The sequence below is a fragment of the Eublepharis macularius genome, chromosome 16 (assembly GCF_028583425.1).
Source record: "Eublepharis macularius isolate TG4126 chromosome 16, MPM_Emac_v1.0, whole genome shotgun sequence".
NCBI lineage: Eukaryota > Metazoa > Chordata > Lepidosauria > Squamata > Eublepharidae > Eublepharis > Eublepharis macularius.
In genome coordinates, this window is record NC_072805.1 from 11,774,324 (window position 1) to 11,916,548 (window position 142,225).

Genomic DNA, 142,225 nt, shown 5'->3' on the forward strand with positions numbered 1-142,225 from the left:
ACTCTGTCTCCACAGAGGAATCTCAGTGCGTACCGACTGAAAACCAGCCCTTTAGAGGCAGTTTTCCAAAGAGGCAGTTCTCAGTCAGCGCACACTGGGATTCCTCTGCAGAGGGGGAGCGCGTATACATGCTTTCCCTTACCCCCGTGGTGTCCCCCCCCCTCACTGGCCAGGTGAGCAGAGCTGGGGGATGGCAGATGCGGACAGGAGATCCCCTCCTCAGGTGGAGGGCTGGGAAGCCTATCCCCACAGCTGCTGTCTGGCTGCTGGGAAAACAAATTGAGTCGGGGAACCCAGATCTGACTCATTAAAAAACGTATTGTTTGGCTCTAAATGACAGAAAATTAAACTTTTGAAACTATAGTCCAGGGTAAAGGAGGAAAGGTATGAAGTGGTAACATCTAACAATAAGACTCTGCCAAAGAGAGAAACCCCACCCAGGCACTCGGGGGGGGGGGGCTTAGCCTTGGTGTCAAAAGTGTTCCCCCTGCAATAGCCTCCTGATAGGAGAGCAAGCTATGCCTGAGCTGTTGAAATAGATAACCTTTGAGTACGAATATTTGCAGCTCTGGGCTTTTTCTAACATACATGGAGATGAAGGGTTTTTTAGGACAATCTCTTATCCTGACCAGTTCCACAGACAGGATCCTACATTTCTGTAGACTCTGCTCCCAAATGTGTCCCCAACAGGTGACGACACCTGCAAACATAGTAAAGCTGTTCCAAAGCATGTCAACACTCAAATGTTCCACAACACTTTCAGCCACTCATGGGACCTTCATCTTTCCCAGAGCAACCAAGTACACTGTAACACAGACAGTGGCAGCTCTAAGCTGCTCATTATTAAGAAGCACCAAAGGGTTGGATCCTACCAGTTGTTCCACTGGATCTCATGCAATTCATTACTTTGTTATAGTAATAATAACAACAACAACAACATTATTTGATTTATATACCGCCCTTCAGGATGACTTAACACTCACTCAGAGCGGTTTACAAAGTATGTTATTATTATCCCCACAACAAACACCCTGTGAGATGGGTGGGGCTGAGAGGGCTCTGAGAGAGCTGTGACTGGCCCAAGGTCACCCAGCTGGCTTCAAGTGGAGGAGTGGGGAATCAAACCCAGCTCTCCAGATTAGTGTCCTGTGCTCTTAACCACTACACCAAAATGGCTCTCATGGGTCCCTGACCCATGTAACTTTTGTTCACGTAGATCTTCCAATTCCTGGAGTAGACTTTCCATTGGTTAAAAATGCCCTCCCCCCTTTTGCCAGTGGAAAATATAGCAGCATCCATTCCAACCTAAAGGCTCAGGGCATTTTCAATCTATCACATAACTGAAAAGAATATGTTAAATTTTTGTTCTCACCTGCATTATCTTGGTTTAAGCACTAACTCCAAGATCTATAACAGATCTCCAGAGGGCACCACTAGAGGGTCTTGGCATGTAACCAGGCATGTAACCCCTCATATATAGTCTCTCTCTACACGAGACCTCTTATACGAGGACGCTCAAGTGGAGACGCAATGTTAGCTGGGAAGCGTTAAGTTTAAAAAGACAGAACCAAAGGCTCTGTCAATTTTATCTCTCCGCAGAGCCGGCAAAGATCACTCCTCAGAGGGTTTGGGATTACAATGCATGGATAATCCCCAGTGCTTGTACATGGTCTAGGTTTGTATATACTGTATTTGCGTTCTATTGATATATTATTCAAATTTTGCTCCCGTTATTTAAACCTTTAAATTATTTATTTGCACTAGAATCTGAAAATTTTCCAACTCAAAATTTCTCAGAAAACCCTCATCATTCCATGTAACATGGACCGCCACGCTCTGTATAACCCAGTGAAAAAAGACACGGAAAGGACCGCGGGCAAAAAGAATAAAGGTACACAAAGGAGCGAGGGAGGACACCTTCCTGCTGCCGACACTGTCTCCGGGGTTACGAGGGCTTCCTTTTTTTCTGAACCTAAATGGAGATAAAGCAAATCCTTCTGTTATAGTCATCCACACCTGGAACATGAACTATTTGGTTATAGCATTTCTCCTTCTCTTCTGATCTCACCGTCAGCTCCTCAACAGGGGTCTAATGAGGCAGCAGTTGTCTCACCTGAAATCTACTCTAAAAGCACTTTCCTGTTCATCTGAGCCGATATAAACAACCCCTTTACCAAATGGGTCTACAAAATATGTCCTGTGTGTGTGTGTGTGATGTCTTCCCCACATGGTTGGAGGGCTGTCTGTATTATTTAATCCATAGCAAGGGGATATTAAGAGAGGAGGAGATATCCCTGTCCACCATGAAAAATTGCAGTTTGAAGCCTCTTTGAACAACAGTTGGTCTTTCCTGCTTTTAAGCCAAGATTTTCAGATGCAACGATACCTCACATCTCCAGGTACTTAGTTTAAATACTTGCAGTTTTCATTAAGATTTTTACCATTCCAATCATGTCTAAGGGTGTTTCCCCCCCAAGCAGCTTTATCCTTATATCTCGCAAGGGCGCATGTATGATGAGGAGCAGAGTACCTGTCATCAACGTGAACTCTTTCTTATTAACAACTTTCTTTCACATTACACACACTGTATACATAAAGAATGTGTGCCACACTTCCCACCCTCTGCAATGCCAATCCACTGTGGGGGACAGAATTCATTACCAATCACTACCACCCACTAAAACGTTTTTGACTTTTACAAAACATACATTCAGTACTAGATGTTTTAACTTTACCCCCTGCTACTGAGCTTTTGCCCTCTGTTATATGTGGTTCTGCTTCCCAAGTGGCTCAATTTATTGGACTCCTGGGCACCAGCCTTGCAGCCGGCACTCCTAACAGCACAGGAGCCTCCACTCATGTAAACATGACAAGGAGGACAACTTTGGACAAGAAGGTAACTTTGGGGCAGCAAAGTAAGATTAGCATCAGTGGCTCCCAAATAATGGGCCTCCCTAAACAAACAAAAAAATGAGTACTCCCAAGTTCCTTAAATAAGTTTGCCTAACAGCAAATTATACTTTTCTAGAAACATCAACAGATGTGGTTTGGGAGTTCTATGGCACATGCCAGGTTGTAGTCAGATTGGGACCACAGTGTGCCGGGACAGCAAATTTAGCCCCCATCCCACCCTGTGCCATTTTCCAGACCTGAAACAACCCCTGAGAGCCTCTATTTGCCCAGTAGGAGAATCTCACCTGTAGTTCACATGCAGCCCATCACAACATGTTACGTTTCCCCAGTGGGGCAAATAGCAGGCCCCAGAGCTGTTTCAGGCTGGCAAATCACTGTAGGGGACAAGGTCTCAGCCATCTCTCCCTGCACACCACAGTCACACAATCTGAATCAGTTCCATTCGTGTTTGGAAAGAACAGAACTCCCAGGCTTGCCTGTTGAGCTGACCTAGGGACATGGCTGGGAAAAGTGTAATGTGTAATTATGACCGAAGCCATTCCGGAGGGGGACAGATGGGTGGGGATGCATCATACTCCTACATTACAGATATAGGAAACCCCAACTAAAGACACTAGGGATCTAGAAGGAGCCAGGGAAGACATGCCACAAGCTTCAGAAATTGCTTGTGCAGAGCTTACAGCATCTCAAAGTGCATTTAGAAGAAGTGATCCATCCCATATCCCTACACTGCTGCTCTCTACTGCTGTATTTCTGGTCACTGCAGAAATGTAGACATTTCCATTTTAATAAGCATGTATGCACATATAAGTTGACGGCTTGCAATAGCCTGTTCTGGGGTGCAGGCACAGTGAAGGGAGATAAAGGGGTAGCAGCAGGAAGGAAACATAACCACCTGCAGCTACCCCACAACTACACATTCTAACACTGCAAGGCCATTAGACAACAAGCAGCCCAGAAAAAATCCTGAAGCTGCCAACTTCCTTTACAATGATAAAGCAATGTTTGCTATTATCATTGTAAAGAAATACACGTAAAGCCCGGAGTGGCTTATATTGTATGGCATTTATTTTTTGAAATATAGAAATAGCTGGATGCCCCTGAGGAAGTCCTTATGGACGAAGAACTATAGGAAAATCTGCCGGTCTTAGTTCCGGGCACCGCTGGGCTTTCCAACTTTCATCTTTGGACCAGCCACGTACTTTTCCATCTTGGCATGTGAAAAATTTGAAAAAAGAAAAAAGCTAAAGAAGACACGTTATTTTGAGTCTTTAAAGACTCTTCCTGCTGCATTGCTGTCACACCCTCAGGTCCTCTTGCAGAGGACTCTTGTTTCTGTGTATTATGAATAAGATTGCTGAAAAATGTTGAAAAACGATATGATATGTAATATGATGTAATTATGTATTATTGTTAAAATCACATGAAAAGGTTTATAAACTGTTGCACTATAGTATTCTAGAATTTTCCTTCCCGATGGTCTTTTGACCACCTTTATTTAGTGACTGTAATCAGGAACAGCCTTATCTTTTGGCATTACTGATTAGAACTTCCTTTGGGAAGCTTTGGGTTGAAAAGAGCAGCAGAGGGAGAAACTGACGGAGCTTATCCCAGGCACCCAAAACACAAGTCCATTGCACTGAGTAGTAGCATGTATCCTGCTGAAACCCTCTCTTTTGAAATCTTACCTCCTGCTGGATGGCTAGAATTTCCTTCCGATGGCTTCTAGGATTTGCATAAAGAGAAACCATGTCAGAGGAAAAATCGTGGAGGGAAAAAGCATCAATCTAAGATCAGAAGACGACAGTCTTCAAATGGCTCCCCCCACCCTGGCCCAATCATCCTGCCTACACCCAGCAAGTCAGTTCAACCTGCTTCATGAACACACAGCTATAATAGCATTTGCTCTCCACACGCATCATCTCTCGAACTTCTTCAACAGGTGGTCTCCCCATATTATAGAGGAAGGATGGTTTCCTTACGAACAAACTGTATGGTCCTCTGCAGCCACACCCATTGCCAGTCCCAGGGCCTCTTCTCTGTCGGGTAAACATGAGTGCAACCCCCTCCTCACCATCACTGTCTGACTGGATGATTCTGGGCCAAGCATGATCTCTTAGGTTAACCCACTGCACAAGATGAATGTATAGAGGAGCCTAGGATTTAGCACCCCCTTATGCCACTAAAGCCATCCTCCCCAGTCACGGTAGCCCCATACGGTGAAAGGAAACCTGCTAGGACTGGTGCTCCAGCAAGGCCACCTAAGTGGTAGCACAATGAGGAGGCTGTGTTTCTGGGGCTTGACTAGCTCCCAGCCAACAGGAGTATGGAAGGCCTGACATGACCTTCTGGGACCACAGCTCAGTCCACCAATCCTGGGCTAATCTGGTGATGGATGTTTGGGGTGACCAAACATCTTGAACTGTCCCTGGAGCCTTGCCCCTCCCAGGCCTCACTGTGCCAGGAGGCACTCCTCGCAGGCAGTGCTGCCCAGGCTACCCATCCACCTGCCCACCACCTTGCAGTTCTGAAGTTTCAGCCAGTTGTTGAAAGTTGTGAATCAGCTGCAGGGGGTTATGGAACAGAATCTTAGGGGGGTGGGGTATGACGGGATTAGATATATGACAGCAACATAGTGGGAAAGCCACTTCTGGGGATCAAGGAGAGTTTGAAGCAAATGGCTGAGTCCCAGGAAAGTGTGACAGTAGGCTAAAGAAACATCACACTACAGAGGCCCACAGGCCTCATCCTTCAAGGCCCTATAGCTTTCTACTTCCCCAGATACAGACATCAACCAAGAACCTTACACGAGAATACAAAAGGATAATTCCATTTCAGGTGCTAAATGATCGTATAAAATATGACTTCATGTACAGCCTGCCTTTCCTGCAAAGAACTCAAGTGGGACCACAAAAAATTAAAAACAATGCAATAAAAACCATAAATACAGTATAACACGCCCCCCCCTTAGAATTCATACAATAAAAACTATCTGGAAAAAAAAACAAGCTTGTTCTTAACAAGTCACCCAGTCACCACCACCAGCAACTCCAAGCCACGCCCACATGATTCGGACTCCGAGCCCCGTGACACAGAACGCAAATGACTTGGGGATGCCCCCTCACCTGTCCAGCACGTCCAGGCTTGGCTTCTTTTGCTTTCGGTTCTGGCTTGACATCTTTCTGCACGACCACAGGTGTGGGAGGGCACACAGGAGGCTGTGGCACCACTTTCTCAATCCATCCAAGCATCCTGCCGCCTGCAGAAGGCAGAAGTGCGTAATTGTTTTAATGCCAAAAATGAATCCATTCATAGAACCAGAATTAGAAATCAGGAGGATCTGAGTGGCTTCCTTCAAGCTTGACTGCCTGTTGCCCCATATTCCTATTGCTCTCCACAATGGATGGCTAGCAGAAAGGCGGGTATTGGTAAATCTGAGCTTCCTGCAGGGCCAGAAACTACAGGCCACCTGTTAAGCGATTTTTTAAAGGACCTCTCACCTAATGCCCTATTTGTGAGCGAAACTGAAGCTGAACACGCACACAAGAGGCAAATTTGCCTCAGTGGCAGATTCTCCCTAAATTCTGGAATTAAAACTACCAGTCAGATCAATCTTGCAGGGAGAAGAGAAAGTTCTTTTTAACTATAAACATTTTCTTTTATTTTCACTTTTCAGCTAAGATTCTAACCTTGGCTGTGTTATTTCCCAGAAGAATTTCGAACCCATGACAAAATTATGACTCCAGCATTGAAATGTTTATATTACATTAAGATCTGATTGTCCCATCAATCAGAACCATTGGGTGCCAGGAATCCTGCGGAATGTATTATTTGTTCTAACCTTTGATCTTTTACTCTGTAAAACAAATAACCATTATTCTGTAAACAATCAGTGTTAAGGGTATTTAAAGCCCTCTAATGCTACCAGTCTTTACACGTCTCCTAGAAATGGAGAAATGTGTCTGGGGTTATTCCATGAAAGAAATAAACCCATTTTTCCTCTGTAATCACTGTGTTTTGTATCTTGAAATATATATGGGTTAGTGGTAGTAGGGGACTTATAAATTGGAAGCAGAGTACTATTACAAAAATCTCCCCTAACACCTCCTCATGTAAACCACCAAGCTTCAGGAGAGTTCCTTATTTCTGTTTCCATCCAAGGCCGCACCCTGATTGGAATCAACTCTACCTCAACACAGATGCCTTTTCTGACTTGTCATCTAATGAAAACCGCAACGGTTCAATGCTGAGACTCACATTTGACTCACATTCCAAGTATTTTTTGCAACACCATAGGCTTCACGTATTTAGCCATTTATATCCTGATTTTCTCCTTAACAGGGATCCAAAGCAGTTTACAACATCATTCTCCATTCATTTTACCCTTACAACCACAAACCTGTGAGGTAGGTTACGCGGAGAGTGTGTGACTGGCCCAAGGTCACCTAGAAGCTTCCACGTCAGAATGGGGATTCGAACCTGGGTCTCCCAGTTCCTAGTCCAATGCTCAAAGGGGCCACATGGCTGCTGCAAGAAAGAGTCCTGTCATGACAGCCTGGCCATTAACAGATCTCCAGTGAGTTATACTCCATTCCAAAAACCAACCCAGTACGTTGATTTGAACCCAAGGTCCTTTTCATAAACCCCACTGCTTTCCATCAGGGAGGCAAGAAAAAAGCCTTCCTGGTTGATCAAATTCATTGCTATGTTTTGCTTAACTCTGCAGGACATCCAGAGATCCTCATTGCAGAAACGGGGACCAATGACAACGTGTTGTACAATGTCTCATGTTGATCTGGGTTTTGGTCAGTGCCATATTTTTTCTGTATAGCTGGCAATGCTCCCAAGTAGGTAGTCACCCCTTCTTTCCATGGGCAGCTTTGCGCAATTTTCATTATCTACACAGAGGTCAGCTAGTTTACTACTGGATGTAGTAACTGCAGGAGAGAGAGTGGTCTATTGGCAGCAATGCTACCTACAGTCTTACGGCTAGAGTATAATTCAAGAACAACTGGTTTATTTGGTGCACAGGTATACTTCAGGCAATTCTTTCATTGTGAGCCCAGGACTGTTCAGGCAGATGGGGCACCAGCTTCTTTATGTGGTAGATGAGCAGCAAGGGGAAGAACTTACAATATGACCCAATCAAAAGTCCCAAATTTTGCTTGGTCTGGCCACTCACTTGTCAAACTGTTATGCTACAAGATAAGGGAGGAAGCTATTTCTTTCCCTCGCCTGACTTCTTGTCTAGAGTCTTTTGTGTAGCCATCAGTGAGCTGTTTGGATCTGTGAGAATCCCACCTCTGACATTCCAAAAGCGTATAAAGAAGAGAGCTGCTAACGTGGAGCTGGAAAGCCTGCGCTCCAAGCCATGCATTGATCTTGGTAGCCAGCAGCCTAGTGGCAAGCAGTGCTCCCTTGAGGTCAATCTAGATGTGTAGGTTTTTAAAGAGTTGGGTCTGAGTTCCCCAGACCCAACTTGGGTTCCCTGCAGCCAAACAGCAGCTTTAGTAAATGGGTGTTAAAAAATATGAGAGAGCCCAAATGGCTTCAGAATGCCTGGGGGGGGGGGACTTCTCCCTCAAGCCATTTCCCTGTGTTAAAATAGCACAGGGAGAGTTTTCCGCCCCCTGTTTTTACTGCTCTACATGTACAGAATATTCTACATGGAGCAGAAAAAAATAGGGAAAAAGCTCTCCTCCCAGACTCAGCTCTTTAAAAACCTGCACGTCTAGCATAATCCTTGAACTCAACACTCCATCCTCTGAAAAAGAAAAAAACTAGCCACCCACATCAACACCAGCGTTCTATAACTGCAAGTACATCTCAGACTCTTTGACATTCCTTGGTCTATGCATCTGGTCCAGCAGCAGACAGAGGCTGATGTCACCCCAGGGCAAAAAGCAATCAGTCTTTGCTTCTGGCTCTTTACCTGCCAAATTTGTCCATTCAAAAGAACTGTTTCTCTGACACATTCCCAATTCTAATACATGTATACACGAGCACATGGCACCCCATTGTTTCATATCACCTGGAAGACTTCCTTTATTGTAAAATTACTCCATCCGTAGTATACAACGCCTTTTAGAAATGAAAGTTTGAAGTCAGCACAAATATTACAAGCATAGTATCAATTACCTAACCTTAAATGACAAGTATAACTGCAGAAAGACACACAAACTCCAGGTCCGTTGTAAATAATAAAGGAGGGAAAGGAATTATCCCAATCACCCAGAAGAAATGTTTCTACAAGCTGCACAAAAATAATACAACAAGGTAGCCAGTCAAATCTCTTTGAGTGGCAAATGATGTCACCACCAAAAAGGTCCCATTTCGAGCATCAACATAACGACCCACCACCACCCATGATTACAGAACTTCACATAAGGTCTCTTGAGCATATGTTCCTTCAGATATGGCAGGTAAAAAACATTTACCCTTTTTAACCATTTAAGAAATTAAAACTACAAAACAGGAACAATATTCCTTAACTGACCTACACAGAGATCAATTTGGTAAAATCTGAGTTGTGGACCATAAAGGTGGTTCCAGGCTAGTCGGCAAGCCTACGCTTCAAGCTCCCCATCACCACCACCGCCTTTTAAAAAATTAAAACTTTCCAGCCCTGGGGTATCCTAAGTGTCTTGCAGAGGGATTCACCCCTGCAATCTTCAAAAGAGGTGCCATTCAGACAGCACACAACAGAAGTGACCACTTTCTCACGGACTGGCACATTTACCGATTTGCAGGTTAGTGCCTCCCAACTTTCACACATCCAGAGAGACTTTGAGTGACAGTGGTGACACCTCCCCGTTTCTCTTCACACTATAGAAATGTGCACCTGTGTGTGTTTTCTCTCCAGAAATTACTTAGCTTGCATTATCAGGCCACCTGCAGCCAAATCCCCCAATTCCGCTGCTCTTCAAGCTCAGGAGCATTTTCCATTTTTAGCCTGCAAAATCCTTCATCTTCAGCACTCACTCCAGACAGTCTCCCACCATACGCATTCTCAGAAACCATTAAAGGAAAGCCAAAAAAAGCCCTCAAAGGGAGTTAAATTAGCCTGCCACTTTTTTTAAAGCTTGCTTTAAAAGCTATTAGTCCGTACTACAAATAGTTGTGTTGCTTAAACACACAGCATGCTGTCAAGTGTTCTCTCAATAACTAGTAACATTCTCAGGTCCAGCCTACCAATAACAAAACTTACCAACAGTAAGGTTCCAATCACCCACAGACCTTCTCCCAGGGAGAGCAGCAATACCTACAAAATGTCTCACTGGATACTTTATTGTCTGTTGAAGATGCTACTTCGTTCTGAGTCCTTGACTTTCCTGCTATAATACAATCCTCTCAGAGGCTTGGCAAGAGATTAACTGATAACACGGTATGCAAATTGGATTAACAAGGCAAAAGTTGCTCTAGGCTGCAGGAGCACAGAACTGTCCCTAAAACTCACAGGCACACAGGCATGCGCAGACCCCTGCCTTGGAGTATGGAGGGTTTAGCTGGCAGGAGCCTAGCGGTCCTCAACCACAAGGTGAGCATATATGCATCATCAACAACTAACAGTAAAAGCGTACACTGAGCATTCAAAAACCATTTTCCAAGGTAATGGTTTCTTCCTAGATGGGGACCATCTGGTGAGACCAGAGATCAGGTGAGTTCATAGTACTGATCCCTTTGCTAAAAGGATTTCCCACTGCCCCTAATCACTTTGAAGAGTTCCTGTCCAGGGACCTTTCTGTAGGAGGCTGGCTGAGGTGCAAAACCCAGGCACAGCTGCCAATTTCTTGCCGGGTCATTCGCCTTCTCACGGGGTTAATCTTTTGCAGCAGAAATAAGAGAACCTTGTGGCACTATAAACTGATTTATTACGGCATACACTTTTGTAGACTACAGTCATCTTCATTAGACTCATGGTGTCTTCAGTTGGCAGGTATCTAAGGGGGCTTAGCGAACAAATAAACTGTGGGGCCAAATGGTACCGAAATATGATACATGCTGTACTATTTCTATACCATTTCTATACAATACCATTTCTATACAAAGTTCAAATGCGTTCATGAATAAAACAGCAACGTTCAAAACTAGTAAAACAATTCTGGCTTTCCGCAAACAATGCAAAACTGAATTATTCAAAAAGGTTTTTTACTCAGATAGGAGGGCTGTATTGTAGGGAGGGGGTCTTAGATGCTTCGCCAGTGAGTTAGGGATCATAGACTTCACTACTATGTTGCCTTATGTATTATCTGCTGCTTTAAATATGTACTCCTATATACGACCGTGCTTCATGTTGTCCAATGTCAATCTTAGAACTGATTACATTGTTTCAGCATTTCTTCTACTCTGTATTGCATTCTTGCTAATGCTATGTCTTTGTAAACTTGTGTTTATTTACCCTATGGCACTGTTTATGGAAATGCCCTTGAAACTGACTGTACTAATCTCACACTGTGTAATCTGCACAGTGTGTAGTTTCCAAACCAGTCCTGAAAGGCAACCTCAGAAATCTGTCAAGTGCACTTTTATCCCACCCTTTCTTCAAAGAGCTCAGAGCAGCACACATGATTCTTAATCTCCATTTAAACATCACAACAACAAGTGAGGTAAGTTAGGCTTGAGAAAGAGCAATTGGTCCAAGATTACCCAGAGATTTTGACAGCAGAGGGAGAATCTGAACTTGAGCCTCCTCCCAAATCCTAGTCTTACACTCTAATCACTATACAACAGTGGATCTCAGGGGGCATGGGCCAAATCTCTCTTTTCAAGAAAGAGTCGAGATACTAATGCCCCCAAATAAAGTTGATAAAATGGTCTACATGCCAAAAGAAGAGAGACCCCAGCCTTCAGCTGTAGGCATAGATCTATTGACATCCCCCAAGCTACAAACTTGCTCCTTTCGATGGAGTACTACAGACTGGATGAACTGTACATCCATCTCACCTGAGTTAAGCAAACCACCTGATGATCACCTGGCTCCAGCAGGCAACCCAAGCAAACCAAAGATGCACACACTCCACGATGGTGCGATGATGTCACTTCCAGAAGTAACGTCATCACACTGGCCATGGGAGAGCTCCCGTACCTTGGGCAGGGCCAATTTAGGCATCAAACTCTTTGCTCAAAGTATGGGAGGTCCCCACGGCCAGTGCAATATCACTTCCTGAAGTGATGTCATCATGCACCCGCCAGGGAGCACACATGCAAAGACAGAAGATCCAGTAAGTACCGGGTCCTCCCCACCAGTTGCCAGGGAGATTTGGCAACCCTGGTAGTATAGTCTATATTCCCTATCCCTGTACCAATGCATCTCTTTTCTTTGGAACCACTTCCATACCGTACAATCCTCTTTATCTGTGTAAAAAAGCCTTCCTGAATAAATTGGTTTTGTGGAAAGCCAAGAGAGTGGGAGCTTTCATGATCTCTTCAGGAAGCCCATTCCATTCCTAGCATGGAAGGGGGCCACACAGAGAATGCACCTGAGCAGGCAGTGGTTGATTCACTAAAGGGGAATATCCATGTTCAGAAGAAATCAACTTCTGTATATGATAGGAGGCAACATCAGAAGATGGTCTTGGCCTCTGTTGGTCCTCCAAGACTACTGTGGAAAACAAGGTGTGGGACCAGAAGAACCACTGGGTACCCTTTAAGTTCTTATGAAAGAGGGCATACTAGGAATTATAGAATACCCTCCCCATCTTGGCCCCTTGTAAGTCTTTGTGTCACTTCCCCCCTGGCTTTTTGAAAGAACATGCTGCTAGCATGCATGGATGGAGGGCAATAGCCCCAACCCCAACCCCTTTTGCAAGCAAGATGAAGGGAACAGCTGAGCAGCAAGGCAAGGCTACTCAACAGCAGAGAGGATTTCTCCAGGACTCTTAACACTCCTGTTCATGGAATTCTGTTTACACTCCCTGCCCAAGGCCTTGACATCAGGTGAGGTTATAACTCTGGCTCCTTGATTCCTGTCACAAGGCCACCACAAGCTTGCATCTGTGGTGAACCCTCATACGGGCACTGAATTAGGCTTGCCAGCCTCCAGATGATGGCTGGAGATCTGGAATTACTGATCTCCAGATGACAGATCAGTTCTCCAGAAGCAAATGGCTGCATTGGAGGGTGGATTCTGTGGCATTACACTATGCTGAGTTCCTCCCCAGGCTCCACCCCCCCCAAACCTCCAGGAATCTCTCGACCAGGAGCTGGCAACCTCACTTAAATGGTTAGATAGCAGCCCTAGAGTTGAAGAGTTTCAAAACCACTGTTGTAGACCTGCAGATCTGAGTCTTTTTATGGGGACCCACAGGTCCAAATATAGTTAGGGTGACCCTCCTTTTTAAAAAAAAGAGAATGCACAAATCAATATAACTGCAAAAGGCTGGGCCCCATTTTCATAGGCTCTGCAACGCACTTTGGGGTCTGGAAGCGCTGCCCTAGATTTGTAATTCCAGGTGGGAAGCCTCGTTAGTCTGTTGTGGATTTTCCGGGCTGTATAGCTGTGGTCTTGGCATTGTAGTTCCTGACGTTTCCCCAGCAGCTGTGACTGGCATCTTCAGAGGTGTAGCACCAAAGACAGAGATCTCTCAGCGTCACAGTGTGGAAAAGATGTTGGCAGGTCATTTATATCTACTCAAGAAGGTGGGGTTGGGCTGAGTCATCCTGTAAGAGTTTCCCAGGGTGTGGAATGCTAATGGCGGGAGACTTCACTGTATCCTGAGGAGGTTCTTTTGCATATGGATTGGTATTTGATATGCTAAATACCTGCCAACACCTTCTCCACACTGTGACACTGAAGATGCCAGTCACAGCTGCTGGCAAAACATCAGGAACTACAATGCCAAGATCACAGCTATAGAGACCAGAAAATCTACAACCACCATCCTTCTCCAGCCATAAAAGCCTTCGACAATTTTGTCAGTCATATCATCAAATTTCACCTACAATATTGTTGTTGTTGTTGTTATGAAGCATGGGGCGGGGGTGGGGCTAGAACCACACTGGGAAGTGAAAATGTATTTCCAATCCTCGTATTTTGGGGGAAATGGATTTCTCTCTCGTGCGTCCTCGAGTGAAACAACGAAAAGACTTCACAGGCCTCGGGGGACGACACCCCGCAGCGACCACCCTCAAGGACTCTCCGGCGGCCATTCTGCAGTTTAGCTACGGGGCGAACCCGCGTCGCCGCAGGGGCGCCTCATTCGCCTCGCAGAGCCGCGAGAGGGCGCCGCAACAGCCCCGCCTCCTCCCGGCCGCAGCCGCGAGAAACAAGCCCCGCCCCCACCGCTTTTGCGAGGGGCCTGAGGGCGAGGCAGCCGCGCCCACTGCAGCGGAAGCTCCAGCCCTTTGAGCGCCGGATTGGTTAAGCCTCCGCCTGAGCGGCAGGTTCCTCAACGTATCGAAATTTAGTCTCCTGGATGACGATACGGAAGGGGAAGGAAGCGCACGCTCATGCTTTCTGACTGACCGAGGCAAGCTCCCTCTCTTAGCTGTTCTTAGGAGCGGCGCGCCCGGCTGAACTCGCTCTTTGGGGCAGAGGGGAGGAGCCCCCGGGTGAGGGGCGGGGCCTAGTGATTGGGAAGGGAGGTTGTTTGCAAGCGGTCGATGTTCGGCGTTCTCGCCCTCTTCTCGCGCAAGGGGCCATTCAGACGGGCACCCTCCTGGCGTGCCCATATGCGCGTCTCGCTTGCCCGGTCCCCTTGCGAGGTGGAAGGGGAAGCGAGCCCGGCCCTCTTCCCCTCTGGAGCCTGAGCGATGGGCACCCGCGGCCCGCACCCTTGAAGGGCAGCGCTTGGGCGCACGAGTCTCACAAGCACGCACACGCAGCCCACCCCGACGGCCCGGGCGAGCCTCCCCTCAGACTGGCCCGAGGAGCCCAGCCGGACAGCGAGGGCGAAGCGCCGTTCCGGGCTGCCCCTCCCTGCCAGCCTCACACGGAGGGGGGCCCTGCACGGCCTCGTCCTCCGTCCGCCGGCAGGGAGAGCGGCGAGTTGCGGCCGCGCAGCGTGGAGGCGACAATGGCCGCGGTCGCCTAGCGACCCCCTCGCTCGCCCTGCCCCGGAGCGCGGCCGGGAGCACTGGCGCGGGGAAGGGAGAGGAACGGAGCGGCGAGGCCAGCGGAGGGAGCGTCTCCCTTGCGGTCGGGTGCGGGTTGCGCTTTCCCGAGAGGGCCCCTCCGGCCGGCCTGCCTGGAACCTTTTCCTCCGGTCCCCACCTGCCCCGTCTCCCTTTCACGAGAACCCTGCGAGGAGGTAGGCCTCCCCGCACGGGTGGTCGCGCTTCCAATTGGCCCTTCACCCCACAAAAATAGCTTCTGGGAGGGCTTGGCCCCCGTGTCCTCGTGGTCTATGGACAGGCTCGAGATATTTTGTCACCCCGAGGAGCATCTGTCTGTCTGTCTGTCTAATCTCCGATCTTTCTGGTCCCCCATATCTGGTGAGGCTCAAAGGCACCAAGGGGCTCCCTGTGGCGAGTCCTCAGTCCAGACTCCTTTTTAGAAGCCGGGGGCCTCCTTTGTGGGACCTCAGCCGCCCCCACCATCTCAGCCTGTGGGAAGAGGCAGCTTCTTTAGATAGTCTCACTACAGGAGATATGGTGAAGAACACATGTTGGGAAATGTAATGGTAGCTAGGAAGGGTAGTTTAAAACGACAGAGCCAGCGGCAGGGCTAAGGCTTTGCTATACACTGGAGCTGTGTGAAGGGGCTGCGAAATGCCAGGAGGGAAACTTCAGCCCATTATAACCTCTCCAGGTCTAAGCCCAGCTCTGGAAGGCAGCTCCAGCCCATTTCCATTCCTCGCTGCCCTATGGTTACCATCCCACACAATTTCAGACTGGCAGAGCCTTCTGGAGGTGAAGATGAGGAGTGATCTCTGCTGGCTCTGCCTTTTTAAACTACCCTTCCCAGCTAACATTGTGTCTCCCTACACTTGATGACCATGCTCATGTAGAGACACTAAGAAGGCGCCAAGGCCAGAAGTGTTGTCATCTCCCTTTAGCATGGGCTGCTGCCAACTGTTCCAAAGAATGTGGTTTTGAAGAAATTTCGCTAGGTGGGAGGGGGGCAGCACATCCATATTTTTGACCTGCGCATGCTCAGAAGCAGACCCAGAATGTGTGTTAATATAATGTACAGGCCAGGACAGTATTTCCCTGAAATAAGAAATACTGCAAATGCCTATTCCTTTGGCCAGGTTAACTTTGCGCAATGGCACAAACCCTCGATTTGGTGCCTTGGCCTCAAGACGCTTCACCCACCTATGCTTCCCCAGCGATTCTAATCCCATTGGAGCCCAGGAAAAACATGTTGGCCGGAGTGAAGCACAACCTCTATCACCCACTCTTGCCATCACTACGACGAATGGATATGGACACTGTCTCCCACAGGCTCACAGATGAACACTCTAGGACAGTAACTGCCTGCTCCAAAGGTAACTAGCATGGCCAGTTTCTCGTGAGAAAGATCAGTGTGCAAATCGCACACAAGAGCTGCTGCAAAGCCTGTTGCTTCAGTTTGTAGTGTTGCGAACTGGTGTGGGTGGTCTCCATTTTGTTCTGCCTCCTATGCATCAACATGTTAAATAATATCTGTGATGTGCTTAAAACAAAGTGCTGTACAAAACAAGGCAGTTGCATATTATGTCTACGTACACAGACCATGCCAAGAACCCCCAATGTCTGAACTTCAATACATTATACCTAAAGGCAATAATCATAATTATAATAAACACTGCAGTGGTTTGTTGATTGTGTGAGGAAAAGCATGTTGCTTGTCCCACACATAGAAGGAAACAACTCTTTTTAATTCGGCACATCTACTTGTTACAAGTAACATGTATTCAAATAATTTAACATCTTTAAAAATCTGTGGCCCAATTAATCAAGGGCATATTTTTTACAAGCAAAATGCTTTTATTCACTTAATCAATGAAACAGTGCAGTCTTAATGATGAAGATTATGATTGCTTTTACACATAATTTACAGAAGGCCAGACTTTCATGGCTCCTGGCACAGTCTGTAGCTGTTTCCACACATCCTTAAAGGGCCAGCCCATTCACCAAATGCTGCCGGCTTTTCCCCTTCCCTCCACACGTCTCATTAGCAGGCTGTTCGGCTTCCATTTTTTCAGAACCTTTTCTGAGAATGCATTTTCCTGTGCTTCCCGAAAAGATGCCAACAAAACGGAAGCCAAACAGCTTGCTACTGTTTTGAAATCAGAGACGTGTGGAGTGAAGGGGGAAAGCCGGCAGCGTTCAGTGAGTGGGCCATCCCTTTAAGGACGCGTGGAAATGCCCTGCATATGCAAATATAATATGAAGCTGCCTTATATATTGATTCAGGATATTGGTCTAGCGCAGTAGTGCCTCTTGTGATTGGCAGCAGATCTCCAAGGGCTCAGGCCAAGAAGGGACTTTCCTGGCCCCCTGCAAGCAGAGATCTTTTACCTGGGGATTGAATTCGAGACATTCTGTGTGGCATATAGTTCCTCTACCCATGAGCCATAGCTTCTTCCCAAAGGCAAGGTGCAAGATGTCACTTGTAGCATGTGGCGAGCACTCACTCGCAGAATGAACGGAAGACTTAAGGAAGCCTTTCAGAGAGGGCCAGCTTCTTTAATTCAAGCCTGTTTTGAACATGACCACTTGCAGGCAAGATGCATGTCTCACTGCATGCACCCAGCAGCTTGATGTAAGTCGCTAAACGATGCACGCAATGCTAGCCCACCAACTGAACCCAAACCTAACATTTCTCAAACCTTTAAACACAAGCAATTGGCAACCAGTTCAAAATCAGGGGTCCACTAGTCAAGGCACATGGGAGACTCTTGAGGATAGTGGGGGCTCTTTCTCTGTTCCAGTCATATTTGGTGAAACGATTCTTCCAGTGAGGCACCTGAAGAGGAGGAGAAGGAGCAGGGGAGGGTGGTAGGCAGAGCCTAGGCTCAACCTCCTGGGGCTTCAGTAGAGTTTGCCTAGCCACAAACTGTTGTCCAGCAACCAGGCTTCATTGGCAGGGGGGATTGCTGAACTGAAGGTAGAAGCATCTGGGGTTTCCTTGGAACTGCAGTGCCTCCTTGCTGCCATTTGATCCCAGTGACCAGGGCTCATTTCGAGGGGGAACGCACAGGAACCCAGTTCCGGCAGTTCCCCCAAGAGGTCACATGTCAGGAGGCCCCACCCACCTGATATTTTGGGCCCATTTCAGCCTGGATTGGAGCCGAAAAGGCCCAGATCAGGCCTCTGATGGGTGGTGGATCACTCTCCCACTCAGCAGCGGCCCTATCCTGACCATTTTGGGCCCCTTTTTGGCCATTTTCAGCCCCTTTTTGCCATTTTGGGCCCAATTTTGGCCCTGAATGGCCAGGATTGGGTCCAAAACAGCCAGGATAGGTGATGTCAGGGGATGTGGCATATGCAAATCAGTTATGCTAATGACACACTTCCGGTGATGTCAAGGCATGGCATATGCTGATGAGTTATGCTAATGAGTTATGCTAATGAGTTCCTCCAGCACTTTTTCTACAAAATGACCCCTGCCTGTGACTAAACAAGGTAATCTCTTTTCTGGTTTTTGCTAAGCTACTGGGGATTCTTGAAAGAAAAAAGAAATAAAGCCTCAGGAATTGGGGTTGGTAAGAGAGACGGTATTCAAAATGGAAGGAAAACACAGGAAAGGGGCCTTCAGTTGAAAGGTGGGCTAATATGGTGCTCAGCTGTTTTCAACCAATTAGTAAAATAATCACTTCATTATTTTGCCCAAAGTTTCCGTGGGTGGCTAACTAACTAATGCTTAGTTTTCACCTCTGGCCCCTATCAAAAAGATTCTTTCTCCTAAAATATAATAATTGTGTATTGTTTGTTTGACTTTCCCCCCTAAGGTTTGCAGGTTCAAGCAAGATGCAATGATTCAGTCCTAGGAAGAAAATATCTTATGGGGGCCAGAGAGAAAAAATTAGCCTCAGCCACCTGGGGGAAGAAACAGACAAAAATAATTAATTAAAAAAGTCAATCTAAAACTGCTAAAAGTAAATAAATAAGATCTACTGATCCCCATTTGAAAGTGAGATTCATATCCTGCCCATTTTTCAGTTATATTGCAAACAACCATTGTGATAAATTCTTACTGGAGTTTATCAGGACCCGTTCAAAGTGTCTGAACTAGCTGTGTTTATGAAGTGCCATCATCGCAACTGATTTACGGTGAACCCAAAAGGTTTCCAAGGCAAGAGATGTCAAGAGGTGGTTTGCCATTGCCTGCCTCTGCATAGCAACCCTGGACTTCCTTGGTGGTCTCCCATCCAGGTACTCATCATCAGAGTTGATCCTGCTTACCTTCCAGATCTGACAAGACTGGGTTAGCCTGAGCCATCCAATTCAGGGCCAGAACCACTCACAAAACCAGTTTTAAAAGTTAGCATTTGAATTGGAGAATTAAACATTGCTGAACTGGAGCTGAACCCAGACTTTGAAAGGTTCATCTCCCTGCTTCAAATATTTTGCTTGCTCCCTTCATTACAAAGGCCAGGGGTTCAGCTCTGCTGAGAAGGGCACCATCTTTAAATCAGGAGAGAGAACTTCCGTTGGTCAAAGAGTAACAGCATCCCCTACACTGCCTCTGCTTTCTCAGTCTTTCTCAGATACTGCCTGGATGCACGAAGGGTGTTTTTTTCCTAGTAACAGCTAGAAACATGTCTAATCTACTTTGGAAGCTGGTGTTCTGCCACATTCTGCAATTCATGTAATACTTTTAGCCATTCAGGCACCGCAGTTCCTTGAGGAGAGGGAAGGGAAGATCTTCATGTCCCTTGTTAATTTTTCTGTTATGTTTTTCTGAAGAGGATTTTGACAATGCAACGTTCACCCTGGCTGGAGTGCCCAACCAGCGCCTCCCATCCCTGGTGAGTAGCTCCGTCCACGCCAATGCTGCTCAATGGCCCTTCTGTGGCCTGCCACGACCAGCCATTACCTCATTAGCTCAAGGCTTGCCCCTTTGTGGTCATTCACTTCTGAAAGCAAGCAGAAAGTGCTGGGACTTTAAATCCGCCTGCAAATCACATCTTGCACGGGAAACAATTCCTCTAATGCTTGGTGTGTGCTGTGGGCATGAGAAGGGTCTAGTTACTCACAGCTGAAGCAGATTCATTCTGTGCATGCGTTTCTGAGCAAAGGCACCCATTCCACGGCTTACAGTCTTTTTTCCTGTGACACAGCTTGCAAAGTGCCACAAGAGACTTTCTGAGCGAAGAAAACCCTTTTGCCAGAGGTTTCCTTCCGGCAATTGCCGTGGGTATATCCCTTCCTTAAAATACATGAGCGATTCCTAAAATGGCTTGTTTGGTGTTTTTAAAATTATTTTTAGCTGCAAGCCACCACAAGCAAGACTCAAGAGCAGTGCATACACGTTTCTTAAATCAATGAATAAAATGAGTGCCAGAAAGTTTGTGTCCATACCTGTAACTGCTGTGAGGCTTTACTGTAAGACTGCTTTTCCTTTGCATCACTCTTCAGGGGATGACAAAATTGGGCAGAACGCTGACTGAGAAGTACAGAGCAGGAAAGATGGCACCTCTCATGCCCAGCACAAACCAGGAAGAGTGGCCCAGCTATACACGGGCCATGTCTGACTGGTCCCGCTTCGTTTCCACTGCTGGCGAATTCAAACTACCCAGTTTTCACAAAAGAGGTATGAACTGCTATTGCCTTTCAGTGCTCAAAAAGGCGAGTCTGAACTCTATTTTCCGTAGCATTCTTTCACCAATGAGGATCTGCTGTGGCTTATGGCATCGCTCTCCCCTCCGCCATTTTATCCTCACCTAGAGCTTCCATGGCAGAGTGGTGATTTGAACCCAGGTTGCCAAATCCTTGTCTGACACTGAAACTGCTCCAGATGTGGCTGCTGGTGAAGTCGCTGCATCCAAACAGCCCTCAGCAGTTCTCAAACAGGAAAAATACCTACTGAATGCTCTGTCCAATGACAAGATCTCTCCTTGAAATATTTTCCAGCCTGACCTAGGTTGGGTTCCCAGCTCTGGCGTGGGATGTTCCTGGAGATCTGGTGGGCAGTGCTTACGGAAGGTGGAGTTCAGAGGCAGGGGGGAGCTCAGTGGGGGTGTGATGCCATAGAGTCTGCCCTCCAAAGCTGTCATTTTCTTCATGGGAATTTATCTCTGTACTTAGTTGTAACTCCAGGAAAACTCCAGGCTCCACCTTGAAGTTGGCAGGAAGAGCTCCTGCCTTCCACCCCCAGCTGTTTCCCCATATCAAAATAGCACAAGGGGAGTCCCCCCCCATTTTTACTGCTTCACTTGCACAGAATACTCCATATGGAGCAACAAATACAGAGACCCCTCCCCACTCTCTATTTTACAAAACAACTTGAGGGGGAGAGAGGAACCCTTCCTCCCCCTGTGGTGGTATTCTGAGGCCATTTGGGCTCTCCTTTATTTTTTTAACAGACATTCCCTAAAGCCACACAGGGTCTGGATCTGCGTCTGGGGAACATGCACCCAACTCTTTTAAAACCTGCACATCTAGTTTGACCCCAACACAGAGTTGGGAGGCATGAGTTGTTCCCCTGATTTTCCAGTCTTGGATGTCAACCGCTGCAGGAGGTGCAGGCGGGCACCTCCCTTTGCTTCAAGAGGTCTTGTCGCAAGACCTCTCTTTCTAAGGCATGCCGCCATTCCTTAGTATGCAGCTGCACTGCCAGATTGAATTACCTTTACTTAAATGGGATTGTCATTCCCCAAGGAGAATGGTGTCCTTAATTTGCCTTTTCCAGTAGCATTTCTGCAGTCACTTCAGAGCGTTTCAATTCCAGGCCTCCAATGCTGAGCAAAGCTGAACTGTGTTGCGTGTGTACATATGCTCTCTAATCCCCCAGTGGTTTCAATATAATGAGATTAAAACCAAAGTGTGAGAATCCTTTCCTGACCCACTTATTGGATGATTGGAAGGTATTATTAGATGCAAGAGAACTACAGCATTGTCCACTCGGGTCTCGCCCTTCCTTGCTTCCTTCCTCATTTCACAGCCCTTGAATGCAGCAGAAAGATTTAGGCCTTCATAACATGGAAACGCCCTTCCAGTCCATTCACATCTTCTCCCTCCAGCTCCCACTGTGAGCTCTCTCTCTCTGATCCTGTGCACACTGCATTAGCTTTGACAGCCCCTTGCTCCCCCTCAGCAGTGTCTACAGCCACACGTGCCACTGGTAGAAAGGCATCAAGATCCTCTACCTCTGCGCAAAACTCAAATCTTCTCTGTATTTTTCACAGTTCTTGGATTCAGCTGTTATGCTGTGAGATACTTAAAACCTGATGTCACCCAGACATGGAGGGTAAGTGCTCCTTTGCCACTGGTATGTGCTGGGAGGGAAGAAACGTCGTTTGGGCCGAGTGATCTGGAAAGAATATGTTTGCCTTGTGGCCTGGGATATGCTGCACTGTGCCATCTTCAGGACAAAAGTACAGTGCCTGCCAAGAGATTAGGAGTAGCCATGTTTGTCCATTGTAGCAAAATAAATCAAAAGTCCAACGGCACCTTAAAAGACTAACCACATTTATTTCGATATGAGCTTTTGTGACCCACAGCTCACTTCTTCAAATATGTGACAGGAAAATGGTCTTCCCTTCGCTTATCTTCAAAAGTGAACTCTGATGTATGAAAACTCATATTGAAATAAACGCAGTGAATCTTTTCATGTGCTGCTGGATTTCTGTTTTATTTTGAGAAGAGATGCCCTTTGGTGTCTTCTCTGATGTGACTTCTATCATGGCAGAATAAAGGATCTTCTATCATGGCTTCTAGCATGGCAGAATAAGGGATCGTAGATCTTACCTAAGCTACTGAATCCCTCAGTACTGAAGAGCACAACAGATGTCAAGAGAGAAGGGCACTTGATCGAAACACCACCAGCACATCCTGGAGTCTGAGTTCCCTCCACGTTCTCACCTCCTGGAAAGAAACCCTTTAGGAGAAGACCTGCAGGTACAAGACTACACACGGTGACTGAGCCTTGGAATCCGTGTTCTGGCTCTGAGATCACAGCACTTTACTTCCCTCTCACCAAGAACAACTTGATACTTACCCTGCCATTCAGACAGTTAGACCCCCCCCCCCACCTCCCTCCAATAAGCATCTCTGGTAAACATTCAGAATCCCTTGGGTGTCATACAGCTGACTTGCTGCTAAGTGCAAAAAAAAAAGCAAACACTTTTGATGGTTCTTTGATGTGAATTTGTCATCTGTATGAAAAGTCAGTGCAATCCTATGCAGAGTTACACCAGTCTAAGTCCACTGAACTCAAGTGAATCTGGACTGAGCAACTGCGCAAGGCGGTGCTGTGTGCTGTTTCATGCATCCTCTTTCTACTGCTTGTTTCCTGCCAGTACTGCCTCAATCAGAATCCCAGCCTGGGTATGCACGGACCAAAGCCCGTCCCTTACAACACCGTGTAAGTATGGCCACTTGCAGCTAACTCTGCCATTAAGAATCCCCTGGGAACTCTTTGCCACTTGGGTGATACTGTCTTTTCTGGTTTTTGCAGGAATACTTTCAGGAGTTTCGGATCGGCACACAGGTAATTGGCCCAGATGGCTCAAAGGCTGGCATGGCCCAGCTCCCCGAGAGAGGTGAATTCAGATGACCACCCCAGTCATCCAAGAATGGCTGATGCTCTGTGCTCATAGTCAGCCACATAACCATGGTCACTATGAAGTGAACCAAGTGTTCAACCTGGTGGATTTTGTCCCAGGGTGAGACTTCAACTGATTTTAAGACAGGCAGGGAGCCTTCAGGAGTCTTATTTCCTGGTGATGCTTTCTTGAAGTTCCTGATTTGGAAGGAGACATTACCTAGAAACTAAAAAGGAACCCCATTTCTTGGTTCTTTGTTGTACAGTAACTCAAGGGTACGTACGTGCATGCGCGCATGCGCGCACGCGTGCGTGTGTGTATAGAAAGTTATGTCCTGCTTAAAGCATGAAGCAGCTTACACACTACATAAGACTTATTCATACCATATTATGCCACCATCCCTGCCCCCCCCCAAAATAACAGCACCCCAAAGATACAGAAATAGACCCCCAAATCAAGCAACGATACTTGTTAAGTCAGGCGGGAAATCTCCAGAATAATTCATCTCGGCTACAACAAAAATTCAGTGGATGGAGAGTTTTGTTTCCAAAGCCCTGGTGGGAAAAGCACATACAGAGATTTCTAAACCTTGCCTAAGAGGGCACCCTATGCACCTCCTTTGGCAAACTACTCCAAAGGCTAGGCTCCAACGTGGAGAAAGCTATAGATCGTGCTGTCAGATTCACCTTCCAAAATGAGAGAACCTCCAGCAAGAGGTGCTGAGTCAACCTAAGCTGGTGAATAGACCGGTGTAGGGAGAGGCGGTCTTTCAAATAGGCCTAGACCACAAAGGTTCAAACCAGCGCCTTCATAGGCACTGTGCCCAGAAACAAACGAGCAACCAGCGCACCAACTGCAGAAATAGCATTGCACGAGTGTAACACTCTGCCCCAGCCAAGAGACAAGCTGTTGCATTTTGCACAAGCTGACTTCAAGCACCGCCCCACATAGAGTATGTTACGCTAGTCCCAGTCTGCAGGTTACAGAAGCATGGATAATATGGCTGTATCAGGAAGGGGAGAGAACGTTCACCATGGATGAAAATGATAGAAAGCAGTTCAAGCCATAGCATGAGCATCATGAGCAAGGGCGGGTGTGTGTGCTAGAGTCTCCTCAGGATTTTCATCTGATCAAACAGAATCAACTTGACCCTGTCCAGTCTAGACAGATGAACCTCAAGAATGTCTGCCTTCCCAAACACCACCACTTTTGTCTTGTCTGGACTAAACTTCAGGCTGGTAGGAAAGGCAAATCCTCTGACTTCGGAGGGGGGCTTCAGATGCGTTCTGAAGGACCCATAGTGAGAACAAAGACCTGGATGGAGAGCATAGGAACGGTGCCCCTTGGCCTCTACCCTGTGCTTCTCTGATGTGACTTCTATCATGATGCCACACCAACCCTGTCCCTTGTCTTTGATCATCTTCAAACGCATCTGTCCATGCATTAAGAGAGGACCCGGCTCCTAGCCAGAATGACAAAACAAGGACCATCTTCATTTCCCCCAGGAATCTTAGCAGATGGCACAGCAGGGGCATTTTCTACCAGCGTGAATATCCTATGCAAGGAATAGCTCTGTTAAAAGTTGTAGAAAGTGCAACAAATCTTGGGTTTTCACATGGTTAGATCAGGCTCTCTTCGTATACTGGGGCAAGGGCTGAATAGCAGAACCTTCACTACCAACCATCTCAGAGCAGAAATTCCAAACTTTCCAGAGAACGCACTTCACTGTGCCTTTTATACAACTTTTCTAGGTCAGCTAAGGGCTTGAAAAGTGGCCCCAGACCATGAAAATTTAAGTTGGAGGAGGTGTGGAAGCAGCGAGGGTTTGGAAAGGATTTATCAACCGATATCTTTCTTCTTCCTTTCTAGCCGTTCCCACTACCTCCAGCCCTGGCGCTAGGAAAGAGGAAAGGGCATTTCCAGAGCCAAGTGAATCTTCTTCTGCAGCTTCTGAACACCCACCCTCCAAAATAAAGTGTATTAGCTGCCCCAGCAGAGGAAGGTGCAGACAAGTCCACTAAAATGGGCGTTAAAAGAAGGGGGGGGGTGTAAGAGAAGACATGGTTTCTGTGACCATCTGCAATTTTGTGCGGAGGCAGGCTGTGTTAATGCTGAAACAGGCAGCCAAGAAGCCAATGCCAATGCCACCTCAGTTGACATGCTGGTCTCTGTGTGGCAAAGAGCAGAATCTTGCATAAACATCAAGTTTTGTCCTGCCAATGACAGCTTCTCCCCTTTGCCATGTTTAGCGTGTGGCAGCCATTTTGACCTGAGCTAGTCCTTACTGGCAGAGTTTCTTCCCCCTCCCCAGGGGCTTCTGTTTCCTGGCCATGCTTACATATGACAAAGGAAACGGGTCACAGTCGGGATAATTTGCCCCCTACTCCTTCAGAAGGTATCAGGTTGGGGATCCTTGCATGTGCTGAGGATAAAGGAAGTGTGTGCTACAGAACAGCACTTGCACGATCATAGGATTTTGAGAAAGATAAAGCCAGCTTGGGTGTGTTAAGCTCTGCCCCCTTACCTCGCCTGCCGTCCTCTAAGCAGAGTTAAACATGTTTTTGTGGACAGACAGACGATAAAAGTTACCCAACGATACATTTGCATTTGCTAGATGAACTAGCAACATTCTTTGTAGAGAGCAATCCCAGGGCATCTTTCAGCTTAAGTATCAAGCCATTGAGAATGTATGTTCTTATTCTCATTCTGGCTTCAAACTGGACCAGACAGCAGTTAAGATCCACTGATTTTGTAATATCCCGAGATAAAGAGCTCCCCCAGAAAGAAATATAAGGGCAACCCCGCCCCCCCCCCCCACAAATGTTTGGAGCTGGGATGCAACCAAATGTTGCCTCTGCTGATAGCATCCTTCCTTGAGCAGAATCCTTGCTTGCCCCAAAGGCAAGCTATGTCTTTGCTTGTGTCTACTATCCCTGCATTTTCCCCATAATGCTTAATTCTGTGCTTGTATTTTTTTTCCTTTTAAATATTTTACACGGAAATGTTTGCTGTTATTCTGGGCTTACTGATATTCCCTCTCTCTCACATACACACACCCACCCATCCCTGCTTCTTGAGCATTAAACTCTGCTGTGTTCTAGTGGCCTTCCGGAGGAAGAATGGCCCAAGGGCATTCCACACCACAGATCTCATTCCTCTCCTCTGCTTAACTCAAGACCCAACATGGCAGAGTGGTTAGTGTTGGAGCAAGATCTGGATTTCATCCGAGCTGAAATCCCCTCTCTGCTATAGCAATTTGCTGGGTGACCTTGGGCCAGTCACACCCTTTCAGCCTAATCTACCTCACGAGGTCGTTGTGAGGATATAATGGAGAACGACGTGAGCTGCTTTTGGTCCCCATTGGGAAGAAAGGCAGGGTTAAATAAAAATAAGTCAACTGCCTCTTGTAAAACTCAGTTGGAGTTCCTCTCTGCCTGCCAAAGATTGGGAAATTAGAGGCAGCCACTGAAGTGTAAGAAGTAGGGATATGTGGATTCTTGGTGTGAGTTGGCTAACTCATCGTTTCAAGAATGTGTATAAAAGTAGGGAAGAAACAGACCCCACCACCCTGCCCCTGATCAGTGTGCAAGTGGTGGGTATATTGGGTTAGATAAAATGGAGTGATGGGGTAAGATCTTGTCTATCAGGCAGAACTGGCTGCCTGCAGAGCCCTCAATTTTTTTGGCTCTTCCAAGGAAAACTCAGGGAAGTTGCCTGGCCCTTTGTTTCCTCCCTGTGGCAGAGCCTACCTATCTGCCTCTAGGATAAATGTGTGCCATCACTGTATAGCTACGTTTTTTCTTACGCCGTATGTCATCTGTACGGTCTCATTAGTTGTGAAAGAATACTTGTTTCTGAAATGTCAAAGACAGAGTTAACAAGGGGCTTTGGAGCCTCTGATAAAGTATACCTGTTTCCAAAACTACCTTGGCTTGGGCTGTGCATTCTTTCAGCAAAACTGTTCCAGGGAAGAACTGGGACGGGAGGCAGGGGGCATCAGTTAGCAAGACATGTAGACATGTATTACCAGGAAGCTGTGCTAAATCTCGACAGCTTCCCCAGAAAAACTTTAAAGTTGCTCCAGCTCTCTGGCAGTGATCAGGCTGAATGCATTCATCCTCGTAGCTACTTCCATAGATTTTTTAACCAGGGCCTCTGAATATAACCCTAACCCAAAGAAATTAACTCGAGGAACCGTTACTGCCCCATACCAGCAATCAGTCTTTCCTGTTTGGGGTGGGTGGGAATTTTTCAGCCTGTCAGTATTTTTTTTCCCCCAGCCCACCTCAGATATGAGCACCATAAACTAAAAATGTTCCAGAGAGAAATCTTACAAGAAAAACAACCAAGACCAAAAAGAGAGGTGGTTGGGGGAGAAATATCTCAAAAAGAGGGGAGGCAAAAAATTACAACATGATGGAAAATGTTCATATCAGGAAACAATTTTCGCAATGACTCCTGAAGAGAGTGGAAAGACATTGTATAAATTCCAACCAAACCAAAGGCTTGGGGAGGTTTTAGAAACCACGTTCAGGAACAGGTTGGATGCGGAATCCAAGCAAAAGGCAGATCTCACTTCAGAATATCCTTGTGCAAAGCTATTGAGATTGGCCCCTTTCTATTCAACAGCTCCAGCACCCGCACACACCACCACTGCTGGGAATGCAAGTTCTGGACACATCATACTTCCTTCCTCAGAAAGGTGGCTGGAAAAAACAACAGCCCCTGCTTCCTCTTCACTCGTGTTTCATTATTTTTTCCACAGTACTTAGAGCATCTACTGAACTCTATGTAGCGGCATCAGACCTCACATCTCCCCTAAAATTGAGCACAGTTGACTCTTTAAGGACTGAAAATGATACCCGGTTAAGCTACACAGATTTTTAATATATAGTAAACTGCTTTTTAAAAAGCAATATGAAAAAATAATGAAGATAAACTCCCCAAAAGTTAGTTCTATACATCTGAGGTGCCATGAAAGATGCCAGTTCCAGGAGCAGGGCTTGTGTGTGGGCAGACTGTCCATCCAGCTGGCTCTTATACCTGGTGGGCACCTTGGCCAGCCGCCTCCTGAAGACCTGCTTCCATCCTCTGTACTGTCCTGGCACAATAAATGGGACCAGGCTGGAAAGGTTTCCCTCCTGGAAGGGCACTCTGTATCCCATGACAAACAGGTGCAATTCAGGTTTACAGGGTAGCCTCCAAAAGCCTAACTCTTGCAGAGCCCGATAGATACAGCTTCCAATTTAACACAATTTGGAGCAGCGATACTCACTCCGTGGCTTCTGAAAAGCCGCATTCATGGTTGCCATTAACCAAAAAAAGACACATTTACTTCCAATCCCAGATGGAGGCTGGCGCCTCAGGGAGACTCGCAGCTTACTCGTTTCTCTGGCAGTGGCTGTTTCAAGGTGGGAGCCCCCTGTCAATCAAAAGCTTCTCTGGACAAGGGCCTTGCCCACTTTCCCAAAACATGGGGCAGGTGCCACAATGAGTAACAGTGCTCAGAAGATCCACTGGTGGCATGAAAGAAACCCATGTGGTTCCTGAGTCACTGAGTATCACTGATGTGGAGGTTGTGCAAGAAAAAACAAAACACACAAATCCCACAGAACTCCCAGAAAGAAAACATATGCAGGTGCTCTGCTACTTCAGCTCCCATTAATTCCACTGGAGATTGCATCATTTGTGAAAACTGCACTTCAAAAAGAGCTATTCTGTGGCAGACCTAGCACTGGTCTAGTTTCTGTCCTATCTGAATTCTGCTTGTCAACAATGTACTTTCTCAGAACCTCTCTCTGTTTAATGCAAGGAAAGGATGTTGTTCCAGTACTTGGAGCTCCAAAGCCCGCTTTTCTCCCTGCCTCCCTCCAGGTTGAAGGACAAAGCCCAACCTGCATCGTAGGTGTCTCCAGAGCCTGGAGTTTATAGAGGGAATTTCAAGATGCCTGCCTAACAATTCGAGGTCTGAGGATGGGGTGGAGGAATGTCAAGACACAATCCTCCCTGGGGCACACCTCCCATGTCTGTTTCATAAAGGATTCTGGGCCTTTTCTGGAGGGCAACATCTTCAGAGGAACCAGAGGAACCCTCTCCTGCTTTATTGTACCACCCCAAATATCGGCAAGCAGCAAAGAGACCATGGAAAGCCCCCCTGGATCCCACCCTTCCCTTTACTGGCACTCAAAGGAATCGCAGTAAGAAAGGAATTGGATTGGAGCGGCAGGTTTTAGGAGCATGTGATTAGATCTGACTTGAAAACAGCCACTGTGCTGGGAGTGGCAAAGCAGGCCCAGCTTGTGGGTGGTTCCCAAATCCACCCCATTTTCCACTCAGAGAGCAAGGATACAATCGATTCATGGCCAAGCCCAGCAGACGGGCAACAGCCTGCTTCTGCTACTCATTCCCTATCCACCAACAACCACCCCACCCACCCGCCCTCCCTCTGTGTATCGGAGGGCCACGTTTCCTAGGGATGTGAAGTCTTCTCTGGCAAAATCTGCAGAGGGTCCTAACTTTAGCCCGGCATTAAAAGAGGGAGGGGTGGAAATTTGGCACACCCTTCGACCACCGAGGGCAGCGGCTGGTTAAGGCAGGCAGGGCGTGGCTGGGTAGGTGCTTTCAGCCGCGGTGTGCTGTGCGCTGTGCTCCTGCAGCAGGCCCAGGTCCAGAAAGCGCTCCCCGCACCACATGCACTTGTAGTGCTGCTCCCGGGTGTGGACCCCGTGGTGCTTGTTCAGGTGCTCCCGCTGCTTGAAGGCCTTCTCGCAAGCGGGGCACTTGTAGGGCTTTTCCCCAGTATGAACCCGCCGGTGGCGCTGCAGGTCAGAGGCATATTTAAAGCGTTTCTGGCAGTCTGGGCACTTGAGGGGCCGCTCACGGGCAGGGTCGCAACGGTGCTGCACAAATTCTGACGAGGAGAAGAAGCGCCGCTCGCACAAGGTGCACCGGAGGGGTTTTTCCGCACAGTGTGAGGCCAACTGGTGTTTCTGGAGGGCAGAAGCCCGCTTATAGGCCTTGCTGCACACAGCGCACTTGAACGGCCGCTCAGCGCTCTGGACGCAGCGATGGCGTAGCAGCTCTGACGACTGGCTAAAGCCCTTCTGGCAAGCATTGCACTTGAACAGGTTCTCAATGCCGTGGACGTGCTGGTGGTAGAGCAGGTGAGCCGGCTGCACGAAGCCCTTCTCGCACAAGGAACATTTGAATGGGGGAGCCTGTGGCTCTTGCTCCACCGAGGGCGCGGTGCCCACTGTCTTGTGTGTGCGGCGGTGACGCATCAGGGCATATTGCTGCTTGAAGCTCATCTGGCAGAGGTCACACTGGAAGGGGCGCTCGGTGCTGTGCGTGCGCTCGTGCTGCCGGAGGTCTGAGGGCCGGCGGAACCCCTTGTGACAGGCACCGCAGCGGAAAGGCCGCTCACCGCTGGGGGTGCAGGGGTGCTGCAGCAGCTCCGATGACTCCTTGAAGTGCAGCTCGCAGACATTGCAGCGGAAGAGGTGCGCCTCGCCTGAGTGGGCGTACATATGGCGGACCAAGTGCGAGCGGTGTTTGAATGCCTTCTCACACACTGTGCACTTGTACGGCCGCTCAGCACTGTGCGTGCGCTTGTGGTGCACCAAGTGGGAGGACTGGCTGAAGCTCTTGTCGCACAGGCTGCACTTGTAGGGTTTCTCCCCTGTGTGCACCCGCTCATGGCGTGACAGCTCCGAGAGGTGCTTGAAGGGCTTCTGGCAGATGGAGCAGCTGTAGGGCTTCTCCACGGGGGCCCGGTTGAGTGCTGCGGGCTGCTGGGGAGGGGCAGGCTCCTCGGGCGCTGCAGCTGCCACCGCTGCTGCTGCCTTGTAGGTCTTTTCACAGATGGAGCACTTCACTGCGGCGCTGCCATTGTGAACGTTGTGGTGCTGGGCCAGTGAGGTGAGGAGAGAAAAGCCCATCTTGCAGACCCCACAGACAAACGGCTTCTGTTCCACTTGCAGGCACTGGTGCTCCAGGAGGTCCGTGGCCTGTTGGAAGATCTTCAGACACTGGGTACACTGGAAGGACCGGTCATGGCCCCCTTGCAGACACTGGTGTTCCTGGGGGTTAGAGAGGTGGGCCAAGTCATGGCCGCACACCCCACATTTGGCAGAGGGCTCCCCACCACCAGTAGGGATGGGTGGGTGATGCTGAAGGCCACTGGGTTCTGGCTGAAGCAAGATGCCATAGACAGCACAGCCCAAGGGATTCTCGCCCACAGCACTCGATGGGATGGGAGGCTCCGGGAGAGCAGCTGTCCCAGCATGGTGCGGCGGCTGCTGCGGAGGGGGCGGCTGCTGCTGCCAGCTTTCCGACATGCTGTGGAAAAGAAAACGGGGTTTCCGCAACAAGGGCTTCAGCTTCTCAGCGGAGATGGAAATTATTAAGGAGATCTGAATTCCCAGCTGTGGTTCACAAAGATGGAGGGAAGAAGCTCGCCGGCACAGCAATTCCAAAACGTATTTTGCATCAAAGCCAGACAGACACTAGCAGGCAGGAGTTCCAGTAGAAGACGATGTGCATCCTTCTGGAAGACACTTCAAGGGAGGATTCTGTAAGGAAAGAGTATCTTGGGTTAGGGCCCACTGACCGACAGGCCATTTTTCTATAATTCAGAAGCCTGATTACTCTGATCCAAATGTTGGACCACAGCCGGACAGTTGCTGATCATTCCCTGGCATGGGCAGAGCAGAACCTGAAACAAGACTGTAATTTGGGGCCCACAGCTGCCTACCCAGAGACTGTGAAATCTGTCTCCCCAAAACATGGCCCCCCTTTCAAGTCCCCAGAGCATCTCAAGTTCCCCGTACTTGCATGGAATACACCACCATCGTTCAAATATCGGGAGATCTACAATACACCCACTTGACATCTGTATTACACAGGCCAGAAATATACAGCTTTGCTGGAGAGCAGCGTAATGAAGGAATCAACATTAGCAACAGAACCAGACAAGACTAAGCAAAGTCTTAAAGGCCACAGCAACAAAAGTCACCCAGTTCTGAACCCGGAAATCTCCTAACAAGCAACTGAAGTTTTCTTTCTTGAAGGACCTCACACATGAGCAAGGAACGCTCCCTCTAAGAGGAGATGCCGTGCAGATCTTGGGAAGAACGGGATGTTTTTAATCAACTTCATGCAAAAATAAAGGAAACCTTGAAGCGAGCATCCTTCACCAGCAATAGTCCGTCTTCAAGGATGGGATAACTTAAACAGGCCACTAATTACTCTGGTGGGACTACAGGTGAGCCTAAAGATGCAAAAGGCGATATGAGGATTTGGAGTGAGATGCCGTCCATACAGTGATGACACCCAGCTCCATTTTGCCTTTGTCTAAGCCCAATGAGTGGGCAGCCCAAACAGGTGCCTGAATTCTGTAATAGAGTGGAAGGGGCTACAAACTGGAACTCAGTCCAGACAAGAGAGAGTTGACAGGTAAGGAAGTTGATTGGGGGAGCAATATTAAGCTTGTTCAGAGTGAGATTCTAGATCCCTTGCAAGATCAGGTTTGGGGTGTGTGTGTGTGTGTTCTATTAGATCCAGCCTTGATGGATGGCAAAGGACACCCATGTTTCGGAGAGCTTTTTACCAATTTTCCTTGAAATTCTTCCTAGGTAAACTTGATCTTGTTAGTTACTCATGCTTTGGTAAAAATCCAGGTTGCATTTGTGCAAAGAATTCTACACATGGTTGCCTATAAAATTTGCAGTTTATAAAAAATCCCACTATATGAGGTCTGATCAGATTATGCCCACTTACAAATCTGCACTGGGTAATCAAGTTGACACCAGGTATAGCTGAAAGTGCTATTTTGACTGTCTTCCAATGCTTCCATTGTGAATTTGCAAAGTTCAAAACAGCAGTCCACAACCTTCTACTATAACAGCACAAACACAGACTCACAGAAAGAATTCCAGAAATAGCATACAATTTCACCTATGACCGGGAGTAATCAAAGTGTTAACTGGTTGCAACAGTGATAGTAGAATTAGGGTTAGGAGGGTGGTGGAGGGATGTCCCAAAATCTGGCTCTACAAAGGAAGAACTCTGCCACACCTCTCCTAAAAGTGGAGACACCCAGAACAGGGTTTGGCTAATGACTGTAATGCACAGCCATGTTATCATGGAACCGGGCAGCATTTAGGGCTTTAGATCATATTTGGAAAGAAAATGGTGCCCAGTTTAAGTACTGGTCAAATGTGAACAAATCAGTGGGCCCCTATTAAAACCCAGGGCAATGTACTGTGAACTTGTTAAAAGTTTCTAAAAATGTTTCCTAGGTCACCCCAAGCATATCCCAGCACTGTAATCCAATTTGGACCTCACCAGAACATGGATAACAGCCAAAATAAGATTTTCTCAAGAAGTGTCACGAGGGAGGCATCACCCCAATGTTGGTAAAGGAAGAACCAGCTGAAGATCTATCCCTGAAAGGAAAGATGAATAGTTTTAGCAGGGTGTGGTGTGGTGGGATAAGGAAAAAGAATTATGCATAAAGACTTAAATATCTTAGTAGAAGCCAGATCAAGATTTCTTTTTGTGTTTTACTTACTAGTCCAACCTTTCTCCAAGAGCTGCGAGGCATTTTAGACTCAGTGGTATTTTTGAGGGTGGAAGCAGGGCTTTTCTGGGAAAAGAGGTGGTGGAACTCAGTGGGTTACCAGCACGGGGCAACTCTTGGCGGGAGGTGGTGCCCCTGGTACCACATGCGTGCACGCAAAGTGAGCAAAGTGTGCGCACGCTCCCAGGACCAACAACATCACTTTGGGTCAGCTGGAATAAGAGGGGAGTTTTTAAAAGTTTAAATCGCCCTCGGAGAAAATGGTCACATGGCTTGTGGCCCCGCCCCCTGATCTCCAGACAGAGGGGAGTTTAGATTGCCCTCCACGCTGAGCGGCGTGGAGGGCATTCTAAACTCCCCTCTGTCTGGAGATCAGGGGGCGGGGCCGCAAGCCATGTGACCATTTTCAAAAGGTTCTGGAACTCCATTCCATTGCGTTCCCACTGAAAAAAAGCCCTGGGCAGAAGTATATCATCTCACATCCGCAGAGATTCTCTGGTCCACTCAACCATTATCTTCTATGGGGAGCCCACTTCCAGCACCTTCTGGTGATGAACAGAAAGACACCCTTCTTGGCTGCTCTTTGCTTCTTGATGAATTGCCAGAACATGCTAAAATATATCAGAGGTCCCTCCCATCAAGAAAATAAAAATTAAACAATACATAGGGGCAGAGAAGAAAAAATGACCTCAACAAGTGGTGAGTTTTTGAAACTGCAAAAAGGGGGATGGTTAATTTTGGACAGGGCAGCAGTTAAAAGAATAAATAATGTGAAAGGAGAGTGATGGGAAACTCAGCAAACACCGACACATGCTCAGATCGTACCTGGCAACTTACACCTGTATGTATGTATGATTCAAATGAAGATCACTGTTCACTCCCTGGCAGAAACAAATAGAAATTCCCACCCACTCTCTCCCACCCCATCATGTTGGGACTCCACTGACATATGGCTGACCTAACTAGCTTCCCCATCTTGCCAAGTCACAAGAAGGCTTTCCCCATTTGCAGGCTCAGGCATATTCTGTTCACGACCCTGGCTGGAATGCCAGCAAAGCCCCAGGGCCAGAGCGGATGAGGAAGGTCCAGACAAATGCAGAGAAAAGGGCCCTCGATGCCACAGCCCTCTTCCGCGGGTGTTGAGCTGGGCTTCAAGGCTTGAACTTGGAAGCCCCCCCCCCTCAACTTCCCGGGTGCAGAGAGAGAAGCCCACCAGAAGCAGAGCTTTTGCAGAGCCTGGATGGATCCCCTGGCAGGTTTCGAATTGGGAGCAGGTGCTAAGCAGGAGGGCCTCATCCGGAGCACAGGTGAGGCTCCCTGCCACAGAATAATAATAATAATAACAACAACCGATTTATATACCACCCTTCAGGACAACTTAAAGCCCACTGAGAGTGGTTTACAAAGGGTGTCATTGTTATCCCCGCTGCACATACGGTTTTAAATTGCACTTTGTACTGTATTATTAGTTTTATACTGCATTTATTGTTATTGTATTTTAACGATGTTGTTACCCGCCCTGAGCCCGTGGGCGGGGAGGGCGGGATAGAAATTCGATCAATTAAATCAAATTAACCTTCGCGTTCACCTCCTGGGGGCCCGGGGTGGGGTGGGGGTGCTTGCGGCTCCCACGCGCAACGTCCAGCCCCGGGCATCGGCTGTGCCGGGCCGTGCAGGAGCTGCTTCAGGGCCGCTGCCGAGCGCCCGGCTCCCTCCAGCCCAGAAGGGGCCCGCCTCGCCCCCTGGCACCGCCCGTCTGCCAGCCGGGGCCGGGCGAGGGGCCCAGGGCCGCTTTCAGGCGGCCCCGCGGCCAGGAAGGGATGCCGGCAGGTCCCTCCTCTCGGGAGCAGCCGGGCCGGATTCCCGCAGGCGGGCAAGGCGGGCAGGCGTCGGCCCGGCCTCCCTCAGCAGCCCCGCCGCAGGGCGGGGAAAGGCCAGGCCGGGGCGCCCCGCGGGATGGAGCCGGGCCGGCCGAGCGGCTCCCGGGGCTGACCTACCTCCGTCCGACCCACCCGAGAGGCCCGGAAGAGAGGCGCGGCCTAGTCCCCCCGCGCGATCCTCGGCCTCGCGTGAGTGGCTCCTGCGGCGGCGGGGAGAGGGCAGCGCGGCAAGCGGGCGGACGAGGAGCCGGCCGGGGAGGAGAGAGGTGGGAAGGGGCGGCGCCCGCCCGGCGGAGAGGGACCGGCGGGGATCGGGGCCGCCCCCTGCCGGACCAAGGGGAGAACTGCGCGTCGGACGCGAGGGGGGACTGCGGGGGAGGGGCCTGTGCTTCGGGCGCTGGAGAGGACCCTTGGCAGGCCCCGGCGCGTTATTCTTGCGGCGGCGCCAGGAACGCTTTGCCAGTCTTTTTTTGCTGCTCAGGCTGCCTGGAGAAGAGGGCGGGCGGGGGGGGCGCTTTTGGTTCATGCCTCACTGGGCACCGAGGCGGAGGGCCGAGATGATTTAAAAAAACAAAAACAATCTTCCCGTCGAACAGGGAGCAGATTGCAAAACACGACGACATTTGCATTTAACCAAGGTTCCTAGTAATGCCCCCTGACCTGGAGAGCCTGATCTCATCAGATCGCAGAAGCCAAGCAGGGTCGAAAGCTGACAAGAAGAAAATGGATGCATTTGAAATGTGGTGCTGGAGGAGAGTTCTGCAGATACCACGGACAGCCCAAAAGACGAATAAGTGGGTACTAGATCAAATCAAGCCTGAATTCTCCCCAGAAGCTAAAAGGGTAAAACTGAGGCTATCATACTTTGGTCACATTATGAGAAGACGAATTTTCTGGAAAAGTCAATAATGCTAGGAAAAGTGGAAGGCAGTAGGAAAAGAGGAAGACCTACAATGAGATGGCTTGACTCAATAAAGAAAGCCACGTCCTCCACTTTGCAGGATCTGAGCAAGTCTGTTAATGATAGGATGTTTTGGAGGTCTTTCCTTCATAAGGTCTCCATAAGTCCGAGGTAACTTGACAGCACATAACACACACACACACAAGCAGGGTCGACCTTGGTTAGTACTTGGATGGGAAACCTCCAGTGAAGACCAGGCTTGCAGAAGCAGGCAATGGCAAACCACCTCTGTTAGTCTCTAACCATGAAAACCCTGCCAGGGATCACCATAAGTCAGCTATGATTTGAGGGCACTCTCCACCACTACCTAGTAATGCATTTGAGCTGGGATTGTAGAACAGGTGGAAACCTCTCTGTTTAAAACAACAGGAAATTGGTGTGCGAAAGATTTTATCCCTAATTTAATTCCACTGCAGTTTTGCTCCCACTGGAAGAACGCCCTTCTGAACAACTCTGTTTTGCAAAGCTGATAAAAGCCTGTGGAGCTTCCTAACAGCCTCAAGCAGACCATTCCATAATGTGGGAGCTTCCATTTCCTGTATGCAGGTGCAATCCTAAGCATACAAAATTTGTGGTAGGATATGAGCGTTTGTGAGTCACAGCTCACTTTTTCAGATGTCTGAAGAAGTAAGCTGTGACTCATGAAAGCTCATTCTCTACCACAATTGTTAGTCTTATAGGTTCTACTGGACTCTTGCTCTTTTCTACTTCTACAGACAGACTAACATGGCTACCCATCTTGATCTATCTTAAGCAGAGTTACTCCAGTCAAAGCTCATTGATTTCAATAGACTTAGACTGGAATAATTTTTCTTAGGATTGCACTGAGTCTTCTAGTGCCTTAAAGATGAAGGATTACGGAGAGGAGGGGACGTTTGCCCACTGTTGGTGGAGATGTGCATTTATTAAAAACTATTGGGGAAAGGTGCTTGAAGAAGTCAGAGCAATAACGGTATGTAGTCCCATTTGACCCCAAGCTTATTTTCTTAAATCAATGGGGTGATTTACCAATACCTAAAATTAGAAAAGATTTGATTGCAACTTTTCTGGTAGTAGCAAAAAATGAGATAGCGATGGTTTGGAAAAAAGATTCAGCCCCTCCAGTTGAAGTATGGTTCGAAAAAGTGTGGAATCATTTTATTGTGGAAAAGACCCATAATGATCTTTATGTAGCTGAAAAGTTTCCTGAGAAATCCAACTTCGTGGAAAAATGGTCCCCATTCTTCGACTATGTTGAGAAATATAACATTCAACCAAAGTCAAAAATATTACAAACAATAACTCTATCCAGTGATTTTACGCTGTAGCTTATACGTTCATAAGCTTCATAAGTGTATAAACCCTAACCTTATATGCTTCCCTTCCTCTAGTTACAAAACATGTTATATGGAAATGATTGTTTGTTGTTGTTTAAGCTTGTATGTTGTAATTGTTTTATGCCAATAAAAAAATATTTTTTTTTTAAAAAAAGATGAAGTTAGGTAAAAGTTAGGTAAAACACTGTACCTATGTGATACAAATAATGGTATATTATGGTAATGGTATATTAACCATTACCATATTAACCATTACTTCCTTCATTTGACCAATTGAAATTCTTACTCTCGTGCTATATGATAACATCTTGCCTAAGAGGTCCAGTTATCCTTTGTTAATGCTTAGTGAGGAATGTTGTGAAAAGTTAAAAAAAGGTTTTAAAAGGTTTGATTTATTATTTAAAAGACTGTAGTTAATTTTTGCTGCCATAAATTGAATGCAAAGGAAGAATTCACTCAGTTCTAGTCCTCAAGAGGGTATGCTGGCAATAAAATCTAGTTACTCTTTAAAGTGTCACTGGACTCCTGTTTATTTTTGCAGCATATAACATAACTGTATAAACAAGTTCTGTACCCAACCCCCCCAAAACTAAAATTTAATAATAAGAAGTTGTATGAGGTAAGTAGTTTTACTTCTTTAAGGGAGGAAAAACTACAAAATATGTAGACTTGTAGACAGCCTGCCAAACAGTGAAGCTGTACCCTAGTTACAGTTCCCAGGAAATAATTTGGCCAGTTAGGAGACGTTATAACCTTTTTCATTGGCCTTTGGGTTAGAACCAATAAGATGGTGGCCTGAGACATGGTGAACTTTAATTGGTTGAAGCGTCTGACAGGAGGGAATAAAAGGCTTGGAGTGACATGCCAACAGGGGTAGTGGCGAGACGTGGCCTTTAAAATTATCGTCTGGAGGATGTTTTTCCTCCTCCCCTTTCCTTTTTTATTTTGTAATAAACTCTGGTGAAGAGTTCTGACAAATTTGAACGCTTGTGCCTTTTGTGTCATTTTGGCTGGTTCAGATAAAAGGTATATGGATTGTGGTTTTGTTTTGCATTTTGATTGTGGATTTGATTGATTCGATAGCTGCACCCAACTTTTGAAAAGTAAACGGCAGCAAAGAGAGTGATAGTACATCTGAGGAAAGCCGTCTGATTTGGCAGGGGGGACCAAGGGAGGCTGAAGGAAGAAGGGCCTGAGAAGTTTGGCTGAGGATGTGGCGTTCTTCTGCCAATGTTTTCCGTGAGCAGTTGAAACCGAAGGAGAATCACATGTGCAGATGTCTTCAGTATGCAGAACCAGAAGGAAAACTTCAGAGCAAAGCTCTGTGAGTGCTAGGGTCAAAGCTAGAGAAAAGGGAGTGTTTGAATTCTAGGGGGGGGGGGGTTAGAATAGTGATTGCCACCTCCCTTAATTACAATAATGCTAAAGAGAGCAGCCAGAAGTGTGCCTGCATAACAAATATCCAGATAAATAAAAAGTGGATGTCATGGGAAATGGTGATGGAAGAAAAAAAGGTAACGTATAGAAATATGTAAGACCCAGTATGTGTAGTGGTAATCTGGCTGAGAAATGGAACAAACAAAAGTTACAAAAAAATTGTCGTCCCGCCTTGCCACTGGGGCCAACTCAAAATCTCAGTGAGTGGCGCTTTAACCCTCTCTTGGCAGATTTCACAAGGGACAAGGGTCCAACCTACAGGCAGCAGGCTTGACCACCCTGCGTATGTGCCTGATCCACACATTATTGGTATGATGTGGTTACCACTGGGGATGCAGATGGTGTGACCGCTGCTACATGTTAAGCTGGATGTGTGCGACTGCCAAATTGACTATCTTCCAGATACTATTGACATGTGCTTCCATGGAGCAAACCAGCTGTTGAAAAGGAGATCCGAGCATGCTCACGCAGATCAGATAGGCTCTGGGTCCTGCAATGTGCAAGCAGAGAGAGGACAAGGCACTCAGCCCTGCTTGCCACTTAATAACCACAGTGGATGCTTCCAGATCTGAGGTGTTGTCAGACATGCTAGTCCTTCCCCAAAGGGACCACTTCCTCCCTGCTTACACACACTTCTAAGTCATCTCTCCTATCTCAGAGCACTGCCCCAGCACTTATGGGAGATGTACTGCCATTTTAAGCAAAGTTACACCCTTCCAAATCCATAGGCTTGGCAGGATGTACGTTCCTCTGGATAGCTTTGCCACCATTTTCAGTTTTAGGGGAGTCAATTGTAGATGGATCCTCTGGGGTTTCCTTCTGGGCCACTGAGCATTCTTCTCCATTGAGTAAACTTGACAAGCGCAACTCATCCGATACTTGTAACAGATGGTGGGACTTCCAGGCAGATTTAAGCTCCAGCATCTTTCTTTTCAGAGAGTCCTGCCCAAGCCTTTCACCCGTTTAAGAGAGTAATCCTAAATACCCAGAATCCAACTCAAGCCTACCCAAGGGGCCTTACTCCCAGGAAAGTGTCCATAGGATTGCACTGAAAATCAGTAGCACCATCAGCTACACCTCAAGCTTGGAAGCATTTACCTGCGATTCCTGTCACCTTGACCTCCCCCGTAGGCCTCAAACGTCCTGCACCTCAGAACAGTTTCTTCAGCCTGCACTGATGTTTGTTGGTTCTTCTGTAACAAACCGCTCTTCCGCCATCTTGACTGAAAATGTTGTACTGGAAATCCATCATCTGCTGCTTGAGGCTGCAAAAGGGGACACGTGCCTATTTCTGTGGAATGCATTATCAGACACTGGGAAGTCGGTCCCTTTGCCAAAAAAAAAAAAAGCATTGTTGTGGAGTGTGGGAAGGGGGCTGTCGGCCTCACTAGCACCCATAAAGGATCTTCAGCAGATCTCCGCTACATCTGCTGAAACGTTTTTAATGCCTTGGGCAAAAATGATTATTGCACAACCTTCCCTCACCTGACGCTGGCAATTTCATTTCTTTCTTGGGGCCTTTGCCCCTCTGTGTTATATACAATGGGGATGTACTTCTATTCCCTTTCTTTGTATGGAAGAAAAGAAGAAGCAGAAACTGGGACAGGGAAGGGCCCAAATTGTCCCCATCCATTGCCCATTTGTACCAACGTTCTAGCTTCCCCCTCCTCAGTTTATTCCAGAACTGTTAGAACCAGGACATTCTAGCCCGCAGCACTGCCTATGAGGTTAGCTTTGCCGGTTGGTTAAATAATAGTGACTGCAGGTTTTTTCCTAAATGATCTTCATTTAAACATTTATACCCTGCTTCCCAATGGGAACAAGCCAAAGCAGCTTCCCACATCATTCTATCCTCACTACCACCACCACGAGAGGTAGGAGAGGCTGACCGACTGACAGAAACCCCTTCTGCATGGGCCAGTTTCACCAGTTCAGTTCCCATACTGCAGCGTTTTTTCCCCCATGACCATCTGCACCCGATCTGCCACTGGCAGTAGTCACTCCAGCTACTATGTGACTTTTCTGCTGCTTTCCTGGGTGCGCTTCTAAGCCAGCTTTTTTAAAAATCCATTTTCCAGTCTGCCGTTTCCCCCTGCACATTCCTTATCCTGTCTTTTAATGTTCCATCTTATTCTGCCACCCTCCCACCCTCTGCCAGCCTACTTCACTGTGGTTGGGCACTGTTGTCCACCCAGCCACTCCCTCCCCCTCCTATCCCTCCCCTCTCCTTTTTTCCTTTCCACAGTTTTTAAAATTTTTAATCCAGCATAGGATTGCTGCAACGATGCATAGATTCATTGCCTGTGCAAAAAGGGGAAAAAGGCAAGGCTTGTCGTTGTAACGTCACCGATGACGGCATGGGTGATGAAAGCACCAGCACTCAATCTCAACGCATTTTGACACAGCGCAGACTAAAAAGAACTGACCCACACTGACCAAGCATGAGAGGTGCAAAAAACCCCAGACCAGCCGATTCCATGCCTTTCAGCTTGACTTCTGGGATAGTGCGGAGTTGTGTCCCCAGTGCAGGAGCTAGAATGTGAAACGGGGCCCAGGTCATCCAATGAGCCTCCCTGGCAGAGTGCGGATTCCACCCTGGTGATTGTAGGGAACTACACACTGTGATCTGCCTCCAGTCTCAGTGATAGTGGGCTATCAAAGTGTGTAAAGAGCCTTCAAGTTGCAACTGACTTAAGAAGACCCCAGCAAGTGTCTTTCAAGGCAAATGAGAAGCAGAGGTGGCTTGCCCTTGCCTTCCTCTGCAGAGTCTTCCTTGCTGGTCTCCTATCCAGGGCTTTTTTTCAGCGGGAACACGGTGGAACTGAGTTCCGGCACCTCTTGAAAATGGTCACATGGCTGGTGGCCCCGCCCCCTGATCTCCAGACAGAGGGGAGTTTAGATTGTCCTGTGCACAGCTGGCGGAGATCAGGGGGCAGGGCCACCGGCCATGTGTCCATTTTTGCCAAGGCATTGTAAACTTTAAAAAAACTCCCCCCTTGTTCCAGCTGACCCAAAGTGACGTCATTGTACAGTCCTGAGTTCCACCTCCTCTTTCCCCGGGGAAAAATAGCCCCGCTCCCATCCAAGTACCCGCCCTGCCTGGCCTCTGAGATAAAACGGGCTCAGGCTCTATCATGCTGCCTTCCCTCTCTGGGCTAGTTACAGCATCAATAAACACAGTGTAACAACAACAACAACCCTGAATCAAAACAGGTTCGGGAAACCCGCCTTAAAGTTTCATTGACAGCGAGAGGACAACGTTTTAGCCCTTTTGCCAACCCCGTTTGTCTTCGGAAGCCACAGCGGATTTAAGGGGGCCGGCTGTGACTGTTGCAAGGCGCCTCGGGAGGCCCCGCAGGCAGGCAAGCGGCGTATAAATGCGCCTCCGACCGAACGCTCCAGGGGGCGGGGCGGCTTCTTTCGCCGCGAACGCGCGCGCCCGCGGAAGAGGCGGCTGGGCGGGGGGCGGGGCGCGCGTCCGGCTGGCTGTTGCCGCTCCCGAGCCCGCCCGCCTCCTTCCCTTCCTTCCTCCCTCCCTCCGCGGCGTCTCCGGCACGGCGGTCCGGTCCACGCGGCCATGAGCGGGGCGATGCTGGTGGGCTACAGCAGCAGCAGCAGCAGCAGCAGCTCGGGCTCGTCGCCGCCCGCCTCTGGCGACGAAGGCGGCTCCCCCGCGGCCCAGGGAGGAGCCCCCCCGGCGGAGAGCCCGGCCGCCCTCCCCGGTGCCAGGTGGGCCGCCCCGGCGAGGGGCCCGGCGGGAAGCGGGTCGAGCCCCCTCCCCAGCCCTGCCGCGGCGAAGCGAAGCCGGCGCCGGTCCCGGGCACTGGAGTTAGTCGAGGCGCCTCTGCCCCGCCCCCGTGGCTCAAGGCGGGGTTCAAACTGAAAACGTGCAAAATGCAACAAACCCCCAAAGAATCCCGCCCCCGCCCCGGCTGCCGCGGGCTTATTATTGGGGGCGGGGGAGGCAGAAGCTTTTGCAGGCTGGAGCTGCTTTTTGGTCGCGGCTGGGAACGCCGCCTCTGAAACCGATGCACGCCCCCTTCATTTTCCATTGCAAAGGGCGCTGAGCCCCTAACAGAATGGCAAATGTGTTCCCCCCCTCCCCACCAACCAGAGCCTTCTCCATCAGTCCAAACACCTAACAGCCTGCAGCGTTTGGGAATGCCAGATGTGTGCCCTCTGTGTCCCCCAGTCGTTTCTCCATCTCTTGAACAGCATGGGGAGGTGGAAGTGTCACCCCCCTCCCCCCATAGTTTGGAGCCAGATAAGCTGTTCACCAGCACCAGTTTCCAGGGAGCAGCACCAGGGGGCAGGTGCCCCAGGTTAGACGTGTCGGCCTGCACACTTGTACCACGCGGATACTTCCTCAGTGGCTCAGGAATCACATGTGGCTCTTTGATGTGTCACCTGTGGCTCTTCCAAGGACTATTTCCCAGTGTGGCACCTGCTTCATATTTCAGGAGAGGGCAGGGCTCTTGCCTGGTGGCAGGTGGTTCCCACCTTGAAACAGCCACCAGAGGAATGGGTAAGCTGCGAACCTCCCTCAGGTTCAGGCTTCATGCCAGGAATGGAAAACAAGTGGGCTGTATGGGTTGACGGCACTTGCAAGTGCAGCTCTCTGTGAGCCGCCGAGTTAGTACCAACCAGACTAGCAAATGGATGAGGAATTCAGGGTTCAACTGCCAGCTCATTTTTCTGAAAAAAAAGAAAATTGGTGCGTTCATGTTGGGAATGCTTAAAATTCTCCTTCGTCTCTGGTTGCTTGTCCTGCAGCATAACAGCGCCTCGCCTTCCCATACCAGACAGTGTGCTAAGCATGTTCCGAGACCAGGAAGAGAAGGAGACGGTGGTAGATGACCGCAGCAAGCATGGAGGCCGAGTGCGCACCTTCTCACATGAGCGAGGCAACTGGGCAACCCACATCTATGTGCCTTGTAAGTCCCTTCAGTGTTGCAACACTGAGAGTGGGTTTGCCAGTCTCCAGGGGTGGGGCCTAAAGTTCTCCCAGAATAATAACTCGTCTCCAGGGTACATAGATCTGTCCCCTGGAGGAAATGGTGGATGCTATGGTGTCATCTCCCCGCTGAAATACCTCCCTGATCTCCACCCACTCTAGGCACCATCCCCGAGTCTCCAGGAATTTCCTAAGCTGGAATTGGCAACCCTAGGATAAAAAATCTCTCCCTTCCCAGATTTTGAGAATAGCCATCTTTGGAGATTCCCCCTCATGTTCTTGAAGGAGACCCTCCGTAACTGCTCCGTAATCGATGTGACTGAAAGATACCCGGAGCCACTTGTTAAAATCCTCCTGTAGCTAATGGGACCGATTTAACAGAGATACTGCCACTCTTTTCCAAGATATTCCATGCTAACAAAACAACAAGGGGATAGCTCTTTAAAATTAAAGCATTACAATGTATTCCTTGGTGCTGATAAGTCTGGAAAAACAGACTCTGTCTCCGCAGCCAGTTTAGGCAGATGATCCTGGTTTTTTATCATGTAGCTTCTGAGTTGCGTGTTATTGCCACACATGTACAAACTTTGTCTGCCACTTTTATTTATATAATTTATACTCCACCTTCAGACTAAAGGTGGATTACAGGTTCTCTGCCAGATGGGTTACACAGTGTAAGTTAAGGCAGGTTAACAGGACTGTGTATTTGTGTGTGTGTGCGTGTACACAGTAAAGGCTTTACTAACACTGAATATTTCAAACTATCCAGTATCTCGGTCATGTTTTTTAGAAACTGTCCTGAGGGTTTGAAGATGCGGCACCCTTCCACATCTCTGCAGGAAGTTAGTTTGCTGCTCGAGAAAAGGAAGAGGTCCAACAGATTGTACTCCAGAGACCCCCTAAAGAGATTTTGTTTCCAGCCATTTCTGAGTTGGCCAAATCAGTTGGTTCTGCCTGTGTGCTGTGAACCTGTGAAGGTGCCTTATACCAGGTGGAGGCAATGGGCCATCTCTCCTAGTGGTACAGGGGCTCTTCAGGTTATCTGGCAAAGGAAGCCCTTTTCCTAGTGACTGAGATGCCAAGAAGGAACCTGCTATATGGAACGTATATGCTCTACCACCGAGCCATGGTCACTGCCAATTGATTTTTGTTCAGTCTAAAAATTCCAGAAAATGTAAAAATGCTAAGAGAACTGAATGGGTGATTAACCTTGTATTCCCCTCTCTGAACCTATCTTTGAGCAGGAGAAATGGATTGGGGGAGCAAACATCTTCCTGCTAGGATCCAAATCTGTATGGTGTGGTACTTCTCATGTACTTTCTGAACCCCCCCCCTTGTTTAGTTCCACATCTCTTCTGTACAGTAAGCTGCCATAATTTCTGTTTTAGAGAAGACAGCTGAGGCTCAGAAACAGTGAATTGCCCAAGGCTGCTTAGTTTTCTATTTATTTCATTTATAATAATAATAACATTTGATTTATACATTGTCCTTCAGGACAACTTTACCACACACAGAGTAGTTTACAAAGTATGTTATTATTATCCCCCCTTAGAAAGATGGAATGATTACTTGTATGAATATATTCAGTCGGATATGTTGGAATGTTTAAAAAAAGATAAGGCATGGGATGGAAAAATGGAGGAGATAAAAGAGAAATGGTCTGTATATTTTCAATGGGTATATAATGGAGAAGCCAATACAGCTATATTTGGAAAATTGGAAAAAATGTGCTCGTGGCTAAAAATTTAATTTGTTGTTATAGGATGGCCACCTTGCGGCGGGGGGGGGGGGGGGTTACAAAAGGGGTAAAAGATGTATCATAGGAGAACTGTGACTGTATTGAAATGTAATAATATGTGATGCATTAATAAAAAAAATGTTATTATTATCCCCACAACAAACACCCTGTGAGGTGGGTGGGGCTGAGAGAGCTCTGGCAGAGCTGTGACTGACCCAAGGTCACCCAGCTGGCTTCAAGCCAAGGAGTGGGGAATCGAACCTGGTTCTCCAGATTAGAGTCCTGCCGCTCTTAAGTGACTGACCCAAGGTCACCCAGCTGGCTTCAAGCCAAGGAGTGGGGAATCGAACCCGGTTCTCCAGATTAGAGTCCTGCTGCTCTTAACTACTACACCAGACTGGCTCACACCTTTGTCCACAATGGGAACTTAAAGCCGCTTACATTATTCTCCTGTCCTTCCTTTTTTCCTCCCAAGAACCCTGTAAGGTGAGCTAGGCAGAGAGGGAGTGCTGCGCCCAAGGTCACCCTGTAAGCTTCCATGGTAGAGTGGGAATTCAAACCGGGGCCTTCCACTAGTCTGACACTCGAACCACGACACCATCCTGGCTCTCACTGTTACCACACACTAGTTGCAAAATAGTAAAAAGTCCAGTCGCACCTTTAAGAATAACCAACTTTATTGTAGCCTAAGCTTTCGAGAGCCACAGCTCTCTTCGTCAGATGCATCGTGGCTCTCGAAAGCTTAGGCTACAATAAAGTTGCATCTGACGAAGAGTGCTGTGGCTCTCGAAAGCTTATGCTACAATAAAGTTGGTTAGTCTTAAAGGTGTGACTGGATTTTTTACTATTTTGCAACTACAGACTAACATGGCTAACTCCTCTGGATCTGCACACACTAGTTGTACCTTGGCTTAGCAGAGAACCCAGATCTCCAACCCCCTACCTGTGGTTTGCTTTTCTTTCCACCTTGCCCTGCAGATGAACCTCAGGAAGACTTCTTGGACCTGCTGGAGCTGCTCCTTGTGCACGCACACATGCACGTGGCCTCACTGACAGCCATGGCTGAGTTCCACATCAGTCTCTCGCAAAGCGTGGTCCTGCGCTATCACTGGATAAACCCTTTTGTGCAATCCCTGAAGGAACACCTGTCCTCCTTCCACAGGTAAGAGCTCTTTGGCACTCTTGGGCTGTATCGTCCTGCACTGCCTTGCGCCTTTCCTCTCCTGGCCCAAACCCAGTTATCTGCCCTTGAGGAGTACTTCGTCAGCAAGAAGCAGACGAAGGCACTTTTCTGCCTGCGCTAAAAGAAAGCCATGCTTGCCCCCAAAATCTCAACGGGGAGCAAATGATTTAAAACTTCAGTTCCTGCCGTTGCTAAAGTAATTCTGTTTGTTCCGTTTGAGAGGACTAGGGGTGACGCGAGGCTGTAAGGAGGAGCATTGACACATTAGTGCAGTCAAGATACATCAGTGGCTATTAGCCATGATGGCTTACTGGAACGTCCACGTTCAGTATATCGCTGCATACCGGCTGTTGCGGGGAAGCCGCAGAGGGAGGCTCTCTGTGCCTTGCATGCAGACCTCCGGCGGACAGTTTCTCAGGTGGACCTTTGTCTGAACCAAAAGGGCTGCTCTTATGGCAGGAACCTAAGAAGAGCAGAGAGATGTTCTTCCAGCCCACAGAAGCATCATCAAGCTCCCTGCAGCCCCTGGTTGCACATCTTCAGATTACACAGGTTGGACACTTGTCAGCTTACCTCAAGTTTTGATGGGAAATGTAGGCGTCCTGTTTTTACAGCTTGGCTCTCCATTGCAGCTGCAAGACCAGGATGCCTACATTTCCCATCAAAACTTGAGGGAAGCTGACAAGTGTCCAAACTGTGTCAGGCATCACTTGTAGCTTAGCTCTCAGCCATCTCGCAGGGTTCTTCTAAGGATAAAATGGAGAAAGGGGAATCATGTATGCCTCCCCTGGGCTCCTTTGGGGAAGAGTGGGATTAAACTAGTTTGGTGTAGTGGTTAAGAGTGCGGGATTCTAATCTGGAGAACCGGATTGATTCCCCACTCTTCCACTTGTAGCCTGCTGGGTGACCTTGGGTCAGTCACAGCTTCCAGGAGCTCTCTCAGCCCCACCCACCTCACAGGATGTTTGTTGCAGGGATAATAATAGCATACTTCATAAACTGCTCTGAGTGAGTGTTAAGTCATCCTAAAGGGCCGTATATAAATCGAATGTCATTATTATTGTAAACAAAAACGGTCATTAAATAAATCTTGCCTGTTCTTTGAATGAAAGCAGGGGCTCTCATGAGTTCCTTGATTGGCCGTTCCAGGGGAGACTAGAAATCACGCACTGAAAGACATTATGCATCCACACTTGTGAAGGCAACTATGCCTCCAGCATTCCAAGGATCAGCGGTCTTTTAAAAAGTAGGTTCCTAGCTGTCGTGGTTGTAGACAAATGAAAAATGGATGGGTTTCCACTTCAGATCTTAAAAGCGCTGCAACAGCTCAATTCTAACCATGTTTATGCAGAAATGCAGCCCTTACTTATTTTGTAGGCAAGAGCGCTTGGGATACCTGATCAGGTTTAACACCTTGACCCAAGTGTTTGTGGAATGTGCTGGTTGTGAAAGTGTTGCATTGTGAATGTGTTGGTTGGCCCAGGGAGGGAACCAAGTGTCTCTCTGAAGGACCTCCCGGCTCCACTGCAGAACTGCAGTTTCCGCTGCCTTTTTACATGTGGTAGTATGTCATATACAACGCCTTTCTACTATTTATACAGTATCCCAAGGCAGCTAACAATTTCTTTTACAAAATCATAGTGGAAACTTGCAGTTTCACAAACGGCAAAAATGCTGGGCGCTAATTAGCTGCTTAATCAAAGTGGCAGCAATTTTGCTTGTTTTCTAGCCAAAGCTAAACAGGATTCTCTGAAACAAGGAAGTCTTAAACAGCTCCTAGAAGCCTTGGCAAACTCAGCCTTCCGGAAAGGGGTGTGTGTGGAATTTCACAATCAAAGTGCTACAGCCAAGAAAACCCTGTTCCGTATGCTTACCCAACTCACCTTTGTCAATGTGGACCCAAATGAAAACCTGTGATCATGTGGTCCGTGGGCATGGATGGAGGGGGTCTTTAAGACACACTGACCCTAAGCTATTTAGGACTTTACAGCTCCTTGTAAGCATTTTGAATTGGTCTGGGAAAAAATTGGAAATAGTTTATACCAACTGCCAACTTTTTGAAAGCATGCTGCAGTAATCGAATCTGGGCATCGCTTTTGGATGCTTAAGGGAGACCCAGGTTCGAATGCCCACTCTGCCATGGAAGCATGCAGGGGGGCCTTGGGACAAGAACATTTTCTCAGCCTAACCTACCTCACAGGGTTGTTGTGAGAATGAAACGAAGGAGAGGGTAATGATGTTAGCTGATTTGAGTTCCCTTTGGGTGTAAGGTCTGCTCTCTCAAGGAAAGGCAGTAGCTGCTAGACAATCAGAAAGTCTGCCTCCGTGTTCTCTGTCCTCTTTTTGCTCTTCTTCATCTTCCCAAATGAGATGGATTCTCTCCCATATTTCAGGTTCGTCTGCAGAGCAGACCAGGTGAAGATTTACACCAATGAGACCAAAACAAGGTGGGTGCATGACTCATGGACTATCTACCCCCCCACCCCCTGAGTAGGGGGGAATGAACGACATACACTCTGCATTTTTTAAATGCCAACTCTATGGCTGTAAAGCTGCTTGCTAATACTCAAAAATACTTGTATGAGAAAGTTCTAGAGTATTTTTGTCCAAGGCACAACTAATAGCAGGGGAAACTAAAAAGCATTATAGTGACAAGCAGAGGGGTAAGAACTGGGAGGTTTGCAGAAACGTATCGAAGGCTATAGATCCAGAGGAGTCGGCCGTGTTAGTCTGTAGTAGCAAAATAGTAAAGAGTCCAGTAGAACTTTTAAGACTATCCAGTTTTATTGTAGCATAAGCTTTCGAGAGCCATAGCTCTCTTATTCGATGAAGAGAGCTGAGCTTCTCGAAAGCTTATGCTACAATAAAGTTGCATCCGATGAAGAGAGCTGTGGCTCTCGAAAGCTTATGATATAATAAAGTTGCATCCGATGAAGAGAGCTGTGGCTCTCGAAAGCTTATGATATAATAAAGTTGCATCTGATGAAGAGAGCTGTGACTCTCGAAAGCTTATGCTACAATAAAGTTGCATCTGATGAAGAGAGCTGTGGCTCTCGAAAGCTTATGATATAATAAAGTTGGTTAGTCTTAAAGGTGCTTCTGGACTCTTTACTATTTATCTAAGGCTGGTGCTGTATCAAATAACCTGGTCAGTATCCCAAAGAGAGACCCACTCCGATTTGTCCAACCAGGTCTTTGTTAGGCAGGTTAGCCTTCTTCGGAATTCATTCCTAATCAACAAAGGTCTTACTGTGGACTTGAAGTGCTATCCTAAGCAGAGTTACTCCAGTCTAAGCCCATTGAAATTGTTGGGCTTAGACTGAAGTAACTCTGCATTGTAAATGCGTTCTGTGTTTTATTCAATGTTCTCTTCATTTTATTACGCATTTGTTGATATTTATAGTTCCCCGTGTGGAAGACTTTTGTCAAAACCAGTTGGGGACTTTTGTAACAGCTGTTGTCCTTGGCACCCCAGTTCTATCTTCAGCGCTTCCCTCCTTTCTGTTGGGAAGGAAGCCGCTTGTTGCCTATGGTTGATAGGCATTAAGCCTTCCAGCTCATGCCAAACTGTTTAACTGTTGTGGGGATGGAGGAAGAGGGAGAGGAGGAATCCTTTGCTACAGGTGATCAACCCTGAAACACTACCTTGACTTTCCCCACCCATCTCTTCCTGCAGGACTTTCATTGGCTTAGAGGTCTCTTCTGGGCATTCTCAGGTTTTGGAGCTGGTGTCTGAGGTGGACAGAGTTATGGAGGAGTTCAGTCTGGCTCCATTTTACAAGGTGAAAATTATCTCGGGGGGCGTGGGCTCGTTTCTTCAGGCAGATGCTTGAGCCTGCACCAGGTTTTGGTGGTAAGGCTTCTTTATCTGTTCTGATGATGGAGGTTCTGGGATAGATAACAGGTTAATAATAATAATATGTGATTTATATACCACCCTTCAGGACAAACCCACTCAAAGTGGATTACAAAGTATGTTATTACTATTCCCACCAACGACAAGGAAGTACAACCAACAATAATGTTTCCGTATAGGACAGTATGGTCCGTATTTATAAAGCCTTCAATGGGTAAATTCTAGTATAATTAATTTCACATACAGATACGTAGTCCCTTACACACACATCAGGTGGAACTAGTATTTCACATAAGTATACATAGATCAAAGTGCCCCAAAACTGGAGCAAATACAGTCAAGACCCAAATGGGTAAACAGACGCCGCTCGTTCCCCTGGATGCGGGGAGAGCTCCGGCTTGAATTCCAGGCAGCCTGCGTTCCTGAAAGCTGGCTACGAGCTTCGCCAGCCCTTTGTTACTCTGCTCGTTTTGAAGCAGTTCTTCTTCCGGCCAATATTTAGTAATTTGTAAATACACGCATTCCGAACTCCGTCTCCAATATCGTCAGTATTTCTGAGGGAGCTGTGACTGGCCCAAGGCCACCCAGCTGGCTTCAAGCGGAGGAGTGGGGAGTCGAACCCAGTTCTTCAGATAAGAGTCCTGCCACTTTCAACCACTACACCAGACTGGCTCTCAGGTTCTTTCATGGATGCCACAGCCATATTTAAACCCCATTCACACAGATTATAATCTTGTACCATGGCCTGCCTGTTTGTCCTTACTCTTCAAGATAATAAAGCCACAGGAGCTGTGGGGTTACTTTGTTACAGCAAAAAATGTGCAGAACCCAATAGAAGTTTTTAATATAAAATATATAAAGGTGAGCCTCTAAACCGCCCCTGAGGAAGTCCAAACAGACGAAACTTTGAGATTTGCAGCCGGCCCCGTAGTTGGGCAGAGGAGGGTTTGCCCTGTTGAGCCCCCCTGGCTTCTTGGCGTTGCCTGCAAGGTATAAAACAGATAAGCGCTTTACTACTTCATAGCATTGTTTACTGTGGATATGTACCTTTTGAATAGTGGTCTTCCACTGTTGTTCTCGCTGCACCTACAAAAGAGAACAAAGAGAACATGGTGTCTTCATATTACAATAATAAGTGACTGAACTTTTGGCATTTTGCAGCGTTGAGAACCCTGTCTGGCGGCCACACAGGATTTGTTCTTTGGATATGGTATTTATAGGAATAGTCTGTATTTATACATTTTTGCATTAACTTGTCTATTTATTTATTTATTAGAACACTTGTCACTTCAACAATATTTATTATATTCATATAAAATATATAAAAAACTTCTATTGAGTTTTTCCCCCTTCCAGTTGTGGATTTCCACCTTTCCATTCCAGTTTAATTTGGAGGCGTCTCTAGTTTTGGGTTTTAGTTTTCAATGTGCGGCAAGACTTGATGGAGATAGGCATTCATTAGGGAATGAGATGGACTGTGATGTGCTCAGATATTCTGGAATGGATGATGGAGAGTCACGCCTCTGATTCTTGGCTTTTGGTCCTTCTGTAGAATCCTTCATTCCACCTCAGCCTTGCATGGTGTGTTGGGAACTTATCTGAAAAACTTGAAGGCCGTTGTCTCCAAGAGCTGCAGGTAACTAGTGTCTTTAGCTGTCAGTCTGGAAGTGTCTAAAGAATCTTAAGGGACAGGTTGTGCTCTGCGCACTGGTTTGTTCATAGCCTTTCTTGAGGTTTCTGACCAGCTTGTGAAAGTGCTCAGGCATCAGCTAGTACAGCCAGAGCTCCCAAGGAGTGGGTGCCACAACTCTAAAGGTTCTTCTGTGAGTCTCGTCCCTTTTAAAAGTTGGAATATGATCTCAGAGCATAGGAGTGTGTAGGAGAAGTCTCTTTTGGAGGCATGCAGAACTTAACCCGTGAAGGACTTTAAAAGTTAAAACCTTGAATTGGACCTGAAAATGAATTGGGAGCCTGTACAGACTGGACAAAATAAGGATAATTATTCTCTGGAAAAGTCAATAAAGGTAATAAAGCTAGGAAAAGTGGAAGAAAAAGAGGAAAACCTAAAACGAGATGGCTGGACTCAGTGAAAGAAGACACGTCCTCCAGTTTGCAGGATCTGAGCAAGTCTGTTAATGATAGGACGTTTTGGAGGTCTTTCATTCATAGGGTTACCATAGGTCAGAGGTGACTTGACAGCACATCACACACACACACACACGTTCTACACACCATTTCCATCCAGTAGTGTGTCCAAATCAACACACAGCCTCCCCCTCCCCTAAATGCTTCTGAGACAGTTTTCTTCCTAAATTGACTGGCCTCCCATCTTTTTCAGGAGATTGTGGACAAGTTTGAGGATTCCACCTACCTTCTGCGCATCCATGTGACTGAAGTCCGCTGCAAGTCCGGCAAGAAAGTCTTCTCTTTCCCTCTACAGTAGGGACATAGGAGCTTTGGCAGCCCTTCCCTCTGGACATGCTGGTCAGAAGTCGCCGCGGAGTTAAATGACATTTTCGCCTCCCCTTTGGCTCTCTAGCCTCACGCAAAGCTGCCTTTCTTTCTATTCACTCCGCACCATTTTTGCCTTTGTGGGTATTGCAGATGGTGGTGGTGACGCAAGGCCTGCTCTTGGCCCGTGTGTTTCTGAGTGACGCTGTGTTAGAAGCACCACTGGAATTGCTGAGTGGGACTGGTAGAGGTGAGAAAAGGCATTCATCGCCGGGTTGCGTTGAAAATGGTAACAGCCAGCCAAGCGGAATCCTGCGAACTTCAGGGCCTTGTTTTGGGCCGGCCGGATCCAGAGGAGGTAGGACTCCTCCAGTGCAACACTTAAGAACGCCTGCCTCTCTATTAAGGCCGAAGCGGCCTGTAAGATACATTCAGCCCCAAAGTGCCTCGAGCAACCTCTTGTTTGCCCAAAGAGCAATATAAATACGGATTTTCTCCACAGGCAATCTCAAAAGCAGGAAAGGGGTATTGGTTTTCAAGCACAAGGAATTGTCATTCTCCTAGACAGCCACAAGGGGTCAGTGTTGGCTTTCTTACTGCCTTTGCAGGGGAAACGAAACTAGCTGCCACCATTTATATACTAATTGTTTACAGCACGTGACATAAACAAGTTTAACTCTTTTCTCTCCCCTCCTTCCTGTTAGAACTCTTTAAAACAGCATCCTTCACAGGAATCGCGGCTCAGTTTCCTGATTTTGGGAAGGTTGGTGGATAGCCAAGCAGCCAAGCCGCGTAATAGGGCCAGAGGAAGAACCAGTAGCCGTTAACTTGGCCGTTTCCAGACGGCTTACCTGCCCCCAGAACGTCGTGCCACGTTGCATGGAAAACGTGATATTTCGCATTTTCCCTGCAACGTGGCGTGATGTTCCAGGGGCAGGTAAGCCGTCTGGAAACGGCCCTTGTCAGAATTGGACTTACTGCTGTTTCCTCTAATCAGGAAGGACCCCTCTTTCATGTTGCTCGTTGCTTCGAAGGGAGAGGTTCTGAGCAATGGCTGTGTCCGTCTGAGTTTGCAAACTTTCCAGGCAGTTTTATTCTTTGCCAGTCCTTTGTCCCTTCCTTATCCAAAGTCAGTGTACTCAGTTGTGCTAAGGGGAGAGCATGAAGCTAGCTCCACATATGTGCTTTGCAGGCCAGATTTGCCCCTTTCCAAGATGATACTTTGTACACATTTTGTGTTAATGCATTTTGTGTTATACTAACCTGCATAAACCTTGCTTGTTAATGCCGGACAAAAAGCGGAGGAAAAGAACCCCTTTAAAACCCAATGCATATTCCGGCTGCTGTAGATACTGTGGTTTGGGGCACTGCTTTCCCCTGTAATTACTCTCGCTCCCTTTCCTCTGGCACAGAGTGACTGGCATGCATCTCCCATCCATGCTCCTGTAGTGTCACCAGTGCTCCCAAACATGCAAACCTCATTTGGGATAACAGGCTGTGACTTGACCAAGCTTGGGGTGTGTGTTCTGGAAGGGCCAAAGGGACCACAGTTCAGATTTCTCTTGGGCCAGAGTTGGTTTGGTGACAGTTCGGTATTTTTTAAAAAAAAATTCCATGGGGAGAGCCCAGCTTTTGTGGTATTGACTGGCTTGAAGGCCGTTATGAACAGAACCCTTTCCACGGCAGGTTGGGAAGGAATAGGTGCTCTTGATGAGTTGGCCTGTGAAATCTGGGCCTTGCAGAGCGGCCACCTAGAATGTGTCTCCAGTTGTCTGCCAGAGTCATTTTCTGCATGGGCACATTCCTTGCATGCACACACATGCGCACGCATGTGTGGATTGGCTCTCAGATGTGCCTGGAAAAACTACAGAAAATGGGGTGGTAGCTGCAGAAGGCTGCTTTGCACCTGGGCTCCAAAGACCAGAAATAGGGAGGTGGTTATATTGCTTGCAAAGAGACTCAACTCAAGTTGGTCACGGGAGTGAGAAATGCTCAACAGCAACAAGCGAAGCCCTCTGTACAATGATTAGCCAATATCCCTTGTACATTTCAATTTTAAGCGTGCCGGGAATAAATCGCACTATTTCTGTAACTTCTCCAAATGGTGTTCTGCTTCTGCCTTTGTAAACTTCAGTGTTTGGTGTCCTGTACCAAAGCTGTAAAGTTGGAGGACCACTTTAAACAAATGGAACATGTAGCAGTACCTCCAATACCCGCCAACCACAGGGCAGGGAGCCAAAGATGCCCCAGCAGTGGCCAGCCAGCAGAGGGCAACATAGTGGCATCCCGCCCTCCGCAAAGAGGAGATGCCTTCCGGAAGACAAACGCGTCACAAGCATTGACCAGAACGGGGACCTGTATTGGAGAAGCTTCGCTGCAGGGTTCCCTGTGAATGGAGGTTTGACTCTCCTTCCCCACCAGCTTGCAAGCAGTTAACTTTTGGCAGGAAACACACCGGGAAGGAAGGCAAGCAGGCAAGGCCTTCCTAATGTCTCCCAGCTCAGCTAAAGAGCCTGTGGCGTACCCTGGGCAAGGTTCAAGCCCTCTTAGGGGAAATGTTCCTGTGAAAGGAAGGGGGGGTTGCTTTTGTTTGGCAAGGGTGGAGAAAGGAAAACTCCATAGCAGAGCTACAGGCCGCCTAGCTGAGGAAGCGTCGTGATGGGAAGGGCCGGGGAGAATCCTGCTCACCGGATTCCTGGAGGCAGGAATGAAATTGACACACTTTGCGGTAGAACAATGCTTTAACCTGCAGGACGCTCTTGGGGTGTGTCTCTTATCCACCCCAGCTACGAAACCAGGTGTATATATCAGGACTGAAGGATTTGTGAGCATGAGGCTGTAGCCCTGGATTCAGCGTGAGCAGAGATGGCAAGCAGCAGAAGGGAGCCAATGACCCCTTTGGGTTTGGTTGGTTGAATTTGTTCTTCGCCTCCTCTGTGCGTAGAGCCTAGCAATGGGGTTTGGTGATCCAAGTAGCCCAGACTAGCCAGAGTTGTTAAAATATATTTTAGTTTCAATTTCCAAGCATACAAAATAAAATATACTACAATCCTATAAACCTAAAATAAAAACTACTTACATTTAACCTAATTTTAATATTTCACTTCTATTTAACTAATTCTATCTTTACCATATGTCTTCATATCTAATAACATTTTTTATCAACTAACAACATTTTTATTATAAACTTGTATTACCTCACTCTTCCATCATTCTCTTTGTTAATTTAATTTTGTTCTTAGTTGTCAGCTATATAATTTTTAAAAGTTCCCCCGTTATCTTGAAACTAGTGCAAGAGCCCATTGTGATTTAATACAATAGGCTCTAGCAAGGAGCCGCTGCTGCCTCCCTTGCCCGTGGAACAGCTGGGCACGGAGGAAGCGGGTTTGCCCCGCTTTCTGTCTGCTCAGCTGAGCAGCGGGTGGGTGGGCTCGGCGGCGGCAGGCTTCTGGGTGGTGGGCAGCAGTGGGTGGCTCCTCTGAGGTGGGAAGGCTCGGCACTGCGGCACGGCCTACCCATCACTGGGCCAGGTCTTCCAAAAGCCCTGAGACTGGGAAGGCCTGGCACCATGGTGCCAGGCCTTTCCACTGCCGTGCTGGGCCTTCCCTGGCCTGTGGAGGCTCCAAGGACACGGTAAAGAGGCAAATCATTTTGCCCCCGCTCACTTCTTATCCCAGCGTACTGCATATGTGCAGTATACTGTGCATGTGCAGGGATAAAAAGTGAGTCGTCTGGAAACACAGTTTGCCTTTTATGTCTTAGGATTCTGAAGTCGGTTTATTATGTAGAAAGGAGGCTAATTTTGCCATTGTTGCATATTCATTTAATTTATTCTTCTATTCAAGTCTGGACATTTCACTGCTTTCCATTTTGCTGATTAGCCAGAGTTTGGAAGTGAAACAAGGTCAACCCTGGTTAGTAGTTGGGCAGGAGACCACCAAGTGAGTCCAGGGTTATGACGCAGAGGCAAGACCACTCGCATCTTGCCTTGAACTCCCCAAGAAGGGTTGTTATAAGTCAGTTGTACCTTGATGGTACTTAATTGTTATTGTTGTTAAGCTGTGCAGTTTTATCTCATCAAGAAGAGGAGGGGGAGCGGTTAAGGATCTAGCCCCTTACCAAGCCCCAGAAGACCAGCCAGGATTGGATGCAGTGGCCATAGTGAGATTTGAAGAACAAACCACACGTCTTCTGTGGTTGTGGAGAAGGACAAGGGGAACAGGTTGCTCCTGGGAGTGGGGGGCAAATTTGAGTCCAGCGGCACCTTAGAAGCTTGGAGAGTCAAAGCTCCCTTCTTCAGAGCTTGGCCATCCAAAAACTCAGACCCTGGAAATCTGGTTGCTCTCTCTCTACAGGAGACACCTTGGTGCATGTTCCTCAAGTGTAGGGAGACGCAATGTTAGTGGGGAAATGTACTTTAATAAGACAGAGCTGGCGGAGATCGCTCCTCAGCAGGTTTGTTAATTTCATCTTGGCTTCCAGGAAGGCTCTGTCAATTTCACCTCTCCGGTCTAAAACTGGGATCTGGGCCAGAGGGCAGCGAGGAGTGGAGCTGCCTTCCAGAGGTGGCTTGGACCTGGAGAGGTTGTAATGGACCTTCTGGCCTTTCTCAGCCCCTTCCCACAGCTCCAGTGCCTAGCAAGGCCTTTGCCCTGCCCTTAGCTCTGTCGTTTTAAACTACCCTTCCCGGCTCCCACTGCATCTCCGGGCACCTGCTCCTCAAGCGCCGGATGTCTGGCTCGAGAGGGGCCGCCGGGCTCGACTCCGGCTCTTCTCCTGCTGACCATCCCGGCGCTAACGAGGAGGGTCGCGCGTTCACGTGGCTCCAGCAGCCCCTGAGGCACGCAAAGCGGACTGGCCGCGGGCAGCGCCGCGCACCCGCGCGCCTTGGAAGCCGCGGCCGAGGGTCTCCGGGCCGCGCGGCAGTGCGCGGGGCGGCCGAGTGGGGCTGCGCCGACTGGCTGGCCGGCAGGGCTGGAGGCGGAGCCTCGGCGGGGCGGGCCGCGCTGGGCGCCGGAGCCGCCAGACAAAGGCGGCCGCCGAGCGAGCCTCTCCGCCCGCCCGCCCGCCCGCCTGCGGGCCATGGCCGTGGAGCTGCGGCGACAGCGGGCCGGCGGCGCATAGAGGGGAGGCCGGGCCGAGGCGGGCGATGGACTGGCGGGGCAGGGCCGGCTGGGGCTGGGCGCTGCCGCCGCTGCTGCCGCTGCTGGCTCTGGCGCTGCCGCCGGCCTCGGAGGGGCCCGTCCCGGGCGAAGTGGACGCCGAGGTAGGGCCGGCGGGGCGGGCAGGACTCGCGGCCCCTCGGGTCGCCATCGCGTCTCGGCCGCCGCTCCTTCGGGAAGCTTCCCCCGGGCAGGCTTGGCAGGCGGCCGGGCTGAGAGGCGCTCCGCGGCGCCTGCCCGTCCTCGAGGGCCCCGGGCGGGAATCGGCCCGCGGCTGCCGGAGCGAAGCGGGGGGGGGCAGACGGGGGGCTGCCGAGGGGAGGCGGCCGGGCCGGAGGTGCCCTTCGCCCGGGCGGGCGGGCGCGTGGCGCGAAGGCAGAGCCAACAGCGCGGCGCGCCTCCGACGGCAACCCCCGGCCGGCATGCCGCGCGGAGTTGCATGAGCCGCCTGGATCGCGCCCCGTCCCTCCGTCTGCCCGCCCGACACCTGCCGATCTCGGGGCAGGAAAGAGGGGCGCGGCAGCCGGCTCCCTTCCCCCTCGCGGTGTCCTCAGCGGGGACCGGGAGGAGCAAAGGGAAGGAGCCGGCGGTGCCGTCCGGCAGGGGCCCGCCTGGCTGGACCGGGGAGGGCAGCGCACGCCCCTCCGGGCTCGGCCTGGATCGCTAGAGCAGGCGGCCCCGCTGGCGCTGCTGCCGCTTCCTGGGAGAGACGCCAGTCGGGCGCGGCAGGTGCGAGCGGAGGCCGCCGGGCTTCCGCGCCGCTCCGCTGCAGGTGCACCAGCGGCCTCTCTCCGCTGCACGACACGTGTCTCTTGAGCAACGTTTGAACAGCCGAACCCGGCAGGCGCCTCCGGAGCTCCCCGCGATTTCCCAGAAGCTCAGCTCTGGGCCTGAGAACTGAGTTCAGCAAATCGGGGGGAGCGCCGGACACGCAACTTCCACCGCACGTGTGGTAGACCCTAACGAAGAGGAACAAAGGGGGCTCTGCTAGGCTTGTCTTGCTTCATGGCAGTCCGAATATTAATGCTTGTAAATGTGTGACTCTAGGAGGGGGGAAATTGTATGACTTTAATGCAAAGAAACAGAGTCTCTCTGCACAAAACATCTTACATGAGCAGGATCAAGTGAAAGATCTTAAACTTGTTCTCCTGTTGTGGATCCACATGCACTGCTAGGGAGACACTTGAATATAAGACTACACAGAATGTAAGTCATTTGAACATTCTGGTATAAGAGGTCTTGGGTAGTGATCCAGAAGAGCTAGCCCTGTGAGTCTGTAGTCGCAAAATAGTAAAGAGTCCAGTAGCACCTTTAAGACTAACCAACTTTATTGTAGCACAAGCTTTCGAGAACCACAGCTCTCTTCGTCAGACACATCTCGATGCATCTGACGAAGAGAGCAGTGGTTCTCGATGCATCTGACGAAGAGAGCAGTGGTTCTCGATGCATCTGACGAAGAGAGCTGTGGTTCTTGAAAGCTTATGCTACAATAAAGTTGGTTAGTCTTAAAGGTGCTGCTGGACTCTTTACTGTCTTACGTAGAGAAACACACACACGCCTTTTCATGGGGATAGTTTCAGGTGGGTAGCCCTGTTACCCTACAGTGGGAGATCAAGATTCAAGTCTGCTAGCCCCTTAAAGACCAACAAGATTTCCAGGCTACAAGCGTTCAAGAGTCAGAGCTCCCTTCTTCAGACGTACCCTGGAAATCTAGTTGGTCTTTAAGGGGCTACTGGTCTTAAATCTCGCCCTTTTCATGGGCAAGATTTTCAAAGTCCTGCAAAGCCTGTTGGGTCTGAAACAGCCGTGGGACTGCATAGGCCTCAGGAAGTAACGCTTCAGCCCCTGGGAAAGCAAAGTGCTTGTTTCCAGCCTGAGATCTAAAATTACCCTTGTCAACGCTTGGAGCTGCGTATTGGCAGCGGCTTGTCCCATTCAAGTGTGGCTCGGAGGCACGCCCAGCTCATAGAACGGAAGCGTTGTTCCTTTGGAGTGAATGCTTGTATATTGTGCCATCTGTGTGAAATCTGTGTGTGCCGTTAGGGCATCTCCACCTTCTTCACACTTGAGCTCAGCATGGAGTTCCCCCAGGGGCAGACTGACCCTTCACCTTAACAGGGAAGGTTCCTGGCGGGCCACTGTGGTGGAGGGCTGCTGGGAGCCAAAAGCAAGCATAAACAAGCTCTGGCCCTGGCACTCGGGTCCTTGGCACAGGTGCCCTGCTCTGATCTAGTGCCCACGGTTTTCATTGCTGAGCTGAGTGACCCCCGAAGCGCTGGCTCGTAGTGCCACAGAGGCCGCTCATCTTGGCTTGCCCCGGGACTCCTGGGTTTCACCCACCCGCATCTTTCCTAGCAACATTCCATCTTTCTTGGAAAACAGTTCCCCGACCCAAAATACGTTGCAGGAGGCGGAACGTTTTTCCGAGTGTGGTTTTGTTCAGCCTGGTCCTGCTGTTTGGGGTAGGGGTGGATTCCACTGCTTTCTTCTGCTTTGTGTTATGATCCCAATGCTTCCTTGGCAGGCCTGGCTCCAGTCTTACGGCTACCTCCCGCCATCTACCCGCCAAATGTCCACTCTGCGCTCGGCTCAGATCCTCTCTTCCGCTTTGTCTGAGATGCAGAACTTCTACGGCATTACTGTGACAGGCATCCTGGACGAAGAGACAAAAGCGTAAGGTCCTCCTCGGGCACCTGCAAAAGGAGGGTGGAAGGGGGGGGGCTGCTGAGATCGACCGGCCCTTTGGGGGAATCCGAGGAATAAGTAAAGGCCCAAGAGGGTGAGGGTGAAGCCGGGAAGGGCCATCCCTCTTAGGCCGCCTGGATCCTCCATTCCCCTTTCTCCATCATTCGGCCCCCAGTTTTAAGAATATAGGAATGGCCATACTAGACTGGACTGTTGCCTCCTGTTTCCCACAGCAGCCAAGTTGGGAAGCCTGCAAGCCAAGGAATTGCAAAAACTTGCATCTGTTGTTCCCTTTAGTAATTGACATTCAGAGGTACACTGCCTCTCAACATGGAGGTTCAGTTTAGAAATCATGGCTAAGACCCACTGAAAGAACCTTCTTCCCTGATTTTTTTAAATAATCCCCTATTAGCCATCTGACTAGTGGAAGTACCTGGTGGCACCAGATAATTAAGCATTACATGACAAAATCACATTTCCAGTACTTCTCTACTACTTCACATTCCATGTGAAATTTATCCTGTTTTGTATTTCCTATCTATTACAATGGGAAGTACAAAATATCATCTATTATGATAAATTTTTGATAGTGTTTGTTATTATTTTTTTGAATCAAGCTTCTCATCTCAGTGGTTATCCATTTAGTTTATATTGACCTGTATCCAGGGCTTTTTTTCTGGGAAAAGAGGTGGTGGAACTCAGTGGGTTGCCCTCAGCAAAAATGGTCACATGGCTGGTGGCCCCGCCCCCTGATCTCCAGACAGAGGGGAGTGTAGATTGCCCTCCACGCCTCAACTCCCCTCTGTCTGGAGATCAGGGGGCGGGGCCACCAGCCATGTGACCATTTTCAAGAGGTTCTGGAACTCCGTTCCACCGAGTTCCCCCTGAAAAAAAAGCCCTGCCTGTATCCAACCACATTCCAGGCTCTTAAGAGAGGGTGGCAATTTCTTTTGATTCCCCACTCCTATAAGCTGTTTGTGAGAGTCCACTGACTCATCCCCACAGGAACAACATTTGGAAGGCTCATTTGGTTGTGGCGGGAGGTTGCAAATTGGCAGAAATTGTCAACCCTTGTTAGGAAAATTGGAGATCGCTGACATTTTCTTCATTGCCCACGTGGATGCAGGCCACAATGTCTCATCCCTACATAAAAATGTTTTTTAATTGAAATTTTCTTCTTGCCTTTTCTAATGATGCTTATTTTCCTTCCTCTCTTTCTCGCCTACCCATGGTCATGTTTCAAAGGAATCCCAATTCCATCCTACTCACGCAGTAAGAAAAGAGGCTTTGTTATCTGGCTTTCTCCATGGTAACATCTCTGGAGTCTTGCTGCATATCAGTGGATTGGATACAAACTAAATTTTCCGTTAAAAGGAGGGGAGGTTTCCTTTCCACCGGTTTCCCCTTTCTTCTGCAGTCCCCCAATTTGCCCTTCATGCCATTCTTGAGGGTCCCCTGCCCCCCAGGAGCAGCGTTCTGGGTAGATCAATGAGCTGCCACAGGAGCAGGGAAAGCTAGAAAAGTTCTGTTCCGCTAACCGAACTCTCTTCCATCAGCAGAAAATTTAGTCTGGATACATTCCAATGTCAATAGATATCAGGGAATATCATTTTGCATACTTTTAATCAAGGAGCTTTTATTGATGTTTTAATGTCTTTTGTTGTTACGGTAGAACATTTGCATTCTTTTTGCCCTGTATGTACTATTTATTCTCTCTGCTTTACTTCCCTTAAACAAGTCACTGAACCTGTTGCCTTTAATGTAACATCAGCCCTGTATAATATGATCTGTAATCCTTTGGGCCCTGAGTAGCTTTTACATCTTTTTACTGGCAGATTGCCTTCATAATGCTTTTCGTAAATATTATGAAGAGTATCAAAGGCAATGGACTTCCAGGATATGGTCTTCTTTTCAGACTTCATTCATTTTCTGTTTATGTAATGCTTATAGCATGTAATATCCCAGGGGGAAATGCCATACTGGTATCCATTCTTCTTCTAGAATAGAATTAAGGAAAGCCTCCTTTCCTTAGCATCTAAAAAGGCTGATATTTAAGTGGTTTCCTTTGTCAAACGAAACTCAATATTACCTTTCCTCAATCTAACAAAACTTAATCTCTTTAATCATCCAGTACATAGCTGGATAATATTCACCATGAGAAGCATTATTTTGTAGTCCTAAATTCAGTAAGATTTCTCACTCAAAAAATCTTTCCTTTCTTTAAGAATCAATAGCAGTTGATGTCTGAGTTTTGTGTTTTTCTTCTATATTGCCCACGACAGTACACTTTACCAGGTTATCCCTAAAGAAACATATAGCTCTGCAGCAAACTTTCTGTCCATTATGGGTCTCCCGTTTTTATTTTAGCTTCTAGGGTTATTTTAATATTTAGCAATTAATCATCCTCACCAATACTTGGAAAAAAAGTAGAGTTACTTTGCAAATGGTTCCTGAGAAGTGCAGTAAATTTAGAAGTCTTTGGAAAGCTTGCCATTGAGTACGAGAAGGAAATGCAAAGCTGTTTTGTTTCTTTAGTAGGATTCAAGTTGATTGGTCACTGTGGGATTTGTGTTTCCGGCTTGCATGTGGAGGTTTTTTATTGTCGTTTTTACTGACCGTTGAACCTTGAGCCTGTGGTTGGGAAAAGTCCAACTGTACATGTTGTAAAAAAAATCTCTTAATAATTTATTTATTAATTAGGCAGCCAATCTGAGAATATACTGTATGCTTCAAGTTCATTTATTATCTTACCTTGTTTTGCCTTCATGTTTGTGGTTGATTGTGCTTAATTCTTTTGCTGTGATTGAATAATTTGTCATATTTATTTCTGTATTTGAAATATTTTTTGTGGAGGCTAAGGATTTTCAGTATCATTTACATCTAATATCGTTAATTGTTCTCTGTACAATTTTAATTCCATTTATGTTACTTTCTTAAACCTCTATTTTCATTCTTATTTTCCCATTCTTAATTTTGATATATGGTGTTCTTATTTCCTCCCTTCAAAACTATCAGAGATAAACAATGCAATCCTAAGAAAAGTTACTTCAGTCTAAACCCAATCCTAACTCTTTTTAGGATTGCACTGAAAATGTCCTTCTGATAAAAATTTTAAATATTTCTCACAATGAAAATACATACCTTGAGTATAATGTTGATATGAAAACAGACCTAGAGTGCAATCCTATGGTGAGTTACTCCAGTCTAAGCCCATTGAAGTCCATGACCTTAGACTGGAGTAACTCTCCATAGGATTGCACTGCTAATCTCCTGCTTCATCATTTCTTCCACTATCTCCTTATTGGCTAATAAAAATGATCTCATCTCCATAATTTGTCCTGCTTAGCTCATAAGATGTACTATTATTGTTGCATGATGTGTGAGAGAGCTCAGATTCAAATTTCAACACTTTTGATATTCTTCAATATATAATGTATTCCAAATGCTTGAATGAATATGCTGAGCAGACAAATAGAAAGTAAAAACTCTTCGAAGAGGATGTGAAACATGCCTACTATTCTTAACTGTGGAGATTTCCTCCAATAAAACCCTTTGATAAATTCATAGGACTATTCAGGGCTTTTTTTCTGGGAAAAGAGGTGGTGGAACTCAGTGGGTTGCCCTTGGAGAAAATGGTCACATGGCTGGTGGCCCCGCCCCCTGATCTCCAGACAGAGGGGAGTTTAGATTGCCCTCCGTGCCAGCATGGAGGGCAATCTAAACTCCCCTCTGTCTGGAGATAAGGGGGCAGGGCCACCAGCCATTTGACCATTTTCAAGCGGTTCCGGAACTCTGTTCCACTGCATTCCAGCTGAAAAGCCCTGGTTGAGAGCACCTGAAACAATTACTGGGATTTTATTAAAGGTCTCTCAAGAACATTTAAAACATGGCTCTGATTAACATTAGGGTGTAAATGGAAACTAGTAGCCAACTTTCACCATCAGCCCTGCCAGCCAGTTAAATTTACTATCCTCTAACCGTAGCTGTCTTTGTTCATGTATTGCTTGTCTGTTTTATAGTGGCTTCACCTTTTGCTGAAGGAAAGTTGTTTTATTCTGTTAATACTTTGTGCTGCTTTAATAAGTTTCTTGCGAGAAAACAATTTTGCCTGCTCTTTCTGAAGTGTCTTTCTTTTAACATTACTATTCAGCCCCCTTATATTCAGCAACATCCACATTCTTCTCCTTTTCTTAATATATCAAGCAAAGAGTTTAATATAATCAATGGAAGCAACTCCCATAGTATACATCTTCCCCTTTTTTGTCTTTAGAAGTTTTTCACTAGTTTTCTGTGTTTATTACAGTCCTCTCTGTAAAAGGCTGAAATACATGCTACTTTGTCCATCTGTACCTTTCTCTGTCCCTACAACCGCTACTAAAAATGTTAAGCCTCTTCAGCTTTTTAAGGTTTTGGAAATTCAGAACTATTTATTATTACTGGATATAAATTTCTGGACATTTTATAGTTTTATCTCACACAGGCAAATTACACAGTGTAAAATATTTAGGCATTCAGTATGCTCATTGCCAGAGTTACAGTTAAATTCAGGTAGCAGTGGTAGAAGTTAAATTTAAGTAACAGAGTTAAATATTTACCTTATGACAAAGTCCCAAAGTCCCTGGTGAATTCAATTAATAATAGACATTCAAGTGCTTCATACAATATATTAATTTTTCAAAAGAAAAAAGTCACACATCTCTCCTTTTTAGTGGACATTAAAGAGCTTTGTGCCAAGTTAAATTTGAGTTAAAGTCCAAATATCAGTATATCAATATTTTAAGTAATTGTGATCAGGGCTTCTTTCCAGAATCAGTTACTGAAACGTTTTAGCTTTAAATAATGTTTTATTTTTATTCAGATTAAAGACTCAATGGCTCAATTATCCAAACAAGATATCCATTATATTCTATACTTGAATCTCTAATTTTCAAGTGTTTAATATTCTTAACAGCCTCAATATTTCTCAACGGTTCTGTGTAAATGAGTTGCTAAAATTTCAGCTTGAAAAATGTTACGTAGCTCCAGATAACCAGAAGTCTGTGGAGTCCTCAGCTCATCAAACTTCAATTCAGGGAAGGGGGAATTGAGTGTTGGCAATTCTCTGTTCTGTCTCCGCACCATTTTCCCATGTGATATGGAAAATGAAGCAATTTAGAATGCTTTAATTATCACAGGTGTTGCTTCCGTATAACATGTGCCAGCTTTTCCATCTGTGATGGCTCTCGGGTGCCAGCAGGGAGCTAAAGCCCCAGGACATAGTTCCCTTCTGAGTTCCCAGAGATGGCTTAGCACAGATTCAAACACTGGGGGGACCACCCCATTGCCTTCCTGCAGTGTATGTTCAGAGCTGTAAATAATTTCACACCGATAGATTTACACCAATCTTTAACTTGTACCAGTGAAATTTGCAGAAATATGAAGCTACAGATGGCTCTGTCAATGTTGGCTGTCAGGTGCCTGGATTTGGTGTGTGTGTGTGGGGGGGCAATGGCATTTGTTCTGCCAGCTGGAGAGGTTGTCTTTCCTACTGTGAAACTTGTTAGAAGGGAATTTCCACACAAGGACACAGTGGCGTGGTTCTTTGAGAAAGTGCAGGCTCATGAAAACATGGGTTGGATCCTGCTATGTGTGAGTGGAAAGAAAAATGCATCTAGTGCAGTTCTGCTTGAGCAACACAGAGTTCTTTAGTGGTTAGAGTGTCAGGTTAGGATCTGTGAGACCCAGGTTCGAATCCCCACACTGCCATGGCAGCTTGCTGGGTGACTTCGGGCCAGTCAGATATTCTCAACCTAAACTACCTCACAGGACTGTTGTGAGGATAAAATGGAGGAGAAGAGAATAATGTAAACCTATTATGGTCCCCGTTGGGGAAATAGGGTTTAAAATGAAGTAAACATTTCAGTAATATAATAAATAGTTCTTTAATAGAATTTTGAATGAAATAATATGTATAGGGAGTAATAGAACATACAACAGAGAATTGCATTATTTTATTTAGCTGGTGTTTGAAACTGAATCAGAAGAAATAGTTCTACCACATCATGCACTCATGGGAAAAGGAGGTGAGTGCTTTCACTTAACACAAAGCAGACAGCCAGGACTCGGAGCATCTTTAGCACTTCTGCTTGAACGACGAGTGTTGCAGATGCAGAAATCTTCTCTGGGCTCCAGCTGGCTCACAGACTCCCAAATAATGTGGAAACTTTTGCCCCCTCCTCCAAATTTGCCTATGCATATGATGATCTGAATGAGATCCTTGTTGCATAGCCTGGACATAGCTATGCAACATGTTTTTGGTGTGGTCAAGTCATAGCTGACTTATGGCGACCGCTGGTGGGGTTTTCATGGCAAGAAACTAACAGAAGTGGCTTGCCGTTGCCTGCCTCTGCAACCCTGGTCTTCGTTAGTAAGCAATTACTAACTAAGGCTGACCCTGCGTAGCTTCTGAGATCTGATGAGATCAGGCCCACCCGGGCTATCCAGGTCAGGGTACGTCTGCCTGCATGCATGAACTTACGTTTTGTTTGATGAACACTTCAGCAGAAACACATTTAAAGTCAAGGTGGATTTCTCCATCCATGCACACAGCGTATTCTCAGGGAGCATATTTGGAGAATGTTTTGAGGCCTTCTTGGCGTGAAAGGAAAAAGGTGATGGTGCAATATTCTGGTGTTTGCCAGGTTCTCACTGGTCATTTCGCACTTTCTGGAAATGTTGAAGTGATGTATGTTTTCCTGCTGAGCTTTAAGTTGGGGGGGGCGGGCTTGGCCTCAAAGCTCTCTGCCCTTTCCACCTATTTTCTGCTCACTGGCTGTTGTGGCTTGCAGCTGGATGAAGCGGCCCCGCTGCGGAGTCCCCGATAAAATTGGATCTCAGATCAAAGCCAACATGCGACGAAGGCGATATGCACTGACTGGACGCAGGTGGAGCCAGGAGCGCCTGACCTTTAGGTATGACCTGCCTTCCAGGCTTGAAAGACGATTGTTTTCTTAGGCTGCTTTCAAAGGGCCTGGCTACTGAACTGGCAACAGAAGGGGCCTGAATTTTTATTTGTATTTATTAAACCTTTTTTCCCCGCCTTTCCTCCTCAGTATCACAAATGTCCAGATTTTCTGTTTGAAGTAGATGTGATCTGGTTTTGCATGAATTTCTTCAATTTTTTTTTTAAAAAAATTAAAATTTAAAAAAAAATTTTTTTAAATTTTTTAAATTTTTTTTAAAAAAAATCAGTATCCTGGGTTTTGCAGAATACTTTAGGAAAGATGGAACCGTAGCAGGCAAGGAGCAAAGGATGGCATTATGAGGGGGACACGAAGTAGGTGGTGGCCAGAATTAAGAGCAGTTTGCCATTTATGCACACAAGTAGCAGCCCTGCTGAAAACTTCTTAAGTTTCCGCAAGTAGCTCTTACATCCTTTCAGACTTTGTTAGCAACCATGAGGACTCCAGACATCTCTGAAGAACTGAAATCTGAAGTTAGCTGAGGGCGTTTTGCTTTGTATCGTAAATGGCTGTACTGCATAATATTCACTCCAGTCATATCCTGTGGGGGGGAAAAGATTCTTTGGCAATACAGTAGCAGCTGCTAGTTTTCTACATGCATGGATTTTTGTAGAAGATATTTCTCCTAGAGATTGTGTAAGACTGTGAAGGCCACCCAATGTTAAAGTGGCATAGGAGAAAGTCTGCTGCATCAGATGAGCCCTGGAGAGGACGGTGTTGCTGGTGGGAGTCTTATATATGTCCAGACATAGATTGAGGTGCAGGTAGGGCTTTTTTCCAGCTGGAACGCGGTGGAACAGAGTTCCGGAGCCTCTTGAAAATGGTCACATGGCTGGTGGCCCCGCCCCCGATCTCCAGACAGAGGGGAGTTGAGATTGCCCTCTGTGCCGCTGGAGCAGCATGGAGGGCAATCTAAACTCCCCTCTGTCTGGAGATCAGGGGGCGGGGCCACCAGCCATGTGACCATTTTTGCCAGGGGCAATTTAAACTTTTAAAAACTCCCCCCTTGTTCCAGCTGACCCAAAGTGACATCATTGGCCCTAGGAACGTGCGCGCACTTTGCACGTGCACATATGGTACCAGGGGCACCACCTCCCGCCAAGAGTTGCCCCCTGTGCTGGCAACCCACTGAGTTCCACCACCTCTTTTCCCAGAAAAAAAAGCCCTGGGTGCAGGAAAGAAAAGCCAAGCAGGCAAGGTGAGGCCTTTGGAAAGGCAAAGAAGGCCTTCCTCTTGGCTTGCATCTGCTGGCAATGATATAAGACGGTGTCCTTTTCTTCTTTCTCCTTTGCTCCTAGCATCCAGAACTACACAGAGAAGGTGGGCCGCTTTCATTCTTACAGTGCCATCCGCCGAGCCTTCCAAGTGTGGGAACAAGCTACCCCCCTCGTCTTCCAAGAGATCCTGTATGATGAAATCCGCTACAAGAGGAGGAAGGAAGCAGACATCATGGTGCTCTTTGCCTCTGGCTTCCATGGAGACAGCTCCCCCTTTGATGGTGCCGGGGGTTTCTTGGCACATGCATTCTTCCCGAGTGCTGGTTTGGGTGGGGATGTGCACTTTGATTTGGACGAACCATGGATGCTTGAGAACAGAGACGTGTCAGGTAAGAAAGTGCCCCACAAAGCTCTGAAGACAGTGTGTGGATATATGCCATTCACACAGCTGGATCAATGCTCACACAGGCAGCAGGCTGGCATCAATGAAAGATAACATGGTATAGTGGTTAGAGTGGCAGACTAGGATATGGGCAACCCAGGTTCAGTTCGCCACTCTGCCACTGAACTTTGATGGGAGACCTTGGGCCAGTCACATACGCTCAACCTTACCCACCTCACAGGGCAGTTGTGAGGATAAAATGAACAAAGAATGACATAGGCTGCTTTGGGTCCCCATTGGGGAGGAAGGTAAGGTATAAATGATGTACAACAAATAAATAAAAATCTGGAGAGACCTGGATTTCTTGACTTTCTGCAATCTCTAATAGCTCTACAGTAGAGCAGTAAAGAAACTGAGACAGAGCAAAACATTAATGTGGAAACAGGCCAAGCCAGGTATTGCAGTGTACTGTGAAGATCTTCAAAGCAAGAATTGCTAGAAGATTATATCATCATAACAATTTATTGCAATAATGTTTGAGTTTCCAGCTTTTTTTTTAAGTGCTTCTCTTTTTGTTGCATAGTTATAAAGGGAAACGTGTAGCCTGCTTCTCTCCCTTGTAACTCCAGAGTGAAAAGGCCTGGACACTATTTTTAATTCCTCTGAGAATTCAGAGGAACTAATAGATTATGGCAATAGATCATTATAACATTATAGCTCTATAACAACCTAGAAATTCCTGGTTTTTTAAAATGCTGTAATAGAAGTGGGCAGGGCTTATTTGAGGGGGAATGCTCCGGAATGCCATTCTGGCAGCTCTAGAATCTGCCCACGTGATTCCTTCCTCCTTTGGCCCTGCAGGTTCTGTGGGGGGGGGGAGAGAGAGAGAGAGATCTGGGACCTGGCATGAGCTCTGCAGAGAAGGTTTAGCTGCTTTGAGGTCATTCTGCTTTCATTTCATTCAGGAGTTTCTGTGTATGTGTGTGCTGCTTTGAGTTCATTCTGTTTTATTTTCATTGGAGTGGGTGGGTGGGGCTGTGTGTGTATGTGTGCTGCTTTGAGTTCATTCTGCTTTTCATGGAGGGTGGGAGCTGTGTGTGCATGTGCGCGCTGCTTTTGGTTCATTCTGCTTTCTTTTCATGGGGGTGGGTGAGGCTGTGCATGTATGTGTGTGTGTGTGTTGCTTTCATTCTTTTGGTGACTGAAGTTGACATTGTTATGGTTCCCACAGCTTTTGAATGCAGATTGGCTCTGTGTTAGTTAAATATACCACTTATGGCTATTTGTATTAGTTAAAATATCAGTTATGGTTATTCCAGTTTTATGCTAGAAATCAATAGCTGTGTCCAAGTCACAGAAGGTTTCATCAATATATTCATCAGCATATAGGTGTTCTTACGTCTTAATAGCTGTAAACTCAAATGGTTCTCCCCACCCTCAGCTGATTAACATCACTGAAATTGCAGTGAACATATGGGTGTTAAGGAAGTTTTTATGATTATTGTTTGTCTGGGACATTGGAATATTTATGAGTATTTCACAATGTCACAACAGCTTAGCCATTGGTAAGGTAGAGTTGGCAGGCAACAAAAAAAGCCATTTTAAACTAAGTATAAATCTAAAGCAGCTAAAGTTGAGTGTCTAATTTAGAATTGCTCCAGTAAAGCAAAAGCCTCCCTAAAAATTTGAAAATTTGTGGAATTTTGAGAAATAATTTTGGAATTTTTTTTCTGTGCTGGTAGAGGGAATCTGTTAGAATTTAGATTTGTGAGATGGGTTTTGGATTCTTACAGGCCTCCTCCTTCTTGCATATTTTAAAATATGATTCCAAAGAAATGAAATGTTTGGGAAAGGGAATGGAAGATTTCACTTTTTGTAGAGGATACAGAAAGGAAACAAACCCTTTCTCATAATAGTGTAATTTTCCAAGCTTACTAACATTTATCTCATTGTAATGCATTGTGCTGGGTTCTGGGAAGCAACGTCACTTCCGGGAGTGACGGCATCATGCATATCTGGAACCGTGCACGTGCTATGCGCGCGCACACGTGATAATAGAGACTTCCACCACCTCTTTTCCCAGAAAAAAAGCCCTGGAAGTGGGGAAATGCTGACAACAGGGGATTAAGCCAAAGAAAGTACAGAAGAACCTGGTATGTTGATGATCCTTTGCAACAAGAACTACACGAAGTATCATCTCCATATGGAATCAGCCTTGGTTTTCTCTCTTTAACTGTTTTCCTTTTCAGGTTATATTATCAGTCAGATATACGTTTCCCTCTCTGGATATAACAAAATGGAATGCATAGAGCATGAATTAACTTAGGGGTACTCACCTATGGCTAGTCCTGGTTTGAGCTTGATTAGAGTAAATTCCTTTCTCGTCTCCCCCATCCCCAATAAACCTGAGAAGCAGGGTCAAAAAGCAGGGCAGGAGTGCATTAAATGTAGGAGACCTCCCTTGTCTCTTTCCAGAAGGAAACAATCTCTTCCTCGTAGCTGTCCATGAACTGGGCCATTCTTTGGGCCTGGAGCATTCGAGCAATCCCAGCGCCATCATGGCGCCTTTCTACCAATGGATGGACACTGAGAACTTCCAGCTGCCGGACGACGACCTTCGCGGCATCCAGCAGCTCTATGGTGAGTGCTGACCATTAATGTTCTTGGGACGTTACGTTGGTTGCTTGTGCTGGACCCTCTCCTTTTCTGGGTGGAAGGGGAAGAAAAGAGACTTTAGACCAGTGTCTTAGCACGTTGTATAATATCAAATAGCTTGTTGTGGAAGTTACCAAACTGACAGTGCAATCCTAAGAAGAGTTACTCCAATGTAAGCCCATTGATTTCAAAGGGCTTAGACTGGAGAAACTTGTTTTAGGATTGCACTGCTAGTCTGTGAAATTGAAGCCCTGCAATGCTTTAGCTTGGAAAGAAATGTTGGAACTTCTCAGGAGTCCCGGATACTTTTTCTCCACAAAGATGCTTTGCTCCTCTTTGGCGTCCTCACAGCAGTGCTGTTTTCAGAAGTGTTTGCATGATGCTCTCCTCTGTTTGTCCTGCTGCTTCTTTCCCCCCATCTTTGCTGCACTCGCTCCCAAACCTAGCTGGGTATGATCTTTTTGAATAAAGAGCAGTCAGACCACTTCTGGATGCCTTCTGGACAGGAAGGTGGGCATTTTTGTAGGTCCTACTCAGTCTCTGCCACCCCCACCCCCCAACGCATGCATAAAGACTGGAGGGCTTTGAGAGGCTTTTAAAAATTGGAAATTGATAGATCATTATACTTTATAATGATTTACTATCCCCCAACTTTCAGTTTTAAAAGCTAAGTCTTTAGCCTTTTTCACTGCGAGGTTATAAGGGGAAAGATATAACCCACTCCTATACATTTGTTTTGCATAATCAAAGGAGGATTGATGAGCCACTGGAACAGGGCAAGGGTCTTGCACCAGTCTGTCCTGTCTCTTCCCCTGCACCCCTTTTTAAATTATAATATATTTTATTTTGAAAAATAATAAAAGAGAATGCAAAAAGAAAAAAGGGATTATATAACATAGTTGTATATATCAAAGATAGCTATGTATAACAGGATATATAAACCACAAAGTATTTCTCCCCATGATCCCCTTGCTTACTTAAATTAAAATACATTTATATTCATATAACATTTTAAATTACTAAATTGATAACTTACTGATTTTATTAATAGCTGTTAGTCCTTTTTGAGCCCTTTTTAGGAACAGACATCTAAAGATTTAGCCATGCAGAATAATCAGGTGTATACAACTTTGACTTCTGAAACAACTTTTGGTTGTACCAATGTGGAGGAGCCCTGTCCTCCTTCTCCCCTGACATCTTGCTTTCTCGGCAGGAACTTTACTTGAGAATCCCTCCCCCCACCCCCGCCGCCATTTTGGATGATTGTCACCCCAGGACAAGATGCCCAAACCAAGAACTGAGTAGGGAAAACAACCTGAGTTTACAGTCTCTTGGTGAAAACAGAAATTCAGTATCACAAATTTGACAGCGGTGCTGCTCTGCCACTCTCCCTTTTTTCAATATGGTGGTCAGTGTAAAAAAATTAACACCCACATTTACTGGTAGTTCTTAACATTTTGGGGAGGCCAACGGGACTTGTCATAAAACCTTGACCTTTGAGTAAGTCTGAAGTAGGTTGTGTGCATGACATCAAGAGTGGCTCAGTCCTTAGAGTGTCACACTACGATTCAGGAGATGCCAAGTTCAAATCCCTACTCTGCTGTGAATGACCTTGAGTTAGGCACTCTCGGTCAGCATAGCCTACCTCATGGGGTTGGTAGGATAAAATGAAGGAGGGGAGAATCATGATGTAAACCACTCTAGGTCCTTTCTCCTCTTTGGGGAGAAAGGTGGAGTATAAATATCTAAAGAATTTGGTGTATCCAGTTTGGTATAACGGTTAAGAACAGCAGGACCCTAATGTGGAGAACTGGGTTTGATTCCCCACTCCTCCACTTGAAGCCAGCTGGGTGACCTTGGGTCAGTCGGAGCTCCCTCAGGCCCACCCACCTCACAGGGTGATTGTCATGAGGAGAATAATAACACACTTTGTAAACCACTCTGAGTGTGGCATTAAGTTGTCCTGAAGGGCGATATATAAATTGAATGTTATTGTTATTATAACAACTGCGTTATTATTATAACAACAAACACCACAGGCGAGCGCATCCTGTGGTGACTTCATGTCTTGCTCTTTGAAAAAAGGAAAGACGCGGGACTGCTATTATTAGTGGCAGCTCTATGGTCTCTATAATACCTGCTTCCAGCCTCTTGTATTCATTACTGCCCTCCCCTTACTGCCCTCTCCCAAGAAAGTGTATTTACCACAGAAAATGTTGAAAACGAATTTGTGACTTGTTCATTTTTGACGTTTTCATGTACATTTCAAGGGCTGGGAGTGCCTTCTGTAAGTGACTAGGGCAAACTGGAAAAGGTGCAAAATAGTCATAGAATCATAGAGTTGGAAGGGGCCATACAGACCATCTAGTCCAACCCCCTGCCCAGTGCAGGATCAGCCTAAAGCATCTCTGACAAGTATTCCTCCAGCCTCTTCTTGAAAACTGCCAGTGAGGGGGAGCTCACCACCTCCCAAGGCAGCTGATTCCACTTTTGAACTACTCTGACCGTGAAAAAGTTCTTCCTAATATCCAGTCGGTACCTTTGTGCATGTGATTTAAGCCCATTGCTTCGCGTCCTACCCTCTGCTGCCAACTGGAACAGCTCCCTGCTCTCCTCCAAATGACAGCCTTTCAAATATTTAAAGAGAGCAATCATGTCCCCCCTCAACCTCCTCTTCTCCAAACTAAACATTCCCAAGGCCCTCAGCCTTTCCTCGTAGGCCTCAGTCTCCAGACCCCTGATCATCCTCGTCGCTCTCCTCTGCACCCTCTCGTGATAGTGATAAATTGAATTGCTGTTTAGACATTTGTTTACATGTATTATGACTACAGTAACTGCAGACATGTTAGAAAACTCTAGTGAATTGGTGTCAGTAGATACTGGTAAAAACCAACACAGGAATAGTTTAAAGGCTATGAGTCTCTCTACACAAGACATCTTACCTTGGGACACTCAAGTGGCTTACTTTCTGTGTGGTCTTATATTCAAGTGTCCTCTGTCTCTCTAGCAGTGCATGTGTAGCCACAACGGGAGAACAAGTGGAAGATCTTTCACTTGAGCATCCCTGTATAAGACGCCTTGTGTAGAGAGACCCCAAGAGACTAGGGGAGGAAGAGTGGACTAGGCAAGTTTCTCTTAAGTAAATCTGCACCAGGATTGGTGCACCAGATTGTTGCTTTAAGTGCCACACTAGCTGGTGATAGTGTGACATCGACTGGCAAGCCAACACCCCGCTCAGGCATTTCGTTAATGTAGAATGTGTTTTTGGGGAGGGGGAGACATTGAACTCACAATCACTACTTAACTCAGTCACATCCAGAGAGGAGCTGGGGTCTTCTTTGGCAACTGTCCACTCATGCCATAGGGAAGGGCTGTGGCTCCATGGTAGAGCCTCTGCTTTGCACGTAGAAGACCCCAGGTTCAGTCCCCAGCATCTCCAGTTAAAAGGTTCAGGTAGTAGGTGATGTGAAAGGTCTCCGCCTGAGACCCTGGAGAGCTGCTGCCAGTCAGAGCAGACAATACTTGATGAACCAGAGGTCTGATTCAGTATCAGGCAACTTCCTCCACGGCAGCTTCGCTCTTCCGAACAGGGTCTCCTGCAGGTGCCACCTTGCACATGGTCAAAATCAACAGCAGCCCATAGATGGGCTTTCTCTGTGGTGGCCCCCGCCCTGTAGAACAGCCTGCCTGAGGTCAAGAGAGCTCCCACTCTCCTGGCTTTCCGCAAACGATGCAAAACTGAATTATTCAACAAGGCTTTTTACTCAGATGGCAAGTCTGTATTGTAGAGAGGAGGTCTTAGATGCTTCGCTAATGAGTTAGGAACCATAGACTTCACCACTGTGTTGTATTGGATCCTTGCTAATGCTATGTCTTTGTGAATTTGTATCTGTTTCCCCTACGGCATTGTTTATGGAAATGTCCATATTGACTGTATGCTGTAATCCGCCTTGAGTCTCAGTGAGAAAGGCGGACTATAAATGACATACATACATACATAAAACGTGTCTTCACCCTGAGTGACAACTGTTCAAAACTGATTGGGGCAAATGTCTCTTGTTGGGAGTGGCTCCTGACGCTGCAGGTGACGGTCCTTCATGGCTAGCGATACCTGTGTGTGTGCTCCTCAGGTGCTCCAGGGGGGCAGCCACAACCTACCAAGCCCTTTCCTACTGGGACATCCAGAAAACCAGAGCAGAGGACCTCTAGGCCACCCCCTGGCAAGCCACACTGGCCCCCCAGGCCGGGCACCCCAGACCAGTCAGAGCCCAACATCTGTGATGGGGACTTCGATGTGGTGACAGAGCTGCGTGGAGAGATGTTTGTCTTCAAGGTATGTCTTCTCCTGCCCAGCTACTGTCGTTTGGCTGATAAAGCAACACCTCAAGATGAGATTCTGGTTCTGGTTACGTTCTGTGTGGGGCTGTTGGGGGCTGAGTGAATTGCTGTTGTTTGCTGCTGGTTGCTGTTGCTCTTGGTTACAAGCCCCGCCCCCTAGTGTCCTGGGGCCCTGCTGGGCTAGGCAGGAAGTGACCTTTCGAAACAAAAGGCTCCTCCTCGCCAGAGGCGTGAGCCAAAGGGCGAGAGCTAAAGGGCTCTTGGCCTGCGGCTCTTAGCCTGGGGGATCCAAAACTCTGCTGAGAGTACTCTGGGTATATTTATTTGGGAGATCCCACATGTAGAAATAAAGAGGCTCATCGCCCCAAATTTAAGGTGGGGGGTTGGCAGCTTTGTTTAAGTGATGATTTTTTTTTACTCCGCCTTTTCACTACATATGGCTCTCCAGGCGGATTACAAAACCCATCACAAATATGACACAGCTTGCGGACAGATATTTCAGTGCACTCCCTTCCCCATACCCAAGGTCTCCTTGTCCTACTGGCTGCATTTCTGCCTCCAGGGTGTGGAGGCATTTGTTTTTAAATGCTGAGTCTCTTGTTCTTGCAAACTTTATCTTTCTTAAAAGCCAGTGTGCTATATAAGTGGAAAACAATGATAGTTTCATTTTTCAGAATTGAGACTTTCTGGCAGTCTCTTCTGAAAGTTAATGCCGAATGCCATCTCCTCTTTGCCTGCTTCTGACCAGGGGTGGCGGTGCTGGAAGCGGAGCTATTAAAGGCATGTCAGCGGTCCCTGGGGAGGGAAACGGGGCAGAGATGTGTCTTCCTTGCTGCCTTTTGTGCCAACCCTCCCGTGTGGCTGGGGGCAGGACAGACCTTGAGGCTGGAGAAACAAGTCTGAGGTGCACCATTCTCCCTCCCTTAAAGGGCCACTGGTTCTGGCGGGTTCGCTATAACCGGGTGCTGGTCAACTACCCTATGCCGATTGGACACTTCTGGAGAGGTCTCCCGGGGAACATCGATGCTGCATATGAGAGGCACGATGGGCGGTTCGTGTTCTTTAAAGGTGAGGGGCCTTGGGTGGAGGTTGAAAGTAAAAAAAACCCAGAATGTTGTTGTGTTGAACTTTGCCAAGATCAAGAGGAGCTCCTTTCCCACTCCTCCAAGTTCATACCTGTGAGGACAGGTGGTTTTTTTAAACTTTTGCCTAGTGTTGCCAAAGCAGCCACACATGCAGACCAGAAAGTGGCCCAAAGCTATCTGGAGACACAGGAGAGGCATGGCACCGAGAGTCCAGCCAGAGACTTGTTTATCCGGCCCCTACTCTGTTTTGAAGTGGGGGAGAGATTTGGCAGATTGAAGCCCAAGTTCTGCTAGAAAGCAGGGAAAGAGGCCAACCTCCACACCGAACACTGGTAGCCTCATTTCTTGCCCCCATCTTCTGGTTCCTGAGGGCCTGTTAAGCACTTGGCTAGCAGCCTGGCATGTTGGGCGCTGGGATACTGCAAGAATTGTGGGTGTGTTGGGAGTGCCGCTAGCTTCAACTTGATGTCCAGCTGGAGCAGGAAGCATTTAAAAGGTCGTTCTTATTTATTTATTTATATTATTTATACTCTTATCTTTTATGCGCTTGTGAACTTGACATCCTGTATCCTGTCTTCAGGGGATCAGTTCTGGCTTTTCCGAGAGGCAAACTTGGAACCAGGTTACCCACAGCCCCTAACTAGCTACGGACTGGGCATGCCATATGGCAGAGTGGACACTGCCATCTGGTGGGAGCCCACAGGGCATACCTACTTCTTCCAAGGGGACAGGTACGTAGCTAGCATGCCGACTGCAGCAGAAGCTCACCAGGAACGGAGAGCCTTCATCTGGCTTCAGAACCTGTTGGCCAGATGGAGGCTTGAGAGCTACTGGGCCAGGGTCTATTGAAGAATCTGTGTTTGGCAAGCCCCCGCCCCCCAATTGCAGACTTTTCTCCCTTATCAGATCATCTGCTCATTATTTGCTCACACCTTTCCCTGTTTCTTCCTTGGCCAATAAAACCCCACCCAAAATTCTTGGGAAAACGCAAGCAGTGAGTTTAACCAGAGAACTTCCAGATAGGTCTCAGCTAACAGACTCATTCTGAAGATAAATGCAAGATATAGGGTGAGGCAGGTAGGGCTTATGAAGAAGGATTCAAGCCAAAACAAGTTAGAGTGGGGCAAGAGAAGAAAGAAGGTAAGTGCAGAGTTGGTGAAAAAATGAACACAAGATTTCTTCCTCCACTGAGTTTTCTGCAGCCATTGCTGCTAAAGGATATGTTTTGCTAAAGCAATAGCTTGGAGGGAAGGGAAGTGTGTGTGTTTTCTCGTGCCCAGACATGGGTAACGTGGCTGCAGGCACAGAAATTAGAGTAGAAGAATACTGAGGTCTGCTTTGCACAGTAGGTTCTCTGTGCCCAGAAGCCCTTGGCTGCTTGTATCAGCTATCTGTTCTGTGTCTGCTAATCATTGACAGCTTCTCTGGCAGGGAAAAGAAGCCACTGGCAGAGAGACTCACGATTCCAATAGCTGCAAATGGTGTCTGGAGGCTTCTGTGCCTTAGAGCCTCATTTAGACACTACTGTAGGAATCGGTGTCATTAGTAGACGAGGATGCAGAAGGAGAATAAGGGGTGATGAGAGAGCTGTCAGCCACAGGGCTCAGAGAACAATCTGACAGTCTGGTGTAGTTTGGTCTCTGAAGCAAAGCAGTTCTGGGATTTGATGAGAGAACACTTGGGGCTGAGCCAAGCAGGATGCAAATAAAATAGCTATCTCTGTTCTGGACTGTAATAAAAGAATAGGTAGGGTGATGCCTGTTGTGGACCTTGAGCCTCTCTCAATGTTCCCTGAGCTTTGGTAAGTACATACTTGCAGTTTAACCCTTGCTCTCCCATAGGTATTGGCGCTTTAGTGAAGAGAGGCACAGTATGGATCCAGGCTACCCAAAGAAAATCAGCATATGGGCCGGAATCCCTCATGCTCCCAAGGGAGCCTTTCTGAGCTCTGATGCAAGTAAGTAAACAAAAAGAGAAGCACAAACTGATAGACACCAACAAAAAGTAACAAATAAAGTCAAGGGTTAATTTAACAATAAGCTGCTAATCATAATTTTGTAAAACAGAAGCTGGAAACCAAACGGAGAGCTCCGTTGAATGTTGTCCATGGAGTACACAGAGAAGGCCGGGGAGCAGCACAGAAGCAGAACAAATCCTGTTTCTGTTGTAGAACTAGTCAGGCAGAGACACGCAGCCAAGCTGGTCTTTTGGGGGAAGGCTCCCACAGCCCTGCAAGATAAAGGTGGCAAAGGATAAATCACGTGTCCGAACGGCCTAAACAATTTAAATTTAACACATTACTGCAGCTAGCTTGCAGTCACCTGTGAGTTTTTGAAAAGTCTCAATGGTGAATTTGCTTGATCTTTAAAGAAAATTTTGCCATTTACCTTTAAAACCTGTGCCCTTAGCAGAGCCTGTAAGGGCATTCAGTGTAACACCAATTCTTTAAAAGGGGTATTTTGCAACTCTGGGAAATCAATGCCCTGTGATCTTTATTTCCATCCCATTTTCATGTGGCTGGAAGCATTATTAAGGCTTGGATTAATGGAGAAGAATAAGGCTTGCTGAGGCAGACTCGAGCAGAGTTTTCTGAACAGAAAGCTTTGATTTGTGCTGTGCTGTGCTGTGCTGCTGTAGCACAGTGGTTAAGTGGTTTGGCTGCAAATCAGCACTCTGCTGGTTCGAATCCCACTACTGCTATGAGTTCAGCAGGTAGCCTTGGGCAAGCCGCTCCTCTCAGCCCAGCTCCCCAGCTGCATTGCGGGGATAATAATAACACTAACTTGTTCACCGCTCTGGGTGAGGCACTAATCTGTCTAGAAGAGCACTGTATAAGTGCAGTTAACTTCTGAAGATATTAACAAACCGAGAGTCAGTCTAGTGACTTTGACTTGGATCCAGCTAAATTGAATTGTTCCTCATTGAAAGCCACTGGATTTAAATTAGTTATAACAAAATTTCAACTCAGCTAGATTTAACTGGGGACCCACCTTCAGACCCTCCGGCAAGGGGCCCCCAATTCTGCTTATGTCCCTCCTCCTTTCTTCCCTTCCCTTCTTCTTCTTTCTGCCTTTGCTATCCCACCTTTCTCTCTTCCTTTGTCTTTTAACAACCAGGCTGTGGTGGGTCCACAGGTTTGACCTGTCTAAGGTCAGGGCACGACCCAGTTGTGGTTCACAACCCACCAAGTCAAGGATAGATGTAATGGGCCGCGATCTGACCCCACGAGTCTTACGCAAAATACCACATGGTGCTCATTCTTCAGAGAATTGATTCAGACCACGGAACTCAGGGCGTGGTCAGTCCAGGATGCATGCGGAAACAGAATGCCAGATTGTACGGGCTGGACCATGACAGGATTGGAGTTACTAACTCTTCTTTTGCCTCACTGTTTTACAGCCTACACCTATTTCTACAAAGGCACAAAGTACTGGAAGTTTGACAATGAGAGACTGAAAACAGAGCCGGGCTACCCCAAGTCTATCCTGCGTGACTTTATGGGGTGCCATGAAGAGGTTGCCATTACCCCCAACCCCGGCCATCGGTGGCCTAATCTGGGCAGGCCGACCGTCAGTCCAGGCAGCAGCGAGGATGAATACAACGTGGACACTCACCCTGAAGAGGAAGACAACGAAGCGGATGTGGAGGACACTTACAGTGACGACGTGGGTGGTGGCAGGGGCAAGGGCCATGGGCACGGCGGAGACAACGATGTGGACATTGTGGTGCACATTGACGAATACCCCCTGACCCTGAGCATTGTTATGGTGATGGTGCCACTGGTGCTGCTGCTCGGGATTTTGGGCCTCGTCTACGTCCTGGTGCAGTTGCAGCGGAAGGGCACTCCCCGAATGCTCCTCTACTGCAAGCGGTCTTTACAAGAATGGGTGTGAAGCCCAGCCACTCCACCAATGGCCCTGGTGCTCTTGACGCACCTCTCGCTACCTCCCGGTCTCTCCCTGTGGGCTAGTTTATCAGTAGAGCTTTCTTTCTCCCTCCCCTTGTCTCTCCCACGTGGAGGAAAGGCTTTGAGGGCCTCAGAAGGTCTTTGAGGCTGATCATCTCAGGACCAAAGCAGACCTTGTCACTTCCTGCGTAGGACTGGCCTGAAAGATCCGGCATCAGTGCAGGCATTTAGTGGTTGGCGGGTAAGAGGGTGATCTCTCCCGTTGCGTAGACCAACCAGCCTTGCCCAAGAGATGCTGCCCCAGTGCCCCAGTTTTGAGGCATGGCTTTCTCTTACGGAGTTTGACCTGTTGATGGAGCCTTATCCTGCGGATCTCGTTCCCCGTTCTGGGTTCTAGTACATACACAGTGGTCTGGATCCCTGTTTGCAAAGACTGAATGGCGGCCAGTCAGGAAGGGGGAGAGCGCTTTACCTTTTTTGACCCGTTTTTGTCCTTTCTGTGCATGGGCTATCCAAGCTGCTTCCTGACAAACTAAACCAGACTAATTGCGGTATGTGTGTGTGTGGGGGGGGGGGGGGCGTTACTTCCTTGCCTTTGAGCACCATTCACTGTCTCCCTTTCCAAATCAACAGGGGGAAAACAGATGCTTGTTCCAGTCACTGTCATGCACAGGACAGTGAATTTCGGGTGCCTTCAGATGTGACATGCATCCTACAGATCTTGCCTTCATTTTTGTTTTTTAGAAAGAATTCTAGCCTTTTTAGCTGCAGAACAAAACCTGGCAACTCTTTTACTGTCGTTTGTTGGAGTTTTACTACTCCTGGTGAAGTCTCTGAAGCCAGAGGCAGACTTGGCAGGCCCTGTCAAGGGAGGCAGTTTTGATGCCAACTATTCCTAGCTTGCCTCTCCACGTCTCCCTACAGTTGTCTGCTTCCATTCCTGTGGTCTTTGCCCAAAATGCTGGATGCTTTGGAAGCAGAATGTGCCTGGTGTTTATATCAGTTGGCCCTGTACTCTGGTTCCCCCGGCCAGTTGTGGGTGCTCTTCGCTTGAGCTCTTTCTCCTCCCGTAGCTGCGAGAGATGAGCAAACAGTTGGTTCTACCCTGTGGAATGAGTGGAGGGTGAATGGCAGATAACTACCTTGTGTCCTGTTGATGCGAGGATCGATGCCGAAGCAGTAGCACTGAGTATGGCACAAATCTTGTGCACTTGTGAACACTTGACGTTTCCTGCTTTTAAATGCATTTTTTTTAAAAAACAAACAAAATTAGCATTCTAATGCTAGTGCTATGGCTTGCGCCAGCAAACATGATTCTTTGGATACAATAGGGCTCTCTTTGTGCAACTTTAAAAGGAAAAAAAACACATGCTTTTGCTAGCATAATGGCTTTCCTGCCAGCAGAAGTGGGTGCATCGCGGTGCAACTAGCGGCATTGTTAAACTGCTCCAGTAGTTGTGGAGGCAGAACTCTCAGTCTGCCCCTCTTTGCTTGCCCAGAACCCTCTTCCGAGAGGTGAATTGAGCAGGAAGATGCTTCAGTTTCAGAAGTTGTACGGTTGGTAGCACTGCCTGGGGAGTGCTGTGGAATTGCAGATAGGCAGATTAGTGTCTTTACATCTGCCCCAAGAGAAGTGCATGTCTACAACCTGCATTTGGTGCATAGGTTAAGGACTTTGGATGGTTTTTGATCATTTATTCTCCTATTTTCTTTTAACAAGGAGCAGGAGAGGCATTGATGTCACCTCCCCCAAGAACTGCATTCTGTTGCCCTTCTAGCTTCTGACAGATCTTTACAGCCAATAAGATTTTATGCACTTGAAAGGGGCACCGAGCTGTGAGCCGTGTGGAGGGCCTTCAAGTGGTCCAGGATGGAATAAAAAACATCTCTGTTGTCTTTTTGCATAAACGTGGAGTTTGGCTGTTGAGATTGCTATTGGACATCCTAAGTGTCTTCCTTCCATTTTTTGAGTTAATATTTTGCTCTTGTGGCCACTGAGAAAGGGTGGCAGTGATGGGAACTGTGAGGGATGGGCCTTCAGAGTCAAGGGGGAAATGGTGGTTATCCTTGTCCATGGCTCTTGCCTCCTTGTGAATTAATTCTCTCCAGTCTCCGTGCTGTCGCTGTCCTTCAGTCTCTTTCTTTCCATACCAAAAGTCCCATATTTTCGAACAAACTGGGAAGCTGCGCGAAAGATACAGGTGGTCAAAGTGTTCAGGACTGGGTGGATTTGGCCCACGTGCCCCGGTTTATGTACTGTCTGCATGCAGGCAATCCCAGTGGATCTCTGCCTTGAGATTGACCCCTTTCACTCAGGTGGGTTTTTTAGGATTCTCTCGATCTCAAGCCCCAGGACAGGTTGCCTTCGTGTTTTTCGTGCAATGCAAGATCCAAAAAGTGTCAACTGTGTGGGAGTAGTGTTTATTAAAGAAATAATACTGTGTTTTTTCTAAGGAGGGCCACTATTGCACTCGCGAAAGAGTCTCACATTCTGGAATGATTGCTTCTGAGCGCTACCTCTGGCAGCTGCTTCTCTCTTCTGCCTGCCCCCAGGTTGTATGTCCTGAGTCTGACCACTGGATCATCACTGACCACCCTTTCCTGCCCCGCTCCTTTTCTGCTGCCATCGCAAAAGAAATCGGCTGTTCAGCTTGACTGTCTTAGGCAAAGCAAGCAGATTTGTGTACATCTTGCTGATAATGTTTTGCAAATTTGGGGGGAGCATGGACTCTGGGCTTCTGTGATGCAGGACTGGGTTAGTCCAAAGGAAATTACTGTTTGTAGCAGTCATTTCACTGGTGCCTGGCATTAAACTTGCTGTTTTGGGGCCTTCTTGAGGCCTGAACCCGAAGTAGTCTCTGTTTTCTGTCTCCAAGCATGGTCTAATAGTTTCTATGAAGTTCAAGTAGAGGTATCATTTTGCCACTCAAAAGGTTGGAAGACCCTGCGGGAGAATGTGATCCTCTTTATACAAAATGTTCCCCTTTTATTCAGAGGGTCATTTGAGTAAAGATAAAGACTGAGAAATGGTCAGTCCTGGAAAACAGAGTAGCAAGGAAGATAAAAAGGTCCAACTGCAGATTAAGTTTCCCTGTGCATAGGGGACTTTGAGCTCCGATATAGCTTCAGGTAAGGGGTACCACAGAACCTCTCGTGCTGAAGAATGTGAGGCCCAAAGCACCTTCAGATACTCTGAAGAAGTGAGCTGTGGCTCACGAAAGCTCGTACTCTACCTCAAATTTTGTTAGTCTTACAGGTGCTACTGGACTCTTGCTCTTTTTTACTGCATACATTCGACAGATTTACAAAGCGAAGCACACCCCAGGCAGTTCAGTTTAGGGCCTCAGATTATGAAGGGTATCTAAATTGCAAGTGGGAAAGGAGACTAAATTTCAAGTTTCACACAATTTTCTGGACTGGTAGTGGAATGGGGCCTCTTTAACTTGACATAGAGCCAAGCTACAAGTGATGCCTGACACAGGTTGGACACTTGTCTGTTGCCAAGTAGGCCCCCTCCCCTGCTTTGAAGCCTGCTATGGACTGTGTTAAAGTTTCCTGCATTACTGTTTCACTGCTGCACAAAGACTGCTTTGCACGTGTGTGTTCTAATACACGTGTCAGTTTCCTGCCTGCGTATCAATTACCTTGCTGCCGTTATAGACTGTGTAGTTTACTGACTCCATGTTTGGTTAACTACACAAAGGACTCTCTTTCTGGGCAGCCCTGCCCTGACCTATATCTGGAATTCCCTGTGTGCGTTTGGACTCTGTTACAAGCGTGCCCCGTGCCTGCATTGCCATCTGCCACGGACAGTGCCTGTTCCCTGCTTTGGACTGTGTTTTAAAGTGTTGTTCCCGCTGCCTCCATGGAAGCCTGCCTCATATGGGCCCAAGCCGCTGCTAGCAGCCGGGCGCCTGCCGGGGAAACCTCCAGCGAGCCTGGCTAGGCGCTCCCTGGTCAGTTCCCGCCTGGAGCCTCCCGCGGGCCGGTCCCCGAGCTTGCCCTCGCTACCGGGCAGCCTGCTATCCAGCCCCAGCTATGCCCAGCCGGCATCCATGTTCTCAGGCAGCCAGAAGACCCTGGGAAGAAGACTGCTTTGAGAAGCCATTTCGGCGAAGCGGGCACACCACGTCCGCAGCGAGAGCCCCTCGCCCCGCTCTGCATATCTTAGGAGCCGCCCCGGAGAAGGAACTAAGTGCCGACCATCCCAAGCACTTAGAGAATGCATCTCAAAGAAACCTCCGCATTCCAAAGCTGATGACATCAGGACAAGCCCTGTCCGCTGGAACATCCTTTCAGCCCACTTGGATTTCCCCTCCCTCTTTTGTCCCCTCTTCCTGAGGTGTCACTTATCACAATCTGATTACTAAAGTGGCCCATCCAAGCCATTCAGTAACCCATTAGAACCTTTGTTTTAGACTGTGAGAACCACCAAGTACAGCACCAGCCCCAGGGTACGTTTGGGGGTATTTAAGCTGGTCTCCCAGACCACTCGGTGCTTAGGCCATTCCTATCCAGACTTCCTTGCTGTCCGTCTGTGGTCCCAGTGCTGGCATTGGGCCACCCTCGCTGCTGCGTCTCTGCTTCGCTCCAGGATAAGTGAGTATTCCCCCTATCATCGTTGGGAACCAGCTAATGCGAACGTCTCTGTATTTCATACTCTATGTTTCTTAGACCTTGTATGTTCTTTGTATGATTGTGCAAGCTAGGCTTACGCTACACTCAATACACGTGTTTGGACCTTACTCCTTGTCTGCCTCTTTTTCACTAGAGTGTCTGGGATCGGGACCTCCGTAAACATAGGTTATGATCCTCGCTTAATATTAATAGTTACAGACTGCTATAGCTAATTCCCCATTATAATAAAGAGCAGTTCTGGTAACATGTCAGCTTCCCTCAAGTTTTGATGGGAAATGTAGCCGTCCTGGTCTTACAGCTTGGCTCTCTATTTAATTGAAGTTTACAGAGACCGCCCCCACACACCCAGCAGAGGGGAAGGGGGGCTCCTGGCAAGAGCCCGACGCCTGCACTCCCCTCCCAACCACATGTTCTCCCTCCCATAGACTGCCGCTTCGCAAACTTCAATTAAATGGAGAGCCAAGATGCAAGACCAGACCACCTACATTTCCCATAAAAACTTGAGGGAAGCTGACAAGTGTCCAACCTGTGTCAAGCATCACTTGTAGCTTGGCTCATAGTTTAGGGCCTCCACAGGTCTTAGTCCAGGCCAGTTCCCAAGGCTTGCTTGTGGTTCCCTTGCAAGATGAAAGAGAAACCACTTTGCAGAGCGCAAGAGCAGGCATGCGTGCTGTCACTTAGTCAACTTTAATGCAGTTTTTGTAAGCTTATTTTGAGCTGTAGAGGGCATGCAACTGTCCCATTGCTTATCCAGGGCATCAGCCAATATAACAAGTTGAACAAAAATTTCTGTGTACAGCCCTAACTTGGAACAGCAAGACCCCCTCCCCCCTCCCCACAATGTTCAGCCTCTGGATTTGTTTGATGGTCTCTCAGTTCTGTTTGCAATCCAAAACAGCCAAGATGGAAGTCCACTGAGTGACCACATGGAGTTAACATCTCCCACAGAGATGGTGCACAGAGTTTACAGATGAAACATTTTCCCCTTGCTTCAAATATCCAATTGGGAAGTTCTTTGAGTAGAGAGAAAGTGACCCCAGTGCTCACTCTGCTAAAGTGCATATACAGGAACGGAACTGTAAGGAACCAGGAAGACCCTCCCCCTGACGAAGCTGCCCGTGAAACACGTAGGAGGTGTACGATTATAGCTTCTTCTGCACCATTTGTCTCTTCATCTTCGTTTTGCCCCTCTTCTTCACGGATTCCTTAATGCCACGTTAAGCAGCCAGCACGGTGTCGTGGTTAGAGAGTTGGACTTGAATCTGGGTTTGAACCCCCCCCCCACTGCCAGTCACTTTCAGCCTAACTTGTCTGAGGGGTGGGTGGGTTGTGAGTATAAATGGAGGAGGGAGAATGACGTTATAAGCCCCTTTGCTTCCCCAATGATCAGAAGAGCAGGGTGTAAGTATCTGAAATAAAATACTTATTCTGCACAACTGTTGGGGATTTTGTGGGTGACAATGTTAACCAGCAGAGCACTGGCAATCTCCACATTTCTTTGGCTAAGCAGTGCAGTGCGGCTTCACGCTTAATGCTTTTCACTGCGCCTTTGTCTCCATTCTAGCTCTGCCAAGCCAGCAACAGTTGCGAGGAGCATTAGCCACGCACAAGTGTCTTGGCTTAAGGCTGCAAACTTGACTCACTACGTTGCGTTGGCCAGAGGCCATACTTTCTGGGTGTGCAAGATTTGCAAGGTAGGCTTAAAGCCAATATAAGCAGCCATCAAAGAATCCACCAGCTCAGCACCATGGAATATTTAAAGGAGTAAATAAAAGTAATGAGTTTCCTTCTGATACCCGGTTGTGGTTTCCATCCTAGATGATGCTAGGCGAGTAGCTTATGAGGCTGTACTCCAGATGATGTGGAGGCGAAAGGTAGGATGAGACAAGATTATTACTTATTATTACTTATTATTACTTAATATGAAGGCAGAAGAGCCACATTCCCAGCTGGTGCCTTGGTCTGCTCATTTGGCCAAGAAGTTGGGGAAAGGGTGGGTGGATAGTAGGGTTGCCAACCTCCAGGTAGGGCCTAGAGTTTTCCTGGAATTGCAACTGATCTACAAACTACAGAGACCAGTCCTCACGGAGATAAATGGCTTCTTTGGACATTGCACTGTAGGGCTTTATGCCCTGCTGAGGTCCATCCCCTCCCCAAATGCTGCCTTCCCAAATCTCCAGAAATTTCCCAATCTGGAGCAGGCAAACCTAGTGGGTGGGTGCTTTCAGATGACAGTTGATTTCACTGCAACAGTTCCAGGAAGGGAGCTGTGTTAATTTGAGTTGCAAAAAGTAAAACAAGAATCTTGCACCTAGGGCTCATTTTGAGGGTCAATGTGCAGGAACGCAGTTCCAGCAGTTCCCCAAAGAGGTCACACATCAGGTGGCCCTGCCCACCTGACTCTCGGCCATTTGGGCTTGTTTCAGCCTGGATTGGGCCTCTGATGGGTGGTGGATCACTCTCCAGCTCAGCAGAAGCCCGATCCTGACCATTTCGGGCCCCTTTTTGCCATTTGGGCCCAATTTTGGCCCTGAATGGCCAGGATTGGGTCCAAAACAGCCAGGATAGGTGATGTCAGGGGGTGTGGCACATGCAAATCAGGTATGCTAATGACACACATCTGGTGCTGTCAAGGGGCGTGGCATGTGCTAATGAATTATGCTAATGAGTTCCTCCAGCTCTTTTTCTACGAAATGACCCCTGCACCTTCAAGGTTACCAAGGCTTCCTTTTTGGGAAACCTTGCACGAGTTTTTACAAACTCCAGCCCACTTCTTCAGGTGCTATGAATGAATTAAATCTGTGCAAACGTATGCTGGAATGAAATGTGGTTAGTCTTTCCTCTGCTTCAAGGATTTTTGTTTTAATTTTTTATTTCATTGTGAAGTCACATTGCTATTCCCGTTGTTCCAATGGGCCGCCATGTGGGCTTTTTTCTTTTTGGCGCACGCACGCACGCACATTTCTGCTCCTTCAACAGCGTTTTGTGCTTTGAAAGCAAATATGTGAAGTCATCACATTCTGCAGGCTGTTTCCCTTGAATTCCTGCTGAGGGGAGAGAAGATAGAAGGCCTCGTTGTCTTGATGGGTGACCTGTGCTCGGCCTTTTTAGTGGAGACAGAAAGCGTGTTCTGTTCCTTTCTCATCTGCGCCCCGCCTGCTGCAGTCTTCCGCTGCTCGTCTTTTCTTCAGCTCTCATTGATCGGAAGTGCAGCCCAATGGAAACGGTGGGGGAGCACAGATGACGTTCCTCAGGGGACACCCTCTGGCTGTTCAGGCCTGGAAGAACATTCAGAAACTGAAACTTGGTAGATATGAAGGTTGCTATAGGAATGACACAGACATTTATACATAAAAAGCCAGATGGTATGGGGTGGGGGGTGATGGAGCTGAGCTCAGGGGAAGGATATAGACGGGATTCCAGGACCGATGGGGAACAACAGAGTCCCCATTAATGGAGTCACTTGGAACTAATCCAAAGGAAGGCAGGGTATTCTGCAGCAAACAATTCCACGCTGTCCAGGCAGGAAGGATTACAGGAAATGTGAGGTCCCTGATGTCCAATTTGGTGCTAATTTAGGTGGAAGGACTTCAGCCTGGAGGCGAACACCATATCCTCTCTGAGCAGCTTCGAACAAAGTCCCGCCTCCAAAGTGTCAGGCGTCAATCCAGCTCAAAGAACAAAAGCTACCTTCTGCTGCAGATTGTATGATCTCCAAGCGGGTCCACAGAAGTAATTTGGAGGGGGGGACAAAGTCACTGAGAGAGAACATTCCTCTTGCTGACTACATGGAAGTGTGAATGTGAACATAAAAATCAGTGAATTTAGGATTCCATAGGGGGGCAAACGGTCACTTCCCCCCCACCCCTGCAAATACATGTCTTTGCCATGCTGATGTGTGTGTTATGTGCCGTCAAGTCATCTCCAACTACGGTGACCCTATAAATGAAAGACCTCCAAAATGTTCTATCATTAACTGACTTGCTCAGATCTTGCAAACTGGAGGATGTGGCTTCTTTTATTGAGTCGAGCCATCTCGTTTTAGGTCTTCCTCTTTTCCGACTGCCTTCCACTTTTCCCAGCATTATTGACTTTTCCAGAGAATCTTGTCTTCTCATGATGTGACCAAAGTACGATAGCCTCAGTTTTGTTATTTTAGTTTCCAGGGAGAATTCAGGCTTGATTTGATCTAGAACCCACTTATTTGTCTATTTGGACATCCGTGGTATCCACACCACACCACATCCAGCACCACAAATGAATCAGTTTTCTTCCTGTCAGTTTTATTCATTGTCCAGTTTTCACATTCATAGATAGTAATGGGGGATACCATGCTGTTGTTACCGGGAATGGGTTTCCTTGCGTGTATGTGGGGGAATTAGTGGCAAGGAAGACAGCTATATAAGAAGGGTAACAATGGGATCTCCACCAGTGATTTACAGAGTCCTTTCCCAAGGAGGCACAAAAAGCCGGTATTCTTAATTAAAGGGGTAGTTTTATTCAAGGGGCAAATGCATACACACACACAAGATTGGATACAAGCATACAAGAGGCCCAGGAATAGCAGTGGTGAAGGTGGAATAGATTTGAAGGTTTGCAAGGTGATAATTACCTATCTGGAGAGCAGGGAAGTCCGTGGGGGGAAGAGCTTCAAACGCCAGCATTCTCAGCCAGGAGAGCAAAAGGCTTAGGGAGCAGCACTTCGGATCCCCAAAAGTGTGCACACTTTGAATGAGGCCAGGGCACTATTCTTATAGAGTAAAACGTGCCCTGAGGTGGGAAAGCCCTCCCAGCTGTTGGAACAAAAACTCCAACGGTCAGTTCCTGAAAATAACAAATGTTTGATTACCTTGATTACTTGCTGCCAGGGTGTGTAAAAGAGAATGCAAAGTCTCTCCTGGAACTGCACAAAAGGGGCAGTTTGTTAATGGATTCCACCAGAGCTAAGCTGATGAATTTAGTTGTGGAATGTACCTTTCCCAGGAATTAATTATAAGAGCTTATGAATGCTAAATTATTTCTCCTCAATCATGGGCTGGGGATCTCATCACGGAAGGAGGGGAAAGGAATGTGTTAAGTGGGATGACACTGCGAGACCTTTGTTGCTCTGGATTCCATTCAGAGCTGAGAGGACTGTAAACTAATCACTGCTGGTCACTCTGTATTTATATGTGGCATTCCATTCATGCCTGGATCTCCTGGGCGGGACTCAGCAACAGCTAGCTGGAATTCCCCTGTTTTCAAGCCAAACTGCATTTTAATCCAAGGGCCTTGTGATTTTATATCACCGGTAGCTATATTAAATAAACATGGTGGAGGCCAGGCTGACTGCTTACACTGTTGTCGCTGATGGATTAATTTCAAACACACACACACATTCCAGTTTCCCCCAACCCAGCTTTCAACAAATGTACTCACAGCCAATTGGACTTACATTAAAAAGTAATCAACCTTTAAAAAGTGGACAAGTCAAGCCCCTCCCAGAGCATCAGTTTCAAAACCAACAGGAAATACCTGCTGACAGCCCAAACCCTCTCAAACAAGACTGTTTTGAAACACCCACAGAAATGGCGCCTTCCTCGGGGAAGGCTCAGGCTGTGACAACAAGAAGAGGCTGAGGCCAGGGCTTTTTTTCTGGGAAAAGAGGTGGTAGAACTCAGTGGGTTTGCCAGCACAGGGGGCAATCTTGGTGGGAGCTGGTGCCCCTGATACCACATGTGCACATGGAAAGTGTGTGCACGCTCCCAGGGCCAATGACGTCACTTTGGGTCAGCTGGAACAAGGGGGTAGTTTTCAAAAGTTTAAATTGCCCTCAGTGAAAATGGTCACATGGCCGGTGGCCCCACCCCTGATCTCCAGACAGAGGGGAGTTTAGATTGCCCTCCGCGCAATCAAGGGCGGGGCCACCAGCCATGTGCCCATTTTCAAGAGGTGCTGGAACTCTGTCCCACCGCATTCCAGCTGAAAAAAAGCCCTGGCTGAGGCCATTTGAATGCCCCTAAGGAGCAGTGCAGAAAGAAGAGAGCTGGTTAGAGGCACACCAATGCTCTCCTGCTCTGCTGGGGTTTACGTCAAACATCTGATTTACGAGATGCTGATGTTCAAATCTGCTTTCCTGAAATTGCCAGCCAAATTAGATTTCTCTCTCTCTCTGGAAAAGGACGGAGCAGCTAGCGCACTGACCCCCATTAGGAAGCCAATCAGCAACATTCAATATTGATTTTACCTCCTGGAACACGCCTTGCTTTGTTCCCTGAATGAGGGTGTGAGCGCATCGGCTGTTTCATTCTCGCGCACAGCCTTCCAAACAGCACCTTCTTTCCGTCCCTTGAACCCCTGCTGCCTTTTGGAACAAGTCTCATTCATCAAGGGTCTATTTTTGCCATAAACTGATTGGGCATCCATCCCATCCCCACACACACACCTCCACGCATGTGTTTGATCAGAGGACCTGTAGCTGGATTGCACAGGGTCAGAGCTGGCTCCCATCATAGCTTTCCCACAGAGGAGGGCTTTTACAATGAACAACAGAGAAATATATTGCATAGGGTTGCCAACCTCCAAGTGGCGCAGGGAGATCTCCTGGAATTACAGCTGTTCTCCAAGCAGATATAAATTCCCCTGTAGAAAGTGGCTATTTTGGAGAGTGGACTCTATGGTGTACCCTACTGAAGTTCTTCCCCAGGCTTCACTCCCAAATTTCCAGGACTTTCCCAACCTGGTGTTGGCAACCCAGGGCCATTGGAGAATAGGATTGCTAACTCCTGGTTGGAAAATTCCAGGAGATTTGAGGGTGGAGCCTGGGAAGTGGGTTTAAGGGAAGGGACGAGACCTCAGCAGGGTATAAGTCTGTAGAGTCCACCCTCCAAAGCAGCTGCTTTCTCTGTGGTGGCCCCTACCATATCGAACAGAGATCAGGAGAGCCCCCACTTTCCTAGATTTCCTCAAACGATGCAAAACCAAATTATTCAAAAAGGCTTTTGTATTGTAGGGAGGAGGTCTCAGATGCTTTGCTAATGAGTTAGGGACCATAGACGTCACCCATAGATTTCACAACTGTGTTGCCTTACGGATTATCTGTTTCTTTTAAGTACGTGCTCCTAGGTCAGCCCTGGAATTGCTTGTGTTCTGTTTCAGCATGTCTTCAACTTTGTGTTGGATTCTTGCCAGGGCTTTTTTTTCTGGGAAAAGAGGTGGTGGAACTCAGCAGGTTGCCCTCGGAGAAAATGGTCACATGGCCGGTGGCCCTGCCCCCTGATCTCCAGACAGAGGGGAGTTTAGATTGCCCTCTGCGCCACTGGAGTGGCGTGGAGGGCAATCTCAACTCCCCTCTGTCTGGAGATCAGGGGGCGGGGCCACCGGCCATGTGACCATTTTCAAGAGGTTCCAGAACTCCGTTCCACCACGTTCTCGCCCTGATTCTTGCTAACGTCATGTCTATGGCATGGCATTGTTTCTGAAATTGTCCTTGATACTGATTGCACTAATCTCACACTGTGTAATCCACCTTGAGTCTCAGTGAGAAAGGCGAACCATGAATGACCTAAATAATAAAATAGTGAGGGACATGGACTGTAAAGTAAGTAAAGAGATGCATTTTCCATTCTGTCATGGAAAGGCTGCCAACTCCAGTTTGGGAAATTCCCGAAGATTTAAGAGCAGTGCTGGGGAAGGGTTTGGAGAACAGAGGGGGCTCGGAGGCGATGTGACATCCTACAGTCTGCCCTCTGAAGCTGCCATTTTATCCAGGGGAATTGATCTCTCTAGTCTTGGAGATTAGCTGTAATTCCAGGAGAACTGCAGCCCACACCCTGAGGTTGGTAACCCTAAATCCACTGGGCATGCGCAGAGTGCCTTTAACCTCACTGTACAACATAACCACATACTTTCCTACGTGATATAAGAAAATGAGTTTCTCTGTTGCAAGGAGTGACTTGGTGATGGAAGAACTTTCACCTCTTCCAGTTTAGTCATCAAAGTCCTGGTGAGTGGTCAAGTCTAGCCATTTATTTATTTATTTATTTATTTATTTATTTATTTATTTATTTATTTATTTATTTATTTATTTATTTATTTATTTATTTATTTATTTATTTATTTATTTATTTATTATATGTTTAACCTGCCCTTCCCACAAGCGGGCTCAAGGCGAGGTACAACATTGATTAAAATACAACATAAAAACAATAATCACAGCATAAAAAACAGCAATCAATAAAACCGTTCCAAGACGGGTCAGTCCTGCACTCCCGCCCGTCAGCATACAAAAAGGGGAGGTAGTAGCGGACGGATAGATTACTGTACCCCTTTTCAGGGCAGCCAGCAGTGGACCCTCCATAACCCCTCATCCCAGGCCTCACCTTTCCAACTCAGTTTTGAATTCATCGTGCCAGTGTGGAGTAGTTATTACAGTGCACGTTTACAGTGGGACGAGAAATGTACATACATCCTGCATGTAATTCCAGGAGATCTCTAGTCCCCCCGTAGAGGCTGGCAACCTTAGACAGCAAATGGCTGGACCAAGCCTACACTAACAAGGGCTTTTTGGAAAATTGGGTACCTGCAAGCAGTCCAAAACAGAGACAGAGCACCTGCATGGGAGACACAGCCCTAAACAGGATGACACGGGTGCACATGGTTGTTGCACCAGGACTAATCAAAAGCACCTTAAATGTGTGTCTCATCGTGCCAGTGCAGAATAGTTATTGCAGTACACATATTTACAGTGAACGCGCATACATTGTGTTTGTAAGAAAGAGCCAGCTATGGCCCCGTACTTTTCTAATCTGGTAATTCCCTTTTTTCGTAGAGTCTTCATGTTAGCCAGATTCAATCTCTTTCCCTCAGCTGTCTTAACAGGCAGATATAAGGGTATCTCCTATCAGGAAACAGTCTGTTCCTGATCTTATAATGAACCTGACTCTGTTCAACATATTCTTCTTCGTTGTCCCCATTACTCCTCTTTATGTCACCATCTGATTCGCCCTCTTCTGTCTTCTGCAAAATCCACGATTGATAATGAAATTATTTTTTTGTTATCTGATATCCCCAAAATCACTGCATCTGTCGCTGAGTTCCTTTCACATGTATGTAAGTTAAGGGCAGGAGTTTACTGTGTACTTTTTATTGTGTTTTTTTATCTTACCACAATTTTTGACTGGCTGAGATTCCATGTTATCCTCTTGGCACCTACCTTTCGGGGTTTTTTTTAATCTTGTTTTACTGTATTTTATGCCAATAAAAGGTTGTTGTTGTTGATGATGATGATGAACAAAGAGCCAGCACAGTTTCACTTGACAAATGAAACTGGGGGCCACTACCTAGACAGATGTAGGGTTTCAAACCCATGTTCAAATACATATGCGTTGAATGTAACATGAGAAGCACTCAATGTATGTATAAGGGGAAAAAATCAAGTGTATGCTGCAGATGTGTGTTCACTGTAACTTGTCAACAGGTGCCTGACGAAGGGTGCCTTGACTTGCAAAAGCTCAGACCGTGGACCTCAAGGTGCTATTGGACCCAGATCTGCAGACCAACATGGCTACCCACCAGAAACTACTGTCAACAGGGTTAGTGCTGGACTTGGAGCTGGGAGACCCGAGTTCAAATCTCTGCTCTGCCATGAAAGCTCACGAAGCCACCTTTGGTCAGCCCATCTCTCTGAGCCTGATCTACTGCACCAGGTTGTTGCTGTTGTGAGGACAAAATGGAGGGAGAATGGTACTGTAAGCCACACGTTCTACAGGGTATAAACAAGTAACCAGCTTCACTTCTCCTTAAAACTGATTCCAACTCCGTCAAGACAGCCTCCCAAACCAGCAACTCCAGGCTCAGACTGAGTTCAAGTTCTGCCTTCCCCCCTTAGACCCTTTCTCTCTCATTCTGGCTTTCTCTTTCCTCCCTTCCTTCCTCTCGCTGCCTGCGTGTCTTCCATTCCCTTGGCAACGGCTGGGAGCAGAGTGCTGCTGTCCAAGCTGGCCAGCCATAAATCACTCCATCAGAGGGCTCTTTCTTTCCTGCCTTTCAAAGGGAAGGGCCGGCTCCCCCCACAGCAAGCATTCATGGCTTTCTGCTGAGAATAGAGGTGGGGGGAGAAGGCTTCCTTTCTTCCCCATCTCAGTCCCTCTCTTCTGTTGTGCTGGTACTTGCATGGGCCACAAGGGGACATTGTTTGCCTTTTCGGATGTGAGCCATCTGATAAAAGGAATGCAGAATCAAGACAGCTTTGGTCGCCAGCTGGGGCTGGCTGCTCTCCATGGTGAAGTGAGAAGGAGTCACTAGGAACGACTAGGGGTACGAATAGCAGCCAGATGCTGAGAATTTGGGACAATTGTAGCCTTGTGCGATTTCCATGGGCCTCTGCCACACTTGTTCCAGCTAAAGGGCCTCTCAGGAGCGTTTGGCTGAGCTCCAGCTGACAGACGAGCAGGCACAGTACGACTGCCTCCTGAGTCTGACCCACGCACTGCAGTGCAGGGCACAATGGGAGAGGCACGAGAGGCAAAGTGCTGAGGGGACAGCTGGACAGCTGCACAACCTCTCAGCTGGGATTTTGTTTCCTTCCGGTCTGCAGGCTGGATGTGGCCAGAGGAGCAAGCCCTTGGCTCTTATCCTACAGCCATTGAATGACCCCCGTCAGCCAGTTCAGAACCTGCCCGCGGTGTTTTTCTAGGGGTTTTTGGTGGTTTTTTAATTGATTCATTGTACTCTGCTCATTTAAGTTGTTTAAATTAGATAGCTGGGTCTGTATGGAGAGACGGGAGAGAGAGCAGGGTAATAAATTGCTGAAGATAAAGAAATACAAGCTCCTGTCTTCAGGAAGATAGCCAAGCTATCTATGCAAAGCAATCCAGGAAGCACTACCTGGGCTGTCCGTAAAAGGGAAAAAAACAGGAATCAGGAAACTGGTTATAAAGCCATTGATTTGTAACCTGCTTGAAAGCCAAGCAGCGATGACTTGAAGACTTGGGTTTGTCAAGAATAAATCCTGCCGCATTTATATGTAGATTATTAGCATAGTTAAAAGCAGGGCTTTTTTTCTGGGGAAAGAGGTGGTGGAACTCACTGGGTTGCCCTCGGAGAAAATGGTCACATGGCTGGTGGCCCCGCCCCCTGATCTCCAGACAGAGGGGAGCTTAGATTGCCCTCCGCGCCTCAACTCCCCTCTGTCTGGAGATCAGGGGGCGGGGCCACCAGCCATGTGACCATTTTCAAGAGGTTCTGGAACTCCGTCCCCCCGCGTTCCCCCTGAAAAAAAAGCCCTGGTTAAAAGCATGGGAACATGGTGACATAGTGTAGCTTGATTTCAGCAAACCATTCAACAAATGTCCCCTTGATATTTTGATGAGCAAACTGGATAAATATTTTTATTAGCAAACTGTTTAAGTAGTCCTGTCGATGTACGGCTGGGCTGGCTCATCCTCTAGGCAAATGCCTAGGCCACCAGAAATGGAGAGATGCCAACCAACCCTTGCCCCCTTCTTGGCCATCCCCCACCCAGCTGCCCACCCACAGAACTGGGGTTTGCACTGAGAGCTGCCCCCCCTCCAGCCTCACTGAGTGGAGAGTAGGAAGCCTGGTCCCTCCTTCCCTCCCTCAGTAGGGTGAGGGTGGGGCAGGCCTCCTCCTATGGGGGCTGGGAACTGCTTCTTCGCCCAGGAGGCACGGAGAACAGCTGCCATCTTGTCACCTCCCTATAGTATGGGGAGGGTGCCCTGATCACAGATGCTTGGAATGTTGCCAGCCCTCCCCATTTTTACTTGCACACACCCCACTCCCAGCATGAATGCGCTTTTAAAGAAACAGCTTTTTGGCAGGAGAAACTATGAAGTTTCAAGTCCCACCAGTCTGGAAGACAACGGCACCTCTCCTTGTAAAGAGTCCAGTAGCACCTTTAAGACTAACTGACCTTATTGTAGCATAAGCTTTCGAGAACCACAGCTCTTTGTCAGATGCATCTGACGAGGAAAGCTGTGGTTGTCGAAAGCTTATGCTACAATAAAGTTGCATCTGATGAAGAGAGCTGTGGTTCTCGAAAGCGTATGCTACAATAAAGTTGCATCTGATGAAGAGAGCTGTAGTTCTCGAAAGCTTATGCTACAATAAAGTTGCACCTGATGAAGAGAGCTGTAGTTCTCAAAAGTTTATGTTACAATAAAGTTGGTTAAGTCTTAAAGGTGCTATTGGACTCTTTACTATTTTAGTCTTAGTAGTACAAATGTTTTAGTAAGATTCCAGTAGAGGCCTTACCAGCTTTGGTGAGGAATCCCCTGCTCTTAGCCCTTCCTCTCTCTCTCTGCTGTCTCTAACCAAAGTAACGCTCACCTCTCCCTCACTCCAATAAGCACATTATTTCCCTGCAAACCAGGTTATCCCAAATTGTTCTCAGAAATTAGCCCTTTTGGCTAACTCTGACAAGCGATCCTGATGAGCTGGAATGCAGTAGCTCCTGACCCCAACAAGTGTATGTGTGCTCTTTTGTAACCCCAAAAGCAACCCTGGGCAGGAGCTGTGTTTTCTGGTCACCTCCATGACTTCTCAGGCCATGTGCTGTTTGGGATTGCAGGAGAAAGAGAGGCCATGTTTGATACCAAACCAAGACCTTAAGATCAGGCTGCAGGAACAAAAAGGCTGACTCACCAACAGGAACATAGCCAGGCTCCCTGGGAGGTGTGGACACTCTCTGGATTGTAGTTCTATTCCTGATTTCCTGACGGTCATCTCAATTCAGGCCAAGTTTAAAGATTAGAGTTTGCTGGGCAATAATTGACCTTCCAGGACCATCAAGGAACCTGCCTTACAATGCAGAGTTCCCTGAAAAATTAATTATAAGGAAGGCCAGGGCCGTCAACCATGTGTTGGCCTTTGTTAATCTGGTTTGCCACTACCCAGTCTTCGTCCAACAGGCCTGAGCTGGCCACCTGTCAGCTAAATTAGTCATCATGTCCCTATTTGGAATTTTCTCTACCTTCCACTCCCCTAAAATTCTAATCTTCCAATCAGATCAAAAGTTTCTAGCCTGGGCCCAATCCTGTCGCAGCAGACACTGTCCTCCTCTCAATGCAACTAGAGGTGCATAAAAGCCTCCTCTCAGCCCCCAAAGATTTGTAGCTGGTTTCTGGATCCTACCTGCTAGCCCACCTCCACAGTTGGCTTATCTTGCTTAAATCACTTTGTCTCCTTCCCAAGGACTGTAACAGACTTCTAATGTACTGGATCCTTCTTCTCCTGATCTCTACACAGACTAGGAAAGGTATATCTTTCTTTCACATCTTTAATCTACATCCCCTTATTTTCCAGTTCACACTGCACCACGTTCTGCTTCTCTCTGCCAGTTAGAAAGACGAAACGTTCACTTCTCTTCTGTCCTGTTCCCCATTTATGCTCACGTTTACACTTTAAGCTTAGCAGCAACTCCTGCTCCATCTGCAACTGGAATAGTTTGGGGTTGATGTTTTCTGGGTGTTGCTAGGAAATGTGCCATTTGCTTGTAATTTGTTTTATCACCAGCTAGTAATTACTAAGGTAACACCCCCCCCCCGTCCTAATATTGAACACAACCCTCAATAAATTCCGTATTTCTCGTTAACCCTTTAAACCTGTTTGCGTTGTCCTTTTCCTGCTGAATCAGGCTCCCCACAGCGACCTCAGAGCGGAACTACAAGTGACAGAAGGCACAGATTGGACACTTGCCAGCTTCCCTCAAGTTTTGATGGGAAACGTAGGCAGCTTGGCGGAATGTTGGACAAGTGATAGTTGAAAAGTCCATTGGGCAGCAGTCAGAGAGTCAAGCTGCAAGACCAGGATGCCTACATTTCCCATCAAAACTTGAGGGAAGCTGACAAGTGTCCAACCTGTGTCAGGCGTCACTTGTGGTTCCGCTCTCATTAGGTCAAGACCCCTGTTCCCACTCCCCGCGCAAACATGCAAGTTAATTCCCCATACCAGTCTGAATAGGCATTTTCATGTTTTCAGGGCTGTGGTAACAGGGATGCTGTAGTAAAATGTACTTATCAGCTGCACCATCAGTTTGCAAAGAGGTTTTGAGTGGTTGCCACAGGCTAGCATGTGTGTGTGTGTGTGGGATCTTTGTCAGTTTTGTAGATGACACAAAACTAAAAGGCATAGGGTCTCTCTACTCTACATGAGACATCTGACACATGAAGAACATGTGTTAGGAGGTGCAATGTTAGCCGGGAAGGGTAGTTTTAAAAGACAAGAGCTGGCGGCAGGACAAAGGCTTTGGTGTGTACGCTAGAGCTGTGTGAAGGGGCTGTGAAATGCCGGAAGGGAAACTTCAGCCCATTAGAACCTCTCCAGGTCCAAGCCCGGCTCTGAAAGGCAGCTCCAGCCCATTTCCATTCCTCGCTGCCCTCTGGTTGCGATCTCACACAATTTTAGAATAGAGAGGAGAAATTGACAGAACCTTCTGGGAGGCTCTGTCTTTTTAAACTACGCTTCCCGGCCAACATTGCGTCTCCCTACACGTGACGAACATGTGCCAAGGCATCTTCTGTAGAGAGACTTATAAAGTCAGCAGCACCTAAGAAAATAGAAATGAAAACTGAAATGATTTGAAGGAACTGGATTGGGTGTGTTTAGCCTGGAAAAGCAAAGACTGAAGCCCTATTCACAAGATACAGTGAATGTACATACAATCTGTGTTAAAAGGTCAATTTAGAGGGGGACAAACAAGAAAGTCAGAAAGACAGCAAGGTCTGGGCATCAGTTTACTCCTTACTGCCCTGAACTATCCTTTGATGTGTAGATTGCTAATCTCAGGACTTCCCTCCTTGTGACATCCTTCCTCTCTTTGTCACACAACTATCTCTTCTCTCCATCCTGCACCATGGAGGCAGAACTTGTCCTGCAATCCATGCCCATCTTTGGGTAGATAGGTAGGTAGGAATCTCTCTCTCCTCTTTCCTATCAGAGTATGGAGTTCTTATCATAAACAACTCATGCTTTAATAATAATAATAATAATAATAATAATAATAATAATAATAAAGAACCTAAGATAAATGTGTTATTTTCTCTCTCATGTTCACACCTGCCAGCAAGCTCCAAACACCCATCAGCTGTGACTGATATATTCCAGTCAGATATATATACCTTTTAATAGGTTCAGGGTCCAGTTTTTTAAATACTCAGTGTACAGTGTATACTTGATTTTTCTTTATAGGAGTGTTGAGTAATACTCATGTTCAGGCCTTTTTTTGTGGGAAAAGAGGTGGTGGAACTCAGTGGGTTGCCCTCGGAGAAAATAGTCACATGGCTGGTGGCCCCGCCCCCTGATCTCCAGACAGAGGGGGGTTTAGATTGCCCTCCACGCCGCGGCGCGGAGGGCAATCTAAACTCCCCTCTGCCTGGAGATCAGGGGGCGGGGCCACCAGCCATGTGACTATTTTCAAGAGGTTCCGGAACTTCGTTCTACCACGTTCCTGCTGAAAAAAAAGCTATGCTCATGTTACATTAAACGCATGTACTCCTGAATGTGTGATTAAAATCCTTCATTTATCCAGCTACCAGTCCTCAATTTCATTTGTAAAGTGGATGTGCATTGACTCTTTTGTATACACAGTTATAGGCATGTACCTGCAAGTTGTATGTGCATTCACTGTAATGTGTGAACAGGGCTTTTGTAAGAAAGAACTAATGTGTCCAATGTACATATAAAATACATGAACAAAGAACAATCAAGTTTCCACTGTACATGGATTGTACATGCATTCAATGTAACATGTGAACCAGGCTTCAGAGAGACATGACAGCACGCTTCACGTACCTGAAGGGCTGTCTCAGCAGTGGGCAAAGAGGATTTGTCTGCTGCAGCAGAAGGCAAGATTAGATCTAATGGGCTAAAGTTTCTGGAGGGCAAATTTCAACAGAACATTAGGAGATTCTTCTCAGAGCAGTTTGGCAATAGCTCCAATTACTTAAAGGGTGGTTGGCCTTTCCTTTGACAGAAGTCTTCAAGCAGATGATGCACAGCTGTCTGTCAGAGAGGCTGTAGCTCTGGACTTCCTGCATTGAGGGAGGGGAGAGTAGGCTTAGAGAAATGCCAGGGAGATGCTGGAGGCAGGGCAATCACATGTCAGCATTAGTGCAATGTGTGATATCACTTTTGGTACATAACCAGAAGTGATAGCATCCTGTTGCACTGACACTCTAGGACCAGGGTGTATGAATCCTAGAGAATCAGCACAACATGATGCTGTCACTTCCGTATTTATGTCAGAAGCAATGTTGGATATTATGGTGCCAAGCCCCTCCACACACACTGCTGTACTTTCAAGTGGTGGCAGAGAATGCAGTTTCGTGGCTGAAGACCTCCTGCTTTGGTGGGGGACCTCCTGCACACTGCTGTCTCTCCCTGTGGCTGGTCGAGTGGGCTCCTGGAGGGATCCTGGGAGAATGGGGGGCATCCATGTTACTGGAAAGACAATGATATCACTACCAGTGTGACCTGAAAACTACACCACTGAGTTGGGCAATGTTCTACCATTCACCTCAAACTCTATGGTTAAACCATAAAGCGTGAGGCAAATTCTAGAATTTCATCAGCAATATGATGTCATCACTTCTGAGTCACACCAGAAGTGCTTCTATCCTGCTCTCCAGGGCAGACCCCTTGCTTGGCATATTTCCAGGACAACTCTGCATATCCATAGCCAAGGTTAGCTTCACTCATGTTGCAAGAAGGACAGCCCGCTAACTCAAGGCTCCTTTAAACACCAGGGTTTCTCTGTACCTCAGAGAGAGATTGTGGTTTGTCTAGCTGGCAAGGGAACTGTACAACCTCCTGCACCCCACAAAAAGTCTGCTTGGGAGATATAGACTGCCAAGACTTCCTGCTCTATCTGTTGAGGGTGAAGTTGGTAAACAGTTGTGGTGAAATAAGAAGCCTCGGGAAGCTCAAGGAAGGGTGGGAAGGGAACACAATTCCCACACAGGTGCTACCAGCAACTAGCCTCTGGAAGCAGAAGCAAAAGCCCCTTCCCAGTCTTACATGCTGGGGCAGAGGCGGTTGGGGTAGGGGGGGCATGGCCATTGATTTTGTTAGGCCTTCATGCAACAGGCAATTGTGGCTAGACATGGGCACGAACAGAAAAAAAATGAACATGGTGTTTATTGTTCATTGCCATCCCTGAACAACGAACACTGACAAACATGATCCTGTTCATGAACATGTTCGTTGTTCATTGTTCGTGGGGGCCAGCAGGCTCTCCTCCAGCCATCAAGATCCCTACTGCACCACTCCCAGAAACCCTACCTGAGCAGGCAGCAGGAAAGGTACCAATAATAAATATTAGCATGGCCCCAGAGCCACAACATGCTTGTACTCTAGGTGCATGGTCTTGGTTTTTGACCAGCACTCAAGAGCCAAGTGGTTGTGTCTTCTAAGGGACATCTGCTCTGCAACTCTGACAAAGCAATCAAAATTGCGATGAGAGCTTCGCAGCGCCTCCTGAATTTTTTCCTCCCCCCAACAACTCAGGAGATCAAGTATCTTCTTCTCCCTCCAAGAGGCTCCCCTACCGCCTGCATTTTTGCCACATGCTGACATTTTTGATTTAGGTGCCAAAGACAAGATGGCAGGTCCCCAACCCCAATTCAATAATCTGTGCTTTCAGACCGGCAATATTTCCCACCCTTGAATGAACACGCTTTCTGTTTTTGAAATTTGCGCCAAAAATAAGAAATGTGATTGGTCCACAATGAAGTGACTCATTGAGGGGTGGCAACAAATTCAATTTGTGATACTGCTTTCACTTTCCTCAGGGCATCACACATGCCCAAAAATGCAGCGGTCGATTGAAAAAAACCAAAGGGGGGAAAAAGTATTCTGTCTTGGAATTGCGCATCTAATAATACAAAAAAAAAAGAAAAAGATTTCTGGTCATTGCACTAATCAAGTATGCAGAAGCGAATGGTCATAGAAGTTTATTACCGGATAAATAGCAGTGTTAGGCGAGGTACTGGAAGCAATGCTACAAGTGATTCATAGGCAGTGGGTTCATGCAGTTGCGCAATAATTTTCCTGGTCAGGGGAGAAATGAAATAACAGGTAGCAGATTTCATGACCAGCGATTGTGTGAATTGCAGGGGGGGACGACGTAAAACATTGCTTTTCGACGGCTTAACACGATAGTGCAATTATGGCCCCTTTTAAAAATATATATATATATTTCCAATGATCGGGGGCAAACTGCAGCACTCAGTAGCGCAATTCTACCCAGAGGGTGTAAAAGAAGAAAAGGGTTAAAGGCAAAATCTAACTGAGAGATAAAAGGGGTCGTAAAAAATGGAGGCTTAGTGGTGGGATATCAAACATCCTGAGGAGCAGAAAATGTTTTAAGTGGGATAGAATATCCTTGGAGGAAGGAACATACTGAGAGAAAGGCGTTCTGAGGGGACAGATAGTGTCATGTCTGCATACCATTTATCCATGCCATTCATATGTTTTCTACTTCCTGTATTGAATTGCTCATACTGTGTAACTCTATGCTCTCTTATTATGCTCTTGTACTATGACCATTATATTCATGCCATCTCGAGCTTGCCTAAAACCAAAAGTACTCTTGTTCAGACTGTTATCTCTGAAGCCTTGTACAAAAACCTTGTACTGTCCTTGTACAAAAATGTAACTCTTCACAAGAGACAGAAGGAGGTGAATTTCTTGTAATCTTCTAGCTTTCTCTGGCCAGACACAGCTATGATGTTTCTCATGAGAATTGAGACTTTCGCACCTTTTTGCTAATTGCCTCAAGGGAGGGGGGAATCCTAGTCCTTATATCAAAGTGCTTTTGTGTGTATCTTCATTCCTGCCAGTTTTTCCTAGTCATCTTTGGAAGTACCTATGAACCTATGGAATCTCTATAACAAAACCTTTTCAACCAAGACCCTGGAGTACTTGTTGTGAGGGGTTGGGGATATGCTTATTGTAAAAATAAGTTTATTTTGGTTTTTTTTTCAACCCAGAGTATCTGTTATTCTAATATCCTATTCCTATCCTCAGGGCCACATAGTCCAACGAAGGAGCCTGACCCTTGGGAACGTTATTAAAGGAGAAATTTAAGTTACTTTGGAATATAATTCCTGGTGGCAGCAATCTACCCAGAGGGTGTAAAAGAAGAGAAGTGTTAAAGGCAAAATCTGAGAGAAAACAAGGGGTCGTATCAAGGGCCTTGCCCTATCTGTGGTAACCCAAATCACAGCAGCTCGAAGACTCCTCGCAGAGGCAGGGTGGCTGAGGCGAGGGTGGGCTGAAGGGCCTTGCCGGCTTGGGAATCGCTGCCTCAAGTTCCTTCCCAGGACCTGCCCTCGTGGTCCACCTCTCCAGCTTCCTCCTGGTGCAATGAGTGTCAGTCAGGCAGTTTGATAGGTTTCGGTGACAGGGGCGGGCTGCTTGCTGCAGACCAATACTTACTATTCCACAGGAGCAGGAGTGTGAAATGGTCCCATTAAGAACATCTTCCATAGCAGCTGATTTGTTTCTTTCCACCTTCCCCTTCTAGGCAGCCTCCTGTTTGAGTAAAAGTTCTGCCTGCCTTTTCCTTTTAGTTCACAAGGCTCCCCCAATTGTCTTCCAGGGTCATCCCAAGCCTCTCTCACTCTCTGTCCAGCTCCTAATTTTTCTCCTCCATCCTTCCTTCTCATTTCTCAGGTTGTCATATCCCACCCACCCCCTCCATTCCCTGCCATCACTTAACTGTTTCCCACTGAGAATTCTTAACTCCTGGCCAATTTCCATAATGTGTTGTCAGATCAAGTGGTATTAAGCTAACAGAAGTGTAAGTATGGCTTGAGTTGCATAAAACTAAGAAGAGATCTAATAAAGGAACCTGGGTAAAAAAGGAGGATTGAACCAATTCCACAATTTATTGGGTGAAAAGAACTGCCTCGGTGGACCTTCCGTTCGCGCCGAGGTTCAAATAGGATGAACAGGGAATGATGTTGCTGTTTTTGTCTCTCCTGCCAATCACCAAGGTGTCCTCTTTAAAAAGTTAACATTTCATGATCCACAACAAATTTCTACAATTATACACTATGAAACGGATTAATTTTTATATAATCACCAACAGAAAACATACAACATAAACATACAACTTCATAAAAACATTTACAAATTTATTATGTATTACATAAATTATAAAAATAAAATCTATACAAAAACTTGGTCAAAACATTGTTAAATATAGAAAGCGATATGCAATCCATGAAAAATGTGAACATTGTAAGATTTATAAGCATGCCGAAGTTATAAATTGACAAACACATGGAAAACCCGGAGTGTGGATTTCAGAAGGTGCTGCCGTCCCTTGGCCTCTGGTCTGTTGTGACCTGCAGGGCTTCATCTTGTCCCCGGTGCTTTTCAACATCACTGGGCCATGTCATTCGGATATTTGGGCTTGGTTAATAACCAAGTTAATAACTAATTTATATAGATATAACTATATATAGTTATATTTAAGGCTAATTAAATATTATACTCTCCTATGAAGGCTAGGATGGGGATTAAATACATTTATGCCTCTGAAGAAGGAATACAACGCGTAACAAAACAGCAGGCTAGAGGATTTGGGGGGGGGCTAGAAACAAGAAATCGTTTCAAATTTTTGGACGCTCCTGAAAAGAGTTACAGCAAGATAGTGATGAAGAGCTGGAGGAGAGTATAGGAAGCCATCAAGGGAAGAAGCGAGCTACGATTACAATGCTCCCTATTAGGTGATGTAGATGTTGAAACAGGTGATTAGGAGTTGGGGGAATGCATGGGACCTAGAGAAGCATCCAAGGGAAGAAGTGATAATAGACTTTAAACGAGGGAAGATAACTTTAGTTTATTAGCAGACCAAAAAACATCTTATTGCCAAACCTCTTGATAAAATTTGTGGAAAAATTAGATGTATTACTCATATCCTTCATAATAAGAAGCAAGAGAAGGAAGTAGCTAGAAGTCCATTGAATTCTCATTCATCTAAGTATCCATCTAAGTACTGGGAACCAAGATGAGCCAACAAAATTTGATTTTTAAACCATGAAAAATTATCCTTGACATTTTCCAAGGCTGAGATATAAGCTGGCAGAATAAGAGGCAAGCTAAAAGACACCTTAGCTATTTATTGGAGATACCAATAAGGGAACGTGTTTATGGAATGCTTAAGTGGCCCAATATATCAACAATCAGTGTTGGTAATTTTCCACTCTAGACATATCCCACAATTGTTCGGGCTGACAAGTTTGAAATGAAGCCTTTTGGTCTGTGTATTAAAAGACATTTTCGCAACTCCAGGCTGGGCTCCCTTCTGGAGAACAAAGAAATAAGACCAAGGTGGAAGGTAAAGTAGCCAGCAAAGGCACCTACTCACCATTCAAGAGAAGAACAGGAGAACCCCTTGTATTATCCGAGGAGACTATGATAAAGAGAGGAAAACTCCCTGGAGCTAGATTAAATCAACTAGAAATGGGAGATAATGGCCACTAAACCCCAATTGAGTGATCTCACTACACCTTTAAAACTCCCCAAAATACAACAACTAACACCAGGCAACTGAAAACAACATCTCATAGACTCCCCCCCCCCAAGAATGACCCTTTTCTAATGGAGGTTGAGATAATAGCTTCCTTAGTTTGGGTAGCAGCATAAGTCCAAGGAAGTGTCCTTTCACTATTACAAACTGTACTCAATTGAAGTTGGAGGGGCTAGAGAGGGAAGATAAAAGACCATTCGCCCAAGAGGAGAAAAACACAGAAACTGACCCACGATTCAATGAAGATGTCATGTCCTCCCCTTCAAGCGGTGGTACTATCGAGGAAGTGGTACACTTGAACTGTAAAAATCTCTGGCCAAAAGGAATTGTGAAGTCTAGTTTTAATAAGGAACAGGAGGTTATAAATACCAATGGACTAGAGGAAAGCCTAACATTAAAATTTTTTTCAGGGAATACTACATTCAAACCCGAAGTGGTGGGCAGAAGACCCTTCTATTTTCTATAATAAATAACTCAGGGTGTATTCCCTCCATCTGGAAGAAGGCTCTGGAGGTACTGATTTTTAAGAATAATGAGAAAAAGCAGGACCCACAGAACTACTGCCCCATTAAGCTCCCCTCAGCTATTGGGAAATGGTATGAAACTTATTTAAGCATAACACTGAAAGAATGAATGGAGGAGTCAGAAATTTTCAGTGAAGAACAAGGTGGTTCCGCCAAGGATGCTCTGAAGTTGATCCCTGCCTGGTTTTGGCCCATTTGGATGAAAAGTATACCTCTACAGTAAATAATCATCTATATAGCCTTCATTGACTTACTGACAGCATTTGAGCGCCTATCGAGAACTAGACTACGGCAGAAGCTAAAGGAAACCATGAGCAACAGATGCTTGCTATGGCTATTGACTAGATTATATCACTAGCCAGAAGTGAAAATCAGATGTAGCCCTGAAGGCCAGACAACAGATTCCATCCCAACCTCCAAAGGTGTCCCACAAGGTTCTCTTTTAGCTCCTTACTGATTTAATCAATACATCAATGATACCGTTAAAGCAGTTTCAGGACCTACTCACCGTGCATCTATCCTTAATAATCAAGCCCCTGTTTTTACCACCGATCAATAAGCCCGCTGAGGTACGCAGGAGACAAAGAAAATTCTATTGCCGAGTCAACTTTGAACTCGAGAGTTTTGAGTTTAGTAAATAGTAAATAGCGTTGTCAACTAAGTATGAATGGATGTCATGAAGCTGCCAGCAGGATTCAGAGTAAATATCTCCAGATTATACTTGAAAACTCTGTTTAAGTGACCACCTAACTAAAGAATTTAATCCTCTCCTTCCCTTATCCCATTTTCCTTCAAGTGTGTTTATATGAATGCCATGCAGGCTGCTTTGTATTCTGTACATTGACAAATCCTGATAACTTAATAAATTGGCTATTTCATGGAATGCTTCCTGGGAAACAAAGATTTTTCAAACTTAATTTATGCTGATGATACTTATTTCGCACATCAGCAGCGTTGAAATGCATGTTGACGAGTTTTGGCTCCTGCTGTGCTGATGACGGCTTAAGTATAAATGCTGAGAAATCCAAAGTAGTTGTCTTTGTAAGAGGATGCTGACTGATGAAAAAGGGCTGGAGGATGGCAAACTCCAAATAACTGAACAGGTGACAAAATTTAGATATTTAGGAATGATATTCTCCCAAGACCTATCTTGGACAAATCAGTTTCAAACTCTCTCTTATAAGAGAACACCATATTTAAATGCCGTGACACATTTTTTTTACACAGAGGGAGGGAAATAGTCCCAACAGGTATAAGGACTTTTGGGGGTAACATAAACTTTATGTTACTTTATGGTGCTCGAGTGTAGGTAGAAGGTATATCTGAGACTACTGATTCTTTCTTACTAAATTTCCTGAGAAAAATAACCAGGTTACTAAACTGTGTATCCAGTATAGCTATGTGCTAAGAATGTGCAATTCCTTCATTAGAATCAGTAGCTTGGCAGGATGCATATAGACTCAGAATGAAGATTCTTTTAAACTATAGATCTAAACTCCTTTTTATTCTAAGGGCCAAGCTACAAGTGATGAAGTCTCTGGAGTTAAACCCGTGCGTGCTGACTCAATTTTGAACTGATACGTAGTTTTGAAACGGAGAGCTGCGAGGACCCCTGCGAGGACAGGGGAACAGCGGGGAAGCCCTAGTCAAGTTTCCTTGCTGACCAGCCAGCTCACCCGAGGAAGATGCAGGAGGAAGACGGAAGCTCCTCTCCGTGCCATTCTGATGCTAAGAGGGATGAGCCCTGCCTGCCTGCCTGCCTCCCCTTGCTGAGCTTAGCTTTGAATCTGCATGCAGAGAGGGGAAGGCTTGGAGCCAAGCTACAAGTGACGAATTACCCTTGCCAGGCAAGTGAACAGACTCACGAGTATCCCTCCCTGTTCACTTGCCATTCACTTGCTCTCCACTTGAACAAGTGGAGCGCAACTGAACGGCAAGTGAACAGGGAGGAATACTCGTGGGCCTGTTCAGGACAGTAACATGCTCAGGAATCACTCTGTGCTTTTCCTGAAGAACCTTTGATCCTGCTTTTCAAAAAAAGGAAATACAAAGCAGCTCCTACTACAAAATCTATGCATTTATGTACACAGTAAGGCTTGAGAAGGGATACCCCTTGAACTATTAACGGTGGAGAGACAGCGGAGAGGCTCATCAGCCAGGTCGACCATTTTCCTCCTGTGAAAGAAGGAGAGAACAGCAGGAAAGCAACCGCGTAAGACTACAGGTGCCCCGCTGAGGGCAAGTCTGAGCCTTCCCCACTCCGCATGTTGCCTGCCTCTCCTTGCTCAGCCTAGAGTTCATCAGTGGGGCAGCCCTATTCTTTTAGACTGGGAAGGTGGGGGGGGGGAGGTTGCATTGTGAAAACACCCGAATGAAAGCACAGATTCATCACAGAAGTGCTTTGTCCAGGGGACGTCAAGGCTGCTATATATCTCACCCAGGTGTATCTCCACATACCCATTCTCCCAGCTCACTGCAGGTTTTTGAGACTCATTAAGCACCAGAGATATCAGACCTTGTCCCATTGAGAATTTGCAATGGATGGAGTGATAACCTTCCTAATACTTTAGGCCTGGATTGTTTATAACTGTGTCTTGTGATGCCTGGTCCAGGAAAAAAGTTTGTTCAGCAGCCAGGTTATTAATCTGGCCTGATAAATCAGAAGAGCTAGCACCTGATCTGGCCTTGAAATCTCTGCACAGAATGAGCGAGAGTGTCAAGGATGATGGACAGAAGATCCCCAAAGTTTTCAGTGCTCTGGGGTTTTCAGAGATTAGGTGGAATGTTAATATAAAGGAGACGGCCAATATGTTGTGTTGGGATCATTAGAACCTGAATATAGTCCTGAAACCCACCTTCCAAAGTCTGTAGATGAACATTTAAGGCAGACAGACATGAATAATCCCAGACCCTCACTCCCTTGTCCCCTGACAGAAGTTTTGACAGCTGGTATTGCAAAGGGGTGGTAACCCTGAAAGGGGGGAGACTGGACACCTGGGACCCCATTTCCTGCAGACATAGGGTATCAAACTGCTGCAGGAATGAGAAGAATTCAGGGTAATGGTGTTTATTCCCCCACCAGCAGATGTAATTTTCAATTGGACCTCTATTCTATCCAGACCCTTTGAAAAATTGATAAAAATGCAAACAGTTTTGAGGGAAGACACTTGATGTGGGTCAGGGGATTGGACAACCGCAATCTGAGCCACAGTCCCTGTTCTTCCCAACTCAGAGTCCTGAGGGAAACGGTGAGGCGTCATCCAACCGATGAGGTAGGTCATGCGATGAAACGCTGATCGGTCCTCCCTTCAGGTGCTTCTCTTCAACTGCAGAGCTCAAGAGGTGCAGAGTTTTCCAGCTGAAGTGCGGAGATTGTATTGTGTCCATAAAAATTTGGAACAATTCTCTGATTTCAGCAAGTCTTTCTGTTGAACGAATAATGAGGGGATAGCTGGGCTATCAAATGTTAGTAAAGCTTTACAAGCCGGGCGAAAGTGATTAAGGAGCTCAACTCATCCTGCTGCCAAACCATGTTCTCAGGGATGGCCGGGTGTGATGTTTTATAGTCCAAAGGGGGATGGAGCCATTGAATGGGCAGACTTTCAAGCAAACCTTGTGAGGCTGGAGAAGGAACTGTGAGAAACCTCCCCTGCTATCAGACAGGGAAGAGCTGGAATGGCTCCCACGTTCTTTTGGGGCTTCCCCTGGAGTGTCAATCCAGCGTGTACTCCTGGGTTTGAAAGAGCAGATGGTGTTGATCTGAGTTGATCTGTGGATTAGGAAGTCAAGCTTCGAGAGCACCAGTCCTAGCTGCTCAAAAATACTTTCCACCGTTTGAGCAGTTAGGAAAGAAGGTTCGCTTAGCATATTATCAGCATGTTTGACATTTCCTACATCCTCTCTTAAAGAGGAGGAAGGGTTTCCACATTCATCTACAAGCAAACTATCACTCTGGGAGACCTCAGAGATGGGAGATAAAGCTGCAAGACAGTTTGAGGTAGAAATCTTGCTTTGCTGGGAAGCAGGTGGGGAGATTGTCACCTGGCCCATACGGGCGCTTTTGTCCCCCATCACTTCACATACTTTGTTTCCAGTACAAATGCCCCTCCTAAGATGACTCAATGCAGCAGTGTTAGAGAATGGTGAAAAGGGAATGCCAACAATGCAAACAGCTTACTCAGAAATTCAGATGTCAGGAATGTTTGAGGTTCCCTTCTTCTAATGCTGCAATATTAGCTGTGAAGTCTGAAGCTAACCCTTGGCAATTAAGTTCAAGCAGCAGTCCGAGAAGACAGCTGAAGTTGGAGAATCACCCGATTTCTAAGCCCAGGGTGGACACGTCTGGATTCGATGTCGAGCTCCTTGTACTGACTGCTGCGCTCTGGTACCAGGTCACAGCGTGTCTTCCAGTCACTCAGAATAACAAGGCCAGGGGAAGTTCCATGGTCAGGTAGTTCGGTCTGTGGTCAGGACTTCCAGCAATCGGTCTCTTAAAATAACAAGGCGGGGGGGGGGGGGCGGTGTCTGAAATTCAGAGCCGTTCAGGCTGAGGTCAGGTCCTCTAGTAACCAATCAGGAGTGTTGGTAGGTCAGCGTCTCAACGTACACATTGCGTCCACACCCAGAAGTGTCTCTCATAGTGTGCTCGCCCATACGTCACGCACCTAGCTGGCTTCTCAGGCACAGTCCTGTAAAGACTCATCTTCCCTGTGGGCAGGCAGTGGCATCAGTCCAACAGGCCAGCACTGGGCCTTCTTGCCTGTAATTCTGCTCTTAATCTTCTTCATACTCTCTCTAGTTGACCAGGTAATGGAAGAGCACATGTCGTTTTCAGGAGTCCAGGATTTGGGCCACTTCGAACTCTTCATGGCCGTACATCAAGATGGGCGGCGGAGCTTAGGAAAGGGGTTGGAGCAGATCTGGAGGCGCTGCGGGGCCAGTAGAGAACGATGGAACACTGGAGGTATTGGGAGGGAGGGAGGGAAGGAGAGAGGGAGGGAAGGCTAAATGATAGGCCACAGGGTTCTCTTGTCCTGTGACTGTGAAAGGTCTGACTAAACTGCTGTAGCACAGTGGTTAAGTGGTTTGGCTGCAAAAGAGCACTCTACTGGTTTGAATCCCACTACTGCCCTGAACTCAGTGGGTGGCCTTAGGTAATCCACTCCTCTGAGCCCCAGCTCCCCAGCTGTATTATGGAGCTAATAATAAGACTAACTTGTTTACCACTCCGGGTTGAGGCCCTAATCTGTCTAGAAGAGCAGTATATAAGTGCAGTTATTATTATTATTAACCGAGCATCTATCATCTGGGAGAGACATTGGTTCTGGAGGTATCATATGTTAAGCGAAATCTGATCTCGAAGGTCCTCACTGGCTCAACATCTCTGGTCTAGGCCCGCTTTATACACTTGCTTTGCCTGTTGCAGTTGTTCCCGGAGGACGGTGTGCAAGGCCCGAAGCTCACCTACAAAAACCATTGGCAGCAGGGACGGCTGAAGCTGGTAAGGCCCGAGGCAGGAACCATGAGTGATAGCCATGATTGGCCCTAAGGTGTGTCTAGTAATTGGAAGCAGGCACTGCATTCTTATACGTGAATTTGGCAAGGGTAGCTAGCCCGACCAGTCATCCTTTTGGTGATTCACACAAAACCAGAAGTATTGTTCTAACGTGAAATTAGTCCACTCTGCCTGACCATTTGATTGGGGGCGGTGAGCCAATGAGAGGTGCACTCGGGTACCCAACAAGGAGTGTAGCGCCCTACAGAAGTGGGGTGTAAACTGTGCCCTACAATCTGATACTAGGTGTGCCGCTAATCCATGGAGTCGGAAGATGTTCTGCAGGTGCCGCTGGGTGGTTTCACACGGTGTGGGAAGGCAAATGCATGGGATGAAATGAAATGGGGCAGAACAGACCCAATTGCGATACTGGAGGCACCCATTTCCATCATGAACAGTAGGCTGGGGTCTAGGTGGCGCAGCAGAGGCTCGGTGGCAAACCATCCTTTTAGATCCTGGAAGGCCTGCTGGGCAGCTGGTGTCCACTGGAATGGCTCCTGAGGCTGTAGCAGCCTGGTTAGGGGCACCACTAGGGAGGTGGTAACCACAATGTAGTAATTGGCAAAGCTCAGGAACAGCTGGGCATCTTTGGGGTGGTGAGGAGCCTGCCAGGACAGTATTGCCTCTGCTTTGGTAGGTGCCGTGTGAATTCCCTGCAGCGAGATGCAGTGGCCAGGTAATTCCACCAAGGACAGGTCAAAGGCCATGTCCTACTTACAGCCCATGTTACCACAGGCATCGCAAAACTGTCCAGACATCTTCAGGGTGCTTTGCAGGATCCTGGGAGTATATCAGGATATCGTAAAGGTATATGATGACAAACCGGTCCACCACGTCTTGGAAGATGTCGTTCATGAACCTGTGGATCATACGAGGGTGCTGGACAGGCCAAAATACCAGGCATTCAAAATCCCCATACTGGGTGCACAATACAGTCTTCAACTCGTCCCCTGCCTGTATGCCCGCATCAGGGAGTAGGCCCCACAGAGATCGTTTGGTTTAAACTGTGGCCCCCTTCAGTTGCTCTTGCAGCTCGGGAATCAAACATAGTGGTCATGGACCGTGATCATATTATGAGCCCAATAATTGTTGCACAGGCGCAGCTCTTCACTCTTCTGTTTACGAACGAGACGGGTGCCGCCATTGGGGAGGTTGATGGGTGTATAAAACTCCGCTGTAGGTTCTTGGTCAAGAAGTCCCTCAGTGCCTCTCATTCTGGCCCAAACAGGGAATAAAAGCGCCCAGCAGTCAGGGGTGCTTCTGGTACGAAATTCATTGTGCAATCATAGGGTTGATGTTGGGGGAGCTGATCTGCCCCCTTCTCCTTAAGACGTTCTGGAACTTCGCTTGGGTTTCGCCCATGACAGGGCTAGATCGCAGAAGCCGCCCGTCAATGGCTTCAACTTGCATGAGGGTCTCTTTGCAGTATAATGGGACCTCGTCTTGTTCAGCAAAATTGGCATCCTTATAGGAGCGCAATGCCTCAGAGTCCAGCAATGCGTGTATCAGTATCCAGCAGTCTTCAGGGGAGCCCTACTGGGACCAGGAGGGGTCAAGGACCTGAGCTGGGGGGAAGTGCTACTTGATTCGGCTGCTCTCCCCACGTAGCACGGCCCCTGCCAACTTGGGGCATGGAATTTAACGCTTGCTGCTGGGACTTCTCTTTCTCAGGGCAGCAGCTTGCATGGTGCCCTACGCCTCTACAATATAGGCACAGTTTCAAGGAACGGCGCCTCTCCTCCTCCCTTGAGAGCTGCAGTTGAACAGCCCCCAGCTGCATGGGTTCCCCTGCCATCTCCGGGGGCAGGAGCAGGCAGAGGGGCTGAGGGAAGCCTCTGCTCCACTGGTCTAGGGCGAGTCGCGAAGGAGGCCTGCCTCTGGTTCTCCAGGCTCCCGCCAATTCGCATGCAGGTCTGGATCAGAGTAGCAAGAGTTGTGGGGGGTCCCCCGAGCCACTTCAGCCAACACCTCCTTGGACAGCTCCTCTAGCTACTGGTCAGTCAGAGCAGCCTCATTCCACCCCAAGTCTTGGGCCTGTAGCCGGAATTCCGTGGTATAGTCTGCCACCGAGCCTCTCCCCTGATGTAAACGTCCTTCTGTGGGTTGGCGAGGTCTGCGCTCAAGTGGTTTAGAAAGCCTGAAAAGCTTGTCAGCACTGGGGAGCTGGATAGAAGCAGCGGAGTGGCCTGATTGGCTCCCTTCCTCTTTAAGAAGCTCAGAGTGAAGCCGACCTTGGTCTTGTCATTAGGAAAATGCCTTTCCTGAAGCTTAATGTACAGTTTGCACTGTGTCAGGAAAGCAGAAAATTCTTCTTGACCATCACCCGCAACTTCTCTGGGGGCTCATGGGTATTTTCCGGGGGGGGGGGTGTCGCAGGAGCTGCAGCTGAATCAGCAGCCCCAGGCCCAGTACCAGCAACTTGTTCTTGAAGCACAGCTACAGCATTCGCCAGTTGCTGTATCCGACCTTGTAGTTCTTGGTTTTGGGCAGCTGCAATTTCCATACTGCTGCTCAATGAAGTGGATGCAAACTGTGCTGGTTGCCGGGCTCCAGTATCAGGTTACAGGGTCTCTTCCAGTCTCTCTTAATAGCAAGGCCAGGGAAAGTTCCAAAGTCAGGTCATTCAAGCCGAGCTCAGGTCTTCCAATAACCAGTCCAGGTAGCGCCAGCAGGTCAGCATCTCAATGTTGACGTTGCCTCATCCGGAGGCTTTATAGTCTGCACGCCCATACATCACGCAACCAGCCAGCTTCTCAGGCACAGTCCTGTAAAGACTCGTGTTCCCTGTCGGGTGGCAGGTGGCGTCGAGCCAACAGATGTGCTCTGTGCATTCCTGCCTGTAATTCTGTCCTATCTTCTCCTATAGCCTTCTAGAGTCACTGTTGTTCCTGGGGGGCTGGGAGTGGCTAGCTGGCCGTCACCTGTTGGGCAGAGCTGGAAGATGGAGGTGCTTCTGACCCAGCTTCTGGCCGTAGGTCCTGGCATGCCTGCGCCTCCTGCTGCTGCTGCTGATCGGCTCCTGTCTTCTCTGGGCTGGGTATCTAGGCCCCCTCCTCCTCTGAGGAGCCCTCGCTGTCCCTGAGCCCTGGCTGCACATGACACTCCTCCCCAGTTGTTTGCAGAAGGCCTTGCTAATAGAGGGGTTGATGTCTCCAGTATCTGCATGTCTGCAAATCCCACGCAGGCAGCTTCTTCCAGCAACAAACACAGGATGAAATAGCCTGTCCTCAGACACTTCCCGGATGGAAATATTTATCCACGGTCTCTCCACAACTTTTGTGAGGAGTGTTATAGGTGTTCTAAGAGTGCGCTCGGAGAATAAACGTCCATCATCATTGCTGGAGCTCCGCCCTCCCTACTACTAAATAGCTATTAAAAGGGGTACAAACTACTAAACTACTACAAAATAGCTAATTAAAGGGGTTCAAACTACTAAACTACTAATAAAAAACTTTAAAATACTACAAACTACTATACTGAGAGCCAGTTTGGTGTAGTGGTAAAGAGCAGGGGACTCTAATCTGGAGAGCCGGGTTTGATTCCCCACTCCTCCACGAAGCCAGCTGGGTGACCTTGGGCGCGTCACAGTTCTCTGGAGCTCTCTCAGCCCCACCCACCTCACAGGGTGATTGTTGTGGGGTAATAATAACACTTTGTAAACCGCTCTGAGTGGGCATTAAGTTGTCCTGAAGGGCGGTATATAAATCAGATGTTGTTGTTGTTGTTGTTGTTATAATACTAATACTACTAAAGCACTAAATCTACTTCTAAAACATTTTTTTATATTTTTTGTTTTATTTTATCCTAAACACTAAAAACTAACTACTACTAAACGACTAGATCTACTTCTAAAACATTTTTTTATATTTTTATTTTATCCTAAACACTAAAAACTAACTACTACTAAAGCACTAAATCTACTTCTGAAACATTTTTTATGTATTTTTTTTATTTCATCCTATACACTAAAAACTAACTACTACTAAAGGTCTAAATCTACTTCTGAAGCATTTTTTTATGTATTTTTTTTATTTTATCCTATACACTAAAAACTAACTACTACTAAAGGTCTAATAGTGAAATCCTAAGGAGAGTTACCCCAGTCTGAGCCCATTGATTTCAATGGGCTTAGACTGGAGTAACTCTCCTTAGGATTGCACTGTAAATCTACTTCTGAAACATTTTTTATGTATTTTTTTAAATTTTATCCTATACACTAAAAACTAACTACTACTAAAGGTCTAAATCTACTTCTAAATTTTTTTTTTATCTTTTTTATTTTATTTCATCCTAAACACTAAAAACTAACTACTACTAAAGCACTAAATCTATTTCTGAAACAATTTTTTTATATTTTTTAATTTTATTTTATCCTAAACACTAAAAACTACCTACTTATTCTAAAGGGGTTTTATTTTTGGGGGCCAGGGAGCCACTCCATCTCCTCGGGATTAAGGGAGAGGGTGGTGTGGGAAGAGAGGGTGGACAGTTGGGTGCTGGGATTGGGATTGGGGGTGGGAAAAGGGAAGAGGAGGGAAGGAAGGGGTGGTGGAGGGTTGGGTTGGGGTCCGGGAAGCCACTCCATCTCCTCCTCGGGATTAAGGGAGAGGGTGGTGTGGGAAGAGAGGGTGGACAGTTGGGTACTGGGATTGGGATTGGGGGTGGGAAAAGAGAAGAGGAGGGAAGGAAGGGGTGGTGGAGGGTTGGGTTGGGGTCCGGGAAGCCACTCCATTGGCTCGAACTGGCGCCATCTTCTTTTCTGTTGGGACATAAAATTGGAGAGGTGAGAATTGAGAAGACCCTGGGACACAATGAGGAAAGATCACCTGCGAGGAGTAAAGCTTTACCATCCCTCTGCCTCCCTATCTCTCCCGTCAGCCCTCCAGACATATTTCTGCAAACTTCTTGAGATCTCCTGCCTACGACTTCAGTTCACGAAGCTGAGGCCTAGCCTGCTTCATCACAGGTAATGCTGCAATACTTCCTCCATACTTATCTGCATGGACATACCTGAAGAGAAGCCCTTAAATGCTTTGAGATTATTTCAGGAAAACTCTTCTTTGGGATAAATATTTATTTTCTGTATGCTTTCCACACATAGAAATTGACCTCGGGACTCGTCCTAGACCAGTGGAGCAGAGGCTTCCCACAGCTCCTCAGCAGGGCAGGCGAGTAGCGCAGACAGCCTCCCAGCCCTCCTGGCCATTCGCCTGCCCGGCTGAGGTGGGGGCCAGCCTGCCGTACTTCCTGTCCTGCGGGGCAGGTGATCGCGCGGGCTGGCCCCCACCTCAGCCAGGCAGGCGAATGGCAAGGAGAGCTGGGAGGCCGTCCGCGCTACTCACCTGCCCTGCTGAGGGGGCGGCCGGCTGGCCGTGCTCCCTGTCTTGCAGGGCAGGTGAATGGCACGGGCAGCCTCCCAGTCCTCCGTGCCATTTGCCTGCCCTGCTGAGGGGGCGGCCGGCTTGCTGTACGCTCCTTGTCCTGCTGGGCAAGCAAGTGGCACGGAGGGCTGGGAGGCTACCCGCACCATTCGCCTGCTTTGCTTGGCTGCAGAGCACACGGCGGGGAGCTGCAGCCTCGTTCGCCCACCAGTTTCAGAGCCGAGGAGTTCCTCGACCCCGACATCAGTAGGCAAACGGAACTCCCATTGGGCAGGTTGCAGGCTCTGACACCGGCAGGCGAATGAGGCAGCAGGGATGCAGGCATAAGCCTGCACCTCCCCGCCGTGTGCTCTGCAGCCAAGCAAAGGTAAGGGGGGGCTGGGGGCTGGGTGTTGTGAGGTTTTTAAAGGGCCTTACTGCTTGCAAGTGGCAGGGCAAGGCCCTTTATACTATCAGGTGGCAGGGGGAATCCCCCCTGCCAGCTGATAGGGAGGGAGGGCTAAGTGGGGGGAGGTTGGGAGTGGGTGTGGGTGTGGGTGCTGAAAAACCCAGCCCCCGGAATGATTTTGGAATGCTTTATGGAGCATTCCGAAGTGATTCAAATTCAAATACCCGAATCCAAAGCGGTGCACACCCCTAATTCAAAACCTCTGATAATTCAAACACCATTTGAGTTTTATAAGGTTCTCCATTAAGAAGAGAAACACAAAAAGGCCACATACCAAGAGGTCTATACCTGTATGAAAACGGAAGGGCTGGAGGAACGGGAGCCTGATCAGAAATAACAATTACATCTGTGTCTCAGGCTACAATCTGGGGCAGCAAAGAAGCCTAGACAAGATCAGAAACAAACGAGAGGAGGCAAGAAACAAACGTCTAATCTCTATCCCTTGGGTGCAAAATACGCCAAGCATCCGTCAGACAAGAGCAGCTGAAGGTGTGTCTGAAAGCACACGTTGATCCAGGCACTGGTCCCTGGTTGCATTTGTCAGAGGAACGCATGTTGTCTGTCTTGTAGAAACAGGTGTCCACATGTGCATGGCAGGAGGGACCTCACTCCACCCTGACACTCCAGGTAACTTACAGATCTCCCAGATCTGGGCATCTTTGAGAAGCTGAGACTGGCAAACTCCACCTGCAAACTCCACTCCGCCTGCAGCTCCTCTGAGCCCAACGGTCAACGGAAGCATCTTTTAGAGTCCTCGGTCTCCGTGGAGGCCGGAACCCTGGCATTGTGACCTTGTGTCCGTGGATCTTATCATCCGGAGGGAGGGGTGTCTGGGATCAGAGGCCACGAACTGAGTTCTTGGGAATCAAGAGGGGTGACTCTTGCATCCCCACGTGAGGAATGCAGTGGAAGTGGTTTGCTGTCTGCTTCCTGCTTTCTCTTGGGCAGTGTGGCTAAGCTCACTGAAGTGACATGGAACCGTTTTGCTCAGCATGTGCCATTGGAGATAGGCCTGCTCTCTGTCTATGGCCCACTGTGGTCCGGACCAGAGTGCATGCGCTGGTTGACCTGGACATTGGGTGTAATTACAGTCTCTGGCCTGTCCTGCTTTGGGAGCAGGCGCTTGGATCAGAAAGTGTATCGCTTCTTTCCCATTCTTCTTAGAAAGACTCTAACAGCAATGCTTCATTGGTGAGGGACTTTTTCTTGCTGCAAACCAGCATTTTGTAAGAAGACAGACGCTGCCTAAACCTGCAGCTCTTTTATTTCTTACAGTACTGAAGCTCTTGCCTTAGTGCTTCACTACACACTGCAAAATCTTTGAAAGGTTTGGTTCTTGTACATCTCCTTGCAAGTAGAAAATAAGCAGCAAAAGAAGAAGATCTTTCAAGTACTCACACCATAAGGTTGCCAGACTCCAGGTGGTGGCTGGAGATTTCCCAGAATTACCATAGATCTCCAGGCCATAGAGATCCCCCCCCCCGTAATAATTTTAAGTAAATATGTGCATGTGCCATTAAATGTGTGCCATTAAATGCTTGGTGTGATATAGGTGAAGAGGGGGGTGAGTGAGTGATATGATTGGTTGTTGACTGAGAGTGTGGGCGGAGTCAATGCAGGTTTTAGACTTAGAGAAAAAATATTTGGTCAGGGCAAGAGAGGCAAGCTGTGTGCAGCCTGAGCGTGTTTAAGCATGTCTGAGAGAAATAGAACCTGTGTGGAAGCCTGAACTGTGTATGTTTGTGAAAGAACATTCAGTCAGGGGAAAGCAGGCAAACTGTGTGTGCGCCTCAGAGAAGGTCTGTGTGACTGGGTTTAAGTAAAGTAACCTTAAGAATTGAGAACTACTCTTTTGAAACCATCAAGTTTTAGAAATAATATGAAACTGATATGTTTCTTACAAAAATAAACGTTTATTTTGTTTTTTTCAATATCCCAGCGTGTCTGTCATTCCTGTATCCCATTCCTATCCTCAGGGCCTCATAGACCCATGAAGAAGCCTGACGCTTGGGCACGTTACTAAAGGGGAATTTAAATAAAATATCTTGGAATATAATATTCCTGGTGGCAGGAATCTACCTAGAGGGTGTAAGAGAAAGATTAAAGGAAAAACCTACCCAAGAGAAAGAAAGGGTCGTAAGTTACACCCCCCAACACCCAAAGAGAATTCAGGCCTGGATTTCTGCCACCTGCCGCATGAAGAGGCAGAAGGTAGTTGCGGGCGGCTTCTCCACTTGATTTTGATGAATGTGTACCAGAGAGTCTGAGTGAGTTTTCTTTGCAAGGGATCATCTGCTGAACTGAACGAAGCCTCCTTAGCGCCAACGAGGACACGGGATGTGGCAGACTTTTGATGCGGAGCCTCTTCCAAGCTGCCTTCTAGGAACTGTGATTTCTCAAGTCCTCCCTGACAATTAGGTTTAAGTGGCTCTTTTCCTACTTGGTTATTATACATGTGTTGCATGGACTGTATTCCATGCATTGGGGCTACAGGCTTGCAGATGGATAGTCCCGAGTATTTTTGGAGTATATGTATTGGAATACTTACCTTGCACTTTTTGCACTCATTGCATTGGCACTTTCATTAAAATTGCATTATTGTTATTATCTGTCAGGTTTCTGTAGACCGGTTGGTCCTTGTTTGGCAATAAATCCCTTGGAGAAAACGGCTGCTCTGGAGGCTGGACTCTATGGCAGTCTGCCCTGCTGGAGTCATTCTTCTCTCCTTGTCCCACCTTCTCCAGGAGGGTTTCAACTTCCACTTGGGCAGTTCCTGGTGATATGGAGGCAGAGCCTGGAGAAGGGCCTCAGAAGTGTGTGTTTCTATAGCGTAAACTTCCCATAGCAGCCATGTTCCTGCAGGGGAACTGATCTCGGTTGTCTGGAGATCGTTTATAATTCCAGGATACCTCCAGGCCCCACCTGGATGTTGGCAACCATAACCCCAAGGCGACATTTCCCCCCCCCCCCGCAAATCTCCAGGAATTTCCCAGCCCAGAATTTGCAATCGTGGCAGAGTGGATTCTTCCGTGGCTGTGTCCCTCATTTTTATTCTTCACTTGCGCAAATAGCTTGCTTTTGCTGTCCTACCTTTTGGGGCTGGCTGTTCACGACCCTAGCCTGGAAAGGGTTATGGTCGTGACTCTGGCACCCTCTCTTCACCATGAGCTGCAACTTTTTCCCTAGGCCTAGTTTGTCTTTAAAATGAAAGAAACCGGTTTGTGACTGGGACAAGGGCTGAGTTCTTTCCACATGTCTTTTCTTGTTCCTGTACTTCCTCAGAAAACCAAAGGTGTCCGTTCTCAGGCGTTGATACGGACTTGTGCTGGGAAGTCGCGCTGCAGCACAGCCTCTGGGACATGGGCCAGTTCTGAAAGACAGCATGCCATGATTTCTTTACTCTCCATGCAAGCTGCTACTGAAAGCAGCTTTTATGCAGGTCAAACAAGACGTGTTGCAAAAAGAGGAGGGGAGGTGTGCACTTTCCCCAATTCTGTTGGTAGAATGATGGTTCCTTCCTCAGACTGACTTTATGCCGCTTTCTATTATCCTCGAAACTACATCCTACTCCAGGGATCCTCGTAAGGTCCCCAGGTACCTGCTGGCGGTGGGCAAACTCCTGGGGATTTGCCACCTCGTCCTCCAATCACCCAGCGATCGGTGGGAGGGGGCCAATTCCCACAGCTTGCCCACCAATGGCAGGAACCTCAGGATTGCGCGCCATCTGCGTGCTCCCACCTGGTGCGGCAACATCACTTCCGTGAGTAACGTTGTTGCACGGGCCCTAGGAGCATCCCTGCACTCATTTTAACTCCACACATACCAAGTAGATCTCAAAGCGAGGTGCTGAGATGCCTCCAGAAACTTCCCCAGAAGCCCCTGCAGTGTTTTCAAGGCTCTGGCCTGGGAAGAGTTGAAAGAAAGCTGTTCTCTTGCTCTTCGGATCCTCCACTGCCGCTGGATGCTGCCTCCATTGCCAGCGTGAGCCTCTCCAGTTGGTGGAGAGCTCTCTTGTACGGAGTGGGCCATAGCAGGTGCCCACAACCGTGGCAGCCTCTAATGCTGACTGTGGGCACTTTGGGGGGCTGTGTGGTCAGTACTAGAAGCTTTTGGCTCATGGCTGAAGAAGGACTTCCGCTTTCTTATTTATGTTTCCATCTGGGTTTGTTGCTGACCCACATTTTTATAATTACCCTCATTCCCGGTGCTACAAGGCAGGGCTGATTTGATGAACATTAGCCCCTTGGGCTGGGCTCCAGGGGACCTGGCAACCCTAAGTGTGTGTGAGAGGCCCAAAGTCCCCAAGCCAGCCTCCATGGCAGAGCTGGGATTTGAACCTTGTTGCTACCTAGGGGCTATGTCGGACTGCGCTGCAGCTAAGTAAACACACCAGACACTTGTGTGGGTTATAATTGGCCACAACTTTATTGATTACAGCTATATGGAGCATTGGCCTGGCATCTGGGCTGGATCCCCGTTGGCATCGTAGGCCTCACTGCCGAACCGATGCATCACCCGCCAGCTTCCCGCTGGCCACCACGGCACCTGCTGTTCCGTCGCCGGCCCCGCCTGGCGACCCGTGCCTCCAGATCCGTCAGGGTGAGCAGCTCGCAGGCCCACTCACCCTGTTGGGATCCAGCCCAGCGCCTCAAAAACCGCCACTGGAGGCAGGCCAAGGGCCCGCCTCCCCGCCAATGCTCCAGCTGCTGTAACCACAAAGGTGGAGCCACCCCATACCCCCGGGGGGCCCCGACTTTGATGACCAGAGGGAGGCAAAACCCCCAAGTGGCCTCGGCCAATCTGGCCCCTTGTGGGAAAAATTCCTCCCTGGCCCCCGAAGGCGACCAGCACAACAGCCTTGGTGATCTCTGCCAGGGCCCTCCAGGAGGCCCACTCTCGTCCCTCCGCCTGCGCTGCTCTCGCTGTTACTCCAGCCATCCAGCCTTCGTGCAGCCTCTTCGCGGTAGGGGTACCGTGCCCACAGTCTTGCCTGCAACTGAACACATGACGTTAGTACTCTCCTTCCTGCCATACCTCAGGTAGGCTCTGGACTTCCACCTGCCCGCACACCTTGCCATGCCAGCGGCCAGGCTCACCTCCGCTGCTGCGGTGGCTGCTCCGATGCATACTGATTGGGACCCGTCTGCCCTTGGTGGGCAGCCCCCCGCTCGAAGGCTGACTCGCCTGCCTGCTGCGAATGGTAATGACTGGCCAGCAGGTCTGCGATGGTCGGGCACCTGTCCCTGTGTCCTTGCCTGCCTGCCCTGGGCAAGGGGCCCCCCGCCCGTAGCGTGGGGGCGCTCCTCGCTCCGTGATGGAGCCGCACTGCTGCTCCACGCCCTTCCGGATCGGTCTAGAGCTGGACCCGACCACTTGCGTGCCCCCTTGATCGGCACATCTGCCAGCACTACGCCCTGTTGGACTGGCCCCAGGATGAGGCCACCACCCCCTCGCTAATGCAGCATGCCCCCGCCTCACACGAGGCTGAAGGCCGCCTCGAACAGCGTGCCTTCCAGAGGTGAATGCGTAACCCACCCGGCAGTTTCAACGTGACTGTTACCAGAACTGCTCTTTACTATAAGGGGAAATTAGCTTTAGCAGTCTGTAACTAAAATTAGCGCGGATCTGACCTATATATACCGAGGTCCCGATTCCAGACACTCTAGTGAAAAAGAGGCAGACAACAAATAAGTTCCAAACACGTGTATTTAGTGTGGCGTAAGCCTAAACTTGCACAAGCATACAAGAGAACACACAAGATCTAAGAAATACAGAGTAGGAAATGCAGAGACTTTCGCATTAGCTGGTTCCCAACGATGGTGGGGAATACTCACAATCCTGGAGCGAAGCAGAGACACAACAGCGAGGTGGCCCAATGCCAGTACTGGGACCACAGACGGACAGCAAGGGATTCTGGATAGGATGGCACACGCCTGGCTGGGACAGGACGGGAATGGCACGAGCACCGAGTGGTCTGAGAGACCGGCTTAAATACCCCAAAACGTACCCTGGGGCTGGTGCTGTACTTGGTGGTTCTCACAGATTAAAACAAAGGTTCTAATGGGTTACTGAATGGCTTGGATGGGCCACTTTGGTAATCAGATTGTGATAAGTGACACCTCAGGAAGAGGGGACAAAAGAGGGAGGGGGAAATCCGAGTGGACTGAAAGGATGTTCCAGCGGACAGGGCTTGTCCTGATGTCATCAGCTCTGGAATGCGGAGGTTTCTTTGAGATGCATTCTCCAAGTGCTTGGGATGGTCAGCACTTAGTTCCTTCTCCGGGGCGGCTCCTAAGATATGCAGAGCGGGGCGAGGTACTCTCGCTGCGGACGTGGTGTGCCCGCTTCGCCGAAATGGCTTCTCAAAGCAGTCTTCTTCCCTGGGTCTTCTGGCTGCCCAGGAACATGGTTGCCGGCTAGGCATAGCTGGGGCTGGTTTGCAGGTTGCCCGGTAGCAAGGGCAAGCTTGGGGACCGACCCGCGGGAGGCTCCAGGCAGGAACTGACCAGGGAGCGCCTAGCCAGGCTCACTGGAGGTTTCCCCGGCAGGCGCCCGGCTGCTAGCAGTGGCTTGGGCCCATACGAGGCAGGCTTCCATGGAGGCAGGGGGAACAGCACTTAAAACACAGTCCAAAGCAGGGAACAGGCACGGTCCGTGGCAGATGGCAATGCAGGCACGGGGCACACTTGTAACAAAGTCCGAACACACTGGGAAATCCAGATATTGGTCTGGGCAGGGCTGCCCAGGAAGAGAGTCCTTTGTGCAGTTAACCAAACATGGAGTCAGGGAACTACACAGTCTATTGCAGCAGCAAGGTAATTAGCAAGCAGGCAGGAAACTGACACGTGTACCAGAACACACACGTGCAAGGCAGTCTTTGGTGCAGCAGTGAAACAGCAATGCAGGAAACTTTAACACAGTTCATGGCAGGCTTTAAAGCATGAGAGGGGGCCTACTTGGCAACATGACCTGCCAGACGTTAGCTGTAATGGGCCGCCGGGCACTCCTGTGATGTGTTCCCGGTGGGCCCGCCCGCCAGGCCCCACTGGCCTGAAGCTGACTCCCGATTCCGCCCTGCCCGTTGCCTGCCAATGCGAGATAGCCGCTTTGTGCAGCCTGATGGTCGTAAGTGCAATCCTGCCTATCCCCCTTTGCGCTGGGCATTCCCACGGGGCCTCTGCTGGCATGACCCCTCCTGCCTGGCCGGGCCACTCCGAGAGGAAGGCCATGAGAGTGGCCCCGCCGGCCTGCCCAGCCGTAGGCGCCAGTGAATTCAGCCCCCCTTTGCACTGCCAGTGCTCCCCCGCTTCCCAGCTCCTCTGGGCAGGGATCGATGCGCTGCTTTGCGTCAGGTGCAGAGCTGGGATTTGAACCTTGTTCTCCCAGATTCTAGTCCTGAATTCTAACCTCTGTATCACACTGTCTCTCTACACCACACGTCAAGTAAATTATATAGGCTTCATGCTGAATGGATTAAAGCTTAAGCAATAATTAAATTATTACCTTCAAAGTTCAAAAATCCAAGTTAGAAATCCTGTAAGAGAAAATTAAGGAGACCCACATTTTAAAAAAGGTAAGAACTAAAACCCGGCATATTAAAGCAAGATATGCAGTGCTGCCGGAAGGAAGGAAGGAAGGAAGGGACGGACGGACGGACGGACAAACAAACAAACAAACAAACAAACAAACAAACAAACAAACAAACAAACAAACAAACAAACCACTAGTGCCATAAGGGACAGCAGGGAAAAGAGAAGTCCGTTCACTGGTACCTGAAATTCATCCAGCTCAGCTGAGAGGGAGAATTCCACACTTCAGGGGCCACAACAGAGGAGTCCCAGCCCTTTGTGCATGCCCATGTAGCTAGGGTTGCCAGGTCCAGATTGGAAAATTCCTGGAGATTTTGGGGGTGGAGCCTAGAGAGGGTGGGGTTTGGGGAGAGAAGGGGCCTCCAAGTATAATGCCATAGAGTTCACCCTTCATAGCAGCCATTTTCTCTAGGGGAGCTGATCTCTCTCGCCTGGAGATCCGTTGTAATTCCGGGAGATCTCCAGCTACCACCTGGAGGCTGGCAACCCTACATCTAGCTTCATCAGGAGCAGACATAGGGTCTGAGGATGCTCTGCACCCCAAAGTTCCCAGAGGGGGGCCTCACTTGGAGTTCTTAGCTGACAGGTAGGCCTCGAGCTCATTCTGGCCACATGCCCCGTGGCAAAGGCCAAGTCTGTACTCCAGACAGTCGGTGCAAAGCGCACCGCTCTGTAGTGCCCTCCCTGCCTTTGGCAGAACACCTTCCGGAGCTCTCACTTGCAACAAGGAGGGAGAGGAACCAAACTCCCTTGAAGTAAGGTTGTGATACTGATACGCGTGTCAAGAACAACGCTGCCTTTACCGGGACGCATGAATGATTTCTTTCCCTTAGAGTTTGTAATTGATGATGTGAATAGAAGCTCCTGAAGAAGCAGGCGTGAAATCTGCTCGCAGCCGGCCTCAGATTGGGAGCATTCCATCGGAGTACGTCTCAGTATCACAACCTTACCTCAAGGGAGAGATCTATTTTGGCATCACATACTCCATGAGAATTACACCTTTCCATCATGAGAAGAAATTGTGAATATTTACTGTAAAGGGATGTAAAGGAAGAACAAGAGAAGCATTTGGACTTCAAAGAGTTTGGTGGGAATTGTCATCCTCCGGGTTATTTGTAAATGGTGTTGAAGGGAATTGTTCTAAGAGATGAATTTTGTATGAATATGCTGAAATAGTTTTGAGCACTTTGCACTTTGAATATTTTGTCTAATATTTGGAATTGTTCATTAATATATGAAATTAATGTTTGGTATCCTGTGGGCGGTGTCCCTTATTTATTGACAACTTATTACAGGTACAGCCACTTTTTTTGCACTAGCTTCCGTTCACATGGTGGCTGACCTGTTGCCTGGAGGGCCAACAAGCAAGGAATGGAGGCCAGAGCACCCCTCAGACATCGACTCCAGGAGACTAGGGGTTTCAGAGGTTGACTGCCTCTGGATAGGGAGGATCTCTTTGCAAGTAGCCACTGATGGACCTGCCTAATCTTCTTGTAATGCTATCTACATTTGTGAGCATCACTATATCCACTAGCAGCGAATCCCACATTTTAAGCACTCATTGAGCAAAGAAACATTTCCTTTTGCCGCCCATCAGCTTCACTGGGTGCTCTCAGGTTCTTGTGTAATGGGAGAAGGAGAAAAGGTGCACTTTCTCCACCCTGTGCATAGCTTTATAGTCCTCCATCACATATCCTTTTTTGTGTGTGAACTGAAAAGCCCCCGACTCCAGCCGTTTCTGATTGGAAAGGTGCTCCGACCCCTTAATCATGATAAGGGAAAGAGCTCTCGGTATGACCCCAGGGTTGCTGGTGTCAAATGGGGCATGTCTTGGGGCAGGAGATGACTGGGAGGCTTTTGCAGAGAGCTGCCCGAGTAGAGTGTCTCATTCTTCTTTCTGCCCAACAGGCAACCTGGCTGTCCTGGGCAATTGCATGAGCAATTACAGACTGCAGAAGAAGGTCATGGCCCCCGGGTGCGAGCCTTTGGCTGTCCAGTGCATGATGGAGGCCCTCGAGCCTCATGTCTATGGGCAATGTCTGGCTGGGGCTGGAGGCGGGGGCTTTCTCTGTGTCTTAACAAAGCAGCCAAGGATGCAGGAGGTCTTGCAAAGGATTCTGGCAGAAGCAGAGGAGAGTTCAGCCAGCAGTCTCCACCCCCCTGTAGAAACCACAGCAGGGCTTGGCATCCAGGAGGCTGAGGAACAAGCCCTTCATGGCTGCTGCGTAGGAGAAAGGAAACGGATTGGTTCTTCTTAGGTAGGAATAGGAGCCATGGTCTATTCCGTTGCAAGTTGGATGACTCACCAAGATAAACTGTGTGCGTGTGTATTTTATTTACTGGGTGGAAAGGTAGCATAGACATGTTTTAATTACAATTTTCAGATCGATCTCTGCTGAGGTAGATGCAGCTGACTTCCAAATGCAGCTTCTGGAAGAGGACCTCCCATGAGTAGAGCAGTAGGTGCTGCAGCTGTGAGCCCTTCTTGAACCTCTACTAGCCCCCCGCCTTCCATCTGTCATATCTGATCTCTGCAGTAGCCCTCAGGAGAGGAAGAGGGCTGCTTTCAAAGGAGACTGCCATCAAAGTCTCTTCCCTATAAAATGATCAGACCCCATCAGGCTGTGATGAACGTCCGTTGCCTCTGTTGCACTCCATCCCTCTTCCCCATTCGTGGTAGGAAGCTCTGGAGGCGACTTGGGAATTCACCTAGGATTGCCTGCAGGACAAGAGATGCTGCTGGCCAGGATTGTTTCGGTGGGTTCTACGTTCTTCCACGTCTGCCGAAGCAACAGCACACTCACAAGAAATGTTTTGTGAGATGCACTTGGAGGATGAGGGCCTTGCCCTGTCTGGTGACCCAAATCACAGCAGCTCGAAGTCTCCTCGCAGAGGCAGGGTGGCTGAGGCGAGGGTGGGCTGAAGGGCCTTGCCAGCTTGGGAATCTCCGCCTCGGGTTCCTTCCCAGGACCTGCCCTCGTGATCCACCTCTCCAGCTTCCTCCTGGTGCAATGAGTGTCAGTCAGGCAGTTTGATAGGTTTGGGTGACAGGGGTGGGCTGCTTGCTGCAGACCAATACTTACTATTCCAGGAGCAGGAGTGTGAAATGGTTCTAGTCCCATTAAGAACATCTTCCATAGCAGCTGATTTGTTTCTTTCCACCTTCCCCTTCTAGGCAGCCTCCTGTTTGAGTAAAAGTTCTGCCTGCCTTTTCCTTTTAGTTCACAAGACTCCCCCAGTTGTGTTCCAGGGTCATCCCAAGCCTCTCTCACTCTCTGTTCAGCTCCTAATTTTTCTCCTCTATCCTTCCTTCCTTCTCATTTCTCCGGTTGTCATATCCCACCCCACCCCTCCATTCCCTGCCATCACTTAAACGTTTCCCACTGAGAATTCGTAACTCCTGGCCAATTTCCATAATGCGTTGTCAGATCAAGTGGTATAAAGCTAACAGAAGTGTGAGTTTATATCAAGTGGTATAAAGGTAACAGAAGTGTGAGTATGGCTTGAGTTGCATAAAACTAAGAAGAGATCTAATAAAGGAACCGGGGTAGAAAAGGAGGATTGGACCAATTCCACAATTTTTGGGATGAAAAGAACTGCCTTGGTGGACCTTCCGTTCGCGCCGAGGTTCAAATAGGATGAACAGGGAATGATGTCACTGTTTTTGTTTCTCCTGCCAATTACCAAGGTGTCCTCTTTAAGAAGTTAAAATTTCATGATCCACAACAAATTTCTACAATTATACACTATGAAACAGATTAATTTTTATATAATCACCAACAGAAAACATACAACATAAAAATTCCTCATAAAAACATTTTCAAATTTATTCTGTATTACATAAATTATAAAAATAAAATCTATACAAAAACTTGGTCAAAATGTTGTTAAATATAGAAAGCAATATGCAATCCATGAAAAATGTGAACATTGTAAGATTTATAAGCATGCCGAAGTTATAAATTGACAAACACACGGAAAACCCGGAGTGTGGATTTCAGAAGGTGCTGCCGTCCCTTGGCCTCTGGTCTGTTGTGACCTGCAGGGCTTCATCTTGTCCCTGGTGCTTTTCAACATCACTGGGCCATGTCATTCGGATATTTGGGCTTGGTTAATAACCAAGTTAATAACTAATTTATATAGATATAACTATATATAGTTATATTTAAAACTAATTAAATATTATACTCTCCTATTAAGGCTAGGATGGGGATTAAATACAGATATGCCTCTGAAGAAGGAATACAACGTGTAACCAAACAGAGCAGGCTAGAGGATTTTGGGGGGCTAGAAACAAGAAATCGTTTCAATGTTTTGGATGCTTCTGAAAAGAGTTACAGCAAGATAGTGATGAAGAGCTGGAGGAGAGTATAGGAAGCCATCAAGGGAAGAAGCCTGTGTATTAAAAGACATTTCCGCAACTCTAGACTGGGCTCCCTTCTGCGGAACAAGGAAATAAGACCAAGGTGGAAGGTAAAGCAACCAGCAAAGAGTAAGACACCTACTCACCATTCAAGAGAAGAACAGGGGAACCCTCTGTATTATCCGAGGAGACTATGATAAACAGAGGAAAACTCTCTGGAGCTAGTTTAAATCTACTAGAAATGGGAGATATGGCCACTAAACCCCAATTGATTGATCTACTTCACCTTTGAAACCACCCAAAATACAACTAACACCAGACAACTGAGAACAACATTTTATAGACCCCCCCCCTCAAGAAGGACCCTTTTCTAATGGAGGCTGAGCTAATAGCTTCCTTTAGTTTGGTAGCAGCAGAAGTCCAAGGAAGTGTTCTTTCACGATTACAAACTCTTCTGTGTATATTAAGAGAAACCAAGAATAAGACCCACTCTACTCAATGGAAGTTGGAGGGGCTAGAGAGGGAAGATAAAAGACCATTAGCCCCAGAGGAGAAAAACACAGAAACTGACCCACGATTCAACCAAGATGTCATGGCCTCCCCTCCAAGCAGTGGTACTATTGAGCAAGTGGTACACTTGAACTGTAAACATCTCTGGCCAAAAGGAATTGTGAAGTCTAGTTTTAATAAGGAGCAGGAGGTTACAAATACCAATTGACTAGAGGAAAGCCTAACATTAAACATTTTTTCAGGGAACACTTCAAAATGAACTTCAAAAATACAAGACTCCCAAAATCTATACGCAGATCAAGACATGTCATCCTGCAGATCCAGGAAACATGGGTTGCAGAAGAAATCTTTGTAGAAGGGTACATTACTTTCCCAGTTAGTGCTGAAAGATATAATAAAAAGGGATGCTTTTGTGGAGATTGGCATGCCTAATTGCAAACTATCTGAATATAAAAGAGGAGAGAACAGTGGCTTCTACCTCTTTAGAAATTGCAAGGGGTTTTTTTGGTCTTTCCAGCAGTCTCCTTTTTATTGATAACTGCATATTTACCTTCATCCTAAGGAAGGGTTAATAAAAAAATGGGTAATCTGGATGAAGTTATCTCAGAAGCAAGAGAAGGGCTATCGAAACATTACTTAATAACAGGAGACTTTAATGCTCGAATTGGCGTAGATGGATCTCATATAATCTTAGAGATGCTTGACCCAGATAAGGAAGGCTTCCCATAAAGTGATCTTTTAAACAGGGCAGGAAAGGACCAAGGGGTAAATTCAGCTGGTAAACAATGAATAAATCTGATGCTTTCTCAACACATGGTGATAGTAACTGGGAATAAATTGGTGGATGCTGAAGGGGCACTTACTTGTTTTACCCATAAAGGTGCCACTACACTAGATAACTGTCTGGTACTGGAAGAAGTGTTAACTAAGATCTGTGATTTTTCAAGTGGGTAACTTTCTTGGGGGTGACCATCTTCCTCTTATGCTAACTTTAATTGTAAATAAACAAGTGGTCAAGTCACCATATTCAACTCTGCATATAGAGCAGATCAACCAGAGAACAAAAATAAGGAAATGGACCCCATTGATGTCACAAGAAATTAGTTCTATAATACATTCACAAGAATGCCACTTCTTGCACAACAAATGTGCTTCAGTGGTTGATGTGACATCATATTATGATCCTTTGAGCCAGATCATAGATTTATGTAAATCTGTATACCATCTCCCTTGCTTTAACCAATTAAAGCAAAGGAAGAACAATTGGTTTGTTTACGAACGCCAGATCCTCCTGAGAAAAGTGAGAGCTTATCATAAGGAGTTTAGATTGAAGAGATCATAATATACCTTAACCAGACTTACGATCACTAAGGAGAGATGGAATCAACTAGTAATCATGGAGAAAAGGGCAAGTTGGATGAAAAGATGGAGAGCTCTGATATCCGCTACCCATGATGGAAACTACAGACAGTTCTGGCATATTGTGAACAACGGTGTTAAGAATATTACACTTATTCCCTATTGCATCTCTCCAGAGTCTGGATGTATGGTTCACTTTTCTTAGCTGTTTACATTGAGGAGATAGAACCCGATATAAAGAAGAGGAAAATTTAGTTGAGATAGGGGAAGTGGAATCTTGGCCACCAGTTTCAGCAGAGACCACTGAATACCTAATAAAGCACGTGAAATTGGGGGAAGCACCAGGAATGGATGGCGTACCAATAGATCTACTACAATCAACCTGAAGTGGTGGGCAGGAGACCCCTCTCTTTTCTATAATAAATAACTCGGGGTGTATTCCCTCCATCTGGAAGAAGGCTCTGGTGGTACCAATTTTTAAGAATAAAGGGGAAAAGCAGGACTCACAGACCTATTGCCCAATTAACCTCCTGTGATAACTTAATAAATTGGATATTTCAAGGATTGCTTCATGGGGAAAAAAAGATATTTCAGTCTTAATTTATGCTGATGATATTGCATTATTATCTCACACATCAATAGGGTTGAAATGCACGTTGACTAGTTTTAGCTCCTACTGTGCTTATGAAGACTTAATTATAAATGTGGAGAAATCCAAAGTAGTTGTCTTTGCAAGAGGATGCTGACTGAAGAAAAAAGGCTGGAGGATGGCAAATATCAAGTAACTGAACAAATAAGAACATTTAGATATTTAGGAATGACATTCTCCCAAGACTTATCTTGGAAAAATCAGTTTCAAGCTCTCTCTTATAAGATAACGCCATATTCAAATGCCTTGACATGTTTTTTCCCCCCACACAGGAGGAGGGAAATAGTCCCAGCAGCTATAAGGACTTTTGGGGGTAAAATAAACCAAATGATACTTTATGGTGCCATAGTGTGGGTAGAAGATATATCTGAAACTATTGATTCTTTCTTACTAAAATTCCGTTTCCTACTTTCTTAATAAAATTCCTGAGAAAAATAACCAGGATACCAAACTGTGTATCCAGTATAGCTATTCACCAGGAATTTGCAATTCCTTCATTAGAATCAGTAGCTTGGCTGGACTCATTTAGACTCAGAATTCAAATTCTTTTAAACTATAGACAGGGCCGGCGCGCCCATAGAGGCCAGGGAGGCGGTGGCCTCAGGCGCGAGGGCCCTGGAGAAGCGCCAGAGGGGGTGTTGGGGGCAGAGGCGTGAGCCGCGGAGCTGGCGTGGCTGGCCTGCAGCTGCTGCAGTCAGCCAGCCGGGCGCAGCAGCCACGAGCCGCTGCCGGGGCGGCATGCGGAACGCGGAGCAGCCTCCACCCGCCACCCCAGCCATCCGCCAGCGAATGCTCCGGCTTGCGCTGTGCGATGACATCATCGCACGAGGACATCATCGCGCAGTCCATGGCACGCGTGCGCTGTGCGCGCGCAGGAGGGGAGTTGCCGCAGGCGCCAGAGACCCTGGCACCGGCAGTGACTATACATCTAAACTCCTTTTTAGACTAAGGGCCAAGCTATAAGTGACAGAGTCTCTGGAGTTATACCCATGTCGGCTAGCTTCATTTTGAATTGATTTGTAGTTTTTTTAACTCAGAAATGTGAGGACCATTCCAGAACAGGCGCACAGTGGGACAGCCAAAGTTGAATCTGCTTGCTAACCAGCCAGCTGGCCCAGGAAGAGGCAGGAGGAAGACGGCAGCACCTCTCCGTGCCGTTCTGATCCTAAGATGGATGAGCCCTGCCTGCCTCCCCTTTCGGAGCCTAGCTTTGAATCTGCATGCAGAGCGGGGAAGGCTTAGACTCCGCTTCGGTGGCGCTTCTTTGCAGGCTGGACTTCTGTGGTCGTCTAGTCCCCCCCCCCTTTACAGGCTCCTTCTAGTTTGGAATGTTCCCCGAATCCATCTCTGTCAGCATCTCTAGGATCTGTGCAGGGTCTGTAAGATGGGCAGAACCTGTCCTTTCATTTTGGTGTTTTCACAATACAACCCCCCCCCCCGCCCCTTTCCAGTAGAGTCACATGCTCATGAATTACTCTACCCTTTTTCTGAAGAACACTTTGATCTTTCTCTTTTTAAAAAAGGAAATACAAAGCAGCTCATACTACAAAATCTATGCATTTTTGTACACAGTAAGGCTTGAGAAGGGATACCCCTTGAACAATTAACAGCAGGGAGACAGAGGCAAGGCTCATTGGCCAGGTCGACCGTTTTCCTCCTGTGACAGGAGGAGAGAACAGCAGAAAAGCAACCCCACGAGACTACAGCTGCCCCACTCCGCATGTTGCCCTGCCTCCTTTGCCCAGCCTAGCGTTAATCAGTGGGGCAGCCCTATTCTTTTAAGCTGGAAAGGGAGCGGGGGGAGGTTGCATTGTGAAAACACCTAAATGAAAGCACAGATTCATCACAGAAGTGCTTTGTCCAGGGAACCTCACGGCTGCTAGAGATCTCACCAAGATGTACCTCCACATACTCATTCTCCCAGCTCTCTTAAGATTCATTTAGCACCAGAGATATCAAACTTTGTCCCATGGAGAATATGCAACGGATGGAGTGATAACAGAAGTAACTGTGAGAAACTTCCTCTGCTATCGGACAGGGAAGAGCTGGAATGGCTCCCATGTTCTTTTGGTGCTTCCCCTGGAGTGTCAGTCCAGTTGTTGTCTGTTCAGTACTTCTGGGTTTTAAGGAGCTGATGGTGTTGATCTGAGTTGATCTGTGGATTAGGAAGTCAAGCTTCAAGAGCACCAGTCCTAGCTGCTCAAAAATACTTTCCACCGTTTTAGCAGTTAGGAAAGAAAGTTCGCTTAGCGTGTTGCCAGCATGTCTGACATTTCCTGCATCTTCCCTTAATAAGGAGGCAGGGTTTCCACATTGATCTACAAGCAAACTATCACTCTGGTTGACCTCAGAGATGGGAGATAAAGCTGCAGTACAGTTTGAGGTGGAAATACTATACATGGGAGAGTTGGCAGAAGGAAAGAAATGTCCTGTCTTGCTTTGCTTGGAAGAAGTGGGGGGAGATTGTCGCCTGGCCCATATGGGCGCTTTTGGACCCCCATCACTTCACATACTTTGTTTCTAGTACAAATACCCCTCCTAACATGAATCAATGCAACACTGTTAAAGAAGGGTGGAAAGAGAACGCAAACAATGCAAACAGCTGGCTCAGAAATTCAGATGTCAGGACTGTTTGATCAAAAAGAGTCCAGTAGCACCTTTAAGACTAACCAACTTTATTGTAGCATAAGTACTGTTTGAAGTTCCCTTCTTATAATGATACAATACTATCCTTGAAGTCCTGGTAATTAAGTTCAAGCTGCAGTCCAAGAAGACAACTGAAGCTGAAGTTTAGGGCTGCGAGTGGCTAGCTGGCCGTCACCTATTGGGCAGAGCTTGAAGATGGAGGTGCTTCTGACCCAGCTTCTGGCTGTAGGTCCTGGCATGCCTGCCCCTCCTCCTGCTGCTGCTGATCGGCTCCTGTCTTTGCTGGGCTGGTTATCTAGGCCCCCTCCTCCTCCGAGGAGCCCTCGCTGTCCCTGAGCCCTGGCTGCACGTGACACTCCTCCCCAGTTGTTTGCAGAAGGCCTTGCTAATAGAGTGGTTGATATCTCCAGTATCTGCATGTCTGCAAATCCCACGCAGGCAGCTTCTTCCAGCAACAAACACAGGATGAAATAGCCTGTCCTCAGGCACTTCCCGGATGGAAATATTTATCCATGGTCTCTCCACAACTTTTGTGAGGAGTGTTATAGGTGTTATAAGAGAGCGCTCGGAGAATAAACGCCCATCATCATTGCTGGAGCTCCGCCCACCCTACTACTAAAGAGCTATTAAAAGGGGTACAAACTACTAAACTTCTACTAAATAGCTAATTAAAGGGGTTCAAACTACTAATAAAAAACTGTTTAAAATACTACAAACTACTAAACTAATACTAAAAAACTATTTAAAAGGGGACAAATGCTAAGCTACTACTGTATAACTATTTAAAACACTAAAAACTACTACTAAACACTAAAAACTACTGTTATTAAAAACAAATCACTAAAAAGTAATTTCTACTAAAAGATTAAAAGCTATTAAAACACTAAAAACTCCTACTTCTAAAAACTAACCACTAAACACTGACTTCTAAAACACTAAAAACAACAACTACTAAAAAATAAACACTAAAAACTAACTACTACTAAAGCACTAAATCTACTTCTAAAACATTTTAAAAATATTTTTATTTTATTTTATCCTACTTCTAAAACATTAAAAACTACTAATATTAGAAACTAACCATTAAAAACTATTTACTTCTAAAATTCTAAAAGCTACCTACTAATTCTAAAGAGGTTTTATTTTGGGGGGCCGGGGAGCCACTCCATCTCCTCCTCGGTATTAAGGGAGAGGGTGATGTGGGCAGAGAGGGTGGACAGTTGGGTGCTGGGATTGGGATTGGGGGTGGGAAAAGAGAAGAGGAGGGAAGGAAGGGGTGGTGGAGGGGTGGTTTGGGTTCCGGGAAGCCACTCCATTTCCGAATCATCGGAAATGGAGTGGGGGATGAAGATAGTGGAGGAGGAGGGAAGGGAAGAGGGTGGTGGAGGGGATCGATGGGGGCCCGGAAGCCACTCCATGGGCTCAATTTGCCGCCATCTTCTTTTCTGTTGGGACATAAAATTGGAAAGGAGAGAATTGAGAATACCGGGAATGGCCAGGGAGCCATTCCATCTCCTCAATGTCATTAAGGGAGAGGCCAATGAGGGTGGAGAGGATGGACGTTGGGGTGCTGGGATTGGGATTGGGGGTGGGAAAAGAGAAGAGGAGGGAAGGAAGGAAGGAAGGGGTGGTGGAGGGGTAGTTTGAGGACTGGGAAGCCACTCCATTTCCGAATCATCGGAAATGGAGTGGGGGATGGGGATAGTGGAGGAGGAGGGAAGGGAAGAGGGTGGTGGAGGGGATCGTTGGAGGCCCGGAAGCCACTCCATGGGCTCAATTCACCGCCATCTTCTTTTCTGTTGGGACATAAAATTGGAGAGGAGAGAATTGAGAAGACCCTGGGACACAATGAGGAAAGATCACCTGCGAGGAGTAAACCTCTACCATCCCTCTGCCTCCCTATCTCTCCCGTCAGCCCTCCAGACATATTTCTGCAAAGTTCTTGAGATCTCCTGCCTACGATTTCAGTTCACGAAGCTGAGGCCTAGCCTGCTTTATCACAGGTTATGCTGCAATACTTTCTCCAAAATTATCTGCATGGACATACCTGAAGAGAAGCCCTTAAATGCTTTGAGATTATTTCAGGAAAACTCTTCTTTGGGATAAATATTTGTTGTGTGTATGCTTTCCCTGCATGGGAATTGACCTTGGGACTCATCCTAGACCAGTGGGGCAGAGGCTTCCCTCAGCCCCTCTGCCTGCCCCTGTCCCAAGAGCGGACATGGAGGGGGCAGGGGAACCCTTGAAGATGGAGGCTGCTCGTCCGTGGCTGTCTTTCAATGCATGCTAAGAAAAGCTGCAGGAGAGTGAGGCTGGGGTTGCCAGGCCTGGGGGGCTTGATAGTGGGGGATGGGGGGTGAGCACACACAGGGGGGGATCACTTGTGTGCATGTGCAGAGCGCACATGCTCTGGAGGACTTCCTTGTCGTGCCAGAAATGACACATGACAAGAATAGTGAGAAATCTATACTTAAGCATCTATAGGTTCCCAGCTCTCTAAAAATAAGTCCCTCCACAGTTGTTGTCCATATGCCATGTGTTCAAATACAGACAAAGTCATAAGGTAATTGAATTATGGGAGGTGGGCAATGTTGTAATATAAATCTTTTAGCTACAGCAAGGGCATGGATGGTCCATTTTGGTAGACAGATTCTAGGATACAGGCAGGTAATTTAAAAGTACATAAACATCTGCCAAGATAAATGGGTATTTTAATACAAAATTCATATGAGCAATAACTTCCTCCTCCAAATAACTGGACATAGTCAGAGCATGTGCTTAAGAGACGTGTCCTGTAAACTACAGCACCAGCAATTAAATATGAACTTAGTCCTTTACGATAAAGGTGCTGTGTTTTCCAATTTACCTGAAAGACAGTTTTTTGCTCAATAAGTTGCACCTTAAGATCCATAGAAGTAACCAATATAGCACTTAAGCCTTATCCTATTGCTTTGGAAAAATTGGGGCTCTAACTCTTCATTCCATTCTATTTTTATTAACCAGCATCAAATATTTATAAAGAAATATTGTAGGTCTCGTTCGTTGCATAGATTCAATCAGAGTTTCCAAAAGTGGAGGGGAAGGAATCTGACATACTCAGGTCTGCAGGGCCATACTTGGTTATCAACAAATGTTGTGATTGTTCATATTGCCGTTCAGCAAAAGTTGACAAATCCTATCTAGACCTCAGCTGAGAGAATGATAAAAACTTATCATCATAACCTACCAATGGGTCCAAAGTAAAAATCCCTCTACCTGCTCCAGCCTTCCAGAGAAAAGATTTCCTCCCTATTTTAAAAACTGGATTGACCCATAATGTCATTTTAGCGTGTGAAAATGGGTCAAATTGAGATTGTCATTTCAGTATGTGTCACAGGCTCGGGCTATAATTCTTCCTGTAATGAAACCATTACAAGCATTCCATGCAACAGTACAAGTCCTGGCTATTCCTTGGATGATATTCAGAAACTCTGACAATTCAGCCACCATTTGAGTTTTATAAGTTTCTCCATTAAGAAGAGAAACACTAAAAGGTCACATACTAAGAGGTCTATACCTGTATGAAATCCGAAGGGTTAGAGAAAGGGGAGCCTGATCAGAAATAACATTACATCTGTGTCTCAGGCTATAACCTGGGGCATCAAAACGCTTTGACAAGATAGGAAACAAAAGAAATGAGGCAAGAAACAAACATCTAATCTCTATCCCTTGGATACAAAATACACCAAGCATCCATCAGACATGAGCAGCTGAAGGTGGTTTTAAAGCACACATTGATCCAGGCACTGGTCCCTGGTTTCATTTGTCAAAGGAACGTGTGTTGGTTCTCTTATAGAAACAGGTGTATGCATGTGCATGGCAGGATGGACCTCACTCAACCCTAACACTCCAGGTAACTTACAGATCTCCCAGATCTGGGCATCTTTGAGGAGCTGAGACACAAAATCCACCTCTACACCACTCCGTCTGTAGCTCCTCTGGGCCCAATTGTCAACGGAAGTATCTTTTAGAGTTCTCTTCATGGAGGCTGGAACCCTGTCATCATGACCTTGTGTCCATGAAACTTCTCATCTGGAGGAAGGGATCTCTGGGACCAGAGGCTTTGAACTGAGTTCTTGGAAATCAAGAGGGGTGACTCTTGCATCCCTATGTGAGGAATGCAATGGAAGTGGTTTGCTGTCTGCTTCCTGCTTTCTCTTGGGCAGTGTGGCTAAGCTCACTGAAGTGACATGGAACCGTTTTGCTCAGCATGTGCCATTGGAGATGTGCCTGCTCTCTGTCTATGGCCCACTGTGGTCTGGACCAGAGTGCATGCGCTGGTTGACCTGGACATTGGGTGGAATTACAGTCTCTGGCCTGTCCTGCTTTGGGAGCAGGCGCTTGGATCAGAAAGTGTATCGCTTCCTTCTCATTCTTCTTAGAAAGACTCCAAACACAATGCTTCATTGGTGAGGGACTTTTTCTTACAGCAAATCAGCATTCTGTAAGAAGGTGAACACTACCTAAACAGGCAGCTTTTTAATTTCCTACAATCATATATATAATGAAGTCCGATCTACACATCCAGCATATCCAGTCAGAAGGACCAGGCAATAGGTGATGTGAAAGGTTCCCACCTGAAACCCTGGAGAGCTGCAGCCAGTCTGAGTAGACAACACCAACCTTGATGAGCCAATGGTCTCATTCCGTATAGGGC

The 142,225-nt window shown here is 47.3% G+C and overlaps 4 protein-coding genes across 4 annotated transcripts; 3 read left to right on the forward strand and 1 right to left on the reverse strand.

Moving 5' to 3' along the window:
• Positions 1-14,892: 14,892 nt before the first annotated feature.
• On the forward strand, positions 14,893-27,458 carry TEPP (testis, prostate and placenta expressed). Its single transcript, XM_055000499.1, has 8 exons — positions 14,893-15,161; positions 16,104-16,340; positions 19,747-19,808; positions 20,419-20,593; positions 22,188-22,249; positions 23,301-23,365; positions 23,459-23,491; positions 25,416-27,458. Exons 2-8 carry the CDS (start codon positions 16,118-16,120, stop codon positions 25,444-25,446), a joined length of 651 nt encoding a protein of 216 aa, XP_054856474.1. The 5' UTR covers positions 14,893-15,161; positions 16,104-16,117; the 3' UTR covers positions 25,447-27,458.
• Positions 27,459-30,005: 2,547 nt separating this feature from the next.
• On the reverse strand, positions 30,006-36,276 carry ZNF319 (zinc finger protein 319). The gene is made up of 3 exons (XM_055000626.1): positions 36,123-36,276; positions 33,891-33,991; positions 30,006-32,116 (listed from the first exon to the last, which is right to left on the reverse strand). The coding sequence occupies exon 3, from the start codon at positions 31,880-31,882 to the stop codon at positions 30,134-30,136; it is 1,749 nt and encodes a 582-aa protein (XP_054856601.1). The 5' UTR covers positions 31,883-32,116; positions 33,891-33,991; positions 36,123-36,276; the 3' UTR covers positions 30,006-30,133.
• A 6,920-nt stretch (positions 36,277-43,196) lies between these two features.
• USB1 (U6 snRNA biogenesis phosphodiesterase 1) lies at positions 43,197-55,997 on the forward strand. Its single transcript, XM_055000882.1, has 7 exons — positions 43,197-43,448; positions 44,493-44,653; positions 47,390-47,573; positions 49,988-50,041; positions 51,271-51,376; positions 53,003-53,086; positions 53,789-55,997. The coding sequence occupies exons 1-7, from the start codon at positions 43,297-43,299 to the stop codon at positions 53,891-53,893; spliced, it is 846 nt and encodes a 281-aa protein (XP_054856857.1). The 5' UTR covers positions 43,197-43,296; the 3' UTR covers positions 53,894-55,997.
• Positions 55,998-58,934: 2,937 nt separating this feature from the next.
• On the forward strand, positions 58,935-85,184 carry MMP15 (matrix metallopeptidase 15). The gene is made up of 10 exons (XM_055000211.1): positions 58,935-59,167; positions 61,588-61,736; positions 68,576-68,698; positions 70,048-70,355; positions 72,824-72,988; positions 77,134-77,336; positions 78,271-78,409; positions 79,007-79,157; positions 80,268-80,383; positions 81,826-85,184. The coding sequence occupies exons 1-10, from the start codon at positions 59,051-59,053 to the stop codon at positions 82,317-82,319; spliced, it is 1,965 nt and encodes a 654-aa protein (XP_054856186.1). The 5' UTR covers positions 58,935-59,050; the 3' UTR covers positions 82,320-85,184.
• Positions 85,185-142,225: the final 57,041 nt, after the last annotated feature.

What these genes read in the sequence shown, in the direction of transcription:
- TEPP (XM_055000499.1), top strand. Translation starts at nt 16,118, where the DNA reads ATGGCACAAACCCTCGATTTGGTGCCTTGGCCTCAAGACGCTTCACCC. An exon ending in ATGTCACCCAGACATGGAGG is followed by an intron (nt 22,250 to 23,300) that starts GTAAGTGCTCCT and finishes GTTTCCTGCCAG; the next exon opens with TACTGCCTCAATCAGAATCC. An exon ending in CCCGTCCCTTACAACACCGT is followed by an intron (nt 23,366 to 23,458) that starts GTAAGTATGGCC and finishes TGGTTTTTGCAG; the next exon opens with GAATACTTTCAGGAGTTTCG.
- ZNF319 (XM_055000626.1), bottom strand. Translation starts at nt 31,882, where the DNA reads ATGTCGGAAAGCTGGCAGCAGCAGCCGCCCCCTCCGCAGCAGCCGCCG.
- USB1 (XM_055000882.1), top strand. Translation starts at nt 43,297, where the DNA reads ATGAGCGGGGCGATGCTGGTGGGCTACAGCAGCAGCAGCAGCAGCAGC. An exon ending in AACCCACATCTATGTGCCTT is followed by an intron (nt 44,654 to 47,389) that starts GTAAGTCCCTTC and finishes CTTGCCCTGCAG; the next exon opens with ATGAACCTCAGGAAGACTTC. An exon ending in CACCTGTCCTCCTTCCACAG is followed by an intron (nt 47,574 to 49,987) that starts GTAAGAGCTCTT and finishes CCCATATTTCAG; the next exon opens with GTTCGTCTGCAGAGCAGACC.
- MMP15 (XM_055000211.1), top strand. Translation starts at nt 59,051, where the DNA reads ATGGACTGGCGGGGCAGGGCCGGCTGGGGCTGGGCGCTGCCGCCGCTG. An exon ending in CGGCATCCAGCAGCTCTATG is followed by an intron (nt 72,989 to 77,133) that starts GTGAGTGCTGAC and finishes TGTGCTCCTCAG; the next exon opens with GTGCTCCAGGGGGGCAGCCA. An exon ending in GCGGTTCGTGTTCTTTAAAG is followed by an intron (nt 78,410 to 79,006) that starts GTGAGGGGCCTT and finishes TCCTGTCTTCAG; the next exon opens with GGGATCAGTTCTGGCTTTTC.